The sequence below is a fragment of the Xenopus tropicalis genome, chromosome 8 (genome assembly GCF_000004195.4).
Source record: "Xenopus tropicalis strain Nigerian chromosome 8, UCB_Xtro_10.0, whole genome shotgun sequence".
Classification (NCBI taxonomy): domain Eukaryota; kingdom Metazoa; phylum Chordata; class Amphibia; order Anura; family Pipidae; genus Xenopus; species Xenopus tropicalis.
This window is the reverse complement of record NC_030684.2, coordinates 59,667,976-59,812,154: the sequence shown is the minus strand read 5'-3', so window position 1 is coordinate 59,812,154 and position 144,179 is coordinate 59,667,976. Positions and strand designations below refer to the sequence as shown.

The 144,179-nt window shown below is 39.6% G+C and overlaps 10 protein-coding genes and 1 non-coding gene across 21 annotated transcripts in view; 4 read left to right on the top strand and 7 right to left on the bottom strand.

The window, feature by feature from the left end:
* The window catches only part of pgk1 (phosphoglycerate kinase 1), a 14,888-nt gene extending 9,369 nt beyond the window's left edge, over window positions 1-5,519 (bottom strand). Inside the window, exons 1-4 of one of the 3 annotated variants that reach the window (XM_012968421.2) lie at window positions 5,488-5,519; window positions 1,524-1,574; window positions 945-1,100; window positions 490-634 (exon numbers count right to left, since the gene is read on the bottom strand). In XM_012968421.2, coding sequence (XP_012823875.2) covers window positions 490-634; window positions 945-1,100; window positions 1,524-1,555 — 333 coding nt within the window. In that variant the 5' untranslated portion in view covers window positions 1,556-1,574; window positions 5,488-5,519. 3 annotated transcript variants of the gene reach the window in all.
* Window positions 5,520-12,169: 6,650 nt separating this feature from the next.
* On the bottom strand, window positions 12,170-49,980 carry septin6 (septin 6). Of its 5 annotated transcripts, none has more exons than XM_004916876.4 (11): window positions 49,627-49,979; window positions 41,779-41,893; window positions 37,847-38,042; window positions 36,583-36,769; window positions 35,111-35,272; window positions 32,813-32,909; window positions 30,742-30,910; window positions 29,530-29,662; window positions 28,242-28,432; window positions 26,454-26,491; window positions 12,170-15,864 (listed from the first exon to the last, which is right to left on the bottom strand). In XM_004916876.4, exons 1-10 carry the CDS (start codon window positions 49,654-49,656, stop codon window positions 26,488-26,490), a joined length of 1,284 nt encoding a protein of 427 aa, XP_004916933.1. In that variant the 5' UTR covers window positions 49,657-49,979; the 3' UTR covers window positions 12,170-15,864; window positions 26,454-26,487. The 5 variants fall into 5 exon arrangements, with proteins under 5 accessions (XP_004916933.1, XP_004916932.1, XP_004916931.1 ...); XM_004916877.4 differs by lacking the exon at window positions 12,170-15,864 and adding an exon at window positions 23,141-24,006; XM_004916875.4 differs by lacking the exon at window positions 26,454-26,491 and having other exon boundaries at window positions 49,627-49,980.
* A 10,612-nt stretch (window positions 49,981-60,592) lies between these two features.
* sowahd (sosondowah ankyrin repeat domain family member D) lies at window positions 60,593-63,709 on the top strand. The gene is made up of 2 exons (XM_018096567.2): window positions 60,593-60,725; window positions 62,119-63,709. The coding sequence occupies exon 2, from the start codon at window positions 62,255-62,257 to the stop codon at window positions 63,143-63,145; it is 891 nt and encodes a 296-aa protein (XP_017952056.1). The 5' UTR covers window positions 60,593-60,725; window positions 62,119-62,254; the 3' UTR covers window positions 63,146-63,709.
* A 5,860-nt stretch (window positions 63,710-69,569) lies between these two features.
* On the bottom strand, window positions 69,570-73,640 carry rpl39 (ribosomal protein L39). Its single transcript, NM_001171664.1, has 3 exons — window positions 73,621-73,640; window positions 72,255-72,358; window positions 69,570-69,744 (listed from the first exon to the last, which is right to left on the bottom strand). Exons 1-3 carry the CDS (start codon window positions 73,621-73,623, stop codon window positions 69,696-69,698), a joined length of 156 nt encoding a protein of 51 aa, NP_001165135.1. The 5' UTR covers window positions 73,624-73,640; the 3' UTR covers window positions 69,570-69,695.
* On the bottom strand, window positions 70,512-70,640 carry LOC116407406. The gene has a single exon (XR_004220312.1). It is a non-coding gene; the product is annotated as a small nucleolar RNA SNORA69 (small nucleolar RNA).
* Window positions 73,641-76,288: 2,648 nt separating the features above from the next.
* On the bottom strand, window positions 76,289-85,463 carry upf3b (UPF3B, regulator of nonsense mediated mRNA decay). The gene is made up of 10 exons (XM_002940284.5): window positions 85,082-85,463; window positions 84,542-84,648; window positions 83,515-83,621; window positions 82,767-82,865; window positions 82,110-82,220; window positions 81,829-81,872; window positions 80,922-81,110; window positions 79,999-80,144; window positions 78,872-79,337; window positions 76,289-77,124 (listed from the first exon to the last, which is right to left on the bottom strand). Exons 1-10 carry the CDS (start codon window positions 85,193-85,195, stop codon window positions 76,981-76,983), a joined length of 1,527 nt encoding a protein of 508 aa, XP_002940330.1. The 5' UTR covers window positions 85,196-85,463; the 3' UTR covers window positions 76,289-76,980.
* Window positions 85,464-85,608: 145 nt separating this feature from the next.
* On the top strand, window positions 85,609-88,552 carry ndufa1 (NADH:ubiquinone oxidoreductase subunit A1). The gene is made up of 3 exons (NM_001171667.1): window positions 85,609-85,749; window positions 87,400-87,489; window positions 88,432-88,552. The coding sequence occupies exons 1-3, from the start codon at window positions 85,648-85,650 to the stop codon at window positions 88,450-88,452; spliced, it is 213 nt and encodes a 70-aa protein (NP_001165138.1). The 5' UTR covers window positions 85,609-85,647; the 3' UTR covers window positions 88,453-88,552.
* Window positions 88,553-92,869: 4,317 nt separating this feature from the next.
* Window positions 92,870-97,817, top strand: akap14 (A-kinase anchoring protein 14). 5 transcript variants are annotated; one of them, XM_012969177.3, is made up of 7 exons: window positions 92,870-93,075; window positions 93,789-94,065; window positions 94,197-94,326; window positions 94,587-94,675; window positions 95,753-95,932; window positions 96,477-96,529; window positions 97,407-97,676. In XM_012969177.3, exons 2-7 carry the CDS (start codon window positions 94,060-94,062, stop codon window positions 97,489-97,491), a joined length of 543 nt encoding a protein of 180 aa, XP_012824631.1. In that variant the 5' UTR covers window positions 92,870-93,075; window positions 93,789-94,059; the 3' UTR covers window positions 97,492-97,676. The 5 variants fall into 5 exon arrangements, with proteins under 5 accessions (XP_012824631.1, XP_012824633.1, XP_002940333.1 ...); XM_012969179.3 differs by having other exon boundaries at window positions 92,871-93,075; window positions 93,789-94,061; XM_002940287.5 differs by lacking the exon at window positions 93,789-94,065 and having other exon boundaries at window positions 92,872-93,056; window positions 97,407-97,817.
* Window positions 97,818-98,093: 276 nt separating this feature from the next.
* On the bottom strand, window positions 98,094-107,438 carry nkap (NFKB activating protein). The gene is given in 9 exon segments (NM_001004864.1): window positions 98,094-98,700; window positions 99,160-99,309; window positions 100,061-100,139; window positions 102,087-102,199; window positions 103,351-103,399; window positions 104,464-104,559; window positions 106,194-106,267; window positions 106,355-106,435; window positions 107,122-107,438. Coding segments are annotated over 9 exon segments (1,074 nt in total). The 5' UTR covers window positions 107,379-107,438; the 3' UTR covers window positions 98,094-98,525.
* A 286-nt stretch (window positions 107,439-107,724) lies between these two features.
* nkrf (NFKB repressing factor) lies at window positions 107,725-114,266 on the top strand. Its single transcript, NM_001045660.1, is given in 3 exon segments — window positions 107,725-107,995; window positions 110,439-110,563; window positions 111,303-114,266. Coding segments are annotated over 3 exon segments (2,376 nt in total). The 5' UTR covers window positions 107,725-107,795; the 3' UTR covers window positions 113,354-114,266.
* Window positions 114,267-122,163: 7,897 nt separating this feature from the next.
* Window positions 122,164-130,140, bottom strand: ube2a (ubiquitin conjugating enzyme E2 A). The gene is made up of 6 exons (NM_001004868.1): window positions 129,940-130,140; window positions 129,282-129,362; window positions 126,151-126,176; window positions 124,646-124,735; window positions 123,673-123,761; window positions 122,164-123,577 (listed from the first exon to the last, which is right to left on the bottom strand). The coding sequence occupies exons 1-6, from the start codon at window positions 129,981-129,983 to the stop codon at window positions 123,449-123,451; spliced, it is 459 nt and encodes a 152-aa protein (NP_001004868.1). The 5' UTR covers window positions 129,984-130,140; the 3' UTR covers window positions 122,164-123,448.
* Between the last annotated feature and the right edge of the window lie 14,039 nt (window positions 130,141-144,179).

The following is a 144,179-nucleotide window of genomic DNA, read 5'->3' as shown; positions in this document are numbered from 1 at the left end:
CATATCATCCCCTAAAACTTATTTCTTAAACCTGGAGCCAGAGATTATGCTGAAATACTGCCCTAAGCAAGCTTAAACAGTGATTTTATGTTAAAGCACACGAAGGGCTGTGGCACACGGGGAGACTAGACGCCCGCGACAAATCTCCCCGAAATACCATCCCACCGCCGATTATGTAAATCGCTGGTGGGATGGTATAAGCGGCACTGCGATTTCCCCGAAATCGCGGAAGTTGCCTTGAAAGGAATCTTCTGCGATTTTGGGGAAATCGCAGTGCCGCGTATGCCATCCCACCGGCGATTTACATACTCGCTGGTGGGATGGTATTTCAGGGAGATTAGTCGCCCGCGACAAGGGAGATTTGTCGCGGGCAACTAGTCTCCCTGTGTGCTACAGCTCTTAGAGGTGTAGTTTAACATCTGTGAACAGGGCTTTAGAACCTATCCCACATACTACAATTCAGAACATTGCATTTGAAAAATTGCAAACCTTGTTCCCAGCAGCATCTTTACCCTTCCCTTCTTCCTCCACATGGAACCGTAGGTTCTCCAGGAGCAAGACTGTTCTAGGGGCTGGGTCAGCACATGCAGCTTCCACCTCTGGACCCACACAGTCCTTCAAGAAGACAATCTCTCTACAAGTTTAAAAAAAAAAAAAAAAAAAAAAAAAAAACTTTGAGAGACAATGCGATAAAAGCAATCCTGTCCCTAAATGGACAGAACTTTATACTGACAACTAGGTTTTAACAGTTCACAGCTATTCGTACACTAAAAAAACAGTTAAACTTCATCTACTAAATTTTATAGCAAGAATTTCTGTGCATATATAAATTTCTTTTAGTTGCCACAGTTCCATTGGAAGGCATAGTAGGAAAAAGTTTGAAGCAACATTTTACTACAACCATATGCCCTTTTCAGACAAACTAGGAGGTTTGTTCACCCTACCTCTTCATCAGAGCTTTGAGTTCCTCAGCCACTGGTGCCAGAGAGTACTTGTCAGGCATAGGGACACCATCTGGTCTGCCCAAGTGGCTCATAAGAACCACAGATTTAGCACCATGGTCTAAGCAGTGCTGGATGCTGGGAACAGCAGCCTTAATCCTGGAACACAAAAAAAAGTTACTAAATCAAAGGTTTTATATCCAGTTAACATAAAAGGTTTAAGAAGTTGACACCTTTATCAAAGCGGATACCAGTCATTTTGTTAGCACTATGGATGGTGGTACTCAGCAACAACACAGAATACCATCTCCCCTTCACATCCTTACTCCAATTTAAATAGCATGTGGACAATTATTTTTCATGGTTTTAAAATGAACTTTTTAACAAAACTGGTAAAGCATAAAACAGTTTTAAAAAGTTAATATTTCTGGCTAACAGTCTTGAGGGAAATTATGCTTGGAATGTGAACCACCCTTATAAAATTATGTAAGATAGGTTCAGCAATGATCAGACATGTCAGGTTTTACCGGGGGATAGTTGGACGGATTAGGAGCAGATCCCAAAAAATTATGCATAACTTACCTCTGGTTGTTTGTAATCTGGTTATTTTTCATTGGGACATTGAAGTCAACCCTAGAGAAGAATGTAATCATATGAAAATGTATACATTTTCCAGCAAATCTCTGTTCATCTGCATCCCCTCACTACTAACCAACCCCCCCCCCCCAAGAAAAAAAAATAGACAGATTCTGATAAAATATGGTTGCTAATACATTTAGCCAATGGCAGTACCAGCGTATATCTACAATCAACCAGACAGTGGCTGCTGAAGCAGAACGAACCTCTACTGGTCACTTTGGCTACTAGTTAGGTGCCTGCAACCAACATTACCATTTTTTGATTCAGTCCCTTAAGTGTTTTAATGTCAATAGCTATATTAAAATTACTAAAATTAAATAGTGTTTAAATTACTAAAATGTTACAGGACATTTTGGAAAAGATTATAACATACAATACTGATTAGTGGCAAAGCCAAGGCCTCTTGCTCATCTTGACTTGAATATTAAATAGTTTACATGTCCCATGAAGTCACCTTTATAGTCACTTCCACCTGGCTTACATTTAATTAATAAGCATTTCATAAGCGGAGTTAAATTATATTGAAATTTTTCCACAAGGCAGAACAGCTAAAACAAACAGTTCTATTGTGCTTTGCACAACTGAATACGCTAGTTTGTGTTTTCAGTACATCTCAGATCTGGCACTGCAGCATACATGCTCAGAAATTGCATTCCGAGTAAAGAGTTTAAAGAGGGACTGTAACCACAAAAAGTCCAATTTGAAAAAAAAAAAAAAAAAAAAAAAAAAAAATCAATAATTTTATGGAAGAGGATAGGCAGCATGTACCATCCCAGCTGTTCCCGAGCAGATACTAGCAGGGCCTCCTGTCATTCAAAATGCTCTATTTATGCTTACAAGGGTGCCATTTAGAATCAGTCCATGCCCTTCTCGACACAACCTTGCATTGGGTCACTGGCACAGAATATAATTACACTTCAAAAGGTTAGGCGAGGATGAATCGCACACTCTAAGGTGGTCAAACTTGCATACTGTCCAAAGCAAATAAAGGCAGAAAGAAATTGAATAAACACATGGCTGTAGATCTAGTGTAGTACAGCACAGCACAGGTATTAGATGCACAGTCAACTCAATATATAAAATGATGCACATGTATTGTACGACAAAGCCATGAGTCATTTCCACGTGTCTAGCCAAAATAAAATACAGTCTCTGTTTCATCCTTAGGCCTAAAGTTTTTTTTTTCCTTTTAAATTCTACGTAACAAATGTAAAAATGTTCAGTCATATCACAGCAGGCCTGGACTGGCAATCTGGATTCTGGCAAATGCCAGACGGGCTGCTGCCATAGACAGTCACTATTTATTAGGCTGGTAGGGGGTTGTTTGGGCCTCTGTTTATTAAATGGGAGGATCTATTTTGACTGCCAGTCCAGACTGGTCTCACAGAATATGAGTTTTACTCATCTAGCTACACCTTTGTGTGGCTATCCAGACAACATATGCGGTTGTATAGTAGAGAGACAGGGTGTGACTAGCCTGCCAGCTAGTCTGTACTAGAGTATGTCATGGGGGCCCAAGTCAAGAATTATTTCCATCAGCATTTTCTTTCATTAGGTCTATATAACACCTATTACATTTAACACTGTCTAAATCTGAGTGGGCTCTGAAGGTCAGTTTTTCTGGTGGGCAGGTAAGACACTGAAGAGGTGTTTCAGTACCGTATGACAGGCCCATCATTGATTACTTGTACAGAGGCATTCGCATCACCTATGACCTTCGTGCCCTTGACAACAGAAAATACGCTGCCAAGAGGAGATGCTGGGTGTGGCAGAAGCCTATGTATAGACTCTCTATGCCTGCTGTTACATACGATTCATTTTAGGAGCAAATCTAGGCATCATTTCAAGGATTCCCTCTGCTTTACAAGCAATAATATAAGTCTCTTGGTTATATGCAGTGAGGGATGCCCTTCATACCTACATAAAAGCTAGCAGACAGTAAGATCATTTATTAACCATACAGTTAATGGAGCACAAGGCAAAGGCCCTTGACTGATAAGCAAATGCAATATATGCTTTCTAAAGCTTTAGGGTTCTCAAAGGTTTGCTTTGGAGCCCAGAACATTACCCAACCATTACACAGCATTCTGCTCTTGCACAAGGAGGAAGGAGAAGTGTGTGGGCTCCCCAAGCAATAAGCATACAGCAGGCTTACACATTTAATATGGTCTAAAATGTGGTCAACTTCTCACATAATTTACAATTGGATAAAGGTTTCATAAAGGTCAGAAGTTTGTATATTAAAGGTGGATCAGTTTACACTATAAATGGAAGGTTGTAGCCATGACCCAGGAAGATGAAGCCTTGCTCCAGGGGGATACAGGCCTCAATGCTGCAGAAAATGGCACTGGGGCAGGAACCCCGAAGCCCGGCACTGGGGCAGGAACCCCGAAGCCCGGCACTGGGGCAGGAACCCCGAAGCCCGGCACTGGGGCAGGAATACCGAAGCCAGTCGAGTTATTACTCCCTTCTGCTCGCTGTGCCCAGTGCCAGTCACACAGCTAATCTCTGCATTAAGCCTCCCTTACAGCCCGAGTAACCTGTCCGGCTCATCAGCCTATTAGGTACACAAATGACTATCCTGGATTTAAAAACCCTCAGATTAACTCTAGCGGCGAGGGACACCGGCCACTTTTCACGGACAACCAAGATGGTTCCTCCACATCAACCGTGCTACCAGCCCATCACCTGTCACTACAATCGTATTGCAGAGAGATGCTTTTCATCAAGTCACACAAATGTAAAATAACAACTCTACTACTTAATACCCATCGCCCCTATACCCGAGGGGATAGTGAGAGTTATAGTTTAACAAACGTGACCCCGCCAAAGTAAAGTTTTCACTCTTACCTCATGACTACCCGCTTCCCTTTCACATCAACCTTATCCAGGGTTAGCTTGTTGGACAGAGACATGATTGCTACTATTCCTTTACCCTCCCAAATGCAATAAACGTGCGGCAGCGCAGGTCACCTTATCTTTGCACAGAGCCCGCCCCGCCCACAACTCGAAGCCATCCATTTGATGCGTCCGCAGGTACCACGGCAAAAAGACTTTTACTATTGGCAGATACGGCTGTCTGTAATGACAGTAGGAAGCTCCGCCCTGAATAGAGTGGGCGACGCGAAAAGAAACTGGCAAAAGCTCAGAGCACGTCTGGCACGTCGGGGATCGGATGGAAGCTTTAGTGCACGAATAGAATTGTTGAAAACGAAATGTTTGACACACTGATAGGTTGTGTAATGGGAAAACGACTAAAGAGAACTTATGAATTGTTGTTGAAATGAATCACAAATGCTGAGCCGTTCTTTTCCCTTGACAGTGTGCTTGGTTCTATGTCATTTCCTGGCAGCTGCTGTAAAATGGACCCCTGCGTCAGATCGCTGCAGAAAACCCAATATAAAGATCTGCTCACATTGGAAGCAAAATTACTGTTGTTATGTGAGGCTTTGACTTTGTTGCTAGTTAATTACCTATTTTTCTTTTCAGGCCCTCTCCTATTCATCTTTTAGCCATTCATTCAAACCACTGCCTGGTTTCTTGGAAAATTTGACCATAGCAACCAGATAGATTCTTTAATGCCAAGCTAAATAAAAAAAACACGTGCCATGCAATAAAGTCAATTGGCAACTACTCACAAAATCAATCTAAAGTATACTAAAGTTAAATGAGAAGCAAAGTTACAATCACCAAGGGGGGGGGAATTGTTAGGCACCCCGAGTGATTGTAATTGCTTACCTGAAACCCCGGCAGGTGAGAAAACTGCACCAGCATTGGTGTACGTGAGCGAGCAGTCCTCTTCCTCCTTTGGTCTTCGAGCATGCACAGTAAAGTGACCAAAAAAAGCTGCATGCCCATGCACGGGTCCTGGGATTGCTGCAAAAGGAGAAGGAAGAGGATCACTCACCTGCATTAACCTCAGGCAGTCTCAGTGCAGTTTTTTCCTAACAGGAGCACCGGCCAGGGATTTCAGGAAGGCAGTTATAATCACTAGGGGTTGCCTAACAGTTGCCACCTGGATTCAAACTCGTACTTTGATGAATCTGCCCCAATGGGCAATTATTGTATCTAATCCGAATTTTACCCATTTCGGGATTCAAACTCATACTTTAATTAATGTGTCCAATTGTGTCAGTGTGTAGTACAGGTTAACTTATGTGCATGCACTACATTGGAAGAATAGAAAGAGAAATACCATGCTTAATGTGGAAGGTAAAATGGAATTCTATAAAGCTCTAAATGAAACTATAGACTGCTATTTTTTGAAAATGTGGTAAGAAAAACAATATTTGTTCTGGACCCTTGTTTTTTCTCATTACTTTGGGGATATAGGAAGACTGAGATAGCTTCCATCCCTTCCTCCTATACCCCAGCACTGTGCTCAGAGGAGTTACATTTCTTTATTGTCCTTTTACAAAAGGAATGGGTCGGATTAAAAAGATCTGTTACATAGCTGAGTTTCTTTTGTCCAAGGCAACTTGGAGTCTCTCAGGAGGTGTAAAGAAAATATGCCTTTATCCACATTATATCCAGATATGTGATTATCCCCACCAATCAGTTAGGGCCCTTAAACATGGGTGTTTCTTTTATGTGTTTAGAAATTTAGAGTGAGCACATAAAATTGTGTTGTGGTAATGCATATCTTGTGTTAATATGAGTTTTTGTAAACATACCTAGATGCATTGTTGTCAGTTTTAAATGGAAACCTCTATTCTATTGGCTTCTGACTTTGGGACAAGCACAAGTAAATGCAGCATGTAGCATAAAAAATATGTGATGAATTGCAAATGTCATTAAAAGCACCACTGAACACTCATGAGTACAACCAGGCAGAATTTAATGGATCTGATACGTTTAGGTGTACTCAAACCCGTGACTCAAATATGTATCAAATACACCCATGTGTAACAGCCCTGAGAGGAAGAGACAGGTGATAGCTCACTTTAGCCATACATAGCCTGACAGTAGATAAGTGATATTCTTGGGCAGTGCCCACACAAGGGTGCCATACTGACATCACTTTCTGACTTCTGACATTTCTAACATCCTTTCTGACTTTGAAACCTGGCTCACATTCTTTCTGTTTTCTGACTGCACCACTCTCCTACTGGGTGATTTTAATTGCCACATTAATGACCCCAATGTATCCTGGGCCTCTTGTCTAATCTCTATAACTACCTCACATGGCCTTTTACAGTGGACCTCTGGCAGCACTCATAAAGATGGCCACTGCCTTGGGCAGATTTATCAAAATATGAGTTTAGAGCTTAATACAAAAAAAAAACTCTCCCACATTCTATTAATTCATATAAGATTTTTAGAAGAGTATTTATCAATGAATGAAAGTTAGAACTCAACATTTGCTAAATATGCTTTTAAAAATCCTATAGGAATGAATAGAATGTGAGTGAGTTTTTATGTATTAAGCTCACATTTTCAAAAAATCCGCCACTTAGTGTTCATAAAACACTGCACCCCAATATCCCCAGTCCCACTCTTATTATATAATCTCATTCTCACTCTCTCATGATTTAATCCCAGTTCATACCACTAAAAGAGTAATACAAGTAAAGCCCCCCCCCCCCCGCTATACTGCTATCCCACAGTCGAAGTTTCACTCTCCTTGAACTCTTGCTCTTCTGACCCACCTATACTCAAGAAGCCTGATCTGATCCAACTTCCCCTGATAACTACAGGCCTATTTCACTTCTGCCTTTACCTCCAAGCTCCTTGAATGGTTTGTCTCCAACCATTTGCTGATCTTTCTGCATACCAAGCATCTTCTTGACCCCTGTCAGCTGGGTGTCCGCAGAGGTCACTCTACTTAAAATGGCTCAAACAAAGGTCATCAATGATATCCAGTCTCCCAAGGCATGTGTTAGACCCATCCTTCACCTTCTCAGCCATATTACATCGCTCACCAGAACTTCTTTTTGAACTTCTTGCTTTTTTGTTTCTATATTGCAAAACCAGTAATGATCCCCATGTGCTTTTAGTCTATAACTTCAATGCATCTGATTTCTTTGTCTCAGTGAAGTCAGGGGAAGACAGTATAAAAATATGTAAATGTGGCACTTAAGCTGCCAATTTGGGACTTTTAGACTGATTCGGCAGGTTATCTGCCAGTATATGGGACCCTCCAATGGGTCTCTATGACCAGTATCTGACCGAAAATCAGGAAGATGTTGATTGGGCAGGCTTGATTTTTAGATTGAGGACTACATAGGCTTATTGATGCGGCCTTGCTTTGATTGCTCTTACTTCCATTGTTGTAATTTGATAGTTTGGCGTATTTGCCCAATATTGGCCACCTATCTGGAAAAAATCTTATAGTGTATGGCCACCTTAAAGGAAAAGTAACGCTAAAAATTTTTAACTAAAAAATCTATTCTACCCTCCCCCAGTAATTGCCCTATCCTGAAAACTATTTGTTATTTATAATGCTTTAGAAGAAAATACCTGTAAAAAACTTTTTAAGTTTCAGGGGATATGGCCATGCAGGAGAAAGTATCGGGTGAAGTTTAACTATGCGGTGATCGATTGATCAAGTCTAGCCTGACTCCTTCCTATACCGAAGGAAGGCTAGACTCGATCAGTCGATCGCCGCATAGTGACCGCTTCCCCTGAAACTTTCCCTGCGTCGCCATATCGCCTTTGTTGAAATGACTGGAAGCCAAGTTTTTTACAGGTATTTTCTTCTAAAGCATTATAAATAACAAATAGTTTTCAGGATAGGGCAATTATTGGGGGAGGGTAGAATAGATTTTTTAGTTAAAAATTTTTAGCGTTACTTTTCCTTTAAGTTTCCTTTACCTTGAGAAACAGCCATGAAGCTTCCTGCACATACAATTTTTAGTCCAAAACCTTGTTCTGTTGTGATTACTAGAGTCATTGTGCGGAGTAAAATCAGGGCTAAAAAATGCCCATTCCTGTCTGCAGATGGTTGGCATTCACATGAATGGGAAACTCTGTGGTGGGGGAATTTGCGGTGAGTTGAAAACGCTGTACCATGTGCCAAATACTACCAGCTTTATTCATTTAACTCTGCTGGAAAGCCCAGTCCCCCTATGCAAGCATATGCACCATTTATGTTTGATGATCCCTGGAATACCTTCCAACACCACCAGAGGATACTAAGTCAGAAAGCTGATTATTCAAGATGCCCATCACTTGGCACTGCCTTTATAAGTGACCCCTGAAAATGTATATTTCAGTTACGTCAAAAATTGATGATTTGTTGAAAATGATTTGTTTTTACATTTGTATCTGTTGATTTAGAACTTACAAATAAACTATTTCTTGCCTTTTATCATTTTTCAGATTTAATGGCTGCACTATGGCTACACAGCAACTCATATATATAAACTATATAGTGTTTCTTAATTTTTGTTGGTGTTACTGTTGCCTTTAAAACATTTCCCTTTCCCAGGTAGTGTGTGTTTTGCAGAAGTGATCCTTGGTGAGTATTCAAGGGTATTATATATGGAATCAGTCCTGAGATATCATGAACACAAGTCGGTGGGAAATTTTGTACCTTGACCTTTATGTTACTTACCAGTGTGTTTCAAGAGCTTTATACAGTTATAAGCTGCCACATTAGTTATATTTTACAATTTCTAGGGACCGGAAAACATGTTAGTATAATTCAGTATATCACAGGAAGTTTTAAATATGGCACATGTACTGGGCCCCAGAAGAAAAAGTTGTTTTCTGTACATTTATTGACTACAGAATCACATAAAAAAAATTTGCCTATACAGTTGATCAGTAGCAGGTCATAATGTGGCAGGTTCTTGTCAAAATTACAGCTACTTAATATATCTAACACACTTGATTTTTTTCGCATCGTTTTTGAACACTCAAATAAACCCCAAATATGTTGATGAAACAACGATAATCAAAAAGAAGTTAAGGCAGTTTCTGTCTATTATGCAGGATACATATTTATATATGAGAAGGCTATACAAACAAAAAGAGAAACAGTTCTGCAGATACAGCAGGTAGAGTTACCAGTCATCTTTGGGAGAACATGCATAGACAGTATTTAGATCAATAATCGACATGCTATACATGCAATGGGGGGTATATTTATATTATTGAACAACCTGCTGGTAAATAGATTATAAATCCAGGCCAGGAAAGCTCCATATTTTTTTTTAATACTTTTTTTTTTTTAATACTTTTGCTGAAAGCAGGGTTGCTATTTGTCCTGTCAGGGACTTCTTATATATTTATCTTTCTTCCGTATAAATAATATTTGGATTGAGCATGATTTTTACAGGCCAGTTAAATATCGAACAGGTGGCAACCCTGAATGGATGCGGTTTTTTAGCTTCTGTAATACAAACACACAAATTATTGCTCCTGCCTGGGGCCTAAAACTATAGTGGGCACACCAGGACTGATAAGCTGCTGCAATTAATGATTAATGTAAATTAAACATTTTTGTTTAATGAAAATGTCTTGTTCACAAAGTTTAGGGGCCCAGTGATCTTGCTCTAGGAGGGCCCAATAGATAGTCATTCCACTGCTTGAAAATATCATGTCATAGTATCTGTGCAAGTGCATATATATATATATATATATATATATATATATATATATATATATATACATAAATGGGGTTTTAGTTACAGAGTTATGATCATAAAATTAGCAAGTCACTATACCATGTCATGTTAAACCCTAACTACCTTGTATTTACCTGAGATCCTTTCATAGTTGCATTTCTTGGGAAAACTGTCTGGCATTGTTAAGTATACACCGTTGTGTTCATTTGTGCTGCTATACTATATAACAGAAATCTGATCTGGATAGGTTTATTTATTGTTCATTCTTATTGCTATGCAGCACTTCTGACATTAGATGGTGCTCTCTGAGCAGCCCAAAAAGTATTCTCTGTGATGTGGAGCAGAGCCAAGAGATCTTCATCTTGTTAACAGTTAGCTTTTGCAATAGCCTTTTAGTTCTTTTTATAGAAAATAGATTTTCTAAAACATTGAGAGCATTATTAAGTAAAGTATACAATCAGATATCCTTAGGTCATGCCGTTACACCTTGCAACAGTTTTTCTTGTGCTCTCATATTGTACCACATTATTCCCCACATACAATGGTACATCACACTGCAGGAGCAGGGGATGGGGAAATGTAATCATTGTTGGACTGGGGTTGTTTAGGACTACCAGAAAACCTGTTGCCAAGGGCCCACAAGCAAATAACTTCAATACACAAACTGAGGGGTATCAAGTGCTCAGCTGGCACCAATGCACAAAAAAAGCCCCAGTATCCATGTAGTGTCAACATGAAAGTGCAAATATATTCTGCACTCAAAAATAAAAGTACAAAACATCTTTATAGCTCCCAATCTCTCTGCCTTCAAGAGATCTCTAAAAACACATTTATTTAGAGAAGCTTACCCTAATCTAGTTTAAAGGAGACATATCCTATAAAAATTATGAATGTACCAGGGAATTATACTCCTCTAGATATAGAAGGATTGTGCTTAAAAAAGTTGTGTTTCTGACTGATTTATTGAGAAATTCCACAAAAACCCCACTAGCCCAGCCCATCTGTTCCATTTCCTGCTGGCTGAATTCTCTGGATGAGCTGGTGAGCCGGCGGCCCTCCGTACCCTGCACTGACCTGATAGGGAACTAAAGCCTGTCTTTGCTTGTGTGAGTGCAGGGCTGTGATTGGCTCTCCCCCTCCTACTGTGCTTCTGGCAGGGACCGTTAGGACACGCCCACTCTTCATTTCAAACTCGGACAGAGAAGTGATAGGATCTATAGGGAGCTCCAATAAAGGGGCCATTGTTACAGATAGGATTAATTTTTAGCACAAAGTGAAACCAGCACCGGATATTATTCATAATTGCCTACAAAATTACCTTTTTTTCCCATTTATCCAATATGTCTCCTTTAACATGACCTCAGTGTGCCGCTAAAAGCAATACTCTGTGCCACATGACTCACAACTCTGGTCCTGCCCATTCCCACACCTTGTGTCTCAACCCTTTCTCCTTGTAGATTGTAAGCTCTTTTGGGCAGGGCTCTATTCACCTCTTGTATCGGTTATTGATTGCTTTATATGTTACTCTGTATGTCCAATGTATGAAACCCACTTATTGTACAGCACTGCGGAATATGTTGGCACTTTATAAATAAATGTTAATAATAATAATAATAATAATAATAATATATACTAAACACACAGGGTACAGCCTTACGAAATAAACTGCCTATGATCAGTGCTGGTCAAGTACAAAATGCGTAAGGCTGTACCCTGTGGGGTTAGTATATATTTTCTAGCTATACTGCAATAAAAAATTCAAGTAAGGTAGTACAGAGACAGAACAGCTCAGAACATAAAATCAATGCAACATCAAAAGAAGTAAAAGCAGGGGAAAAAAATCTTACGTACCATATTTGTATGGATTGTGCCCCCCATTTTTTTATGTTTATACCGGCTAAAGCATAGGGAAATAGGCTGAAAAAACTGTTCTATGCCATTTGCATGTCTTATGTTGGTATGTCTTTTTTCCCCCCTCATTTTACGGAGTTTGTGAATAAAACACAAAATATCTACACCTCAGGTTAATCAGGGTATTTTTATTGAAAAAATTACAGAAATGTATTAAGTAACATAGTGCTGGTCCTTTATGTTTAGAAAGTAAATATGCATTTAGTTTTTCATTTACATTTCATTTCTATATAAAGGGAAAAAAACAGAGGTTCATTGCAGAGAAAAGGAAGCACAACTGGTTAGAATAGAACAGGTAATTAGAACTATTCTTTCTGGGGAAGGCCCATGAAACTATTCATCTGCTTGGAGACCTTCCTAAATATTTATACTTACGTGTTAGGTCCTTAATTTTCAATGTGCAATTAGAGTGGCTCTAGAACTAAATGAGGCATGTGGCCACTAAGAATGAGGTAATTTTGGTTTCAATCCAGTGTGCCTTATAAAGCAATTTCTAATATTATGAATCTGGTTTCAGCCAAGTAGTGTGTAGACAGTAGATGTGTGGATGCAAAGATGATCTGTTCTACATTTAAAGGGCTTAATACTCACAGCTGTATATATGCAAACTTTTCATACAGTAATATTCAAATAATTGCATGGGCTGGTTTTCATAAAACAGTGTGAAATACATTCTTTCCTGCAGACCCCAGCTACCTCTTTATTACAATATAATATCTATGCATGATATATATGTAACATTAAGCAAGAAATACAAGAAAACAATGTTGAATTTGTCTTTAGGTGAGTAACATCATCATCTAAAGCACATAACCTTCCTGGATATTGGATAAAAAGATACGATATGTGAGCTGGCAGCTTTTCAGATTTATCTTCCCATTCAAACTGATGTTTTCATTGAATAAGCTTTAACCACAACTAACATATTCATTACATAATGTCATAGTAATGTGTTCCAAAAGCAAACTCTTAAATGACTAGAATCATCCTTATGTCTAATGTTTCATGGTTAATTTAATTATGTCATTGCTAGTCATTTAATGTCAAAGAAACATTCTACCAATTGCATTTGCAGAAGAAAGTGAACAAAGTGTCAACTATATCAGGTCTGCCCATCTGGAGGACTGCGGGCCAAATGTGGCTCTGCAAGGTATTTTTGCAAATCCCTGCCTGCTTATGGGCTCCAAAGATTGTTGTGTATAACACCACTATGATCAAATAATCTAGCCTACAATCATGTAGTATGCCAGTGAGTAGAAAATGTACCCTTCCCCCTTCCCAGTTCTATCCACTCTCTTCACAGGCCCACCTGTACCCTCTAAAATGGCATCAACTGTGTGCCTTTGATCTGCCCTCTTCTTTACCTGTTTGAGAAATGCAGAGCAGCAGAGCAGTACAGCATGTCAGAGCTGATGGTTTGGCTGTTTTCATCTGTTGCTCTGGCTTCCTGGAGAAGAACACTCACCAGGAGAATGCACACTGATTGCCAGGATGAGATTGGCCTCCACTGTGTATCCTCCTTCTCAGTGATAAGCACCAAGGAGCCTGCACAGATAATAGGGTTTAGTAGAGACAGTCGGGTCTGTGCAGAGGGCAGACTGAAAATGGGTAGGGTTGGGTCATTCTCCTTTAAATTAACTTCCTTGTAATTACACTAGGGGGGCCCAAGAAAATAAATCTAAAGTTAGATGCCTACAAAATAGGAATGGCTTCTATACCACATAGAAATTACATAGGGAAATAGGTGTTGGCATAAGTCTTTGCATATTTGGATTTTCCTGAGGGTCCAGTTAAGCACGAGCACAGAAAATCATGTTTTTCGCTAGATTTTATTTGACTACGAACTCAAATTTCCCCCAAAAACAACATTATCTCTTAAAGTCTTGAAGAATGGCCATGCAATTAACCAGGCTGGCAGATTTTAGATTCCAACAAATGCCAGAGAGATTGCTTTAAGAATCCATAGATAGTCAATATTTATTGAGCCAGAAGGAACTTCTGTGCAGCTGAAATGCTTAGGCCTATTTAAATCTCAGACTGGACCTGCTAATAAAGGCCCTTCTACCCCCCGTTATGCCGATGCCCCATGGGGAGATTAGTCACCCGCAATAATTAATGGGAGGCTAATCTTCCTGAAAAGCCTTTCCACTGGCAATAAAAGGAAACGCCGGTGGAAAGCCCCATACATTGCTTATTTTTGCCAAGATTGCGCAAAGTTTCCTCCTGCAGGCAACTTGACGCAACTGAGGAAAAACAAAATGATGCATAGGGTTTTTTGGGGAGATTAGACACCCATGGTAGCAGATTTATTGTGGGCAATTAATTTCCCACTGTAAATGCTGTAGGCATGGATGTACTTTTATGAAATTAGCATGAGCAGATAATGAGATTGCATTCTCAGACTTGAAATAATTGTTTGACAATTGCAGAGCTTCCTAAATAAGCCACTGGCAGAGCCACTAAGGCAGTGATCCCCAACCAGTGGCTCATGATCAACATGTTGCTCACAAACCCCTTGGATGTTGCTTCCAGTGGCATTAATGGAGGTGCTTCTTTTTAAATTCCTGGCTTAAAGGCAAGTTTTGATTGCATAATAAACAGAAGTACTGACAAACAGAGCCTCCTGTATGTTTCCAGTCTACATTGAGCTTCCAAATCACAGCCCTTATTTGGCATCCCCCATGAACTTGTTTCCTGCTTGTGTTGCTCCTCAGCCCTTTTTACATTTGAATGTGGCTCACATGTCAAAAAGGTTAGGGATCCCCACCCTAAGGCAATGACTTGCTCTCCATTCTGACAAAGATGACCAAACAGTTCACAGATCAGTTTTTCAGTGAGACATGTCTTAGGGCTGAAGTGCATTTGGGTGGTACATGAAGTAAAGGCAAGCATCTACATCCCATCCCTCTCAAGTTTTCCTTTTGTGCTTTTCAAATTTGGAAACTCTGCTACTGACGTGCAAACATTTAGAACAAGTAAAACCCCCTCTGAGCCACACACTCATAACCATAAAAGCACATGCAATGACAAGAGGCATACTGGCTGTAGACTTTGTGAATCGTGGGTTCAATAAGACAGTACAGGAGTAGTCCAGAACAATCTCTTGCATAAAAAGGCATGCTGGAAATTCCATATATAACATGCAGCAACAGAATGGCCATGGGTTTTATTAATGCAGGTATGGCTTGCAAGTTATTAACTAGAGATTTTCCCATCTCTGTTTTATAAGATTAAAATAAGGGATGCCAAACAGATCTCCACTGCAGAAATATGCAGAAAGCATCTAAATTAAATAATCCCTAGCAGGCTTTCTGTAGATCTGTGGAAGGGAAGTGCTTAATTTGTTAAGTCTTAAAATCTTTGTGAAGAAAATAATATAGTATATATAGGTTACAGTGGGGATAGCCTGAAATGAGTCTAAAATGGCTTTCTGAAAAACTGACCAAAGCATAGCTCTGTAATTATCTGTACTAGGTATATGTACACCTTTTAACATTATAAGGGGCCAAGTCAATTACTTGTAGGTACCTTGTTACTGATGGAATATGAATATTTACATGTAGGTACAGAGTTTGCTGTAGTCTTCTCCATACGTGTGCTTTCCAATGAAAAGCCCTTTCTAACATCTCAAGGTTTAATACCATGCAATCACAGAACATCTTTCAACATTATTAATTTTGGTAGGGTTTTTTTTAAACTTTATTAATTATCACTTTTCCATTCCAAGAACAAAAGGGACCTCTGTGTCTTCTACAAACAGTGCTCTTCTTCGTCATACAGGTGGGGAAACAGATTAAAAGAAGCTAGAGAGAAAGAAAGAGATGGGAAACACAGATTAAGCAACTGTGCAATAAAGGCAAGTATTTATGAATTTGCCAGATAAGTATTATCAGATTGCTCACATTAATTTTGCAAAGCCGAGATCATACAGGGTGAAATATTGCATAAAGGGAGAGCAAAAGACACTGTTAAATGAGACTTATATTGGTGAATTTTAGTATTTATATTTATGTAGATTTCAACAGCTGTAAGCATTAGTTGTGATAAAACCAATACAGGAATTTTAGAGCATACAGGCATGTTAGAAAGACTGCTCCTATAAAGCACTTCCTTTACTATTGGTGGGCAGAAGTTATCAGATGTGACAAGCCTACATACTAGGGTGACCAAATCACTTGAAAATTCAGGGGCATTTAACTGAAAACAGTGCAGCCCTTCTAGCTGGATTTTCTACACATGTCCCTACTACATACTGTGATTAATCTAGCAGTAGGCCACAGTTTGCTATACTGCTTATGCATCTGCTACTGCAGCCCTAAAATTAATTCCAGGTCCTCTCAACATGCTTCTCTTTTACTTAGGGTCTAGCACATGTTCAGTGTGCATATGTAGGGCAACACCCCAGACTTAGAGGAAAGTAAGTCCCTGCTATAAAAACTTAAAAGATAAATAGAAGTTGCACCGTAGCGGTTCTTTAAGGGGCTAAAGGCTGCTGGTCATGGGAACCAGCACAGTAGCACTATAGCCTAATAATAATTAAACAAGAGTCTGTTAAGTTTGGGCTTTTCTTGCTTTTTAAAGATAAGAAAGAAAAAAAGATGGATGCCTTCCAGTATATATTTATACAGGTATGGGATCCATTATTTGGAAACCCATTATCCAGAAAGTTCCAAATTACAGAAAGGCCATCTCCAATAGGCTACATTATAAGCAAATAATTCTAATTTTTAAAAATGATTTCCCTTTTCTCTGTAATAATAAAACAATACCTTGCACGATTCCAGCTAAGATATAATTAATTCTTTTTGGAGACAAAACAATCCTATTGGCTTTATATAATTTTTAAATTATTCTTTAGTAGACTTAAGGTATGGACATACAAATTGCTCAAAGATTGCTTATCTGGAAACCTCCCTGCCCCAAGCATTTTGTATAACAGGTCCCATGTTTGGATAATAGGTACCTGTATATTCAAAATTCAAAACATGATTTAAAAATCCCGACAGTTTTAGTACCAAAAACATTTAACAAATGTACATGTACTACTGTTTTCCTAAAAAAAGTGATCTGACCAATGTGTGCTGTTCTCCAACATGCTTGCATGTCTTTCCGTTGGATAGAAAATGTGAAGGCCATGTTTCATCTGTGGCCAGCAACAAACAGTGAGCACATTTGGATGGGCTTGTTGTCTGCCTGCCTGGCATTAAAATGCATTTATTTTTGTAGCATTAATTGCAGCCACAGTATAAAATATACTGCTTCTATTAACCATTGACATATGAACACAGCAGAGGACAGTGCACACCAGACACGTTTAAAAATCACTGAACTCTACACAGATTTAATGCTCCTAACATATACAGTAATAACTGTGAAAAAATAGCAATTGTACGCTATAATGAATCTGCAAAGCAAATGATGTTACTTTAGATACAGAGATGCGTAATGAGTGAGACAAACAAGTAATACCAACAGCCACTTGCCAGTAAAAACCAGCAGCAGAATGAGAAGAATGCAGCATACAAACAGATGGCATTGGGTAAGGACGCCAGGAGGGGCCACAAACAAGAAGAGTAAATAGCAGCAACTAAGAATTGTATTGTGGTTATGGGAAGGTGGAAGGGGTGCTCACAGGTCTGTCATTCTTTTCTTAATGAAGCACACGTGTTTACACTATATGTTTAGAAGACATCTGCCTGGCCAACATTTTGAAACCAAAGTTGGGCTTTTCTGTGCAATTAGGAGAGCCTCTACTCTTCTGGGAAGCTTATCCAGGAGATTTTGAAACGTTGTCGGTGGGATTTTCTTCCAATCAGCCACAAGAGTTTTGGCACTGATGTTACGGAATCATGCCTTTCTCACAGTCAGTGTACCAGTTCATCCTGTCTGTGTATTTTGGTTGAGGTCAGGGCTCTGTGCAGTTATTTTATTCCACTCCTATCTGTGTGGACCTTGCTTTATGCAAGGGGAATTACTCTGTTGGAACAGAAAAGGGGCTTCTCCAAACTGCTGGTACAATATAGAAAATGTGAGATTGTCAAGAATGACATTGTACACTATAGCATTAACTTTTGCTGTCATTGGAAGCAAGACCCCACAACCAGATAATGCCTCCTCCACCATACAGTTAAAATCATGGATTCAGGATGGAATTCTTCTCCTGGCATCCACCAACACAAAACTTATTGGTCCATGTGCCAGGTGGTAAACCACATTTCATCTCCTGAAAGATCATGTTTCCAACTTTTACATAACTCCAGATGATGCTTAACAATGTGCATGGTGATGTTAGGTTTTGAAAGGTATTCATCTAAAAATGTTTTTTTAAAAGGAACACTATTTTTTGAAAGTCAAATGAGCAATGAAATACTGCTATATCACTATTCTGGCAAATTGCCTGGGACAGATTACTGCTGCTATTTTTCTAATTCTCTACTCTGTTATAATGATACCTATTTTTAAGACTGAGACCTATGAGATGGGACAGCTTTTTAAAGTGCTCTGTAGCTGGACTAACAGAGATATAACCCTGCCATTCCAGAAGGCACAGGGGTAAAGATCATGTGAGGGAAATATTGAGAGCTTTTAAATGACAAATATACCCTTGAATTTTTAATCCTAAAAAATAACAAGGCTGAGCTTAGAAGCTAGAGGGAAATATGCAAAAGGAAAATAGTAAAACACCTCTTACTTATTCCATTACACATAATGGCCTCTTAAAGCAATGAATTTCTGTTACTAAGACCTTTTATTTGTTTTTGTTTTGTTTTTTTTAAAAAAACTTTTTTTGATCCTTCTCATTCTAATTCAGTCATTTTCAACAAAGGAATAAATGTACAGTACTGTGTGACTCTTCAGTGTTGGAGTTGTTTCACACCACATCATAAATTCCTAAGATAGTTATCCTAAAAAATGAAACCTTTGCTGCCCAGGAAATTTGGTCAGAATGACCAAAGTGTGACCTTATTACTCCAGGTAGCTTCAGGGCAATAAACCGCAAAGTCTCCTCTTCAAAACATCTTTAATTGCTTTGCTGATAACATTGGTAACAATGCAGATATCATTGTCTGCTACAAACAGTGAAAGCCAACAGCTTGTGTTACAACAATTCCACACATGCTCCATCTAAGGATTAGAGATAGCAAAACACTTCAAAACTCACATTAATGTATAAAGCCAGGTTATATAGCTCTTTAGAGAAATGGCTTTGAAATGTTATCGCTGAGAAATTGGAATATATTTTATATTCCCTCATTAAAGAAACAGTTCAGTGTAAAAATGAAACTTGGTAAACAGAAAGGCTGTTCAGAATAAAAAATGTTTCTAATATAGTTAGTTTGTCAAAAAAGGCTGGAGTAAATAGATGCCCAACATAATAGCCAGGACACCAACTTCCTCCTTTGCAGCTCTCTAACCTGTTAACAATCAGTAACCAACCAATGACTCTAGGAAGGCCATGTGAGACATAACTGTTTGCTCTTGATTTTGACCTGTGTGGTAACTATCAGAATCAAACTAACTGAACAGTTATGTCCCATATGCCCCCCCAAGTTGCTGACTTACAGTGGCTATACATGGGCTGATTTCAGCTGCCAATTTGGGTCCTTCAGACAATACGGCAGCTTCTCTGCCTGTGTATGGGCACCCCCGACAGGCCTTTGCAATCAGTAACTGACCTAAAATTGGCTAGATCTTGTTTGAGCGGGTTTGATTTTCCCGTCAGATCAGGGACTGCATAGGCTCATTGTTGCAGTCCTCAGTCCGACGTCCTATATAACCATAGTTGTAATTTAGCCCAATCTGAGTGCCAAACAAGAAGATCTTACTGTGTATAGCCTCCTTAACTTAAGAGTTTAAGGAAGTAGCATTTTGGCTATTACATTAGACATCCAGTCACTCCAGACTTAATAGATTACATTTTTGGCTAATTATTTTGCAAAACCTATCTATTTACCTAGTTTAATTTTTACACTGAACTGTTCCTTTAAGGGAAATCCAATTTGCTGTATTTTACAAGATTACCTGGCAGACCCATTAGGGCTCTGGCACACGGGGAGATTAGCCGCCCGCGACAAATCTCCCGTGTCTCGGGCGACTAATCTCCCCGGATTGCCATCCCACCGGCGAAAATGTAAATCGCAATGCCATCCCACTGCCGATTTACATTTTCGCTGGTGGGATGGCAATCCGGGGAGATTAGTCGCAGGAGACTAATCTCCCCGTGTGCCAGAGCCCTTAGTTAGATAGCTCCCATGTTAGTTTATCAGCATGCCAGATCATCAAGGTTACTAATTAATTATGTGGTGTAATGATAGAATTTTTAGATTTATGTGATCACCAGGCCCAAATCTGTGGAAAGGCCACAAGGCCTAGGACAGTAAGTAGGGTTGCCACCTTTTCAGTAACTAAATACTGGCCTTCAAGTGGGTGAATAGGAGGTGAAGTCACATGGGGCAGAGAAATGGGCAGAGTGGGCAGGAAAATGGGTGGAGCATTGGCAGGAGGAAACAAGGGATTTATAGGGTATGACATTTCTGGTAAATTTGTAATTCCAGCCCTATCTGGTGATTTATGGCTGGGCTGCTCAAATACAGGCAGGGTGGCAACCCTAACAGCAAGGTGTTAAGCATAAAGGCTGCTCCAGTATTCCCTGATGTAGCTGTAGAATACAACATGGCTTGTTTTACAGCATTAATGATTGAATTAAAAAAAATGCAAATAAATTATATACAAAAGGATTGTCAAATTAAATTATACACCATGCAGGATAAGGTTGGGAACATGTTTTGCACCTAACATTCTAATAATAGATGAGACCTAATTACTGCAGCTAGTTTCAATTTTGCTCCATAACCCCGGTTTAATATAGTAAAATACCCTGTTCAATAGACAATAGTAATTAAAATAAGGTGCATAATGAATTCTACACCAGCAATCTGGGTCGCAAAGGTGAATCCCATACATTATTTGGGTCCCCTAAGAAAAAGAAACCCTAATCTAACAACCAGATTCTAAATTCCAAATTTAAGAGAGGCAGCATGGAACATTAGTTTAAACTCACAAAATAGCACCAAATGGACAGCTGATATAAAACTGTTCCACACATGATAAGTAGTGTGTAGCCCTGTGAACCATTTTACATTATTTTTTATGAGATTCTTATTAATTAAACTTTAATAATTTAGGGAAGTGCATTGACAATTAGTTTGCACATACACTTTTTAAAAATGTACAGCTTTCAGTAGTCAAAATAATAGGTATCATTTACATTTCATGGAAAAAAAGGAAATGATCCTGATAAAGTGAATATTAATTCTGTGCAAACTGTGAGACGTGGCTAGCAGGTCTAATCTATCATGGCACAGTAAGAAATAACAAACACAAAGCACCACAAAAGAGCTGTTGACGTAAGTACGTCGATTCCATCAGAGCAGACATTTTACTCAGTACACAGCCAAGGGTTACTGGAAAGAAAAGTGCAAAAAATGACTGTTAAAAATATGCCAATCAGAATAACACACCTATGCACAACACAAGCCAAATAATTAGGGTTTATACAAAATACAAATTTTACATGTAGTTTTCATTTTTCAAAATTCTTATTTTGATTAAACAATAACTGTTTTACTTTATATTAAACCTTACAGTAGAATAAAATAATATGCTGCTATTAAAAAGTTTCTCCTGTCACCTGGCCAATAATGATGATTAAGGAAGCTAGCTTTTTCCATTTTACAAGTGCTCTGAAGAACCAAGAGAGTGGAGTCAAGTCAGTAGTATGAACGCTTTAGTAAAATTTCTTGATAAAATAATGAACAAAGATGATTTTCCGATTTGCAGATTTTTATAGCATTGCTGTTGGGATAAATAAGATGTGTGGAACCAAGCAACAAATTCTAAAAAAACTAACTGGGGTATATTTATATAAAAAGCTGACTGGGTCCAAGCCATATCCTAAATAAAGAGTGCCCACCAGTGATTCTTTATCTGCATGATATGTCATTTAAATCCACATTTAGTTCAGTTAGAAACCCCTAATTGTGAAATTATAATTCAGTGTTCTTTTCACATGATAAACTATGAGCTAAGTCTTTCTGGCCCATAATGTCCTACATTGCATGCAATGCAGATTTGGGTGATATATTAACAATAACTAATGCTTCAAGTTGCAAGCAATTTCCAGCAATGTCTGGACACTCGTGTGTACACTGGAGACAAACATCACTGGTGATGTTGTCCATAGCAAACCAATCAGCAATTAGATTGGACATTTACCTACAAGTTAGAAAACAAAAGCAAAGTGATGTTGCTCATAGCATCAGATGCTTTGTTTTGGTTTTCTAACTGTTGAAATCTAATTGCTGATTGGTTGCCCAGGGCAACATCACTGGTAATGCTGGTAACATCACTTTTTCCACAGCATGATACATATACCCTTAAGTAATATTTGCTAGTGCAGCACTGGACAAAGTAGACCACAATCAAGGTGCAGGTTAGGAAAAAAATCTATTCAAATATTCTATATTACTGTACTTCTTTCTGAAATAAAGGTTTTCCGTGCTAAAAGGACATCGTGCTCCCATATGTGTGCACCCACTAGGGCTGTCCAGATGTTGAAAATTGGTTGCTGTTTTTTGACAAGTTAAAGAGAAATTAAACCCTAATCTTAAAATGTAGTGAGCACCTTTTAAATAGAAAATGTTGGTGCAATTCCTTAACCAACCAAAGAAAGGCTTATCCCTTTCCAAAGCTGAGTGGTGACAATTCTCTGCAGCTTTAAACCCAACACACTCTGTATAGGGGAGCCCATATACAAAATTTACAATTTTTTGTAAGGAGAACACATTTGAAATCACTGGTAATCTGTGTAGGGAGGACCACATCACTTAGAATGTGGCCAGTCCACACCCAAAATGCAGCCTCAAGGATCAAGGGTCCTATTATATCAATATTATATATATATAAAATTAGGGGACATAAAATAGAGTTCTACTGTATAAATATTTATCAGGATGCTGTAAATGTTCTCTGCCCTTTACATAATTAACTGTCTGGTATATAACAAAAGGATGGAGGCTGTTTGAGAAACAAAATATCTTTTATTTGGCAATATTGTAAGGCTCTAAATACCACTAAAAAAGAACTAATGATCTCTGGATCTTAATGAACTACTGTACAAGTGCTAGTACAGGTATGGGATCCGTTATCCGGAAACCCGTTATCCAGAAAGTTCCGAATTACGGAATGGCTGTTTCCCATAGACTCCATTATAAGCAAATAATTCTAATTTTTGAAAATGATTCCCTTTTTCTCTGTAATAATAAAACAGAACATTGTACTTGATCCCAACTAAGATAGAATCAATCCTTATTGGAGGCAAAACAATCCTATTGGGTTTATTCATTATTTAAATTATTTTTTAGCAGACTTAAGGTATAGAGATCCAAATTACGGAAAGATCCCTTGTCTGGAAAACCCCAGGTCCCGAGCATTCTGGATAATAGGCCCTGTACCTGTATCCCCTAAGTGTCAGGGTCTGGAGGAAAAGTGGACAACAAATTTTTGCTCTGCCAAAAATGGCTACATTAAATTTGTGCCACATGTTTACAAATTAAATAAAAGCCTGAAGGGTGCCGAATAATCAAATAGGAACATTTTAATGATGATAAGCAGTTAAGAGGACATGCAGTATTTTATAGTAGTAGATTCATGAGTCTGTCAGTCAAACATGCAGGAAACACACGTGGATGGAGGCAGGAGATGGTTGGCAGTGTGGTTCCATGCAGGTTATGGGTGGCGATGTCTTCAGCTAGGTGTAAAGAACACAACCACCCAGATGATTTCCATGCTTTACATGCAGAAGGTATATGGAATGAACACAGATGGAGCACATAACATGCTTAATGGAAAAGTGCAAATAAAAATGAAATTAGAGGAAGCCAGAACTGAAAATAAAATAGAAAGAAAAACAGGTTAATGTCTTTGCGGAAAATCATACAAATGCACTATTATTTAGCATGCATCTGGAAATTCTATGGTTTTTGTTGATTCATATACATTTGTTTTATAATAATACTACATAATATGCTACATAGGTTATTTTCTCACACTGTTTAAACTTTATAATTGCAGCACAGCACTGCAGTTTCTGGTCTGCTTCCTTTTATTTTCTAGGTATTGATTGCATTGTGATACCTAGAACAAGGTACGGGAGCAGACACCCAGGATTAAAAATATATTGTGGTTCTTATACTCTGAGAGTTGGAACTTGTGAATATATTGTTTTATCCTCATAAAAGATCATGTTGCTTTGCTGCACCCCCTATTGGTGCCAATGACAAAGAGAGGTTCCTAGGGTAAAACAAAACCTCCCATCTGTATTGCTGACCATGACTCATGATTGCCGATGTACATTGCCAAATGACCAATCTGTTACCTATGCTAACAGGGTATAGCCTAGTACAATTAATAAGGTAATGATTCAAGTCAATATAAGGATCGTAAAAAAAGACTGTGGTGCAAATTACATATGAGAGGATTATTTTCAACTCTATTTGTACACAAGCACAAATACGCTGAAGGGGTGACAGCCAATTATAATACTGTGTTAAGTGTTAGTACAGTTAGCATGCAAAACATGCAAGCTGATGCCATATACTCAGTACAAAGTACTTTTACGCAGTAGCATTTCTTTCTTGCAGAGTGATTAACATATTGAAAGCTATCCTGACACTGCCTTTAAATCATTGCAGTGTGAAGCAAGGGAAAGTTTGTTGTTGTTTTTATTTGTACTGATGGTTACCTTCACTTATTTCACTACAGAGATCTGGGATATCTAAATCCAGTGTGGCCAGAACTAAAAAAAAAACACTTTATTTCTAAGAAACAAATGGATCCGACAGCCAGAAGTGGTGCTAAATTGGTTTAATCAAGGCAGTCAGTCCTATTCATCTAAAGGAGCTGCATATAAATAAGAGCACTTTTTCCTTACACGATGGCACTACTAAATAGAAGTGATTAAAAAAAAAACCTTTTCTCATCATTTTCTCATCACTCAAAGATTTTGACTTATGCTCAAATTATATGAGATTATGTGATAATATCTTGAATAAGTCATCTTCCTGTAGTATAAATGAGATTTTATTTTCCTCTCACGTGGTATCTGGTGTAACTACAGAGGATGTAGGCCCTGCTGCGGTTGCAGGGGGCCCAGGAGTGTAGGGGGCCCCAGTAATTATAGAGCAAGAGAGAGTTATTATAGAGCAATTTTTAATATATCTTGGAAGGATAGGTCAACTTAAACTGGATTTGCTTGGGGGCCCAGTAACATCCATTTTTTACTGGTTTTAACAAAAATTATAAGTTTATACATATTTTGCCCAATGTATTTTACGCAGTATTTACAGAAATTAGGTAAATGAAAGGGAACATCCATGGGATAATGGAGAAATCAATGTACCTGTTCTTTTGCTTCCTAATCTATTCCAAGATAAAAAGCTGAAAAGATGACCAATGCATCTGCTTGTATTTTTGTCCACCGATTTTTATTTGTGTTTTAGTTATTTAGCTTTTTGTTCAGCAGCTCATCAGTTTGGAATTTCAGCACCTATCTAGTTGCTAGGGTCTTACAAACTAGAGAACACAGGCCGCAACAAGGCTCTGTCTCAGATGGCAAACGGTAAGGACAGGGCTGGCCGGTGCCCCCCGACACTGCAGTCATTAGGTGCAGATTGCAGCCAGACTGGGATCAGAAGTGCTGGCTTAATAAGCATTAAGGGACATGCTCTTGTCCCCCTAAGTGCTCTTGAACTTCTTCCACCATAAAGGAATCCCTACATGTTTCAGCAGGAAATGTAATCAAGTAAATTTACAAATAACGCAAAAAAAAAAAAAAAAAAAATAACAATTGTAACTAGTTCATTGGGTTTGAAACCAAATTAATTCTATGCATATTTCCAATCATAGATATATTGGTAAGAGTTGCATCATTGCTTGCCTTACTGAAGAACTGCTGGCAGACTACAGTACACTGCAGAACTTCTAGAAGCCACAAGTAGACAGGCTTGTTTTATTGCACTCTGATCATCAGCATAGAAAAGCAATATGGCAACTCATACACCTCCTACAGCAACAAATTTGTTTGTAGTGAATTACTTAGCCGTGTATGTTTGTACAAAACATTACCATATTTCAAATAAAGCTTATTAGTTATATGAAGCGCTATGTGTTCTTATGACACTGCAGACAGATGCATGCATACACATGTTTTGGTGCAACGGCTAAGGCATATGTTAGGTATGCCTATTAAACAGCACTTACAGAATTCTTGCCCCTTCCCCAGCTGCCTCAAATACCCACCCCCTGTAGAGTACTTCTAGTGAAGAAAGCTTACCCGGACCATGAGCCCCATGCAGCAGGCAGCAGAATTAACTGTAAAACAGCACAGTAACAACTAATGATGAGAATGAAGCATCAATATGAATACACACTGAACTTATAAGTACAACAAAAACTAGCCAGCAATGTGTAACACAGACATCAACAACATGTGGAAGACATAATTATTAAAAAAGCAGAAGGTTATCATGGAAAAAATACACCATGATTTGTTATTTGTTAAAACTGGGTTTATGACAGGCAGTCAATATGCAGAAATAAATGGTAAGAATTTAAACAGAGCACTGCTCCACCGGCCCCATATTAATGTGCTAGTGTGTCAGCTTGCTTATGTTTAAATGAAAACTATGAATCAAAGACCCTCTAGTATGAAAACATTTGTAGCATTCTCACGTGTATGTACACAAACATTTCCCTTCATTGACTGTAACTGTAAAGGATAGGAAATTGTCATTGTTTTTCCTAAGAAGCAGGCATTGTTCTTTATGATCCATACTACTCCTTCTTTTGTACAGGAATTTGCTGCTCATGGACTCCTGCTGAAAGACTTGTGCTCAGAGAGGTCATAATGTTACAGTGAAAAAGGAAAACTCCTATTCTGCCAGTTAGATGTTTTAAATTCGGTAAAAGCAGAAGAACTGAAGAACCTGTTTCTTCACCATGGGTCCCCAGATTTTGCTGGGACTACAACTCCCAGATGCTCAAGTCTTAATAAAATAATTGAATATAATAGATAATAGAATTGATAAAAGAATTCTGGGAGTTGTAGTCCATCAACATTTGGGAATCCAGTGTTAAGAACCAGTGGTATATGAGCACTATATATTCTGTTTTAGTGCAGTGCATTTTGGCGCGTTTGCTTTGCAGCTAGTCATACTCTATAAACGTTTACTACTGTGGACGACACAGCAACTGGCATACATGCACATCAACAGTTATGAAACATATGCAGCACAAAGTTGCTCAAAGTTTCCTTGCGTGAAAACTTTGGGCTACTTCGGAAAGCTGAAGTGCCACATATGCTTCCCTTACCGGCTTTTTGCATTTTAGCCGGTGGGAAGGAAACAGGATGTTTTGTTGCCCATGGTAGTAAAGATTTATCACAGGCAACAGAATACAGTCTTAACTAAAAGACTATATCAGCATAAAAACAGAACATGAATCTGGTAAAAAAAAATATGCTTGTCTTGTGAGTGTACCACCACAGTAGGCTAAATTTGGATGATCTGGTTTGCTGGTCCCTGGGCCAACAACTGGATTAGAATGTTAAGCAACATAACTTGAACAGCCCCGGTATCTGCACAAAATTATCATTGGTCCCAGTGTACACCCACAGGCAGTTCCTCCTCAGCACTACCTGCCCACTCATTTGTCGAGTTGCAGCTCTCCTGATATCTGCAGATAGGCACTATATATAGGCCCATATACTGGAGAGGCTGAAGCAGCAGGTTATATTAGCCTGTATAAGACCATCTTAAATCCCACTGTTGTCTAAAGAAATCAGATTTCCTTTGATCATTCAGAGACTTTTCATACCATTAAGTCTAGTCCATGGGTCTCAGAACTACATCTGCTGTAAATCTACTGCTCCTTTGACCCTCAAATAACAGATGAGGATTAGGGACTTTCCCCTGTATTTCTGCAGGGTGACCGTGGAAAGATGAAGCTTGAGCTAGAAAATGAATGTCTTATTCAAACTGAGCTATAAAAACATTAATAATGAAAATGTTAACACCTAAAGTTTACTGTATTTTGAGTAAAAAAGCAAAGAATAGGCACTTACTTCTTTCTCTCTTTCTCCTTTTTCAAGGTCTGTGAGCCCCCAGCCTGCTGTGCTTGTGACTGCAATAACTCAGCGGCAGTCTTCCTTTTCTTAAATTCATTCACCTCATCATCCAGGCTTTTTTTTTTTTCTTCTAGCTTTTTCTTCTCCTCTTGATGTAACTTTTTTAAGCGGTCAAACTTTTCATGGAGCTGCAAAGGGTTGTGTAAAACACAAGGTATAAAAGAACATCTATATCTTAAAATCCATTCAAAAACATTATTAAATATTTAGAAAATAAACAGCAAAAATGCAATGCTGGGTACAAGTTTGAAATGCCTTCAAAAATGAAACCAACCATAAAAAGGTAATAGCAATTTAGCATAAATGCACATTACCTCTTAAACTGATTTGCTCCCCAACTTCTTTTTTCATATACAAATACTGTTTTGCTAACACAACAGTTTCCCCAACATTATATATGCAAGGGGATCAAGACCTAGATATACTCATTACTGGAAAAGCTGTAAAACAATTTGGGAGAATGTGGGAGAACCTCCGAGTGTGCTACCACTACAGAGAGCATAACATTATATATGGATGGTACCTAACCCCTTGACCCTTTATAAAGTGGCTTAATGATGTTTGGTGAGCCAGTTTCATCATACCGCTTCTGTGGCTGGATGGAGAAAGGATATTTCATCCTCTTTCATCCATCCTTTCATTGAATCTGCCAAACAGCTGGGCAATCAGGAATTGGTGGCAGCTTTTTTTCCCAGTTTTTCATTGCAGAATTCAAGCAAACCCAAACTCAAAATCTAAAAGCAAATCTAGCTGCAAAAGATATTTTAAAAGCCTGTCATGTGCAGAAACTTGAAGCTTAGGAAATTCCAGCAGAAATAAATACAAATTTGGCAAGTCCAACTCTGAACGGTTTGTTGTGATCCCACTAACAATGTGTACAACCTGCATGAAATATTGCCTTTTTATTATACTGAGTGATACTGACACTAAAAAGCTACTTTTCAAAATATGAATATACATAAAAAGTAACCTATAGGTCATGCTAATCATTTTTTTGCTATGTGCCTTGCTCCCTTACCTCTTATTTTTCTTCTAAAAGAAGAAAAATAAGAGTTAAGAGAGCAAGACACACAGCAAAATTGCCACCAATACCGTCATCAGAGAAAAAGAAACACAAAGCAGGTGAATCAGCCCATTGCATTTAGTTCTGTCTCTGCAATAGTTGTTCTCTAACTAAAAGCAATGTAAAGGCTACACATTTTACAGAACAAGCTGAGGAAAATACCTCTTTTTCTGCCTCCTTCAGCTCAGCTTCCTTCTCTTTTACTCTCTGAACAAACATCTGCCTCATTTCTTCTTCTTTCTTTTGCAGTTCTCCGAGAAATTCATTCCTTTTTGCCTCATAGGTCTCCTGTAAACTATAAGAGAATCTAAATGGTGATGCAAGAAACTAAGGTAACATGATTACAGCTCGCTAGTTAACCAATGGTAAAATAACCCCAGCAGCTGAGTTTTCTTGCTGTTTGTGCCTCTAACTTGCATTGCTTTGTGTGTCCAGCCTTGTAGCTGTGGCTGCCAACACAACTGTGATACAGTTACTTAATACATGTACATGCACAGCACCTAAAGTTATTGAGCAGTCTGAGCACAACTGGCCAGATAATGGAAAAGCAGCTTCAAAATTTAAAACATGGGGTGCTGCATTTACAAATAGAAAAGGAATGGGTCACAGAGTCTCAATTGGAGAGGCACCAAAGCATAAGCTGCTTGTTGTAGCAACCATAAATCAATGTGTGGGACCACTTGCTGACCATTCTGTCTTAGCAAGACAGTCACCTTTCAAGAAAAGGAAACCTTAAATAAACAGGTTCATGTGCGACAAGCTTTCTTCCATTCTATTGTTCAGAAAAGGCTGCCACTGTGAAGCAGACGCTTCGGGATTCAAATGCAGTTTGAAATAGTTATGTAAGTTTTCATATAAGCAATAGTTCAATTACCATTTACTTATATACAAAGCACTACTGTTCTGGGCAATCAAACATTAGAATGTATTAGCAATTCTATTAAGTAAACAGCCACTTAGTTTCCTGGAATGGCCATACCGCAATAACTGAAATCCAGAACATGAGTCAATTTTTCAGTGCAAGGCATCATATATACAGAGAGAGTAAGAATAAATCCATTTCTATACTAAAGCATTTTTGTTTATAAGTCCAATGAAGTGAGTAATCCCTGTAGGACCATGATTTTCTGTGCCAGGAATATTCTGCACACAATACTTTGTATAATTGCTAATGCTCTCTAAGAATAAAGAAACAGTAATTATGTACCTCCTGCTACAAAAAGCTGTTTTTCAGCAGCAGCCTGTAATTTCACTTTTACAAACTGTAATTGAGAGTTTACTGTGATCTTGAAATCCTCAAGAAACCTAAACTGTTCTGTAAAGGCAACACTACAAATCAGGATTTTATATAAAAACCCTGAGGTGCTTTGCTACCTGAATGGTTTGCTGTCTGGGTCTGTGTCTTTAAAGCCCATTTCCTCCAATTTGCATCTTCGGTAAAGTTCATAATGACGTGTGTGTGTTTGTTCACGTAAATCCTCCATGTTCACCCGTATCAGCATCTCTCTCAACTTGATGAAATCACAGTGAGATTCATTTTCAACTAGAGAAATAAAATATTTTTCAGTAAGTGACATAAGGGAAGCAAGAAGGAATCGGAAAACAATTGTGAATTTAAAGTTCTCATTCAAACTAACGATAACAATGGTATGCATCAAGTTTACAAAACTTTAGGAACACTCTTATATCTAGTAAAAAGCTATTATCCCTAATTTCTTTCAATGGAGATGAAGGGAAGGATAAAAAGGTAAAACATTATTTTAATTAGGAGTCACTTGCTTGTATTATCTTGCCATGTTGCACACAGATCAAAAAGAGACCCTGAACTGTAGAAGCTACAGCACTAGGCACTAAAATGCTATACGTTTAGAAAAACAGACTGTATATGTTATGGAGAACAGTCATTGATTTAAATGTGTCGGCATCCAATTTGCCACTGGGTTTTTAAAGGTCTTCAGTTTCCTGTGTACACCTGAAATAGCCAACCCTCAAAACATATTCAGCCAACAGCAAGGCAGTGGTCCGAAACTGCTCACCAATGTATGAAGGTATAGAGAAGCTGATGTGAATTTAGCAGTCAACTTCCAGCCTAGTGCAACACTGATGCCAGAAGACCGATAAAATAATACACAAGTTGATACATATTAGAGGGATACTGGTGTCAGAAGGCAAAGGCCTCAGTTTAAAAGAGTAGTGAGCAGTAATGCCTTGCACTCCCTAAGCTGTTTGGCAAGGTATAAAAAGTCAATTGCCAAATTAAGTCTACTGCTACTGACAAGGTGCAGCAGTGTTTTTATCTTCAGTAAAATGACCTGTGACTTAAAGTGATACTGACACCAGAAATGAAACCTTTTTTTACATCTGTCATAACATTGTCTTTGCATGATATTTATAATTTTGCCATAAAAGTATTTGTCCAAGCTTTTACATTCCCTATCTGATCCCCCATGTTCCTCTATGAGGGGGCGGCCATATTTGTGCAGCAGATGTCTGTTAGCATTAGAAGCCATAACTGACAGGCTGAGAAGGGACAGTCAGGTTGGCCAAACAGTCAGGTTTTGAGATTTCAAGTTACAATTACTTACAAAAGCAGCCATATGAGCAAAAAATGATCAACACGACCTATAGGCAACTTTTTATGTAGATTCGTATTTTAAAAAGTTGTTTTTTCGTGTCAGTATCACTACACACACAATGACAGTGGATGCAGTGGCCTACCCTTACATGGGGGATAAGAGCACACATCTACCTGCCTGCTCTATACAACATTGGAATATTTGTGTGTACACAGGATCCCTGTGGAACAATAGCTTTTAGGGTCCATGATCTGGTGAACCGCTTAGGGCAAATCTACAACAGTTTTTAAGGTGACTGGTATCCTTGAATATAAAGCAATAATTCCAGCCAAAGCCTTTTATGCACCTCCACCACAGGTACAAATTCAAACAAAAGGAAGTAATAACAAGGATAGAGCTATGAGGAAGAAAATTAAGTTTAATTATTAAAAAACAAATAATAAACAAAAAGAAAAGATGCAAAGCTGCAGTGAAGAGAAATAACTGAAAACTATTTTATATGAACTTTACTGCCAGTTACAGTGAATTTTTTTATCCTGTTTATAAATAGCTTACATTCCTTTTATTTGGGTCTCAAGATCACTTTCACTGAAAGTGAAAGCGCCATTGTGATTGGATTAGTGGAAGAGTATATATTCTGAGGACTTCCCATACCAGTCAGTTGAACTGAAGAAGCTGCTTAAGTGAGTAGTGAAACGTCTTCAATGATTACTTAACAACTTCAGTTGCTTTAGATTTATTTATACTAGATATACTATGACCTGGATGAATGAAAATCTCCCTTCTGTCATTTCACTGAAAGTGTGCAGAATCAACCAGTGCATCGGACTAGGAAGAGAAAAGCAAATTTAGGCCATTTCTAAACTTACCTTGAACAGTTCCCCAGGGGTACTGCCGAACTTTCATCATTTTGTTTCCTATTTTTGCTTCCTCTGTGCTGCCAACTACCGCAAAGGGCAAGTGAGCCTGTAACAATGATAAGCAAGAGTTCCTGTTATTGGGCATGCAGTATGCCAAACATAAGGTGGGTACACTGATGGAAAAGATTAACATATTCATATAGAATTTGTTGTTTTGTCAGGCATCTTAGAATCAAGCATAATATATATATTTTAGCTCTAAACATAAATGTAAAGAGCAACCAGAATGCTGTAGTGTATACATTTAGTTTGCACTTGCCGTGCCGTGTTAGCTGCACACTTAACAACTTCAGCATAAGCAAATAGGACTGACATACCTGTCTTCTATTTAAAATGCATTTACCATATAACAATATAAGTTAAATTAAATAGGATGTTTTAGTTGGGTCATTTTTTTTTTTTTTTATAAATGGTTACTAGTAACTAGTTGCATAACTATAGAGAAAGCAGACCCGATGGTCATGGGGGAAGGAGGGGGGTGGCAGACCACGGGGTCTGCTTCCTCTATAGCCTCTCCCACTTGAGAGCTAGCGGACTGGGAGGGAGGACATGAGGGGCAGTAGGGCCTGCATTAAGCGCCGGGCTCCTCTGATTTTTTTGTGGGGGGGGCCCAGCACAGTTTACGAACGCCACTGGGTACCATGATGCATGCTCCATGTGTCTTCACCCAAAATGGGCCAGATTTAATTTGATGAAAAAAGCTTATCTTCTAATTCAGTTCCAGATTTTGCCATGGAGTAAGGTGCAATTCAATGATAAAATAATTATCTTGCCGTTTATCACATGAAAACTCAAATTCTATAGGAAAAAACTGGAGACAATTTTTTCCTCCTCAAACTGAATAATGCCTATATATGTTTTCACGTAATAAACCATAAAACATTCTTTTTTCATGGAATTGAATGTGGCCAAATATTTGTTTTCAAAGTAATTTTAACCTGTTATCTATTGTTTTTCCAAACAGGAGTGTGAGCTCTATTACTCTGCACCTCCAGGCAAGGAAATTTTTTTTGACAATAGGTAACCTTTCATTAGGTACGTCAGTGCTGTCCAACTGGCGGCCCGCGGGCCGCATGCGGCCCGCGACCCCCCTCTGTGTGGCCCCCCACCTGTCTGGCTGCTTTGATGGTTTACCTTTGAGTAAGCATTAAATGGTATCAGTACTGAGATTAACTGGCCCCCTGCATGGTTCTCACCTCAGATTCAGGCTGTAATCCCTCTGTATTGTTTAAATATGTAATCCCCTGTGTTGTTCACACCTTTTAATCTCTGCATTGTTCACCCCCTGCAGTGTTCACACCTCAGGCTCATACTGTAATCACTCCCATTGTTCACTTCTTCACACCTCAGACATACGTACTGTAGGCAGAGTATGGCACATACAGCCAGCATAGGGCAGGTAGAGTATGGCACATACAGCCAGCATAGGGCAGGTAGAGTATGGCACATACAGCCAGCATAGGGCAGGTAGAGTATGGCACATACAGCCAGCATAGGGCAGGTAGAGTATGGCACATACAGCCAGCATAGGGCAGGTAGAGTATGGCACATACAGCCAGCATAGGGCAGGTAGAGTATGGCACACACAGGCAGCATAGGTCAGGGAGGGTATGGCACACACAGGAAGGGTAGGGCAGGCAGAGTATGGCACACAGGCAGGGTAGGGCAGGCAAAGTATGGCACACAGAGGCAGCATAGGGAAGGCAGAGTATGGCACACACAGGCATGGTAGGACAGGCAGAGTATGGCACACACAGACAGCATAGGACAGGCAGAGTGCTGCCTGTGTGTGCCATACTCTGCCTGCCCTATGCTGCTTGTGGAAGGTGAACCTGGCAGGGGTTTGTTGTGGGAGTTTGTTAGCAGTTGGAAATAGCCATTAAATGGTCCCAAAGGTGTGTAATTATGTGCTGGGGGTTGCTCTGCTATCCACAGGGGAGGAAGAGGCATATGGAATTTAAGGGTATATCTTAATATGACATAATTCTTTCACATATGAATGATGGTTGATATCCCCACAGTAAGGACTAAGCATTTGGGATTTTGCTGTGCTACCACCATTGTGAAAAAATAGGTGTGGTTTGAAGTGGGTGTGGTTTCAAAAAGGGGAGTGGTAAAAACTGGCTTCCATTAGCGGCCCTCCACCATGTATGCTAGAGAAATTCAGGCCCTCGGCACCGTAGAAGTTGGACAGCACTGAGGTACGTGAATGGCCTACTTCTAAAGATAAAAAAACACAACACTTACATTCATTGTTCCATTTATTTCAGCGACTGTTTCATCATCTGTGGGAAACTGATAGATCTGTACTCCATTGCTAACCAGCTCACTTGTGATCTTAATCTTGAATTTAGTCAGCTCACTCTTAGAAATGGCATCGGATTTAGCAATGATTGGTATTATATTAACCTAAATAATGATGAATAAGAAACATGTTAGCATTACACTTTACGATTCTGTCTTCTTAGTTTTAAGCAGGTTATATACTGGAAGATTAGCTTGTAAGCTAAATTAACACTGACCCTTATACAGAGCCGCTCCTGCTATAAGGCAAAGTTAGAAGCGTAATAGCTCTCTCTGCACTAGTGATGCAGCCCTTCCTTGCCCAATCCGACTCTAAAGTTGTAAGCACGGAGTGGGAGAGGGTGGGCAGCAGCAGCCCCAGAATTGGCACTGCCCTTATATTGTCATCTATTGACTTTAGATAAGTGAAAGTTGGCAAGATCACAAAAAAGTATGGTAAAAAGTAATAGGATATGTTTTCTTAAAAAGAGAACTTGATGAAGATAACCATGTTTGGTGTGAGGCAAAAGTTCTGTTTAAAGTTGCAATGCAAGTCACTGTCTTAAGCCATAATATTTTTTTTACATACAATACACTTTTGATAGTATTATTATTATTTTTTTTTTACACATCTTAGCCCATACAAGCAGGTATCATCTGTCACCCTGGTCTCTCTCTTTACTAATCAGCAGTCTCCTGACCCATGTATGACTTCAGGTTTACAAAAAGTTGCCACAGGGATTCAAACCAGGGTCTCTAGCAAGAGATCCCACATAAAGGTGGATCAGTTAACATATGAATGTAGAAGGCAGCTGGTAGGTGTGGGTTGTGTGTGCTGGGTTTACTTGGATGGGTTGAACTTGATGGACTCTGGTCTTTTTTCAATCCTATGTACAGATAAATCTAAAAGGATCCCAATATGATGCAATAATTGGCCAAGGTGAATATTTTAAACAGCCAGATGTAGTCCAATGGCTAAGTAAAGGGCAAATTGTCCAAATTAGAGGATCTTTAAATGCTTTCCTCTGAGCTATTCAAGAAAACGGAGTCCCCCCACAGAGCTTAGACTTTAATTTGTTGCCCGAGGAAGATTGAGATGTCCAAGGCCACCCAGTAGACTCCACAAGAACTCAGACCATTTCTCCATAAACCAAACTGTAGCAATGTATTCATTCTTTAAAAATGATATTATAATAGGTAGCATAAAAAAAATGTATCTGGCTACTCATCACTCTATATATGCAATGCAAATGGTGTGATTTGGGTGGGGAAAATGTGCCCAACTTATATACATTGTAGGAAAATGTAGGGTTTACATGTCCTTTAATTAGATTATGACATTCTAAGGCATAATTACATTATCATTTATAGCTATAATAGGTTATATATATATATATATATATATATATATATATATATCCATCTTGTTCATCTACCTTGCTATCCAGTTTCTTCATTGTTACCAGGTCAAGAGACTTCAGAGAATGACCGGTGGGAGCAATAAAATAGAGACAGGCATGGATACGAGAGTCATGGTAGTTATGAAAAACTCTTTTAATCTTCAGTTCCTCCTGTAGGTAAGCTTCAAACTGGGAATCAATGAACTCAACGATAGATTTGTAACTTTATAAAGAGAGCAGGAAAAAAAAAACTAATGTGAATATAATAATATCTGTGCTTCTTTTAAATCAAGCAATGTAGTAATGGGTGGTGAAGGATGAATTTACTAGTTCTTATGGAATCAGTTTGCAAAGTGATAGGCTAGCCCCCCTTAGAAAGGATGGCGGGTCCAGCATAAAGTGCAACAAGGCTTAGATCTGAAGTGAATGCTCATAGGATATCTGGAATACTTATATTATAAAGATGTCAAATATGTCACTCACTGCAACCTTGTTACAATAATGCAACAATATTAAATACTTTCCGGCTGCATCTGAAAATGTTTATGAGTCCATGAACCTTCCAGGACTATATTATCTGCAGACACATGACTGCCACTAACGGAGCAAGGGTACTAGGAGATAGCCAAAAAAGTTACAAACATAAGTTCACTTTTGTACCATTACAGTAATCTACAGCAACCAATGAAAACTGCTCTCACTTAACAAAGCTAATTATGATTATGATTGGTTGGTACTGATTACTGTACTGGAGGAAAAGACAGGATAAGGTATATACTTGCCATTATGTTTTTAGTCTTAGGCTAGGGTCAAATAAGCACTTATGTCAGTGTAGTCTTAAATAGGTAGCTTTGCTTAAGGTGGCGGCACCCCTGATGGGGGTCTGGGACCGCATCGGCTCGTTGATAAGGCCCCCATTGGCTTGTTGATAAGGCCCCCATCTGACAGCGCCTATGCCCATCTTTCAAATTAGATTGTTTGGCCCTAGTGCCAAATGACCAAATTAGCCCAATATCGCCCACCTTTAGGTGGGCATATTAGGAGAAGATCTGATCGCATGGCAACCTCACCAAACAAGTAAATCTTCCAGTGTATGGCCATCTTTAGGGTCTGCGTTAATTTTGTGTTCAACATTCAGGTGGCTTCACCAGTTCTTAGCCAGAGCATTAAAAATAAACACACTTCAATACTAACTGAGCCAGTTACCAAATCTAATAGTAATAGCAACTGCATGAAAAAAACCTTCATACACTGTATACCTCCCCTTTCAAGAACAATAGTGGCCATGAGGACTTCTTACCTGTCTTCTTTGTTAATCTGGTCCCCAAAACCAATTGAGTTAACAACTGTCAGTTTCAGACGTACATTACTCTCTGTAAGATCATATGTGCTGGATTTAAGCTGCACTCCTGGTTGTGAATGTGAATTGGGCTCACTTTCAAACTTGGTATTAAACAAGGTGTCCATCAATGTAGATTTACCAAGGCCAGTCTCACCTAAATAAAAACACAAAAACAGAACAGTCACACTTTTATGTATGTACATATATATATTATATATATATATATATACAGTATATTTATATATACCTACACATATGCACGCACAGGCCCACATACACACATGCGCATAAGCTCCTGCTCTTTTTTAGAGTAAAGAATTTACAAAGTACATTAATGGGTACATCTAAATAACACCTAAATAGCGATAGGACCAAAATAAGAAAACCAATGAGATACTAAACTGAGGATCTCTTTCCATAATGTGGACCCAAACAATTCAACATTTGTCACATCAGATATCCTAAAGATATGTATATGTGCAATTACAGGTTGTAGATTATTTCAATCAACAAGAACAAGATATGTATTATACAGGTATCGGACCCCTTATCCGGAAACCCGTTATCCAGAAAGCTCCGAATTACGGAATGCCCGTCTCCCATAGACTCCATTTTAATCAAATAATTCAGAATTTTAAAACGGACTTCCTTTTTCTATGTAGAAATAAAACAGAACCTTGTACTTGATCCCAACTAAGATATAATTAATCCTTATTGGATGCAAAACAATCCTATTGGGTTTAATTAATGTTTTATTGATTTTTTAGTAGACTTAAGGTATTGAGATCCAAATTACGGAAAGACCCCTTATCTGGAACACCCTTACATAGTTACATAGTTACATAGGGTTGAAAAAAGACCATTGTCCATCAAGTTCAACCCATCCGAGTAAACCCAGCACACAACCTATACTAACCAATCTATACACTCACATCCATAAACTATATATATACAACCAGTAATACTAACTGTAGATATTAGTATCACAATAGCCTTGGATATTCTGCTTGTTCAAAAACTCATCCAGGCCCCTCTTAAAGGCATTAACAGAGTCTGCCATTACCACATCACTAGGAAGGGCATTCCACAGCCTCACTGCCCTCACCGTGAAAAACCACCTACGCTGCTTCAAATGGAAACTCTGTTCCTCTAATCTATAGGGGTGACCTCTGGTGCGCTGATTGTTTTTATGGGAAAAAAGAACATCCCCCATCTGCCTATAATCCCCTCTAATGTACTTGTACAGAGTAATCATGTCCCCTCGCAAGCGCCTCTTTTCCAGAGAAAACAACCCCAACCTCGACAGTCTAACCTCATAGCTTAAATCTTCCATCCCCTTTACCAGTTTAGTTGCACGTCTCTGCACTCTCTCCAGCTCATTAATATCCTTCTTAAGGACTGGAGCCCAAAACTGCACTGCATACTCAAGGTGAGGCCTTACCAGGGACCTATAAAGAGGCAAAAATATGTCCTCATCCCTTGAGTCAATGCCCTTTTTTATACAAGACAGCACTTTATTTGCTGTAGTAGCCACAGAATGACACTGCCTGGAATTAGACAACTTGTGATCTACAAAAACCCCTAGATCCTTCTCCATTAAGGATGCCCCCAACACACTACCATTCAGTAGATAGTTCGCGTTTATATTATTCCTACCAAAGTGCATAACTTTGCACTTGTCAACATTGAACCTCATTTTCCAGTTTGCTGCCCAGTTTTCCAATTTTGTCAAATCGCTCTGCAAAGCGGCAGCATCCTGCATGGAACTTATAGTTTTGCACAATTTAGTGTCATCAGCAAAAATAGAAACAGTACTCTCTATGCCCACCTCCAGGTCATTAATAAACAAGTTAAAAAGCAAGGGACCAAGGACTGACCCCTGCGGTACTCCACTAACCACACTGGCCCAATTAGAAAATGTTCCATTTACCACCACTCTTTGTACTCTATCCTTCAGCCAGTTCTCTATCCAATTACAAATATTATGTTCTAGGCCAATATTCCTCAATTTGATCATTAACCTTCTGTGAGGTACTGTATCAAACGCTTTAGCAAAATCTAAGTAGATGACATCAACTGCCATTCCAGCATCAAGGTTCCTGCTCACCTCCTCATAAAAGGCAACTAAATTAGTCTGGCAAGATCTGTTACGCATAAAACCATGCTGGCACAAACTAATAGTATTGTGAACTGCAATGTATTCAACTATCCTATCCCTTATTACCCCTTCCAGAAGCTTTCCTACTACTGATGTCAGACTAACAGGCCTATAGTTTTCAGGCTAAGAACGAGATCCCTTTTTAAATAACGGCACCACATTAGCAATCCGCCAGTCTCTCGGCACCATGCCAAACCTCAACGAATCCTGAAAAATTATGTGAAGAGGCTTGGCAATCACAGCGCTCAGCTCATTATCCTGAGCATTCTGGATAATGGGTCCTATACCTGTACTGATAATGTGAGCGATGCCATATCATGTGTAACACCTATTTATGAACTACAATAGAAATGGGTGAGTGTCTTGATAAAGAATTTTTATTTAAAACACACTGGTTCATTACTCAACAAATGAAGTAAGATGAATATCTCAAACACAGAAAATCAGCCACTTATCTTGCAGTACACTACCTATGAAGAATGGTAGCTAATGTACTAGCCCAGCACATATTACCCTAAATTGGTCTTAGTGCTCTCTTCGTAAATACCCCGCCTTGTTACCTCTATAAATGTTATGATGACAACCAGAGCTAGGGGGTCACAGTGGGTCCCTAAAGCTGCAAATAAATACATTTATCCTCATGGTTGAGTAAATAATTGGTGGAATTAACAAATTTAACAATGCCACTATATACACCTGAGGGAATTAAATAGATACTGACATCAGAAATTAAACCTTTTTTACATTCATTACAATATTGTATTTGCATGCTATTGATAATTTTGCCATAAAAGTATTTATCCGATGCTATTACATTACTTATTTACTCTTTACGTTCCTGTATAAGGGGGCTGCCATATTTGTGCAGCAGAAGTCCGTTAGCATTAGAAGCTGTAACTGACAGGCTGAGAAGGGACAGTCAGGTTGGCAAAACAGTCAGGTTTAGGTACTTTAAGTAACAATTACTTACAAAAGCAGCCCAATCAGTAAAAAATAATCAACATGACCTATAGGTAACTTTTAGTAGTTTTTTACCATCAGTATCACTTTAAGAAAAAACTGTGGCTTATGCATGTCTGGGGTTGGGAACTTGCAAACAAAACTTTAAAAAAGGGTCCACTGGCTTTGAGCTCTGCAGGTTCTAACCTCCCCCCCTTTTTTAAAAGGAAGGAAGTGGACAAAGCTACAAGTATCAAGATATACATTACTTTACACACAAAAGCTTACAATAGCTTAATTACATTATTTTTCCGGTAGTCTTTGTTTTTTTACACACCATGCATTTTCATTTACTAACAAGACATTTTCTGTCCTTCCTCATAAATATTTGTAGGTTCTCCAAACCAGATTTAAACTTTACAGGACAGACTTACAGCACAACTTACAGCACACTTATATAAAAATATTATTAGAAACAGTAAAATGTGCAGCAGGTCTTTTTTTCTTTATGACAAACATTTTATTTTCCAAATAAAGACAATGTCAGTCCATATTCCCATTAAAAAAGCCCCAGCTTGAGAAATTATATTAAGCTTAGTTATACTTGGCACACTGCAGCTTCTACAATACATTGTATTCATCTATGTCCGGCTATTGAATGGCTCCAGTTTCAGCATCGCTAAAGAAATAATTTTCCTTTGACTAGGGCAGCCAAACTATTCATAAACACACACACACAGGCCATTGGATCAGTGCCTCTCCTAACACAGCCAGTGGTTCTGTATATACTCACCCACACAGAGAATGTTAAAACAAAAGCCATGGTTAACTGATTTGGTAACCAGCTGGTCGGGCAAGCTGTCAAATCCCACATGGGCCGAAAGAGGAAGGTTGCGGCACCCTTCACCCTAAAATAAGAACAAGCAATAGAGAGGTGAACATCAAGTTTATGACGGAGTTATGCTGGAAATCAGTTCACAATGTGCTTGAAGAGAAATACTTTATCTTTTGGTGCAATTCGCCATATTTACCAAAGTGTGAATTTTCTTATCATCTAACTCAATACATCAGACATATTTCTACATTGAAAGCAGGCCTGGACTAGGATTTAAAATAGGCCCTGGCCTTTTTAAGTACACAGAGGCCCAAATAGCCCCCCCCCACCAGCCCACTAAGAGCAATGACACACAAGATTAGTTGCCATATGATCAATTTCCTCTAGCAGTGGCAATTGATCTCCTCTGAATGCTTTTCCACTGGCAATAATGTAAAACGGCGCTGGGAAAACATATGCATTGCTTTGGCTTTCATAAGTCGCCCAAAGTTTCCGTGAGGCAACTGCTTTATCTTTATAATGGTAGTTGGCCAGCCTGAACCAGACAAAATCTCTCTTGGCAAAAATTAGTTATTGCGCTCTTGGAAATTTGCTGAAAATTTGAAGTTTTTTACTAGAGAAATTTTACCTGGCTAATGTGAATATTCAAAGTTAATTCACCAAAACTTGTCATACTCTGCCTTTAGTAAATTGCAGGTGTCATAGCATACTCCAAATGTTAACTTTTGCACTCTAATAAAAATTCCCCAAGTGCTGTTCGGTGTTTCCTGGAAATGTACAAAACACAATAGTCTACATTGAAACTTTTACAGTCTTTGTTTCTTTATTTTGCAAACCAGTATCATATGCACTGTTGATAAAATATACATTGGAAGTTACACAGCACTATTGTAATGTACACACACTTGCACAATTTTTTATCAAACCAGAGATTCTATAATATATAGATTGACAAATTATTGGGTATCACTCAATCAGTGTCACTGTGAAAATGAGTGTTTTACAGGAGGAAGCAACTGCTCTATAACAATTAGGTCACTGTTAGGCAGTGACCTACAAACTGTCAGATTTTTTGCTTGTTAACTCAACCTTGCCCCCAACCTTTTCAAACTAGCTTTTTAAGTTCGAAAATATTTTTAACACTGAAACAGCATAGACACTAATACAAGTTGTCCTTTGATATCATTTCACATAAGTTCCCCATGCAGAGTTTGAGCACTGCTTCCTACAAATTATGACTCAATGATCACGGCAGACAAAGCTTGAGGGAGAACTGGGAACTAGTCTATTTTAGTTATCAGAGGAACAGAATATTCTGTAGATCATGAACCAGTTGTAGAGCAAGCCATTACCTTCCTTTTTTAAAGGGATAAGTTATGTAGTTCAACCATAAAGAGTAACACAGTCCCTTATGACATGTGATATTATAACCTTATAGTAAGCTTCCATTCAACTATTTTTTGCAATGCTTCTTTTCCCACAGCCTCCCAAATCATGGCACACAGGGGATCATCAGTAATAAGCATTGCTACCCTTGTGACCCTGCAGTTTCATATGCAGAGTGGGCCCAACAAGGTCAATGAAAACACCTGGGCTTTTTATGTGATCTGTACGTCATTGATGCAGCAAAAGCCTGTCCTGGGGAACAGGTATGACAGGGTGGAGTAGGCTTGTTCTCCATGCAACTGGCAAGGGGTAGCAGGAATACTGCCAGCAAGGTCTGCCATAAGCCCAAATAATGAAACTCATTGCAGTATACAATGAATGAGGCCTTCAGATGGTACATTGAGATCCTTAACCTAATACACCTACATATATGTACAGTACTGCCTGAGATGGAGTTAACATTCCTTTATGCTAGGCCGTGGCCCTTTAGAGAAGCGCAGTCTCTAAAAAGTCTGCAAAAGCATGCCCATGCCCTCAGGTTTTGGTGCCTGAGGTACAGGGAAATTAGTGGTAGTGGTATGCTCAAGGCAACAAGGAGGTAAAAGGATCAACCACTGTACAAAGAAAGAGTATAAAGTATACATATTAGGAAAAATATCAATCAATCAAAATTCCATACCCATCTCTTCAACCGGAACCACTACATTTATAAAGCTACATATAATTTAAGCAGATTGCTCTGCTTTCCAAAGAAGACCCTGTTGCTATATTTGTGCACACTATATTGGTTTTGCCAGTGGATCTGCTCTGCGTTGATGATGCACAGACAAGCTCATTTGCATGTATGTCATCAGTTCCAAACGGAACTGCACATGGGCACGATTACAGAAAGCTGTAACTGCGCATTTCACTTCACCAGCACAAGCATCTAAAGAAAGGGGGAGCAGTGCCTGATGTCACCCTAAGCTTTCATCTTCAAAGACTTCAACTAATTCATTTTTTAAATATTATGTGTGCATGGTGACTAATTTCACTTAAAATAAAAGCCTACAATAATCCACGTGTAATTATAATATATATAGCAGATTTTTAATTATATTATACATTTTTTGTGATTTTTAAAACATTTGTCTACCTATTCTATCTTTCAATTATTGCTGAAATTCCAAACTTGAGAGTTGCAAAACAACAAGTTTAATAATTCAAAAAATGTTCTTAGAATATTACTGACTAGGTTAATTTAAAGGTGAACTACCCCTTTAAAGTTTTTTTCTATTTCCAATTTAGAATCAAAGAGATTCTAAATTTATGTAGTCTAATTAATATTAACATCTACACTAAGGGCAAGGACACACTAAGAGACATATTTATTATGGTGTGTTAGCCAACATCACCAGTAATGTTGCCCACAGCAACCAATGAGCAATTCAATTTCAATGGTCACTTACAAGTCTGAAAAAGCGAAAACCTGATTGGTTGCTATGGGCAACATCACCGGTGATGTTGGCCTAAAAATTATAATAAATATGCCCCTAAGCATAGGGTCCACTTCTCTCCACCTACATTTGCAGGCAGGAGGAGAGAAGCAAATCCACTCTTATTTGCTCCAGTGTGTAGTTGCAATGACAGACGTTGTGCCTGACAGTTCAGCTATATACTGGAGCGTGTAAAAGAGGATCTGCTTCTCTCCGACTGCCTACAAAACTCAGGGGGGAGAGAAGCAGACCCTATACTTTGCGCACCCTTGCCCTTATGAAGTTAAAGGCTTGGTTCGAAGTGGGCTAAGCTGCTATACTTATTAAAAAAAACATACATGATTTCATAGGAAATGCAGTAACAATATCTAAGGCAAAGGCTGCACTGTTTTGTTAACTTCAGGCAATGCCAACGTGTAAGATGGAAGATCCAGGTAGTTGAAAGGTTTAGCGGAGCCATATGCATGCGTGCATGTATATGTATTTGCACAATGTGTTCTGCATATACACTTTTCTACTTGTGCATCAGTTTGCTGGCTTTGAGAACAGACAATGCATAGCAACAGTAAATTAGAATAGAAAAGCTAAGAATAGCTACATTGTAAATAAATTTGGAGATACGTTTCCAACATGTAAAACATTTTTATTCTTTTTTTGCAAGTAGAAATACAGTTATTGCTGGGTAGCAGTCTGATCACAGTTCTTCCAGGCAGTATCTCCAAGAATTACACTGCTTGACCAAACAGTCTGCATCACCCTGCAAATTCCTACTCCAGCCTGTGATTCATAGCACAGCCAACAAACCCATGTAGGTCTGACAAAAGCTCTCTGCCTGGCTGATCTGTGCTATTGCTACAGAAGGCAAGGTGGAGATAAAACCAAACATTCAAATAAGGACTAGACCAGGATCTTAAGGGTATAGCCGGTCACATCATGATGGATGTGCTCTTATAACCCAATTAGCATTTGGATACAATTAAGTCCAACTGAAGAACATTAATATATGCTCATATGCCCAAGTGCATGCATCAGCCTTTGTTCAAATCTGACAGGTTTCGGAGTGCTTGCTGAGTCTGCATTTTAGCTGGATAGGCACTGGCAATGTGCAAGTGTGGGGATCTCCTACTCCCCTTCCCCCAAAATCAATGGTTAGGCAGTGACCAAAAGAAAAACAAAAAAAAACCCCAAGGTTTATCCAATATATTTGTACAAAAGAAGTCAGGCTTGTGATGAGCTATGTCCCAAAGACAGTAAATAAAAGAAAAGAAAATCAGTAAGAAATAGTTTGTGAGACAGGTTATCATAATGAAAATTTCCTGTGTGGATAAGATGCAGCCACTAAAAACCAATGCAATAAATGTCAGCCCAACATTTCCTGTTATAAAGCTAGCTGAAGTTATTATTTTACCACATCTCACATCCGCTGAGAGATGCAACATAATTGTAGGTCATTTCACAGCTTACCTGACATTCTTAGGAAATCGAGCCAAAAAATGATCATCTTTAGTTGTGACAGAACCTCTAGATCAGTCTTTCCCAACCAGTGGCTAACTTTTTTTCATTTAAATGTTGCTCATGGGTAAAAAAGTTTGGGGACCCCTGCTCTAGATATTTTTCAACAACTATACTTACCCCCCAATGGGGTTACCATTTACAAAGATTTTGAGCTTTCATTATCCCAGTGCCTATTCATTCATTTTCAGCCCATAAGAACTGTCAGATTTGCAAAGCACAAATACTTTACCAAAAATCAAATGTTTATGTCTAGGCCTAGGGTATTCGCTTATTATAAGATACTTCCTCTCCTCATGTGTCGGCTTGGCTTGGAGTAATCTGTACTGCTGTTTAGGTCTTTGGCCACATATAATCTGCATATTTGAAGCAGTCTAAATATTCTTGGTGTCCATTTCTCGAAGAATGCTAGACATGCTAGTCAAGTGTCAGGGGGACCACATAAGTACATTTATCCTATAGACTATAAAGAGAGCAATGGGGTTTCAATCTACAGCAGTGTAATGAATGGGTTAAACAGCAGCAGCAGCAATACACTAACCCATTATAATCTATAGATAAATGTGGCCCTGTGCTTTATTTGCTGTTGTTTAGAGATAATTTACCACTGGCCAACTCTGCATAAGGTCAACACAATCCATATTCCTCCCCAGGCATATTGCTACTACCAGGTCCTCCTCTCTGAACTGATTATAAAGGACTGCAAGGTCAGTGGTTTAGATTTACAAGTAATGCTGGATGTTTCCATGAGACAGAATTGTTGTATTCTTGTCATTGTTATTACTTTTAGATCGTTTTTTCCTTTCTGCAGTTAAAAACACACTTTTCTTTAGAAATGGGATATAAAGCATCCCTATAACAACCAATATTGTGAATAAACGCAAGTATAAAACTCTCCAGCTTCAGTTAAAGAGATACTGACAGGTAATAAAAAAGCACCATAATGCTTAGGCCCCACTTTCCTGAGGGTTTCATTTACAATGGGGAATTATTGGCTGCCAAGCTTTCAGGATCTTCGTACTTAAAAAGTTAGGCATGACTGCATAGTGGAAGCTTCCTAAATGATCTGACTCTGAAAGTTTGGGCAGCCACACACACAGTTAATTATCAAGGGACCCTACTAAGGAACACATGGGTAAGCAGCAGTTACACGATTATCAAAGGGTGAAAATGGAGCTTAACTCTGGTCATCAGGGAATTCCCTAGTTCTCTATTCACCTGTATAAGTGGTTAGAGGTATATTTATTAAAGGGTGAAAAATTGGCAGATATTTATTCTATTTGGCCAGAAGTATCCAGACACCTTTTCTAATTAGTAAATCTGGCAATTTAAGCTATACCCATTGCAATTTGCTGACATGGTATAATCAAGAACACATACGCACATTCTTCAGCAACAGATAATAACAATAGAATGGGTCACAGTGAAGCGATTATCAGCATGGCATCACCACAAAAAGCCACCTTACAAACAAGTAGTTCCTTAAATCCTGCTCTGCTAGCATTGCACTAAACAACTGTGGGAGGACACGTAGGAGCAGCAGGATTTCAGTTGCCAGGTGGTAGGTTACAAAAATGCAAAGAAATGAACTACTGAGTGCACTGCCAAGTTCCAAACTGTCTCTATTAGCAATGTCAACATTTCAGAAGTTAAAGATTTTTTATGGGCCAGCAACTGCCCTCAAGCCTAGCATCTGCATGTGGAATATCAAGTGTAATTTAAAGTAGTGTACAGGGTGCAGCCATTGGACTCTGGGGCACTGGAACTACTCTGGTGTAATGAATCATTGAGATCCTTGTAAATACTGGTAGCATTCCAAAATTATCCTAATATGTTTTGCTATGTATTGCCTACTCAATCATTATCTTACTGGCAAATTCACTTCAAACAGAAAAATGATGCAAGGCCACATTTTACTAATGTTTCAGTGCCACGCTAGGGAAAACTTAACAGGTATAAGTTACATTCACTCACTGGTGCATTATTAGGTACCAGTGCCCAGGAAGGCAAATTATTACTGGTGGTGATACCCAAACTAGATTTTCTACTTAAAAACAGACAGACATCAGACTTATGTGTAGGGCACCAAGCGAGAAACTCATCCTTTATATAGTTCTGTGGCCATTTCAAGTGCTGGGCTACCACCTATTAGTAATAAAACTGAATCAGCCACTTAAACGAGATGCAAACCGAAACATATAATGTTGCCTATTAAAAGGAAATGTAGTTCAAGCAACTTTCCAAATATACATAACCATCCTCATGATTTATTGATATAGTGCCAGCAAGTTACGAAGGGCTTCACATTAATTAAAAAGTTGAAACAATGGAGCAGGTCAGCCTTGCATGTTTCCTCACAGGTCTGTAAATCAGCTGGCTCTTGCTACATGAACCAGAACCGCTAGTGCATACAGTAGACTACTTTGAACTGAAATTACATTTACAAATAACTTTAATACCATTAAATATGTGTATTAAAAGGACAAGTGAAATTCAGTTGGGTTGCCAATGTGCTAGGCACCCCCAATAAATACAATCATTAAGCAGAGACCCCAGGCTGGCACTCCTGACCACTGATATGTGAACCACCCTGGGTTACTGTTTCCGCTGTGTTGCAATCTTTCCTGATGCCCCTGAGATCCATTGCACTCCCGATAGTGTACGTGCACAGTAAAGTAATGTTCTTTACTAAGGTTATAGTTCCAATATTTACTCTACTGCACAAGTCAAGATGTCAAGATGATTGCTGGGGCAGTAACAGTACCCCTGGCCACATTAAGTTTAGCAGTTATACTCACTGGGAGGTACGTAACACATTGACATCCCCAGTGAGTTCACTTTACTTGTCCTTTAATTTATACTAGAATGTAGCCCAAAATTACCATTTCAGGGGTTATGTGGGGGGGACATCACCAAAGCAAAAATATCTGACAAACTGTTTAACTACAGCACATATGACCAGCTTATATTTCACAATATTTTGCCACCTGGGGCTGTTTCTATGGATGACATCTCTCATGTGTAATGAGCAATCAGTATGGCAGCTCCCATACACAATGCAAGTACAATGTATTGCTGTACGCACTATATTGCCCATGATGAAGATAATGCAGCCCTATCATCCCAGAGACTGCACCTACTACCCACTGCACACTTGGTGCCAACGCCCTGCACTTGCTGCTTGTCTCCAGCACACAGAGAGCAGCTGCCTTGTGGCTCCTGTCTCCAAGCCTGTGTGCTGCTGAATACAATGGGAGAACAGGCTCCCTGCAGCCCATACAGCGCTGCCCATACAGCAGCAGGATTGGAGCAGTGATGCTGCTGGCTGTGTACCTGATGCAGGCTAGATACCCCGCACAATTCATGGTGGCTGGGAATGAGAATGGAAAAGGAAGCGGTAATTGCACCCACCCCCTCCATCATTTCTACTCACCATCTGTCGCACAATCTCCGTAGCCGCCATACTCAGTCCCTCAAAGAAAACTGAACAGGAAACCGACCGACAAAGAGAAACTGTTACAATGTGGGTTATACCAAGTCAAAGAGAAGGGGGATCCGCGCTCGCTAGTGCGCTCTAGAACGATACATCACAGACTAAGCGCTCTGTTCTGTCCCTAACGCTCGCCGCATTGTGCTCTGGGGGTGTTTGTGAGAGAGGAGATGGAGGGGGTGGGCGCTACACACAATCAATGGCACTACCCCTCAATGAAAATGTCATTAGGATTCCACTTGCTTGCTGTGGATGAAGCTGTGGCGCTTGTGTATTGGGGTGGGGGGGAATGAGAGACTACTACATGAGACTACTACATGAGAGTGCTCTGTGCGTGCGGATATAGTATAACCGCAGGGGATCGTGTAGCGTAACCTCTTTCCACTTCAGTGTCATTGGTGCTCATACATTCAAACGGGATTTCTCTTGATTGCCAATATTTATTATCTAGACGGAAAGTGAAATAGGAGCAATGAGAGGGAACAATGCAGTCTGAACTATGCAGTATAAACACGTTCATGTAACAGTGCAGTCTGATATATATATATACACACACACACATTTCTATAACAGAGTACAGTCTGACTATACAGCATGTATACATTTCCATAAAAGTACAGTCTGACTATAAAGCATATACAGTTTCTTATTACCCTGCAGTCTATAAAGCATATTTGTATGTATGTATATCTTTATTTATAAAGCGCTACTTATGTACGCAGCGCTGTACAGTAGAATACATTAATACAAATGGGATTATGAAGATAATAATAGATAAATACAAAGTATAACTATAAATACAAGATACAGTTGCAATAAGTTAAGAGTCAAAGTGACAAGAGGATGGAGGCCCCTGCCCCGTAGAGCTTACAATCTATATGGGAGGGTAACTTACAGACACAAATAGGCAAATATAAGTGCTGTAGGTCACAGTGGGTGACACTACAATATAAGTACTAGTTCCCAGATCAGGTGCTGTGCGAGTGCTCCAAAAGGTAGTCTTTAAGTTTAGTTTTAAATAGACTGAGGAAGGATTCTCTCCAGAGAAAAACAGGGAGGGCATTCAAAATGTAAGGGGCAGCAAGGCAGAAAGCGGTTGCTCTGTGAGGAACGGAGGAGTCGGCCAGGAACATACGGGTACACAAGGGAAGAGATGTAGTGAGGAACAGAGGAATGGAGGGCTTTGAAGGTTTAGAGAAGGAGTTTGTAAGATATTCTTTGTTTAATAGGAAGCCACGATAAGGACTTTAGCAGGGGAAGGGCCTGAACTCTCCTGGATGAGAGGAGGAGAATTCTGGCAGCATTTAATACAGACTGTAGGGGGGAAAGATGGGAGTTCGGTTAGTAGCAGGTTACAGTAGTCAAGTCGGGATAGGATGAGAGCACGCACGAGCAGCCTAGCTGTTGCAGTAGAAAGAATGGGACAAATGTTGGCAATATTGTGTAAGAAAAAGTGACAGGTTTTGACAGTGGTGTTAATATGGTCAGAGAAGGAGAGACAGGAGTCAAAGATCACCCCCAAACAACGTGCCGAATCAACAGGGTTGATGAGGGTGCCATCAATAGAGATAGTAAAGGGGGGGTAGGACCAGGCTTAGGCAGAAAGATCATTAGTTCAGTTTTTGTTAGGTGGCATTGGTTCATCCAATTAGAGATAGCTAGGAGGCAGTTAGAGATTTGAGTCTCAGTTTCAACTGTTAACAAAGGGGTAAATTTGGATATCATCAGCATACAGATGATATTTAAAGCCGATTGAACGGATAAGATCTCCCAAAGACAGTGTGTGGAGAACAACAATGGCCCAAGTACAAAGCCTTGGGGTACCCCCACATTAAGTGGAACCGGAGATGAGGTTTTGTTAGCATAGGAGACAGTGAATGAACGGACTGCAGGAGCTCCGTTAGCCAAGGGTGGCACTGTGGGGACAGAGGACACAAGAGGAGGAGACATTCCAACTACTGGGATGGATGGCATTGGCACAGGGGCTACAGCTGCTAGGGGAGGAATGCCACTGATTCCACTCATCCCAAACCCTGCGGCAGCAGCAATGGACATGGCAACTGGTTGCTTCAACATATTGGAAGGGAGAGCAGAGGGCAGCGGGTAACCTTGTAGTTTTAGCTTGATCAATTTCATAGGTAAGGAGAACTCCAGTTGATCCATCCTCCCATTGTTGTTCATGTCAGCTAGGGCCCATATCTGTGCCAGCACAGGCTGGGGGAGTCCAGACTGAGGAAAAAAATCCTCCATTCTCTCCTCTGCCACAGGGATTAGTTATGTCCAATACGACTATCCTCTCAGACAGCTCGGCTATATGGCAACATGCCCTTTGCTTCAGCGACCCTCCTCCACTTACTACTCTTCCTATGCCCGTGTCCGTACGACTCTCCGATTACAGTGCAGTCTGACTATGAAGCATATATATATTCCTATTACACTGCAGTCTGCCTATAAAGCATATATACGTTCCTATTACACTGCAGTCTGTCTATAAAGCATATATATATGTTCCTGTTATACTGCAGTCTGACTATGAAGCATATATACATTCCTATACCAGTGCAGTCTGACTATAAAGCATATATACATTCCTATTACACTGCAGTCTGTCTATAAAGCATATATACGTTCCTATTATACTGCAGTGTAACTATAAAGCATATATACATTCCTATTACAGTGTGGTCTGCCTATAAAGTATATATACATTCCTATACCAGTGCAGTCGGTCTATAAAGCATATATATACATTCCTGTCTGACTATAAAGAATATACAGGTTCCTATAACACTGCCATCTGAATATAAATACAGGAATGTATATGACATACATAAAACTATAAGCTGTTATCATTAGAACAGCCTACCATTTGCTATGGTATATGGGTATTTATCATTTGCCAAATGTCCATTCTTTTTATTTTTTAATCCCTGGTGCCAGTCTGGGTTAGTGGTTGACTATACTGCTATCCTGGTTGCTTCAATCGAGGCATTCTACATAACATTTAATACAACAGATCATCCTAGAGCCATTTGCTAGTCTGATGAATTGGATACTGGACCCACATATCCTATATTCCCAGCAATATCAACTTTTGCTCCTGATAAAGTATCATACAGAGCCATTAGTGAGTTAGTGGAGCACTATAGTCTTTCTACTGCTTTACAGTACAAACAAAATTCCATAGCAGCCAATCATTTTATTTTGCTTTAAAATGGCAAGAACTTTTTCTTGCATGCAAAGCCTCCACCATGCACATGGACTGCTGCAGGGTTTTATTTCTGTTTATTAAGTGTATGAAAAATATCTCTACTGAGTCAAACAGTACTGAACAGCAGCTCTAAGTAGGCCTAGCAAGCCTTACTGCGTGCCACTTTAGGTTAGGGCCCCTTTTCAATGTCTGCTATATTTTATGAACGAGCGATACCTCTGTCTTTTATTCTCCTGCATGCTGTTCTCTGCCAGAGATTCCCAGGGGTGAGAGATATATGTTAGGGGAGGACAAGGTGAAACTGTCCAGCACACAAATAAAGACAGCAGCCTCTTCTGCCTGATTAAAGACAGATACACCCTCAGCCCCTGACCTGGTGAGCTGGAACAAGGATAGGATTGCGCGCCAATGCCGATAGTTGACCCTTGCCTGTCACAAATGCTCTTCCCCAGGCCCGGATTTGTGGAGAGGCCACAAAGGCCCGGGCCTAGGGCGGCAGAAACCTGGGGGCGCCCCGCCGCACAAAGATCTAAAAGTTTGTGTTCCCATACGGAGCAATGGGGACTTCTCCCCACTGCTCCGTATGCAAGTCAAATTTGGCCTATGGCAACCCCCACCCGCTGTTCGCGCATGCGCGCGCACCCCCCCTCGCTGTTCACGCATGCATGCGCACTTGGGGGGGGGCGTGCGACCGGGGGGCAGCCTCAGGGCGGTAAATTTGTAAATCTGGCCCTGCTCTTCCCAGGACCAGGCCACAAAGGCCCGGGCCTAGGGCGGCAGAAACCTGGGGGCGCCCCGCCGCACAAAGATCTAAAAATTTGTGTTCCCATACGGAGCAATGGGGACTTCTCCCCACTGCTCCGTATGCAAGTCAAATTTGGCCTATGGCAATCCCCCCCCCCGCTGTTCGCGCATGCGCGCGCACCCCCCCTCGCTGTTCATGCACGCACGCATGCGCACTTGGGGGGGGGCGTGTGACCGGGGGCGGCCTCAGGGCGGCAAATTTGTAAATCCGGCCCTGGTCCTGGGAAGAGCAGGGCCGGATTTACAAATTACTAGGGGTAGGCAGAAGAGGGCGCAACGATTGGGGGGCGCCAGGCAGCCTCTCCTGCCTACCCCTAGCCCGCTCACTTTAATCATTGCCCCCACCGCTTGTCATTACACAGTGGGGGCAATGATCTAGCCGCTAGCGCATCGCGAAACGACCCCCCCCCCCGCGACTGCACATGTGCGCTAAAGCACACGCACGGCGGGGGGAATCAGTGAGGTTGCCGACCTAGGGCACCCGGTCAGCTTGGCCCGCCCCTGCCCAGGACAATTAAACATACTGTAGGTAAACCTGTGAGCTTGGGGGAGATTCAAGAGTTATGGGGGCGGGCTTTTTTCCCCCGGAGCAGAGCAGGCACAACAATCAATTAAATGTCAATGCTGGGAAGCGGGACATCTAACAATGAATCTGGGACAGCGGGCAGTGCTATAAATATCAGGACTCTCCCGCTAAAAGCCGGACGGTTGGGAGGTATGATTATAAGCAGCATATAAGCATATAAACAATGACCTGCTGTGAACTTATAATAAATGTCTGCAAAAGCAATATTCATATTCTCTATATATTATATTCTGAATTCAAATTACACATTAGCATAGGGAAAGTAATTAGACATGTTGCCTTGATTACATAAATGCTCTGGTCACTGAAAAGGAACAGTTGATACATTCAGTATCAGGTGCATGAAGAAAAGTGAGGGAATACACAGAACTGAATAGATTTCATTTATTAACAGTAGGCAAATTTATACCAGTGCGGTATCCAATAGCAATCATAAGGGGTTTGTTTTCATTAGCAGTGTCGGACTGGAGTGGCAGGGGCCCACCAGAAAACCTTAGAGTGTGGCCCCACTCTTTAAAAATTTTTCCTTCACTCTTAGGGCTCTGGCACACGGGGGAGATTAGTCGCCTGCGGCAAAACTCCCTGTTCGCAGGCGACTAATCTCCCCGAGTTGCCTACCCCTGCCATCCCACCGGCGAACATGTAAGTCGCCGGCGGGATGGCAGACGCGGCGGCGCGATTTCAGGAAATCGCCGAAAAAGCGCGATTTGCGTGAAGAAAAGAAATGAAAAGAAATGAAAGGAAGGATAGTTAATAATATGTACAGAGAAGTGATTAAGAGAATAAATAAGGTGAGTTAAGGGCTCTGGCACACGAGGAGATTAGTCGCCCGCGGCAAAACTCCCTGTTCGCGGGCGACTAATCTCCCCGAGTTGCCTACCCCTGCCATCCCACCGGCGAACATGTAAGTCGCCGGCGGGATGGCAGACGCGGCGGCGCAATTTCAGGAAATCGCAGAAAAGACTCGCAAAATCGCGAACAGGGAGTTTTGCCGCGGGCGACTAATCTCCCCGTGTGCCAGAGCCCTTAACTTTATTCTCTTAATCACTTCTCTGTACATATTATTAACTATCCTTCCTTTCATTTCTTTTCTTTGTTTTTATATAGAAATGAGGAATGACCATGACATAGGCATACAAAGCAAATGGTTGGATGAGCAGGAGGGCCCACTGACACCTGGGCCCACCAGGAGTTTTCCCGGTATCCTGGTGGGCCAATCCGACAATATTCATTAGTACTTTCTGGCTGCAGAGTAAACTGCAATATTGTGCAATATTGTCCAGTGTTAGTAAATTTGCTGCTGTAGGATTTATACTGCTGGGGGCATTGGCAGTGGAGGATTCAGTAGCTACTTAGCAATGTATTTATGAAAGGATGCAATTTAGGTTTAGCAACCTTTTGTGTCAGAGGCCATTTATGTATAATTGTGTATAACTAATACATTTTGGAATGCTTTTAATTTAAATTAGGTATACTTAAATTTGTTTGGTGGTGATCTGGAATAGTGCCAGATGTTCTTTTTTGTGGAAATTCCCTAAGTTGGCTCCCAAAGCTGAAGGTCAGGGGCTTGAGCACCTGGACCCACCATACTACAGGGTAAGCTGTTATCGGATGCTCATACATAACATTTGTATATTAAGTTTGACCCCCTCATAGTCTGAACTGCAGTGTGGGGTGGTAGCATAGCCATAAGCACCACTTCAATTTCCCAAATGCAGCGCTACTCCATTGGTCATTTTATTTCTATACAATGTCAGCTTCTGAGCTCACCTGAAGGTAAAATGCTCCCAAACATTCTTTACTGCTCCCACACATCACAAACTTTTATATAATCAGGGTCATTTACTCCAGGCCTAATGGAGAAAAAAGGCTACTTGGGACTTTCAACTTGATACATGGGATTCTAACAAATAAATTGGAATCCTATAGACCTCTATCATTGCCTTCTTACATTAGGATTTTATCATACAAACCTCTAAGTTGGTGGTATTTTGGGGGCCAGAATTGCAGAAGGCTGGTGGATGGGTAAAGCAAGCCCATCACTATGAAGCCAATATCTTTATCACCTGCCTGTGAAGCTCAGTCCTGAAAAATTGGTGGGTAAGTGGCTCAATGCTTGATGGCCCCAGGTAATGATGATATTAGGTTGAACAGGATCCAACAGCTAATATGACCACATAGTAGTAATTTATAAAATCCAATAACCAATCAAACTGTACCACAAGCAATCATACAATATAGTTATCTCTGAGCTTAACTGTGCCACCCTAAAAGTCCTGCTTTTTATACATTCCTGACCCATTCATAGTTGACAAGTGTCTCTATTAGAGAGCAATCCTACCAAAATACAAAGTCCTCCCCTCAGGTGCCAATTTCTGATCATGACTGGAGATTTTATCACTAGTTGTTCAGACAGCTGCTACATTCTCTTCAGGAAAGTACTGAATTTGGCAGAGCAGATTCAGCTTGAAGCACTAGGGCAAATAATGACATATATAGGGGCAACCAAGCAATATTAGTTGACAGACTGGCACACATTTGTACCCTAGTGTTTTCCAGAGCTCTTTCTCTCTGTTATTTACTACTGTTTTAACGTATACAACAAATGAACAGACAGACTGTTTGGGATTTTAATTATCTGCAGAGTAGTGTATCTGATTGTCTCTATTCACAGTTGCAATAACCATAAGGAGTTGTAGTCCCAGTTTTCAATAGAAACTATTATTTGGCACTGATTCTGCTTGATTTTATTCCATTGCTTTATTGTGAGAAAAAACAGTCTCCAGTCCCCTGGATTATGATGGAGAAAAAAAAAACGTATCCGCATAATATAGTTTTGGTGTATCCTTATCATAATCTTAAAGATACTTACTGCCCCCTAATGGAAGCTCTATTTACTACTACTTTAGCACTTTTTAGGTAAAATAATAAAGTCTATTTCTATGGAATTTTAATGAGCTATCACTGAAAAGGGCACATGAACATCTGCAAGCACAGTGAGCAAAGTGTAAAGTTTTTTCCCACAATGAGCAGTTTTTTCCAAGTATTGTGGTCACAAAGAGCTAATGCTCTTGATCCAATGATACTATGCCTACCACAATTTGCCTACCCAATTGCCTAATGGTGCCCAGCACAAACAGTCCCTCCACCCCGCCTCCTGGCCTTCTAATGCATTGCACTGTGATGTTACTTTCCTTATTGACATCACATGTGCAGGGGATTGTGGGATTTGGAGAATACAGACTAAGGGCAGGTTGAGGACAGTCGACTTCTGTTACATTTTGAGTCTCAAAGTAGTTATCCAGATCAGCAGGATAATAGGGGGGCAGGCTTAGGTAACTGTTCCAAACCATATTATTACATTAAATATTATGATTAAATATTACCAAAGTACCTAAGTGCCACAGGACGTAGAATCTACGTCCTGCAGCACTTTCGGGTTTACAAGCGCTGCGCTCGCTTTTAAAGCAGCGCTTGTAAACCCCCCACAACCCCCTAGGCAACGAGCAGTGAAGGTCATACTTACCGATCAGCTCCCCGATCCGCGCCGATCCGGTCCCCCAGCCAATGACAGCAGTGGGCACACGATGATGACGTGTCCACTGCTGTCCCTTTAAATAGCGCCCCCCCCTACCGTTGCCTCCTCCTCTCCTGCCTGCCACGTGGACTGCTGGACCCCACTGCTGCCTTCCTGCTGGATTGGTCGCCCCTGATCGCCTGCCTGCCATGGGTGAGCTGTACTACAACTCTACACCACTGTTTATTTTGCTTATTTCTATCTAAACTGTCTAATTTTTTTTTCTATTTTTTCTTCTGTCTTTCTCATTATCCCACTTTTGCACACATACACACTTACAGACAACTTTGCCAAGCACACACATACACTTACACACACACTTACACTTTTTTTTTTTCTTCTCTTTATTTCTTTGCTTGCTTTGGCAGTCTTTTTTTCACTAAAACTTTATTTCTGATCTTGTTCTATAATTATTTGATTTATATGGTGTTTTCATAATTGATTTCTGTTTTTTAATTATTTTATAGCATTTTAACTTTTCTATTGCTATTGGGTGCTGAATTTGTGGTGACGTTGGTGGATCTAGGGCTCTGACCACCGATTTCATTGCAATTATTATTCTTTCATTGCTTTTAGTGGTTTTATTGCATTTTCGTGATTTGATTTTATTACATTTGCATTGTTCTTTATTGCGTGTTTAGTGCCCCAAAAAAAGGTTGCTTCTGCAGTGTCGTTGGTAGATCTTCTGTTGGTTTAGGTGATTTTATTGGATTTTACTTATTTTATTGTTTTTTCTTTGCATTGTTCTTTATTGCATGTTTAGTGCCCCAAAAAAGGTTGCTTCTGAAGTGTCGTTGGTAGATCTTCTGTTGGTTTAGGTGATTTTATTGGATTTTACTTATTTTATTGTGTTTTCTTTGCATTGTTCTTTATTGCATGTTTAGTGCCCCAAAAAAGGTTGGTTTTTCAGTGACATTGGTGGATCCAGGGCTCTGACCACCGATTTCATTGTAATTATTGTTCTTTCATTGCTTTTAGTGGCTTTATTGCATTTTCGTGATTTGATTTGGCCACGTCTTTATGTGCACCCATACATATGGGGTATCGTTTTATTCAGGGGAACTTGCAGATTGATGTTTAATAAGATTTTGGTAGTTGCCATGGAGATTTTGGGGAGACCTCTAGCTTTGTATCTGGTTTTTCCTTGATTTCTGACCAAAGCGCTGACTTCTGCAAGGGACTGCGGCCACAATTTTCTATTTAGAAAGAGAAGAGTGGTGTCTCTAAATAGCTGAAGGTGTGCACATTTTGGAAATATATAGTTTGTGGGGGTTATTTCACAGGTATGGGGTTGTTTAGACTACAAAAACTGCAGGTAGTGCACATAGAGCGCAGCCCCCATATTTTCAACTGAATTGCCCTTATGCATTGCCCCTGTTTGGGGGCATTTGGTGGCCACGTCTTTATGTGCACCAATACATATGGGGTATCGTTTTATTCAGGGGAACTTGCAGATTGATGTTTAGTAAGTTTTTGGTAGTTGCCATGGAGATTTTGTGGGTAAAATCTAGGTTTGTATCTGGTTTTTCCTTGATTTCTGACCAAAGCGCTGACTTCTGCAAGTTGTGGGGGTTATTTCACAGGTAGGGGGGTTAACACTGAAAAACTGCAGGTAGTGCACATAAAGCGCAGCCCCCCCCAATTTTTTTTTGTAATTGCTCTTATGCATTGCCCCTGCTTTGGGGTGTTTGGTGGCCACCTCTTTATGTGCACCCATACATATGGGGCATCATTTTATTCGGGAGAAGCTTGTCTTTCAAATTTGTCTTGGTTCGAAAATCTTTCTGAGATTTTTTTTTGCCAAATCCACATTTGATCATGCGTCCAAGTTTACGTTTTAGAAAAAAAACAAAAATGCAAAAAAAAGCTCCAAATTTCACGATGCAATAACAAAAAGTATTTGGCTTTTGAGTGAAAACTAGATTGCACCTAGAAACCTGAAGGTCTGCAGTTTCTAAAAATACCAAACATGAGGGGATATTTTAGATTTACATATAAGTTTTGCTGCATCAACTGTTACAAGCGCTTTTCCACTTTGTTCTGGTGTGATATTGTAAAAAGCACTGCTTGCACTGAATGATTTGGTCACCCAGGCCAAATCTCCAGAGCACTTCCCAAAGATAGTCCCACTCTACCAAATCAAAGGCCTTCTCTAAATTGAGGGAGGCCACTACCCTGGCAACACTATTGGCATGGGAAATTTGAAGGTTGGTAAATAGGCGTCAGAGTTTGTTAGTCAGTCGCTCTGCCGGGCATGAAGCCTGATTGGTCTGGGTGTACTAAGTCTTCCACCACCTGAGTAATCCTGGCATCTTGAAATTATGTTTACTTTTCAAAAAGCTTAAGCTGTGTTTGGATGGAGTTTCCCTTTAATGAGTGCAGACATCATTTGTCCCTTATATTTCATATCTGATGTCTCATACATCTGGTCTCTTTAGCTTTTGTATTGTACAGTTCTGTGCATCACTATTGTAAATGTTGGGAGCTGTAGTTCTTGAAGAAGCTATAGTCTATAATCTTGTTACTAGAGTTTATCCAGCTGTTACAAGGGTGCCTGTTTTCTCCAAGGACTCATAGAGGAAGTGGAGCATTGAATTAAGGCCCTTGACATGTGACCTTTGTATCTGGATTTATGCTAATCAGTTTCCTTTAGCTTTCTCGCTTTCCCTCTGATGTACCATGCTTGTGAAGTTAAAGTTTGAAGCAAACCTGTTCTGTCAGGCTGCTGCTGCTGCTGAGATCTAAGCTAAAAAAAGTTTGCATACTGCTGAGGTGTGTGTCATTTGGCAAGTTCCATTGAACTGAAAGCGGAAGGGAAAGGAATCGAGGCAAAAGGGAGGGACTGGACGTTGCCCAGTCTTCAGGTAGGAGCTGAGTTTTCCTAATCCTTTTCTATATCCAGCATAAAAACTGTATGTATATCTTTCCTTTTAAAATATAGCAAATTTTAGGATTGCATTTAGAAAATACATTAAGAAGGAATTGTTTTCCATGTTGTCCAGGGGTGAAAATTATGATCTCTTTGCAACCCAATGTAGAATACATTTCGTTTAGTGCTGTGTTGTAACTCAATCCTTATCTGTAGTAATAAGTCAAATCAATTGGACTGTGTTTTTATGGAACACGTTTCGCCAGTCATCCTACTGGCTTTTTCAATTCAGAATGACTTGTACAAAGATCTTCCTGGAATAAATACCCTGGAATGTTGCTCCAATGAGCACAATCTGTTTATCATTACCGGCCATGGGATCATGGGGTCCCATGAAGGTAAGGTGTTGATTGTATTAACATGATTGGAGCATTGAGGTGGTATTAAACTGTCCAGGGAGAGGTGCCCCCCACCTCTACTCAAACTTGATTTTTCTGTTTTCACATATATGGCCTCTTTAACACCTCTTTTGAACCAGTCACTCTCCCTGTCTAGAATCTGGACTTGTCAGTCCATTTTCCTTTAGATATAGGTACATGGCTGAATCCCGACCAGAGGAGCTGGCTCTTCTGTGCTGCGCCATACGCTGGTGTTGTGCCCCAGTGCCATACTTTCTCAGACCCCAGAAGAAATTTTACTCTACAAGGAATCCTCTTAGGTTCAAGACACTCCAAAAGTACATGAGATTAAATAACTAAACAATCATTGCTTTGTGACTTGTGACTGAAGCTGGTGCATTTTTTAAGGAAAGCCTATCTCAGAAGATTGTTAAAATAATTACATTAAGAAATGCAAATGAATTACATCTCATGCCAAATGTTGGCTGATGATGCTGGGAGTTTCCCAGTTTCAAATGTAAAGCCAAAATTAAGAATGGAGAATCTAATCATTTTTGGTTAGTGCTGAGAAGATCATTGATTGATTACATTTTAAACCCACACACGTTTGTCCAGGGACAGTAACCTGTAGCACCCAATAAGATGTTTGCTTTTAAACGCTTAAATACTGTACACTGATTGGCTTCTATAAGTGAGTATGACCTGTAACAAACTTTGTACTTTTTATTTCCTAACCCTACAGACTGCCTGGGTGTCTAAATAGAAATGACAACCTTGGGAATGGCATTGTTAGTTTTCTGAGCATTCTGGGTAAATAAATCCTCAATACAATACTAAACAAATAATAAAAGCAACAGTAACAGTTTTGAAAATATTTTCCAAGAAATCAATGTAAATAATGTTAGCATTTTTTAGGCCCGTGGGGATTATCATGGGTTAAAGAACTGCATTCCTCCCACTTTTTAACTTTTTTTTGTCTTTTCTAAACAGAATGCGGAAGTTACTATTGGTGAGGAAAGAGACACTTAAATTCCCTCTTACTTAAGGCGACAGCTTGTAACCAGAAAGTCTGTTGATTAAATGACCACGAAATATATCAGTGTATCAGGTCTAGATTTGTACTGGCATGGAAAAAACAAGGGCAGCTACATGGGTCAGAACTGAAGAATCTGGGGAATTTCAGAATTCTCATGGTGGAAACAAAAGAGGAAACAATGTTTGTAGACAAGAAAACATAAGGACAAGCTCTCCCATGGTACGGAGGACAGAAAGTGCCAACAGGACTCCATCACCCGCCACAATATCGAGGAGGAAACGAGGCATGAGGGGGAGTGTGTGGAGCACTGCAGGGTCGTTGCCTCTTAGAGGAGCATGTATCTCTGCAGCTAGTTTTGATGCTATTGATGGACCAGAAGAGCAGACACTGGATTCAGCTGTTAGCAGCTTGGTACTAGATCCAAATGAACATGCGTGGATGCTGATTGCTGCAGAGGGCAATTTTGATGAGCTTAAAGAGTTTTTATGGCTGGATCCAAGCCTTTTGTACAAGAGAGACTTTGTTACTGGTTACTCCATCATCCACTGGATGGCTAAGCATGGCCACCATGAGGACCTGATCAAGGTCATGGATTTTGCTTGTGATACTGGTTACACCCTGGATATCAATGTCCGTGACAGTGGTGGACTTACCCCTCTGCATATTGCTGCTTTGCAAGGCCATGTCATGGTTGTCAAGGTGTTGGTTGGTGCATTCAATGCAAACATTCATGCTAGGGACCACAATGGGCTCAAGCCTTGGCAGTATCTAGGACCAGGAACTGCAAGGAATCTTCAGGAGCTGTTGGGAGCTCCTGAGGAAGATAGTGATGTATTAGCTACAATGAACATAAATAATAATTGTCAACCCAAAAATCTTCAAGTCCGTGATGAAACAGATCCTGCTCCAAAACTCATGGTTGCCATAGCACCTCTCCAAAACCTTTTCAAAAGTGCCTATGGTTTTCTCAAGAAATGGTAACAGCTGACAATTTCACAGACACTTTATCTAGCACAAATAATACTCAGTATTGCACTAAAAAAGCATCGCCTACAGTAGTGAGTATTACAGCCTAAATGCATTATGCATGGTACTCATAACTGCAAATAATTATTAACTGTGTACTTTTAAGGGCTGGTAACTTACCCACCTTATACTGTATGTCTAGTGAAAGCCTCTAGTGCTTTGAGTAAGCTCAGTTTTCTGCTTCATTGGGTTTCACAAGTGCTTTACATTTATTGCAAAAAACTGAGCTGGTCAGGTGGCCATATGTGGACAGATTTCAGCTGCTGATTTGGGTCATTTTGGCGGCTTATCCGTCCATGTATGGGCCACCCCCCCTGCGGGCCTACCTAACCGACATATGGCCTAAAATTCGCCAGATCTTTATCAGGCAGGTTTTGTTTTCTATTGAAATGGGGACCACATTGGATCATTGATGCAGTCCTCACTCCAACTGAGCCTATGCCTGGCATTGTAATTTGATTGTTTGACCCTAGGTGGGCATATTGGGAGAGGTCACTAAAGAAGTGGATATTACAATATATGGCCACCTTTAGATCAGTGATCCCCAACCAGTGGCTCAAAAGCAACAGCCTTGGATGTTGCCCCCAGTGGCCTCAAGTAGGTGTTCATTTTTAAATTTCTGGCTTGGAGGCAGGTTTTGGTTGCATAAAAAACAGGTGTACTGCCAAACAGAGCATCCTTTTGGCTGCCAGTCCACATAGGGGCCACCAAATAGCCAATTACATACATTATTTGGCATCCCTCAAGAACTTTTTTCCTGCTTATTTTGCTCTTCAGCTCTTTTTATATTTGAAAGTGGCTCATGGGTCATAAAGGTTGGGGACCCCTGGCTTAGATGATACGTGACAGGATGCCAGATCAAAGTCTGTCTGTCCATAATGCCACATGTTTTAACCAGTACAGTATTAATTGCAATCACAATGCAGTCACAGGCTAGGTAGTTCTCATTTCCCTGTGATTAGTGACTGCTGCAGGGGAATTACATTTGGTTGGAATGCCTCAGCTAATACTGGCTTGTGGTTTTGTACCTATATAATGTGATCATTAAATAGTTTTCCTGGCAGATACAGGCCAACATTTTCTACTTCGTACATGTAGGCTATGTGTGGGCTGAAAAGAAATTAATATTCTGCAAATTTTCCCAATCCCAATCTGCTTTTATAGTGTCAGTTCCCATCAGGCATGATAGTTAATCTGTTTTACTACAAAGCCACGTCATGTGATCCAGAACAACAGCCAAAACACAAGATTCTGCCCTTTACTGGCCATTTTGACCCATTGATTGTTGCCTCTTTCAGTATTCGGAAAATCCCAGAAATGATGTATCTGGTGCCTCCCTACTTTTGAGATCCTTTGAATTAATATGATCAGATCTGAAAATCACTGAGCAGGTTTTTTGTACATTATTATCAAATGAAAACTTTAAACTACAACTCCTAAATTAGACAGGCCTGGCATGTTTCCCCCCAAAAAATAATACAAATAAAAGGACCATTATACAGTTTGGCCATTTACTATGTAGGCCATATTTTAGAGAAATGTTCATTAGACTGTTCTAAGTCTAATTATTTATTTATTATTGTTCTTATAAATACACATGGTACAAACACAGAACTGCTGTCTTGCAGTACTCAGGGCAAATTCCAAAGTTTGTTCTACCATAGTTACCCAAGGTGTGTGTACCAGCATAGAAGGACAAGGTGGAGCATAAACGGTATTCCTGGCTCAGGTGACATATGAAAGTGTTGATAATACATTCCTTTTGTGCTAGTCTGATTTAAAGCCACAGATTGTTTTTTTTTAGTATCCTTCTTCAGACTTTCTTTTACTAGTGGGTAGCCTTTTAACTGGCCCGAAGATAGTGTTGTGCCTTCAGCCTTCAAGACAGTCTAAGGTGGGTTATTTAGTATTGCTTAAATGTATATCTTGGCAGTAACCCACAGCAACCCATGAAAATTCTGCTTTCATTGTTTTACTTGCAGCAGACTGAGCAAAGCTAATCACTAACTGGTTGCCATGAGTTACTGCCCAAGGGACTATTTGCCCTGGGTTAGCATATAATAAGCCCCATTGCAACATTTGAGAATATAGGAGAGCTGGATTTCTGCACCCAGATATACTGTGGACTGTGAAGAGAGGGATAGTCTGATTAAAAAAAAAATCTTAATTAATATTAATTAATTAATATAAATTTTCTGGGGAGCTACAAATGTAATACATTATGTGTCAGTAAAACTGTGCTAAGATTCATGTGCAAATGAGTGTGTCTTATCACGCTTGCAAGCACTTCCTCGCTGAGACCCAAGGGTGTTGGCACACCCTGCAGAGGAAATGCTCAAGTTCCTTATTTTAGGTCTTAAATAAACATCGAAATGTCTGTTTAACATGTAAATTTCCTGATATGAACTTGAAACTCTGGTATTAGAACAGCTCAGTTCTAATTTATGATTTATCTGAATTTTCTAATTTGACAGAGATACAGTATGTTCCTTCTCAGAATACCATATTTGTTGCTGTAGGCTTCTGCCAGGAGGAAAATCTGCAGAGTCTGCCAAAAAGGCTCTTGCAACCTCTTGTATGTGCCAGTATTTGCATGAAATCTGTATGTATGATGTATGAACCCTTCTAGTGTACAGCTCTGCAGAATATGTCGGTACTTGATAATAATAATCACTATTTGCATTTTGACTAAAATCATTTGCCTTTTTTTCTAAATGTAACCATATTAGAGCTCTTATTTCAAGTGCTGAAGGGGTAGGTGTGGCGGGATGGCATTGGGTCTGCCCCACAGAAGAAATGAAAGACAAAAATGCCCTTCTTGCCTTTCTTTGTGCCACAAGGGGTGATTTAAAGCTTGAATGCTAGTAACTGGCTATTAATAGGTATTATTATTCTTTTTACAGAAGTATATTAAACAATTTTCCCTAGGAAAAGCAAAAACAATAAATATTTCTAGATAGCTAGCATGGTTCTCAGCTGTAAATTGGTATGGTATCTCCTATGCAGAAACCCAATACACAGAAAGCTCTGAATTTCATGAAGACTCCATCTTATGCATATGGTTTGATAAAAGTGTTGGTGTCAAGATTGGTAAGAAAAATGTGGTAATAGGCTGATTTACACTGTGTATTTTCTCAGCCCAAAAAACGCCGCACAAGCCACATAGCGCCTGACTATGGCGTTTTTCAGCCTAGTACTGGTGACGTAGCAAATCCCGTTTCCCATGGTGCTAATAGTGCGAAATAGTAAAAAACCCTGCGTATTTCCGCTAGGTCTGGCAGCTGCCTTTGTGAATACATAGGAATAGGTTGCTGTGCAAATAACGGCGTATTTCAGCAAACACTTGAAAAATCTAGCGTATTTACGCATTGTGTTGTTTCCTTCGAGTCTTTTCAAGTTATTTCTATGGATGATGATATCGTGCGTTTTTCAGCCGCAGAGAGAATTAGAAAATACGCAGCGTAAAAACGCCACGTGTGGCATCAGCCTTAATGCATTCGAGTTAGCTGGGACAGCTGAAACTTTTTATCAGGTACAAGGAAGCCAATAAAGCATCAAAATAAGCTATCAGGCAAGCTAAAATAGAGATGGAAAGTAAAAGAGAGTAAAAGGAATCAAAAATTATGTTTTCAAAATATGTAAATAGTAAATGAATGAAGCAAGAAGGGGTGGGTCCCTTATTATAACAGAGGGCTCACTTTGTTGATGACAACAGGGAAAAAGCAGAAATTCAGAGCTCGTCTGTCTACACAGCTGAGGAATCAGCTAATGTTAAGGTAAACAAAGGTCCAGGACAGGATGGTATTTATCCCTGGGTACTAAACAAGCTTAGCTCTGTAATTGCCACAATTTTTCCGGATTCATTTGGCAGGATGCCGAGAGACTGGCAAATTGCTAATGTAGTGTCACCATTCAATAAGGAATCCATTCTCAGCTTGAAAACTATAGGCCAGTTAGTCTGACATCAGTGGTAGGAGAACTTTTGAAAGGGGTAATAAGGGATAGGATACTTGAATACATTACAAAGTTTGTGCCAGCATGGTTTTATGCATAACAGATCTCTCCAGACTAAAGGTGGCCACACACGTGGCGATTTGCGATCTTTTGTGCGACCATCAGTCACACGAAAGATCATACAATCGGCCACAAACAGTTCAGGGCTGAAACGGCAGATAAGGAGGTAGAAACGATAGGATTTCTACCTCCTTCTGCCGATTCAGCGCTGAAGGCAGATTTTGGTCAGGTGCCTTCTATGGTGCCCAATCAAAATCTTTTAACTGGCCCGATCGGCGAGTCGACCAAAATCAGTAGCCTCCTGCGATATCGGTCGACTCGCCGACTTGCCATACACGCACCAAATAACAAGGTTTCGTACGATATCGGTGCGTGTATGGCCAGCTTAACTTAGTTGCCTTTTATAAGAAGGTGAGCAGAAACTTCAACTCTGGGATAGCAGTGGATGTCATCTATTTGGACTTTGCTAAAGAATTTGATACAGTACCTCAAGTTATGATAAAATTGAGGAATATTGACCTGGAATATAACATTTGTACTTGGATAGAAAACTGACTGAAGGATAGTTTACAAAGAGAGGTGGTAAATGGGATATTTTCTAATTGGACCAGTGTTTTTAGTGGCTTATCACAGTGGTCTGTCCTTGGTCCTTTGCTTTTTAACTTGTTATTTATTGTTCCTTTGATGACCTGGAGATAAACATTGAAGAGTCACACAAAAACTGCAACCTTTTTAGAATTGTCACACAAGAACCAGTGTCAAAATTCCAAAAACCTTTAACAATTTGAGGTAAAGGCCGATCTTCCAGGAAATGAAAGCGACATCTGCCATTGACTTCTATTTGTTCTCAACAAGTTTTAGATGGAGTATTTTAGATGGAGTCCATCTAGTTCAACCCTTCCAAGTAAACCCAGCACAGGATGGGTTAAACTTGGACTCTGGTCTTTTTTCAGCCCAATGTAACTATATAACTATGTAAAAGAATGATGGGTTTGTGCAGGAGCCAGTGGTAAAGTGTTGCCAGAGACATGCAACAGCAACTACTACTGGCACCGCAGTGGGCAAAAAGAGCAGGCTTACACATGCCTAGTAGCCAGTTAAATTGCACTGAATCCCCTCAGTAAGTGCCACAGAGGTCTAATGGAAGGGCAGTGGCACACAGGGAGATTAGTCGCCCGCGATAAAGCTTCACTATTGCGGGGGACTAATCTCCCCAATATGCCATCCCATTGGCAAGAATGTAAATCGGCGGTGGGATGGCATACATGTTGCTTCAATTTTCTGAAGTTGCCTTAAGTTTCCTTGCGAGGCAACTTCAGGTGACCAAAGCAATTCGTATACCAACCCAGCAATTTACATTCTTGCCGGTGGGATGGCATGTCTGGAAGATTAGCCACCCACAATAGTGAAGATTTATCGTGGGTAACTAATCTCCACATTTGCCACTGCCCTAAAGGTCCCCATACACGGGCCGATTCCAGCTGCCGATATCGGTCCCTTGGACCGGATCCAGTCGACACCGCCAAGCGAGCGGATCTTAGTGAATGGGGACCTTAAGGGTGAAGACACAGAGAAACTAGTAGCAGCTACTTGTTATGGCTACTAAAAAAAACCAATGCTGATCATTTACAGTTAATTGTCTGTTTATGCAGAGGCAATTCTCAGTATTGTCTATGGAAGGGTATTTTCTGGAGTTTAGTAGCCTGGTCACAGCAACCAAATAACCAATCACAGCCCTTTCTGGGAACCTCCAAGGAATTTTTCATGCTTTTTATATTTACATGTACTTCACGAGTAAAAAAAAAAAAGTTATGTACTCCTGATCTACATAATAATGTATGACGATCGGAAGGTTTCTTGTACATAGTCACGGTAATGTAATTTGCCTGTTTAATGAGTAATGCATTAAAAAAATGTAATCTGTTCCTCCTCTATCTAATGGTGCTGGAAAAAGTATTAAGGATGTTAACCATATGTTTAAATTGTTGCCGAGTGCCAGTCCACAAAATAAAGAAATCATCAATGAATCTCCTCAAACTGGTATGTATTGTCAAAATTGTGCTAAAATGTGACCGTTCATACTTTGCCATACACACATGCAGAGGGCAACATTAGAGCCCATTTGGATTAGTAGTAAGGTGGTGATGCACTATTTCAATACCCAAGTCAGTAGGTACGACTGAATAATAAGGAAGCATCCTTGACGTGGTTTTAGAATTCGTAGGTCCTTAATTTTTAATTTAAGCCTGCATTACAGTATTAAGTGCACATTACAGTACGCCTTCTGCAGCATACTGCCAGGGAAACAGCACCTAACAAGGGCATAGAACAGAACCTTTCTATACATAAATGCAATAAGACTGAGAACAGATGACATTTTTTATTTCCAAATAGATACAGCAGAAACTGCCACGTAACAATGACTCGAGTGACAAATGAAGGTTTTCATAAGGAACCCATCGACTCTCAGCCATCCTTGCTTCACTACAGCTTACAGGCCAAGCTTGGTCCTTCTCCAGTGTCTCCTCTTTGAGTTATATCTGTGGGAAGAGAGAAATCATTATGGGTAACAATAAGTTGTATTGTGGCTAAAGAATTTTGCTATTACCACTGTGATAAAGAGCTGCTGAGAAGCAAAATTATTACGCATAATCTTAGAGAGCATATAAACAAATCTAAAAGTTTAGCCTGCAGTGTACCGGATATGTGCTCATTTGGCAAGGATGCATCTTTCCAGCTTTCAAATGGGGGACACTGACCCCAGCAGCCAGAAAACTTTTCTTACTTTATTCCTTATATTTTTTTTTATTAGTCCTTCTCCTATTCATATTTCAGTCTCATTCAAACCACAGATTGGTTGCTAAGCTAAACAAGACCCCGCAACCAAACAGGAGAGCTGCTGAGCAAAAAGCAAAATAACTGAAAAACCACAAAAAAAATTAAAAATAGTTTCTAATAGTCTCAGAATATCAATGTCTATGTCATACTAAAAGTTAGAGGTGAACTACCACTTTTACACATACTTCTGGGACCCTGCACATATTTTGTCAACTGTGGATCACATCTAGAGTTTGAGTCCAAACATAGATAATTGGCGGCTAACTCAGTAGTTGCCAACCAATGGGCAAATAAGCAATTCCACCCTTAAAAAAAACAAAAAAAAAACCCTGCATTGAAGGAACCAAAATCATTACTCTGCTACTTGCTGCTACTCAGTAGCAATGGCATCAGAGCCAAATAAGATTAAAGCATGAAATGTGTCACATACAGTATACATTAGTATAAAAGAGAATAGACCCATGCAATTAGTTGTCAATGTCAAGAAGCAACAATTTCCCCCATGTTAAGGTGAAACCATTCAGTCTGACATCTTTATTCTCAGCAGGATAATGACAGCAACTCCACAGAATGAAGAACTGTAATTGCAACCTGCTTTGGGTTTTTGATACACCAAAGAAGTTTTCTAATACATAACTTCCATAAAACATCCTTTCATGCGACACCAAAGTTATCAAGCGATAGCACAACCATAAGCCACCTAAATTAGAAATAACTTATTGAGCTTTATTAAGCATCTGTCTTTCAAGCTTTACATTTAGGGGCTGATTTACTTACCCACGAACGGGTCGAATGGAGTCCGATTGCGTTTTTTTCGTAATGATCGGTACTTTGCGATTTTTTCGTATGTCTTGCGATTTTTTCGGATTCTTTACGAATTTTTCGGATCCAATACGATTTTTGCGTAAAAACGCGAGTTTTCCTATCCATTACGAAAGTTGCGTAAAAAGTTGCGCATTTTGCGTAGCGTTAAAACTTACGCGAAAAATGCGCAACTTTTCGCGTAAGTTTTAACGCTACGCAAAATGCGCAACTTTTTACGCAACTTTCGTAATGGATACGAAAAACTCGCGTTTTTACGCAAAAATCGTATTGGATCCGAAAAATTCGTACAGAATCCGAAAAAAATCGCAAAACATACGAAAAAGTCGCAAAATGTTCGTTTTCAAGTCGGAACTTTTCCAATTCGGGTCGGATTCGTGGGTTAGTAAATCAGCCCCTTAGTCTGATTAACACAACTATTGTATTTATCTCTTCCATGGTTTTATCCATGTACACATGACTAGAGCACACGAGGATAGGGGGACCAAGCATCAGCTCTACAACACATCCTTTGGAAAATATAAACCTTTTAAATAAATGAATGCAAAACCGAGTGCTATGTTAAGCACTCTTGCAACTTACATGTATTTATTTTAAAGATTGCAAGATATGTAGGAAAATATGTGGTGCTAATTGAAGGAATTTCATACCAACAGCTGAATCGTCAAAGAAAAAGTGTAAACTGCAAGAGTGCTTAATAGCACTCCGTTTAATATTAAATCTCTGTTGGTACAGACATTCAATTTTTTAAGTTCTGTGCAAAACTGTTAAGGAAATTGACAGAAGTGTGAATCGGATGAGAAATTTAGTTTTGGCTAGAGGAAAGCACTGTCAGTGGTACATACTGTCTGGACCTGCAGTTCAAAGAATAGCAAAGGACATTTGTAATACCTTTAACAGCAAGTAATTTTAAACATCTTTCCAGAATTGATTACATATTTTTATATGGACACTATACCCATACCCCACTATACATTTGTAGTAGTATGTCTACTGTACAGTGCTATGGAAAGAGTTGACACTTTATACAGTACTTACTAGCAGCGTAGGCAGGCCCGGTCAGCTGTTACTGTAAGCAAACTAAGTTCCTCATAAACATGGTGTTGTACCGTGTTAGCCATTGAAAAACTGCAGAAAATGTAGGGTTAGGTGATACTTAGCCAATAAAAGGCAAGTACAAATCGCAAGATAGATAATACTATCTCAAAAGCTTGCAATTTTTACTTAGCCAATAAAAGGTATCACCTAACCCTACATTAAAAACAAGGCACACACATTACTATATGTGCATACAGAGCCCAGGACAGCACTTCAATTCCCTGCATATTTCAAGCAGTGGTGCCAAACACATCATACACAGATACACACCTGAAATATACAAGACACTTACCTGATCTTGTTGCCTGTTTTCATGCGGATCCACTGTGGGATAGGTCTGTTCTGTTTCTGCTTCTTGGCAAGAAACCGCTTAATCTTGAATGTCTTGTGGGATGACTGGAAAGATAGAATATTTATGGTGTAAGTCCATAGGTTTTACCCACTAGAAACTATACTGCACAGAAACAAGCTTTGCTATTAACTGGCAGCAATACAACCGGCTTCAAGATATATAAACAATGACAAAAAAAATTAAATGGGATGTGTTATGCAAGATAGATTGCAGAGGGACTATTCAGAACAATAAGATTATGAGCCAGTAGGTACTTTAACTGCTTTATGAAAGACAAATCATTCAAAAACAAAAAAGCCCAGTTAACAGTCAGTCTATAACTTACTAAAAGTTAATATTTTTAACTGGGCTATTTTGTTTTTGAATGATTTGTCTTTTCTGCGCTTAGAGGGTAAATGCCCATACCTGGTGCACTTTTACCTTCCAATTTGTGTCTGTATGTTACCCAACCACTTAGACTGTAAGCTCTATGGGGCAGGGACCTCCTACCTGCTGTGTCTCATATCACATGGCACTTACTGCCTGTGCATTTATATATTGTATTTATTATAACACTTGTCCTCCCTGTGTGTAATTTTGTATTTTATAAGACTGTACAGCGCTGCATACCCTTGTGGCACTTTATAAATAAAGTTATACATACAACTACCCACTCGCTCATAGTCTTACTTACTGCTGTTCTGAATAGCCCCTCTCCAATCCATCTTACATTCTTGACTGTCAAACCACTACCCAGTTGCCAAGACAGGTAAGACCTTAAAATTCCAAATTAGGGGCTGCACAATAATTAAAGTTATAAACACAAACCAGAAGCGTAAATATGACCAAACTAGAAAGTAGACAGCGATCCTAGCTTCCTAAATGCATGCAAACAGCTGATCAAATCAGGAAAATGCTATTTCTTAAGCAATGACCGTGCGTATTGGCTGCCCCCAAATGCATCCACCCTGCCCATAACAGCAGCAGCCCAACAGGGACACATAACAAACGTAGGAGGATGAGCAAAACGGTTGTCCCCTGTAGCGTTACACCGGGAGCCACCAACTCAGTCGCACTGTCAGGGACAGGTAACGCTATAGGCTCAGTGTAGCTACTATTACAGGGCTCGCTGGTACTACCCGTATACTATTAGCGTTACGGACACCGGCAAACTTCCATACAGTCTCTCTGCCCGAGCCTCCCCAATACGGCAGCTGTGCGCATAATAGCCACACGGGCAAGGACGGCAGAGTGTAACCAGCACACGGGCGCCCACCGGCCAGTCACTATGTATCCAGCACGGGAGGATGGCTTCGGATCCACTCACCATGGTGAACGGCTGCAACCCTAGCACCACTATGGCCGCTGAGAAAGAGAGAGAAGGAAGTGGGAGGGCAAAGGTTACGGGCTTGGAATCATAGAGAGCGGGAAAACAGTATAATTCCGAATCTAAAAGAACGCAGCGCCCCCTGCTGGAACCTAGTGGCGTTCGCCTAATATCCGCACAGAAAACAATACCTTCGGCACACCACTTACTTTGCATTATGTTTACAGGGTAACCCTTTTGAAATAAAAAATAACAAAAGTGGTATAAAGGTGATAGCCAATAAAGGTATAACCTTTATACCAATTTTGTTATTTTTTTTTATTTCAAAAGGGTTACCCTGTAAACATTTTGACTGGCTAGCACGGTAAGTCACCTTTTCCTGCATTTACTTTGCATTATAGATTTATAGACAATTTAGAGAGGTCCTGCTGTTTTCTTATAGACAGGGCAAAACTATAGGACAAATGGTATCAAAAAAGTATATATGTATGATATATGTATATGTATAATATATGAGATTATAATCCAGAGAAAGAAAAAGAAAATGCTACTAGCTATAAAAAGAAGTATGTACAAGAAATATCAGTAGCTAATAATTTTATTATGCTAAGCACACTGTTGCACAAATGAGATGGGCAATAAAGTCTTTTTACCCAGGGGTGGTAATTTTAGTCAACATTTATTAAGGAGGGAAGCAGTGTGCATTGAAAAATTAAATTCTCTCTCCCCTCAGGGATTAAATGAAGTTTTTATTTATGATGTTTTTTATGAAATATGCACTTTGTATTTATTGATGGACACGTATTGTATCAGTTTTTGTCTTTAATGTGATACTTTATTTATTGTTACATTTTTGACCCCTAAGAAGTGAAAGTGTGTTCTCTTTTGTTTTTAATTGGGTAATTTATTTCAGTTTAAACATACAGCACACAATAATTAGTCATTTAAAGTAAATAAGCACTTGATGTATACCTTACCCTTTTACAAGTCCCTTGCTAGACAGAGTGCATTCCTGCCTGATACGTGTGATTCAGCTGTGTGTACACCCCATTTGCCAGCCATACACCCCAGACCTCTTAAAATGGTTCTTTTTTGCTGAGCAGTATCTTGTACATATACGGTATGTATTACTCATTATTATCCAGAAAATTGTATGGGTTTTATTTTTATCTTGCTGCCAAATGTGCTCTTGCCGCTATACACCATATTACACCAAAGCCTTTAAAGGGGTAGTTCACACTTTGATAAATTTTAAGTATGATGTAGACATTGACAATTTGCAACCAGTCTTCATTTTTTATTTTTAATGGTTTCACAGTTATTTAGGTTTTTACTCAGCATCTCAGCTTATAAACCAAGCAGTGGTTTCTATGAGAGAATAGAAGATGAATAGGAGAGGGACCAAATAGAAAAATAAGCAATACAAAGTAGCAATAACAAAACTGCAGTCTCGCAGAGCAATAGATTTTGATTGGAGACCCCCATCTGAAAAACTAGAAAGAGGCAGAAGAGGAAGGCAAATAATTCAAAAACTATAAAAAAAAAAAAAAAAGACCAATTTCAAAGTTGCTAGAAATAGGACTGAATTAGAGATTTGAGCCACAGGTGTCTGCGCACTAGCTTAGGGCTAGCAGGGAAACACATGTCAGGGTTTAGGAAACAGGTTCTTAACTCATGGGTGCAAACTTGAGTAGAGGTGCCAATGGGTGACTGCTCAAAATGCTGGACTCCCTTAACAATACTTGCATAACATGTCCTTATTCTCCCTGCCCCCGATTTACTGTTTCTGTGTCCTGCTCATCCCCCTCTATCCACACCCCTTACCTGCGTTCCAGTGTAAGTTTTTTCCAGAAGGATGGGCAAGTATTACATGATAAGTCATATTGTTTTTGTTTGCAGTTTCCTGGTCCTTGCTGTTCTCTAGCAGGCACCTGCAGGATTTCATCTGCCAGCACTGACAGGTCTGCATCATCTGATAATCCTTAGAATGTAAACGGTTTTCACCTCTGCATGGGCCCTTAATATAATCCTATTGTTGGCCTGAACCCCACATCCAGGTGGACAAATGGTTCAAGAATCGACTTGTTTGTTGCCTGACAAGTAGATCTTTTTGTGTGGTCAGCTTAACCCAGGTACAACACAATGTAATTCATAATCAGTTTTGCACCATCTACATCTTCTAATAATCTCCCCATTACGTTACCTACAATTTGCATCCCACTACAAGCCATGCCCTATGCCCCCAGCATAATGCCCTGTTTGCCTAACAGGGCACAAACTCCAGGATTCTTTTTAACCACATTTACACAGCTGCTAATGAGCTGACCTGTTCTCTCTTTAGTCAGCTATAACCCTATACATGTACATTATGTGACCAAAAGTATATTGACCCTCCCCCCTCTTAAATCACACCCATTAGTTGGAACACCAAACTGTCTATCGGGAAACAGCCGCACACAACTGTATAACATCACCACTTGCACTAAAAGGTGCCAGCTATGGTGCTGTATATGTCAGCATCATTGGACCTGGAGCAGTGGAAAAGCTCTCTGCAGTGATGAATTGCAATCAGACAGTCTGACAGATTGGGGATTTGCCAGTTTCACCTTTAAGATGGCCAACAATTGTTGTTTTCATAACAGCTGAGAAATAAGTAGATACAAAAATCTCCAGTTTTAAATTCTCCTTTTATTTTCCTAGAAAAAAAAGTTACTTTTAAGAAGATAATAGTGTGATTCAGACATTCTGATAAAATAAGCAGTCCACAGTTTGATAGCATCAAAGCAGACTTTTCATACTGTAAGTAATAAAGATTTGTATGAAAATAATTAAGATAAACAAAACTACAGAGCTTTTCTGTCATTACAGCATATTAGAGCAGATTATATTCTCTTCAGAACATCCAATGCAATGTAATAAAGAACAAGCAAAATCTTAGGTAACACATACACTGCAGAACTGAAATACTGGGTTAGTTCTACCTAATCAGCCCATGTACCAGAGCTGACCACGACATTTCAAAATATTCTGCTGTCATAAACCTCTGCCAACACAGGAACGGAGGGCTTGTGTTTCAATAAGGCCACAAGACACTGAGATTGTAAACTTGAGATTTCAACTTTTTCCCCCCACCATGTCCACTAGAGCACAAAAGGCTGTATATTTGTGAACAGTCCAAATAGACCCAATCCTTGATTCTGAGCCAACCTCTGTGGGTTTGCCGTCACCCACATGTACCACGAGGACACCTCTGGACACTTCTCCTGCCTGCTTCAGACTCCTTCTCTCTGAAGGCACTTTGGATTGCTGAATTTGTTTTCTTTGGTTATTACGCTGGGCAGGACACCATCATCTAGCTCTCTACTCTCCTTCTTTCACCTTATTGTTGTCACCAACTTTTTTCTCTGCATTTTGCTCTCCTGTCTTGGCTGGGCTTTCATCACACTGTGTTAGCCGGCTCCTGCTTCTAGCTCCAGGCTGGTATAACTGCATTGCAGGCCGATCCTACACAAGCAAAATAAAATAAAATGTTAAAAAAGCTCAGTAAAAGTAGAAATGTTATTTACAAAAACTGTAAAGGAACCAGATGGTTTATAAAATCCAAGACAAAAATAAATTCACAGAATTTAAAGACTACATTAGATAAGAGTCTGCAAAGGGTAAGATTTATTTAGATAGAAAGTGAAAAGTTAACCTTGAAATTAACATTTCAGCTCCTAAGCTTAAATTTAAAACAATGTAGTTTTCAAAGTCCAACCCTAGCAACAAGGCTTTTGAAGGCACCGTGAGCATAGCAGTTTACATTTTTGGATGAAGAGTGGCAGGACCAAATTTAATATCCTCTCAGAATAACACTGTCTAGGTGAATCTAAACATTAATTTTAAGTTGAATTGCCCCTTTAAGCTCTCTAAACCCAAAAGTCCCCAAAAACAAAAATGTATATTAATTATATAGATGTCCTAGTTTCCATAAAATTCTTGTTTAAAGAAAGCCCTATCCAGTCTACTGTGTTCAATGTAACTTTACATAATACATAAACATCAACTGCTCCCAAAAATAATACAAAGTGCAGACAATGTGGACATTATGGGGCACATTTACGATTGCTCTAACCTTTGGGAAAGGCACCACCACATGAGTTTAGGATCTCTCGCAGGGTTTCAGACAAAAATACCTCATTAGTTCAACAGCTTTTGGGTGCCTCACACGGGGCTTCCTTTATTATTGCTCAAGCAATATAAGTCTGGCCCTATGTGTAAAATGCATTACGCCAAGGGATAGGAAAAGCAAATGACAGGAAGACAAATTTGCAATAAAACACAATACCACTTCCCAGAGATCTTACATTTGAAAAACAAATGCAAACCATGCAAACAATACTGGCATATATTTGGAGCACTAGGTTACAATATGGAAGGGGCTTATGTAAGCCAAGTTTAGAAATTTAATATGAATAAATCTATTCATTCATTAGCTCAAGCAATAATTATCTCAGGTACTTCTTGGAGAATATCAATTTAAATACTTCTATTAGGTGCCTTGACTTCTGTCTCAATTTACCTGGTTGTGGTTTCTTAAAATACATGTCACTTATTTTTATGTCACTCCTTTAACTGCAATGCCTTTACTTTTCAATTACAGAGAGGCTTAAGGGAAGATATGATAATTATGTATAAAAATATATAAATATATAAGGGAATCTTATAATAATCTCTCTAATTCTTTATTTACCAGTAGATCTTTACAGCAGACATAAGGGCATCCATTTAGATTACAAGAAAGGAGGTTCCATCTTAAGGTTTGAAAAGGTTATTCTTACAGTGAGAGCTGTGAAATTGTGGAATCTGCTCCCTGGCAGAAACATTAGAAAGCTTTAAGAAGCAAGTGAGGGAATACAGGGTTATAGGAGATAGCTCTTAGTACGAGTTGATCCAGGGACTGGTCCAACTGCCATCCCAGAGTCAGGAAGGAATTTTTGAACCTTAACCCTATGAGGTAAATTGGAGAGGCTTCAGAATGGGTTTTTGCCTTCCTCTGGATCAACAAGCAGTTGGGCAGGTTTCATTTAGACATTAAAGGGTGATGGTCCCTAACAAAAATATATTTTTTTAAAAAGTAGCATGTAAGAATAAATATACAGCATAATATAACAAACTGATATTTTGTGTGATGGAAGAAAAAAAAAATAAAAGCAATATTTTTTGATATAGGAATATCTGTATTAACATAACAAATTTACCGAAAACATACCTTGTTTCTGATTCGATCCCTTTTGGCACTATCTTCCTTCTTCTCCTCACGAGCTATTCTCTCAGATTTATCTGTGCTCTGAGGACTCTCTGTCACGTCTTGCTTTCTTGTTTTCTCTTTTACCAAATCCCGTTCCTTCCTATAGTCCTCTTCTCTCCGCCTGAAACACCTGTCTTTCTCGTATCGATCTCTAGGCTTACGGCGATCATCCTCATGATATCTTGATTTCTCCTTATCTCTTTGTCGCCTCTCTCTGTCGTATTCCTTATCCCTGTAGTCCTTTTCACGATAGTCTTTGTCTCTGTATTCCTTATCTCTGTAATCTTTGTCTCTGTATTCCTTATCGCGATAGTCTTTGTCTCTGTAGTCCTTATCCCTATAATCTTTCTCTCTATAATCTTTTTCCCGGTAGTCTTTATCTCTGTAATCTTTATCCCTGTAATCCTTTACATATTCCACTTCAACCCTAAAATGAAAAGGCAGGTAACATTTTAAAAGATTTACTGCAATGATATATTCTTATTTAATCTAAATCCCCAAAAATGTTATTGGAGATCCCAGCAAAGCCCTGACATATATACATACATACTTAAGCCTATGGCACACAGATAGATTTGTTGCCTGTTGGGACTACCAAATAGCAATTTACAGCCCTTATTTTGCATCCTCAAGGAACTTTTTTCATGCTTGTGTGGCTCGCCAACACTTTTTTACATCTAAGTTTGCCTCGCAAGTTAAAAAACATTGGGGATCCCTGCTCTAGATTATATACTAAAGTAGCTTCCACTTTACTAGCTGGTCTTGGCAACAAGTTCCTGGCCAGAGGATGTTATTTTTTATGACTGCCATTTCTTAGTGCATCTTTTGCAGTAGCATTCAACCTCCCAGTGAAAGGATACAAGCACAAAACAATTGGATCTTAATAAAAAAGTACAAACAGAATGCTAAGTTACAGGCCAGTCTTGGAACTACATTCACAATAGATTTCTGTATTATAGGGATGTATAGCACAATAAATAGCAGATTTATAAAGAAGTAAAGATTAAAAGGGAGGCACTGTAGAACTACTCCTCCTGTAAAGAAAAAAAATTACCCAAATTTTACTTAAGCAAAAGAATCCTAAATACTTTTTTGTTTTCTCCTCCCCGACTTCACCATCCGATTTCTTTCCTGTAGCGCATCGGTCTTCCTTAATATTCTCTTTTTCAAATTTTCTTGTCTTAAACTTTTTGTCTGTATCTCTCTCTTCTTCTTTCTCAGGTTTTTTAAGAAGCTGTACCAAATAAAAATGGGTTTCATGTACTTGAGAATGTGCAAAATTACTGCATAAGTTTAATTAAGAAACCATTTCTGATTATGTAACTGTTTTCTGCACAAGGAACAGTAGCCACTCAAGTGCTATTCATGTACAGGTATGGGATCCCTTATCTGGAAGCCCATTATCCAGAAAGCTCTAAATTACGGAAAGCCCATCCCTATTTTAATCAAATAATTCAGAATTTCACAACTGATTTCCTTTTTCTCTGTAGTAATAAAGCAGTACAAGCAAAAATATCCTATTGGGTTTAATTAATGTTTTATTGATTTTTTAGTAGACTTAAGGTATGAAGATCCAAACTATTCCTTATCCGGAACACCCTAGGTCCTGAGCATTCTGGATAACGGGTCCTATACCTGTACTTTGTTACTTGGCAAAGTATGGGAAAATGTTATATCATATTGGGCATATCAAGCCACCTTCATATGACAAGATCCAAGGACAGCTCTTAGTAACACTTTTTTATATAGGACCCCCCTTAAGCCAGTGTTCTCAAAATGAGAGAGAAATTCACTTTTAAGTCTTGCTTACAAATGTCATCAAGGCTTGAGTGGATTCTTTGTTTCCCAAAGAAGTAATTTGAAATGTCATGTTCTACACAGTGACTTCATTGCTACAATTAATTTCAATTATTTTGGTTACAGCGTTTATATGCCAAATTTCAAAGTTTTGTCAGCAGATACCTATAAGCCTAAAAGTTTTATTTTTTTACTATTTTGAGGGCAGTAATACCTTAATTTTTGGCTCATCCTTTGACTGTTCCAGCTCTTTCTCTGAAGGTTTTTCATATTTCTTTTGCTTTTCTGCTTCTTTCTTTTTTCTTCTTTCATCCTCTTTCCACTTTCTCCTTTCTTCTTCTCGCAGTCTTTTTCGTTCCAGTTCTCGCCTTCTCCTTTCTTCACGTTTTTCATCTCTAAGTCTCTGGAAGAAGACAGCAGTATGGGGAAAAAAGGCATTAAAACCATCAGCCACCATAATACCAATTTCTAACAAGTCACTTACAACATGGCATCCTTAACAAAATCTCACTGCACTACATGCCTCTAAGCCTAAATTTTGTTTTAATACTGTAAGCTCAAACTTCCATGCTCCTTCAGTGGCGGTGAACCCAAGCAAGCATTATTTTATGCATTATTGCTTGTAAACTATGCCTTTAATTTGGTGATGTTAATTCTCTTTCTATTCAAAAATGTATGTATGCTCCTAGACCAAAGTATGGTCTGGTCAGGTATAGTCCACAAGTACTGCAGATACAGTAAAGTAACAAAAAGTGATTTAATGGAAAACAAGATAAATCAAAGGATAAGCAAAGTACTTTGAGATACAAGAATGTTTACATAGTTCTAAGTGAGAGCCTGGTGAGCTGAAGCACATGAAACAAGTTAAAGTTGCATTTAATACCTAGATATAAATTACTAAGTCAGGATGTCTACACAAACATGGGATAAATACAGGGCCGGAACAAGGATCAAAGAGGGAAACTAGTGAGGGAGACTATGGTAATGGTCTGGGAGAACAAAAATTGTGGGTGAATGATGATGGTCAGGTGCCTTGTGCATCCTTACACTATAGCTCTGCTCTGAGCACATTTATAGTTATTTATAGCTACAGCAAATAAAATCCCATAGAAAAGGTATACCTGTCTGTTTTTTAAGAAACTTAACAGAGGTGTAGTCTTCTTTGCTAGAAAAAAAAAAAGAAATATACATTTTCTATCAAGAATCGATATTTAAGGACGCAATTCAAAATGCAAAATACACAAAATTGGACACCAAACTACATACATGTCCATTCTTGTTTAGTTTTTGTAAGGTCAAGCTCAATGTTTCAAGTAATATTCAGAAGGATACATATTGAAAATAGGCCCAATTTGGTCAGAAACCAGGACTTCTAGGCTTGCACAATATATTGTCATTTTACCTATCATTTCTTTATTCTTTGCCTCTATTTCTTCTAGCAATGTCTCTGGAGTTGATGTTAGTTTCTCTTCATCCAAAGTGTAAGAGTCAAGAAACTTTTTGTATTCTGGATCTTAACATACACAAAAGGGAAAATAAAACCTTATTAGATCAGCAGATATTAAAACATATTTTAAAACAACCACAGCACAGCAGAATATTTAAGTTCATTGGCAATTTTTGGATGAACTGACAACATAATATTGTTATTCCCACAAATTAACAATTTTTTGTTTTCCCTTAGGAGTTATACCCAAATTGGACCCAACACAGTGCGCATGTATATTGGTGTAATCAAATAATTTAATAATTTGCCAGAAGCTAAAAACTCTTGCTCTGTGAGCTTACAACTTTATTATTTATGCTGCTATGTATTACTTATGTTTGTATTTAGTCTCTCTCCTATTCATATTCCAGTATCTTGTTCAAACCACTGCCTGGTTGCTAAGTAAATTCCAAATAAGAGTACTGCTGAACAAAAAGCTAAATTAAAAAAAACACAAAAAACAAAATATCAAAACTAACTGTGAATTGTCTCAGAATATCAATATCTATGTCATACTTAAAAGCAAACAAGCCCTTTAAGTTCTGTAAAGTTGTTGCATAAAGAATAACTTACCATCCTCAATGGTTCCAATTTTTGAATCCTTTTTCTTGCTTTTCTTTTTTGCAACTTTTTGAAAAGGAGCAAATTCCACAATAGCAGGATATTCCTGACCTGACATTCAAACATAGTTAACATTCAAGTTATCTAGAAAAATATCTAATTTAAAGAATTTATATGCTATACAACTGTTTCTTCCCTTGACAGAACTGCAGTTACAAATTCGGCTACATCTAGCAGAAAAAAGTATGCTAATTAGCCTAGATGATTCTTTTAAATTTTAAGCTCTAATAAGCAAGGTGCTCTTGGTCAGTATTTGTACATAATGTACACCCAGTGGAGGAAGCAGACCCTGAGGTTGCAGTGGGGCCCGGGGGACAGAGGGGCAGGGACTGTAGGGTCTGCTTCCTCTATAGTCTAGAACCCCCCTCCCAGCTGCTCATTTAAATATTCACTCAAGAGCTGCCAAATCCGAAGGGAGGAGGTGCTTGGCGCCCACTTTTTACGCTGCTGTATATATATATATATATATATATATATATATTTATTCTGGTAGTGTATAAATACTTGTTAATATTAATAATTCAAAGATCATTTAGTATAACTGCATAACAAATACAAAAGGCCACATCTCAATTTCTTAAGTAATGCCTTACCAACCAGAAAGTGTAAATTAGTAACCAATCCCAGAAACATACTTGATTAGTCTTTGCTTTTGACAACTGATCACTACCCATTATTATGAAACAAGTAATGGCCTCACCTCTGTGATCAATAAACACATATCCATCAAAACGATCTCTAAATAACACAATGTCATCTTGACTTTTGAAGTTTATGTATGCCCTTGAGAACATGTGAGGAAACAAACTAAAGAAAGAGCATAAAAAAGGTATAATTAAAGAGACACAGATTAAGGATTTAAACAGTTGAATTATCGGTGCCCAGAAAGAAGATTATTGACCAGTAGATGCCAACAAGTTTGTTTCCAAAGTGGCAAAAAGTCTATAATGCCCAAATGGGAGTCAGAAGTATAATTATCAGATATAATTATCCTAATCCGACCTCCTGTTGTAATCTAATGGTAACAGCCTATAATCTACCTTTTGAACACCAGGGGGTTTAATTATTGTTACAGAGACATAATGTGAGAATTTACATCATGTGTGTCTATGCTGCTATGGAGATTGGCATAATAACAAAAAGCACCCTGGGGTGGCAAGAAGAGAAAATCCAGCCTACATGAGGATGTACCTTGAGACACTAAAATACCAGTGCCATCTATTATAATCATTAAATAATGCTGTTCCTCTGGCACTGTGGATGCTGAGTCAAGCAAGCTGTCATTATCACTTATGTACAAATCAAATAAGTATGTTTAGTGCAAGTAAGCTATTTCCCCAGCTTTCATGATTTAAATTCATTTTACAAAACCCAATAGAATTTATTTATTCTTTTAAATGTATATTTTATTATTTTAAACATAAAGCCAAGAAAAACAAAAGTTCATAACAGAATTTAAAGCAGAATTTATTTATTCTTGTGTATTACATTGCTTGGCTTGCTGCTGTTGTACATCCATGGCAGAAAGTGGCAATGCTTACTTTATCCTGTACATCTGCATCATAAACAAATATATACAACACTCTGTACTCCACATGTTTCATATATAGTAAATATAATAGCCCTACATCATGGCTCTAAAATATTGACAGCTGCTCTTTAAAGATTATCTTTGAATTAAAGCAAATACAAACTAAAATGACTATTTAAATGCACAAGTGAATTACCTAGAGTCGTTGGAAAAAAACTCAAAATAGTCATGGTCCGGCAAAGGCTGAAGGTGCTCCTCCAGTTGCTCTTTGGTTAGACTAGGAGGCAAGCGACGAATGACCACCTACAGAACAGGAGGATTTAAAGGGCATGGAAAATATTAATTGTGCAAGTTTGCCACTATACAGATTAAAAGAAAGATGCTACTTTATGCAAGTAAATTACAAACACTTATAAACACTAATATACGTACGTGTGGGTTCCGCATGTGTGTTTTATTGGCTAACAAGATAACACAATATTTTTTAAAGCTGTAATATATGCCAGCACTACATTCATTATCTGAAATGATACAAACACGTTAACGTCTAGTCTAATGTACTAACAGTATGCGGGTGGAAAAGGCTAATTAGTAGCTGTTTGTGACCATGCATAACGTTTGAATCTGATTGCTAATCACTTAGTGACAGACATATGGAAATAGATGGGCAAGTTCGCATTTGCAGCGTCAAGTAAACACGCCCATGTGGTACAGGCAAGGCCCAAATCCAGCGCACCTTACTCAGAACTTCTTTCTTTTCCTTCAGCTTCTCTGACTTCTCCCCTTCCTCCCCGGCTTCTTGTTCCCCTTTTCTCTCCTTGGGTTTGGTATTCTCCTTGTCCTCCTTCATAGCTCTAAGGGAGGTTGAGAAGAATTATTTTCCGCCCAGAACTGACTCTTACGATCTTTTCCCTCTCTAGCAAACTGGGTTCCCTCCGTATGATAGGATGCAGTCACGATCACGTGATCTGCAGCGGCACAAGAACCGTAGCCATCTTACGCGGGGAATAACCCCAACTTCATATAAAGTATCATTCTTGTGATTCTACAGTTGTTGTAGAAATTTGATTAAGGCCTCTAATGTACGTAAAGCTTTGTTGTAGCAACATCCGGAGACGCTTTCCTTGAAAAATAATGTTTAAACGTCCAAAAAATACAACAGTTTGCCAGCCTTAAAGATGGCTACCATATTCGTCGCTGTCCCCTGACGTGATAAGAGTAAGGTGCGCAGTGCAGAGTGGCCGGGTGACCCTGAGCTGCTCCCTTAGGCTTGTCGCGCAGCGGAGATACTGGAGCCTCAGGATGTGGTACGAAATCCTCCCCGGTTACGCTATCATGACCGCCTGTCTAATGGTGCCGGGCTTGGCTACCACATGGATCCATCGATGGACTAACGGGGGCAAGGTATTGTACTTTAACCTACGGGTCCCATAGATAGATAACGTAGCTTGATCCCCATTGCCAAGTTAGGTGTTAATGTGTTTTTTAGTAACATCTAGCATGTGTTATTGATACTTAGCATTTTTATTTATGTTTTTTGTATACAGACAAGTTGCGATTTTGTTCGTTTTCCTTGTCAACATTTATACTCCCAGCCTCCCCTGTAACTTTATGCTCCAGCCATAGCTACTTATTCTTTCACCCTTCACCTCCGTCTAAGCCAGGGATCCCCAGCCCTTTTTACCTGGGAGCAACATTCAAATGTAAAAAGACTTGGGGAGCAACACAAGCATAAAACATGTACCTAGGGTGCCAAATAAGGGCTGTTATTGGCTATTTGGTAGCCCCTATGGGGACTGGCAGCCTACAGAAATCCCTGTTTGGCAGTATACTTGGTTTTTATGCAACCAAAACTTGCCCAAAAGCCAGAAATTCAAAAATAATCATCTGCTTTGAGGCCACTGGGAGCAACATGTTGCCCCTGAGCCACTGGTTGGAGATCTCTGGTCTAAACCCTCCCACTATATGTGTCACTCCTGCATTCATTTCCTGCATGTCTGTCTCCCCTGATATTTTGCACCTGTAACATTCTTCCCTTATGTTCTTCTGACTATCGCCTTCCCTTCTACTCTTCCCATTATATCCAGACGTCGTTATTTATTTATATTGCACCAACAAGTTAAGGAAAAGTTTTCCTTTTTTTAAACAAACATCTTTCTTACAATAATATTACCAACAAGGCTTGCAAAATCAAATAGCATTGTAGGTACCATCTATTTCTACAGTCCTTTAAGGGAGCAGTTTATTCACCCAGGCATTAACTAGAAGTAGTTTCTCTGTGAAGCAGAATATCCAGAATGTGCCCCAAATCCCTCTGCACTTGCATATTTCATGTAAGCTTTATATTTTTTCTATTACTGGCCCAGTTCTTTGCACCACTCTTCTCTTATATTCTTTACTTGTAATCTGCTCTGTCTTTTCCCAATCATTCACCTTATTCATCTTCTGTATTCTAGTCTTGCCCATCCTCTGTACTACTTAATGTACCAAATAAATGTACCACTTAATCATTGTTACTGTGTATATTTATGTATTGCAATGTTAGTTCCACTGTTTGTATTATTACTGTATTACATGGGTGGGTGTTAACTTGCCTTTTAAGTATAGGAAAAGCCAACAATTTTCTTCTTTAACCTGATCTTTCTTACATATTCACTCTCTATTGAAAATGCAAATGTTTGCTAAATAGGTGATATGGTTATTGTACAACCTAGCTGTACTTTCACATCTTAAAGTAGTAGGGAAGGGCTAATCACTGGGGGGGTGCAAAATGTATGGCACCCCCTAGTCATTGTAATCACTTACCTGATACCTAGGGCCAGTTCTTTTCCTCGCTTCTGTCTTATTTCCTTTGAGCGAGGGCAGGCACACAAGTAGTAGAGTTTAAAAAAAAAAAAAAAAAAAAGTTTTTTTTTTTTTTTTAAAGTTCTGCTTCTTACACTGTTGCACATGTGAAATCACTAGGGGTATCTAACATTTGGTACCCCTCAGTTATTAACCCTTCCTTCTTATTTTAACAAAGTCATATATTCACAGAGGGTTTCTTCTTTACAGGAGAAGAGAATTGCTCGCTTTCCATATCAGTGGTATCTCATGGAGAGAGATAAAAGAGTTTCTGGGGAAAAATTGTATTACAAATCAAAGGTAAGTGGAACAGGTAGCTTCTAATCATTTGTTATGACCATTACAGCAGTTTCTTCGGAGCAGATGTTGCACCTTCAAGAGGTGATGTGCCATATTAGCCAGTCAAAAAGCTGTAGGGTAAAACGTTTGAAGTGAAACATAACAAAATTGGTTTAATGGTGATACATTTATTGGTTAACTAAAGCTGGCCATGCGCTAAACGATGTGCTTGTTTGGCAAGGTCACCAAATAATCAACTCTTTCTCTCATATTTCAGCCTTGAGGTGGTTGATATAGGGTTGATCTGATTGTTCGGCCCTCAGGCCGACCAATCGGGTGACAACAACCAGGGCTGTGGAGTCAGTAGATAAATTGTTAGACTCCTCAGTTTCTGATACTTCCGACTCCAACTCCTCTGTTTTTAATATGCTAATGTATTTTATACATTCATACAGTCAATGAAAAGCATGCTTCATGGTCACTCAACGTGTTCGTTTATGCACTGTGTGCATTGGGCTTTATTCATAAGAAAGAGAAGTAATTAATTATTACTGTTTGTGAATTGGGACATTTAAACTTGCTTTATTTTTTTTATTCCCATTTAAATTTAGTAGGAGTCGGAGTCGGTTAATTTTTTGCCGACTCCAGGTACCCAAAATTGCCTCCGACTCCTCGACTCCGACTCCACAGCCCTGACAACAACAGCAAATGTGTTCATTGTCCCAACAGAATTTCAAACTTGCTCAATATGTGGCCAATTTTCTGCCAGATATTAGTTGGACAGGCCTGTCAGAGGGCCCTATACACAGGCAGATAAGCTGCCAACTACATTCAAAAGGACCATATCGGCAGCTAATGATAATGCCTACATGTTTCCTTAATGTATAGTGCTAATAAAAGTCTAATTTAATAACTGTGCCTACTTTTACTCCTGATAACATCCCTTTTGGTTTTTCTTTGCAGGGCTTGGAAAATATCGATTAAACTGTTAAAAATTTAATAAAGAAGCTGTGTGGGCAAAAATGTTACTGTTTCTCTTCACTTAATTTAATAAAATAAATATGAATAATTTTTTGAGTATGCATACCTTTGCTTCTCCTTATATTACACATTTCTGAAGACTTCAGCAGCAGCTGGAATTGTTAATGGCAAGAAGAAGACTGTTGTACACAAGAGGATATAGTCTCCCATTCTTTCCTGCAGCTTACCTCCTGGTACACTCATCTTTTGCCTTTCCTCTTGCCAACAAAATTAACAGGATCAGTTTGGTGAGAATGAAACTACATTATAGTTTTTAAAAAAAAGTCTTCTTGGCCATCTTTTAAACATGGGAATACATCAAACAGAACACACAGGAGATCACACATAATTTGTCCTAAGTGTGTCTTTTTTGGAAGCTGCCACACTGGTTGCTGTGATATTTCTATGTATTACATTTTTACTTCAGTTATCTGGCACTATTTTGTTTTGAAAAACCACACTATATTAAAGGAGACCTGTTATCATAGGAAATAATCCTTTTCTATTTGCAGTCGGTTTTCATTTTTTATTTTCGGGTTTTGAGTTATCTAGCTTTTTGTTCAGCAGCTATCCAGTTTGGAATTTCAGCAGCAAACTGGTTGCCAGGGCCACATTTAACCTATCAACCAGGCAGTGGTTTGAAAAAGAGACAGGAATATAAATAGAGGAGGGCTTAAATAGAAAGTAATAAAAATTAACAATACAATTGTAGCTTTACAGAGCAACAGTTTTTTGGCTGCTGGGGTCAGTGACCTCCATTTGAAAGCTCAAAAGAGTCAGAAGAGGAAGGCAAATAACTTAAAATCTGTAAATGTGAACTGTAAATGAAGACCAATTGAAAACTTGCTAACAATAGAATATTCTATAACAGGGGTCCCCAACCACCGGGCCGGGGACCAGTGCCGGGCCGTGGGCTGTGCTGAACTGGGCCACCTCTGGTCCTAAATACCTGATATCTCAATTCTTCAATGTGTTACACAGCCATGACAACAGCAATGTGAAGCCCTGGAAGCTTTCTACTGAATGCCATACTAAGCATCAGAGGATGTCAACCCTTAGGTGGGAGTAAGAAAAACAAGGGTGCTGGGCGCATCTAGTTGCAGGGAAACAAGCTCAGGTCCCCCACTGAGTTTGCATTATGATGAGCTGTATTATATTTTATAATATAATAATAATAAAATAAAGTGCTATAATAATTACATTTACATCATATATGTAATAATTCAATTATATACTATGCATTGGCTGTGTCAACCCTCCAACCACAACCCCGGTCCTTGGAAAAATTGCCTTGCTTGAAACTGGTCCGTGGTGCAAAAAAGGTTGGGGACCACTGTTCTATAACATACTAAAAACTGAAGGCAGGGCCACCAACAGGGGGGACAGTCATCCTGGGCCAGGTCGATTCTCACTTAAAAGGGGGCCGAGCTGTGATACAGTTTTTTGGCTTGAGGCCCCCTTTAAACACGGACCTGTCATTGGTGGTCAGGTAATCCAATTGGTCACGCCCGTGCATACGTGTAACGTCAGTACGCACAGGGCACAACCTTATAAAAGGGAGGACAGAGCAGGCGGATGCAGCGGGAACCCAGAGGAGGGAGCCAGAAGACGTATGGGGAGTCAAAGGAAGCAGGAGGACGCTGGGGCGGAACAGGAGGAAGCAGCGGGGAGTGGGCCATAGTATGAGGACACTGGGGGCGGACCACCAATGTTTTTGTTGGCCCTGGGCTGGCTTGTAATGTTTTAGGCGGTCCCTGGCACCAATGCAAACCTTAACCCCTGGCCACCAATGTTTTAGGGGGGCCCTGGCTACAAAAATCTGTGTGTCCTTTGTACTGATGGGTGGGGGGGCCTAGAAAATTTTGTTGTGAGGGGCCCTGTGATTTCTGATGGCAGCCCTGCCTGAAGGTAAACAACCCCTTTACATTACATTTTGTTTAACTTTTTAAAAAGGTTGGACACCATTCCATTTGTCCGGTGGCAAACACTGTTTTTGCCACATTAGGCCTGTTGAGAAGGGCAGTTTCATAAAATCTCTGACACTCGAAACTATGGGCTGTTACTCAACAACCACGAGCATCTCTTAGCAATTGAGTGAGATCTGAAATAGTTAATTGATGACTGTAAAGCAGGGGAAGGCTTTAGAAATATTCCTTTCAATTCACTGTTGTCCATAATGTCATCAAAAATGGCAGTTAAGGGGAACTGTGGAAGTCAAGGAAAGATCTGAATCTGGAACACTTCCAACAGGAGCTGCATTAGTGCATGGCAGAAAGTAGGGATACACCGAATCCACTATTCTGGGAGCTGGCCGAACCCTGAATCCTTCGTAAAAGATTCGAACAAATACCCAACCGAATCTGGCTTCTAATTTGCATATGCAAATTTGCCTATATAAGGGTTAAAGAGAACCGGGCACGTATTTTCAACTTCTCTGTATGACAAAAAGTCATGTAATTTTAAGGATTCGGTCCGGCCAGGCACATAGTTTCAGCCAAATCCTGGCTGAACCCCAAACTGGACAGAAAGGTAAGGGGACACCCTAATATGACCGCAAAAGAGCTGCAGGAAGGTTTGGCTGACACAGGAGTGGTTGTTGCAATATTCCATAGAGCAGCGTTACTTGCACAAACATGATCTGCAGGGAAGAGCTCTGATTGCCAGGTCCTGCTTAAAGGGCACCTATATCCCTAAAATTGTTTCCCCCACCCTACAGTGCTAGGCTTCCTGCACAGGGAGGGAGCTCCTGGTTTAGGCAGCCATTTTGTGGCACTCGCATAATGAACAAGTGGCACAACTCGATGGTTATGTGCATGCGTGTGACGTAGGCAGGTGAGTCGCATCCATTGCTCCTACGTTATATGCATGTGAATAATGAGCGAGTGGGGAGTCTAACTCATTATGTGCAAGCACGCTAAATAACACAACTGCCCCATGTGGTGCTGGCGGCCTAGCACTGGAGACTGTTTTTTAACAACCATAGTGTGGGCTCTATTAGCCTGCACCTCTGGTGGGGAAGCAAATTTAGTGTGATTGATGGCTTTTAATCTAAATCAGAAAAAAAACAAATTATAATGTTACAGAACATATTATTTGAGGGGGGTTTAGTAAATGCCCTCTCAAGTTTGGGCTAGGGACGTCTGGGAAAAATAAATAAAATAGTTGCTAGTGATTTGCAAATTTTTTCAACAGGTTTGACTTTGTAGTGAATTACTGCATTTTGCCACTGGCAAATTTTTTCACAAAACTGCTGCAAAAATTTGCCAAGTGAGAGAAAAGTTGCAGTCCTGTCAAAAATTCTGTGGTCACATCAAAAAAGTTGTGCAGTAGCCACATTTATCAATTTTTTGGCCATTTTGTGAATTTTTCAGCAGTTTCTCAAATTTTTCTGCAAAGCGAAATGCAACAGATTCGCTTATCACTAATGGTGGCCTGTTAGTTTTGTTTCCAGGTTGGTGCTTCACCTGGGTAACTAAGTGAGTATTCAAACTACAGATTGATATTAGCTCCCTTCTTCTCAGAGACATGCACTTCCTTTAATATATGTATTTAAATAAAAACACGGTCTGTAATATATACTTTTATATAATATAATCAGTATAAAAATAAAGAAATCTTTATTGTGAGTATATTTTACAGCACTGTACAATATAAAGTTATTTACATCAGTCAATCTGATTACATACAAGTCGTGATTAAAATAGGAGGTAAAGGGGCCCCCATATCATTAGAGCTTACAATCTAAAAGGGGGTACAAGTAAGTTGATGTATGTGCATAAAACGAAAATTCTGAGGGCTGAGATGTAGGAAAAAGTATGCTGGGGAATGTGTGGGGAAAAATATGCTGAGGAATACACTAAGGCAGTGATCCCCAACCAGTGGCATGGGAGCAATGTATAATGCCAAACAGAGCCTTCTGTAGGCTGCCAGTCCACATAGGGTCTATTAAAGGAACAAATGAAAATGAAAATGTATAAAAGTAACTAAAATATAATGTGCTGCTGCCCTGCACTGTATGTTTACTTCAGAAAATCTACTATAATTTATATAAATAAGCTGCTGTGTAGCCATGGGGGCAGCCATTCAAAGCCATTCACTATAAATTATAGTAGTGTTACTGTAGCAAACACACCAGTTTTACCTGTGCAGGGCAACAGTGCATTTAATTTTTATTACTTTAAAGCTCTTTTATTTTTTGGTGTTACTGTTCCTTTAAGTAGCCAATTATAGCTCTTATAATACCTCATTGAAAACAATGACTATCTACTTAAAGCTGTCAAACATATGTAAGCATTCATCTTCTTCAGGGCTGGACTGTCCCACTGGGATATGGGGAAAAATCCAAAGTCACTTCAATATCTACTTTTTTTTTAGAATTGTGTTGTGTTTGTTCTTTATGCAAAACTCACACTGTCACTCTGCAGCAGAGACCTCTGTTGGTGACAGAGACAAAGCACGGCTGCAGCCATTAACTGACTTTGCCGTCTCCTTAGTAACGACTGGGTTCAAACATTGCAGCTCAGAACATCTGACACATAAAAGGCACAGAGCAGAATCTAAAGCTGAGTGTGAGTAGCTAAAAATCAGGTACAGTGTTGCTTTTTTTAAATTTAGATTTCATGAAATTGCAAACTAACATATATATGTGCAGTATAAATGGGAAACAGCTGACCATGTGAAGACTGACACTTGAAATTGTCCCTGACATCTCAGGTACTCTGAGGGCCTCCTCCTTTCCCCCCAAAAGCCTAAACTAAAATATAGGTCTGTGTTAACTTACTCTACTAGTCCAGGCTTGGCACTAGCAAATTTATTGATATGGGTAGTAGGCCAAACTGATGGCACAGCAGCTTTTCCTTCTGCCATTTAGACAGGTCAGTGCTGTAATTTTATAAGGTAGAGTTTAGCTGTTTTGCCACTGCTATTACTGATGTACTGTACATAAAATATGGATCACCCTACTCACACTCAATTTTGTTGATTCTTCTTTCCAGAATTTTTTATTAATTTCTGTGCATCTCACATCCCATATATTCTTTTGCTTTTTCCATTTTTTTTCTTTTTCCATTCTTCTCATTTCTGCCTAGGACCATTGTTAGTAATATTGGAAACCCAAAACCCCAGAAAATAAACAAAGAAAATATCCACCCATTCCTTAGCCCTGTAGTTTTTGTGGCTAAAGAATCAGGACTTCTACTCTTACCAGAAACCCCTTCTGCTATGGTGTCCCTTTCAGGCTTTGCCCCACCCTGCTTCTGCCTATGGATGACCATGTCAGTAACCCTCTGATCCCATTACAGAAGAGGATCATACCTACAAAAGTCCATGTTGCTGACTTTGACTTCAGAGTTTAAGTCCTGGTGCAGGGGTGAAGGAACTGGAGAAAGACTGAAAGGTTTCCCCTTATCCAGACCAGTATTCCCAGAGCTGTAGCAGGACTCAAATGTTAAAGGCAAAACCACGGTCGTGTAATGTAGCGAAAATAGGAAATTACTGGGACTCCCATTTCAACACTATATTACTGATATTACCGCCACCAGCGATTTCCCACCCTCGCTCAGAGACCACTACATGTCAGTAAGGGAGCAGATTTTTATTTTCTTTTTGTTGTTATATAAGGTGGCAAAAAAGTTTGGGGAAACTTAGTCTGTCCAAGACTTAATGGAAATCTGCAAATGCCACTCACATAATCATTTGCTTGTGTTTAGCTTGTGATGGAGTCTGAAGACAATTACATTGCTGCAATAAAGGAAATAGCATGCGCACTAGTGGAAACAACAATAAGAAATGTGGAGGAGTATTTCCAAACTAAACACGGAGCCCCTCTTCAGGAAGCAGGTTTCACTATATTATCAATAAATATCTGCTTTACCTCTTCTGTTTTCTTTCAATTTCCTCTATTTACTTGTGCAGGATATTTAGCAGCTGTTTTACCAAATGATAAATCCCTAAAAAGCAGACTACAATAAATATGCACATTTTCTAATAAAGATAGCCCTACATGCTATTTGAGTTGGGTAAGATCTGGAGACTTTTGTTTTATCTCTTTATTTTCTGTTCTGTTTTGATTCTGCTTAAACTGTTGTTCTCTGTTGAAGAGAAATACATTGCCCAGAACATTACATGGATTCCTTGCCAGGACTTCACCATAGAGCTGGGAATGAAGCAAATTGAAGAGTATATTTCAGTAAGATATTTAGATATTAATGTTCTACACACACCACAATCAGTAGCCCACCTATCCCATTGGTTTAGGAAGCAGTTTTAGTGGACAGTAAGGCTTTTTTCCGTAACTTTACCGCTAGTGTACAGAATACAGAGGAACCAGTGCCAAGTACTGCAGGATAATGCAGGCTGTATCTATTAAAGCTACTAAAACCATTTAAATATAGTTTTACTTTCAGCATGGATTTCTGCTAGCTTAGTTATTATAAAGGTAGTGTCTAATTGGTATATACTTTCTAAAATATTTGATAAATTATCCATGTTAATTACCCATAGCAATTAATTTTGATCAGTCTAAAGGTGGCCATACACGTGGTGATCTGACGATGTTTCGTACGACCATCGGTCGCACGAAACATCGTAAGATCCGCCACACACCATTCAGGGCTGAATCGGCAGGTAAGGAGGTAGAAACAATAGGATTTCTACCTCCTTCTGCCGATTCAGATCTGAAGGGAGAATTTTGGTCAGGCGCCTTCTATGGTGCCCGATCAAAATTTTCAAACTGGTCCGATCGGCGAGTCGTCCGATATCAGCAGGTTCCTGCGATATCGGTCGACTCGCCGACATACCATACACGCACCGATTATCGTACGAAACGAGGTTTCGTACGATAATATCGGTACGTGTATGGCCACCTTAATGCAAATTAGTAAAAAGAAAGCAAAAACTGGTTGCTATTGTTTACCGCACTGGTGCACTTTAGTGGTGTATCTAGTAGATCAGCCTGACAACCCCCCTAGCTGCAGTTAAAAGGAGTGTTTGTTTATCCCTTATTGTTGCTTGGTTCTGGCTCTTAAAACCATTCAGCTGTCAGTTTTTGTTTCAGAAGTCAGAATCAGATATGCAGAGAATATTACTTGGAGCAGGCATTTCTAAACTTAGAAAGGAAAAGCACTGCTGTATCAGCCCAACACACTAGAGAATGGAGAGTAGGAAGAACGTTCAGGTCTACAGTAAACAAAGAATCCAGTACTATTTTACAATTTAGCATATTCTTAAAATAAGGGTCTGAATATACTTTCTTTTCTGTTCATAGACATGGGAATTCCATGAAAGCTGGTTACACTGTACAGACTTTCTAAATGAAGAGGAGGTAGAATTTAGCAAACTTTACCATTACAGAACAAGGTGGAGCATCCCAACCCGCAGAAAACCAATTCCTAGAGCCACTGCATGTGTCTATTTTACTATACAGATCTCCAAAGTCAAACCATTGGTATGTACGTTTACACTAATCACACAGCAAGGGAAAGTAAGGTACCCACTGACTCTTTGCTGCTTACCTATTGCATAAACATATGGAGAACTATGTATACTGCACTATTCCCTGCAATAGAGCTATGGGATCCATTTTTAAGAAAGCTGATATCCAGAAACCTGATATTCAGAAAGCTCTGAATTAGTGGAAAGCCATCTCCAGAGCTATGAAGATCTGAATTACAAAACAACCCCTTATTCAGGAAACTTCATGTCCAATGCATCCTGCATAATAGATCCCATACCTGTATAGTCCTTTTACTCTTTAAGGGCAATGGCACATCAGGCATTTTGTAGCCCACAAAAAACATGCTCATGATTCTACTCTATTAAATAGTACTGTACTCACTATTTGTGTGCTGAAGCACCCTTGTTTCTGCTCAAAAATGCAGCAGTAAGTACAAGTCACTGGCACAGACACCCTCCGTAAATAAATATAATAATCAGTGATCAATATAAAATCCTCAGATTATATTATGTAATTCTTGATTTTTTTTCCCCAGTCTCTACCAGTGGAGGTATTTTTCATCTTTGAATCAACCAGACTGGTACACAGGTATGATCATAGAATAAATTGATCTTAGTTTTGTATAAAACACTGGGCCTTGAAATCCAGTGCTGATTCAGCACCGCCCAGTGAAATAGATTGCTTAGTTTTTTCCCCAGAAGCTGGTCTGGTTTTCTCCTAACAAGAGTACCAGCATGGGGAAAAAATTAGCAATCTATTTCATTGAGGGGTGCCTAACATTTTGGCACCCCTAAGTGGAATATACTTTAAAGGGGACCTGTCACCCTAAGAAATAATTCCAATTTCTTTTCTATTGTGTTTGTTAAGCAAAATTAACTTCACATACTATATAAAGGATATAAATCTTGTTTCCTTCAGTTTTGGAAATATACAATCACAGCCAGCAGGCAGCTGCCATTTTGTGGGCACTGTTGTTAAGGCAAGCTTTGTATCATCCCAAAATCTTGTGTATGTGCCAGAATTGGGGACCTGATGCCCTTGCCCATGCACTGATTACACAATTAGATGGTGAGAAGGTAGGGGAATGTGAATGCTGAATGGAAAGTTTAAGTAACTGTCTGCCTCGCCTCTATGCCTGAGGCATAGAGGCGGGGCAGGCAGTATATGATTGACAGCTGGGATTTTTAAATGCCTTTATAATAGGTTTGAATGTGTTAATATAAAAATGAATTTTGGTTTCATGTTTAATTTGAAAAGGACTTTTATTATACAGCTTTTTATGTCTGGGTGACAGGTCCACTTTAAATGTCCTTTAATGAAGAGCAGTTTACAGACATCAGATCTAGCGTACATGCATACAGTACAGCAATAGCCAGCAATAAAACAATTCACAACCTGCTATGCAGTAATGGTCAACTGTTTCTGTAGTACTGCTTATCTTGTCCCTGTTCTCTTTGTCCTTTAGACCTGGACAATCCCGATTTAGAGAAAAGTGGCTGAAGGACATTATTGAAAGCAAGCTAATAATGATGGAAAATATTATCTTTTAAATGGATTGATCCACAGGTCTCTGCTTTAAAAGCATGAAGAGCTAAATCACACAACCACTTCACTTATTTATTGTGTAATCTATTAATGTGTTTTTGTATCATACGGATGGGCAGCCTTATATATTTTGTGAAAAGGTGCCATGCTATATACAATGCAATTAAATCTCATTGAAAGGCTACAATCATATAGTGCCAGTTATGGCCACATTACCATTAAAGACAAACAACCGGCACACAGGAGCAATCGCAGGCGGGGGGGGGGAGATCCTCTGCATTTATTGTGTTGAGTTAAATTATGAATGTCTTTGGCTCCTCTGCTGTATCTTGAAACAATGAACATAAGAGACCTCCCCGGCTGGAACTGCCCACACGTGGTGGTTATTTGTTACCATATTGGTGGGTGCCCCTGATTGTGCGCCAGTCTGAACAACACAAAGCAGGACAGGTGCGTGGACTCAGTGAATATTTTACATTATTATAAATACATGGTAGGATGCTTGTTTGAATATACATAGCAAACTCTCACAGTCTTATTTTCTAAATCAGACATAGAAACCATTTATTGTTTAAAAAAAACCCATTGTTATTAATGAAAAGGCCCCTGAAAGGAAAGCAACAATAATTTTATTAAAAAAAACTTTTTTTTTTTTTTTTTTTAAAGACTGACAACTTACATTGATTTAGTTCAAATGATCATTTGCTGCAAAATTACAATGGATGCTGTTATAATTTAAATGCTTGTCCCTGCTGTCTACTGCAGAGGGGACTTAAGATTCTTGAAGCATTAAAGCTCAAACATTGCATATACTATTCCAAAACTATTCACATTTACCAAAAAAGGGAAACACACATTTATGATCTCTAGATTAGAGCTTGCTATTTGGTAACACCAACTGCATAAGATATGAAAACACAATACAATTGTTGTTTCATCATTCTCCATGCACATGTTATGTTTTAAACAAAGATGTCCTCCATTTAAAAGGCAGAGGATATCCGTAGCACAAGAATAACTGGAGTGCACAGTGAATAGCTTATTTGTCCTCCTTTCCTTTTGTCTTTCTATAAACCATCTCTTTGAAGCTGGACAAAATTTTGTTTTCACGTTTCCTTCTCTCCTCTTGGTTGAATGACGCCAGGGCCCTCTTTTCGTCTGCACTGTAAATCTGGTTTTCCTTACGCAGACGCACAGCCTCCATACGGCGATGTCTAAATTAAAGAATAATACATTTTAAATTTAATTTAGTTTTCAATTAAGAACAGCTTCACAAACCTTGCTGATCACAGTAGCCAGTGAAAATGAAATGCAGCTTAATGCAGTTTAAAAAACAAAAAAACACTATAAAAAAAATACTTGAGATACTTTATCTGCTGAAAAAGTTTGTACTGAGCAATAATAAACATACTGCCAAAGATTCTATAGATCTACTATGGTGCATTATAAAGTTATCATCCAGACTTATTAATTGGCATATTAATGCCAGTGAGAAACTGCCTATTGTATTAAATGCATGCAGAGAATTTCCTCAAAATTTTACTTAATATTACATAGTATTTAGCCCCTGTAAAAATACTATGTAATATTAAGTAAAATTGAGTTTTCCCCTATATTTGGTTTGGTTAACACATTTGATAATATCCAGCTTCGATATCAATAAATATTCATACCTGCTACCGCTCATCACATAGCCAGACTTCTCAAACGAAGCAATTTCATCGCTCGTTAGGCCAATTTCACCTCTTCTTGGAATTCGCTTCCCGGCTTTCACATACTCTGCCATGGCTGCACCTTCACCAGGCAGCAGAGCATGACCATAACTTTGAGAAGAGAAAAGGTTATTGGCAACAAAGTAACAGTATAATCTATGTGAACTACTTATCTTTCCAATCTATGGATATAAATCCAATGAACAGTGCTTATGACCATAAACTGCAAAAGCACAATACCGCAGACACACATTTATACAACACTTAATTTTGTGTGGTTACAGTACATTATAATACTCTTTACTAAAATGGCAACTGCTATTTGTCACGCTGTCCTCGGTATAAACCATAAACTAAAAGAATAAAGTATATCTCTTTAAATGTTGGTTATATTGGGGGTTTATCGATTGCCCTTGTTTTACAAAGCTCAATCAAACTTGTATTATAACAAGTAACGTATCCCTATTAAATACAAAGAATATTAGATGTCCGTTAAGAGTTTAATGCTTTGCATAAAACCATTCAGGCAACAGTCAGAACACATTGGTGACTGCTAAAGTTCATAAATTTGAATTGAATAGCCTAATATTTTACAATTTATACAATAGTCTATAAAATTATGTGCCATTGCTAATTATGTGGAGCTCCTCTATATTGAAGATTTAGATACAATGTATGCAGTTTTAAAGACAATATTTAAAGACAATTCTTTATGTACAGGGCCGGAACTACCCCATGAGTAGCACAAGCGTTCACTCGTGTGTGTGGGGGTTGGGGGAGTATTGTTGGGAGGTGAGCGGCCAGGTTGCCTAGGGCACAACAGTTTTGTGATCCTTAATAAAGTAGAAAAAAAGCAACTTACTTCAATGGTCTATCATCTTGCGACAGATGTGTAATTGGTGCTTCTGGTCCCACAAATTCAAACTCATCTAAATTATTTTCTGTGAGGAAAAAAACAAAAAACAAAAACAGAATTTTGAATTTTTTTTTTACTGTCCATCTTTGTAATCACCTTAAATTCACAACTTAATGAATAGGCTTGGAAAAAGAAAATTATTATCTGCACGAGACAACCTATTAAAAAGACTTTATATATATGTTAATAATTCTACTACTCATAATGTATATTCGTAATTCAACTGTTGCAGTCACTGTAAGCCTTAATCTGTGTATCACCAGTTGTTGCAAAAGAGTTAACTTTGGTATCTATAAAACAGGCAAAAGGAGAATGAGACCTTTATCTGATATGCACGGGACCAGGGTTTTTTCCCTTTAAAATAGGTCTTTTTGTGATTTGGATCAACATACCTAATGTCTACTAAAAATATTGAAAAGTTAAAAATATTTTCGATTGATGTTCAATTTGTGCTCGCATAGTTACCAGCAAGTACAAGGTACCATTTTATTTTTACAGAGAAACAAAAGAAATCACTGAAGAAAATTTGCCTAAAATGGACTTAATCCCTTTATAGAACTTTGTGGATAATGGGTTTTTCGCCGGTGGGATGGCAATTCGGGGAGATTAGTCGGCCGCGAACAGGGAGATTTGTTGCGGGCGACTAATCTCCCCATGTGCCAGAGCCCTTATCATTTGAATGGCTGCCCATGTGGCTACACACCAGCCTTGTTTATATAAATTTCCAAGGCAAACACACCGGTGGTACCAGTGCAGGACAGCAGTACATTATATTGGAATTACTTTATACACTTTAATTTTTTGGTGTTACTGTTCCTTTAATACAGGCCTGGTAAAAGAAAACTGTTCTATGCTAGCTTTTATAAGCATATTCAACTTGTTCAGCCACTTTAGGTAGGTACATTTAGAGACTGCATATCAGCACATCATCAGATGCACAACATTTGGTTCTGGATTGGTTGGATCCTAGCACTTTTTACAGGTTTTTGCAGAACTTAAGTGTTCACTCTAAATGAATCTAAACTTCTGCTTCATGTGACATTCAAGCTCAAACAACTGAACACAGCATTTCTCAAATTTTAATATACAACGTAGGGTTTGGTTCAGAAATCAGCCAATCTTTTGTGGAAGTCTTAAAAAATGATATAAATGATGCATTCCTACAAAAAACATTTCAGAAGAGGTGATAAAGGCATAAAACAAAAATCACACTTTCTACAAACCTTAGTTTACCAGTGGTTAAAGGAGACATTTTATATAAAGTTCATATTCAGTTATAATATTCATCCTCCCTCAAAATGTGAAATGATGCAGAAAGAAAGATGTTTTAAAGCATTTTACCTCCTAAAACTGCCATTATATGAGAGCTGTATACACAAGCTCTCCAGTCTGAAGCCAGAGCCAAATGAGACAGGGAGTGTCGCTTCAGTCTCCCACAGGAAGTGGTCATAGCACTGACTGACAGGCTTTGCTCAGCAGCAGCAAGGAAAACCCCTCCCTCTCTCTGTGTTTCTCTGCTTGTGCTTCTGCGGGGGGGGGGGGGGGGGGGGGGGAGGAGAAGTAGAGCAGGAACAGACTGCTTGTGACATCGCTAAACCCCACCCACTCTATGAATATTCACTGCACATTAAGTAGGTGAGGTTTTGTCATTGAAGTCTATGAGGGCCAGTGGCCCAGAGCCACATACTGAAGAGTCTAAACCGGAAGCTGGCATAAGGTCTGGGTAGAGCACAGTTTTTAAGCAGTTACGGACATATTTTAACCCAAAAGGTATTAAAATAAAAGCACTTCCTTCTATTTTACATTATTTTACATGGTTTAGTGCACTGTAAAAATTTATGGTATATATCCCCTTTAATGTTTTTTTTCTGACTAAATACAGCCCAGATAGTCATTCTGGTTTTACCTTTCAAATGTTTAAAACTGGTTCAGAAATATGGTTAGAGTCCCTTTGTAAGCATATAATACGTACTTGTTTTCTCAACCCATTGATCTTTTTCCAGTTTTTCATCATCTGAATCGTCACTGCTTGAGTCACTGCTCTCTTCCTTTACTTTCTTGCTTTTTTTCTTCTTTGACTTCTTCCTGTTTAAACATTTGCATTTTTTTATTATTATTATAATACTGCAGTAAGAAAAACTGAAATGCATACAAACCAAAATATATTTCATTGTTAGAATAAAACAATTTAAGTAGCTAAAGCTAATCAAATGAAATTGCTTCATTTCATTTCTACAGTTGCTATTTTTTTTTACTGTACCATAATTAGGGATGCACCGAATCCAGGATTTGGTTCAGCATTTGGCCAAGATTCTGCTTTTTTTAGCAGGATTCAGCCGAATCCACGGTACTGGGCAAACATTTTAAAAATGAATTTGTTCCCCCTCCTTCTGTCTAGGAATTTTTTTTTTTTACTACTATGGGGCACATTTATCGAAGTACGAATTAGTACAAATGAGAAAAATTTTTATTTTTTCTAATTTATAGAACTTTGCGTATTTTCCACAATATTTTCTTTAATTTCCGCTATATATTTTCGTGCTTTCCGTCAATTTGTGAGACAAAATCGTATTTGTCCATACAACTACGAAAGTTTCGTTATTCATTCAAGCTTCGGTATTGTGACTTTCCTTGGGCCAGGTTGGAGCTGCAGAGTGCCATTGATTCCTATGGGAGGCTTCCAAAATCAACCACTGAAGGTTCAAAGTCAGAAAGGTTTTCACACTGTTTACGATCGTTTGGATACCAAAATTTTGTAACTTTTGGATCGTACCACAATATTTTTGTACAACCACGATAAAAATTTTTGCGCAATTGACGCACATCAGAAGTTAGCGTATTTAATCCGAATTTTTGCCAATCGTACTTCTAAACATCCGAAGTTCGGACTTTGATAAATCTGCGTAAATAAAAGCGTGAAGCTTAGTGATGGGCAAATCTGTCCCATCTTGTGAAATGGCAAAAATTTGCAAAAGGCATTGAAGTCAATGGGTGACAATTTATTTTCTTAACCATGCAACATTTTTTTTTTTTTTTACAGCCATTGGAGTCTATGGATTTTTTTCACAGCGAATCCTGGCGAAATGTTTCGTTATCACTAGTGAAGATTAGTACCCTTGCACAATGGGATGAATTGGTTCTAGATGTATTTAAAGAAAATTTGTTCCCTTTGGCATTTATTTGTTTAATAAATCCCCACTATTATGACCCACCAAAATGCTGAACAGAAAACTTACTTCCTGTGCTTTTTCTTTCTTTTCTTAGACTTTCTTTTCTCATCTTCATCTGAAACAAAGCAAAGTGTAAAATGAATCTAATGCTTGAGATTAGAAAAAAAACACATTATGGAAGCTTAGTAATAGCAGAACCATAGCTTCATTCCTTCTTGCACTGCTTTCCACCCTACTGCTCATGTGTCCTCCCCGATTCAAAAAGAACGAAGACAGACAGAAGAGGGTCGCTGTGTCGCAGCTACCCTGGGCTGGTGCAGTTTTCTGTTAACAGGGCGCCAGCCAGGGTAAAAGGTAAGCGATTACAATCGCTGGGGGGTGCCTAACATTTTGGCACCCTCCAGTGATTGCAATTGCTTAACTTTAAAACATTGTGAAGGAATAGGGGGAATCTATTGATTTTCCACCAATAAAGAGAGCCATAGCCAAGTTAAGCATCACTGAACTTTCTGGCAAAGATTTTAAATATATACCATGCATCATTCTATCTCATTTTTTGCACATAAATATGACCGTAAAATTAATATTGAGTTCATCTCTTTTTGCATTGGCTGCTGGGTACCATAACTCACCTGAAACCACATAAAGTAGTCAGATAAAAATATATGCACCCGCTGTAAGAGTAATGGCACACATAGGGGCAGATTTATCAAAATGTGAGTTTAGAGCTTAATACATAAAAACTCATTCATGTTCTATTCATTCCTATGGGATTTTTAGAAGTGTACTTATCAATGGGTGAAAGTTAGAACTCGCCAATTGATAAATATGCTTCTTAAAATCCCATAGGAATGAATAGAACATGGATGAGTTTTTATGTATTAAGCTCTAAACTCACATTTTGATAAATCTGCCCTATAGTGTAAAAAAGAGCAGACAGAGAAAGCACTGATGATCTCCTATTCACCAGGTATTATGCACTGATACCGTCTGACACAAAAGCAAATTTGATGCAAAAATGCAGAGTATTCACTGGAAAAAAACTGCAGTATTCTCCAATAGAGAATAGAAAACACTGTGTGCTTCATTACCCCTGGTTAATTAATATATCTGCATACATTAAATACACCAACTTTTTTAGGCATCAGCACTGGATTATTAAAAGTAAAATATATTTACCGCTGCTATCTGATTCAGAATCATCTTCTGAATGTTTCCTGCGCCTTTTCTTAGAAGACTTTTTCTTTTTTTTCTTTTTCCTTTTCTTCTTCTCTTCTAAAGAATTACACAAATATACAGGCATATAAATAAATTGAAATTAAGTTATCTAGCTATAAAATCACTAAATGTATATGAAATACATAATTATTATGTAGTTGCACAAAAAACAAGGGAAAAACTGAGTCAGTCTAATCAGTAAGCATTCTTCACTTAGCAGAAATAAGCAGCCCATACTCTGAAATATACAAAGCTCTCCATACTGAATAAAGCATACCAGAGAGTGGGTAAATCCTTTACTCATTTTCTTAAAATCTAGTGTTCTACTTAGTCTGGCCAAAAAAAAGTAAGTGAAGGGGCTAAAACATTAAGAATTTTACAGGTATTCTATCCCCTTACAGGGCAGCTGAAACTGTGCTGTGACTTGATTGCTGATCTAGCTGAACTTTCTAGATTCCACTTTTTGCAATTTATTAACATGATATATTCTTTTCCTATATTTTCTTTGGTATGCATCCCCCCAAAAATGGCTTACCTTAAATGGTACCCCCCCCAAGAAAATATGAAGAAGCATTAATCTCCCACTGGATTAACCAAATGGTATACAATTTGGGAAAATGCCACCGAGACCTCCATTTGTGAATATTTAAAGATTCCAATTAATTTTTTATCACTATACTCATACTATATTTTTACACCAACTGTCCACTCCCTAACCAAATTAACGCCTATACAAAAACAGATGCATTATAATAACTGAAAAAGCAACCAGTTCTCTCAGAAGCAGAGTGTCTCGAATGGAAAGCTGGTTCCACTGACCTTGCAGGAGACACATGTTTTCTAGTGCAGCAGTGACCAGTGAGAAGACATTAAGCTGCATAAGGGCTGTGACACACGGGTAGATTAGTCACACCGCGACAAATCTCCCTTGTCGCGGGTGACTAATCTCCCCGAAATGCCATCCCACCGGCTACAAAGTAAATCGCCGGTGGGATGGCATACGCAGCGGCGCGATTTGCCAAAGTCGCCTTGAAAGGAAACTTTGGCGACTTTGGCAAATCACGCCGCCACATATTCCATCCCACCGGCGATTTACATTCTAAACGGGGGATGGCATTTTGGGGAGATAAGTCGCCTGCGACAAGGGAGATTTGTTGCGGCGTGACTAATCTCCCTGTGTCACAGCCCTAAGAGGTGGTGTGTGTTGCTGTGCTTAATATTAGATCTAAATTTAAATGCTCTGTTTGAGGCATGATTTGCATGAGAGTAAACACCAGTTCTTGCCAAGCAATTACGCTAGATTAAATTTAATTGAATTAAATGAAAGTAAAGAAATGGAAGGAGACAACCTGTCTAACTACTTCAGGATGACATTTATATTCTGGTAGATTACTAAAAACGGACACAATCCCTTTTTAGAAGTGTGACTTACTCACCATTTTGTCTGTGACTCATGTGGGATAAATATGAAGACAAATGTAAAGACCACATTTCTGATTAGTGTTATAACTTGGGGTCTATATACAGGTTTTTTTTTAACCTGAGCCTCTGCCCAGCTTGGCATTACATGGCCCAAATACCCAGCAGTAAAAGCATAACAAGAAATGTATATTTACTAAATCAATAAATCTTATTAACTTTTCAATTCCCAGAAAAATTTCCTGGATAAATGTTTTAACTTGCTCGCCTACCTTCTGAAGAAGATTCAGAACTGCTTGATTTATTTGACTTTTCGTCCTCTTCTACCGGTGTGTGCTCATCAGAACTAGACAGAAAGCCAACAATATGTAGAATTACATTTCACATAGTACTTATATCATAACCTTTAAAAAAAGAAAGCAGGGTGACTTACTCAGGTTCGAGAACTTTAGGAGAGAGACCCCAAACTTCTGGAGCTCCAAGCTCACCAATTCGCTCCCTTTCTTTTAAACGCCTGTAAAAAACACAAACAATAATGTACAGTAGTACATTCACATCCAAAGAATTAAACAATAAAAAATACTTGCATTGCATTACTCGTTTCTAGGGGGAATCTTTAGCGTGCGCCGCTGAAATTTTCTTACAGATGCCCAGAAGTGACATCACATGCGTGCAAAACGTGAGAATGCCAGAAGGGCGAAGAACCAAAATAGGGCAACTCCTGAAAAAATGGGGGAGGGGTTTCACAGCTCATACATAAATGGTGCCCATACATAAAGTTCATTTATGTATGGGCACCATTTTTTTTCAAGATATACAGATTTCAGCACTTGTCTTCCCTATGTAAACCTCACCTTCTATTGCCGATTCCCTTCCCATATTAATGTAGAGGAAGCACAGTGCCTAAAGCACAGGGAGCAGGGACAGGCAGACCTCCATTCACAAAGCTACACAAAGCTCTTTTTAAAAACACCACTCCCAGTGTCCTCTACAGTATTGGCTGAAAGTTTTAAGTGTTGAAAGCTCACAATAGATGGGGCCTTAGGCCAATGTGTTTGTATGGTTTGTAGGTTTCCTTCCACACATTAAAAATATACAGGCAGATTTATTGTTTTGGGATTACAACTGACAATAGAGTAAAAGTTTGGTGTAGCGTGTATATGTATAGAATAAGGCAGTAGTAAGAGACTGCACTCACACCTTGCAATGAAAGCCTCCTGCCTTTGCCTCAAAATCTCCTCCTTTCCCTTCTCAATGTAGTCTCCCCATTGCTTCCCGTGGTGGGGTCTACTCGAGAATGTTCGCTCTGCGGAGCGGCTGCGATGGTGATCATTAGCAGCCCCATGGTCCCTGGATTTAGATCTTCTTCCTCTTCTATCCGGGGATCGTTCGTCGCTTCCGTGTCGTCTTTTACGTGGCGAAGAGCTTCGGCTCCTTGAACGACTAACAGGTGCCATAGTTCTACAACATAACCGCAGAACAGAATACTACAACTTCGCTGAAGCAACTATTATGCGTACAAGACATCACTGAACGCCTTCTCAACGGACGTTACGTAAGTATTTGCATCCGGTGCGCAGCCATAATTGATACGGGCAAAATAGTCCTGGAAATGCCTCATTCGCTAAGCTGGAAGTGTATACATTTTGAAACGGTAGTGTGCAGTTCCTATCTGGGCAAATTCAGGGGGCGCTGTTTACACAACTACTACGGCGAGCGTTCTAGCCACCTTTTGGCGTAGGGGACGCTCTAGGTGTTGTCTCGTCTCTATGACGATCCGCACGTTTGGGTCATACGTGCAGGAGGAGTAAGAAGCTCTAGAGGACTGTGGATTCTACTACCACAGCGAGTGTAATACGTTGTTGTCGCTTGCAATGGCCTCCTGTGTTAAGTGGGACAACGGAGCGAGTCGGGTTTCCCTGGAAGATTTCCGCCAGTTCCATGAGAATGACAAACAGTGGGCCGCCCGTAGCCAATTCATGGCAAGGCACCTACATCTGTACCCGGGGCCCAAAATCGATCAGCTTATCGCCCTGTCTGTAGTGTGGAGCAATATCGTATTTATTGGCAATCGGTGAGACATGACTGGGGTCACTGTCTAAATAGTTGTCTTTTGAAACATCATTTCTTTATATAAAGAAATGTTTCCGCATAATGGGTGACTTGTGGCGTTGGTAACGTTGAAGGGACAGTATGATCAAAAAATTAAATAGCTTTAAATTGAAGTAGCGTTGCCCTGCACTGGTAAAAGTTGTGCGTTTGCTACAGTAACACTACTATAGTTTATATAACTACCTGCTGTGTAGCCATGGGGGCAGCCATTCAAGCTGGAAAACAGGAGAAAAGGCACAGGTTACATAGCAGATAAGCTCTGTAGAAAATAATGGTGGTTTATCTGTTAGCTGCTATGTATTCTATACCTTTTCTATTTCGAATGGCTGCCCCCATGGCTACAAAGCAGCTTTGTTTATATAAACTATAGTAATGTTTCTAAGGTAAAAACACCAGTTGTACCAGTGCAGGTCTACGGTACATTATTTTGTAATTTATTTTATACATGTTTGCTTTTTGGTGTTAACTGTTCCTTTAAACATGCAAGGATACAAAGCGTAACACATTTTTGGCTGCCCTGACTGCCTTCATTAGTACTTGCGCTTCATGTGCTGTAATGCTAACTGGACCTACCAGCTTGGTAGCCATGTTAATAGAAATGAAGGAAAGACTGTAAGAAAGCAGAGCTAGCTGCTAGTGTGTTAAATAGCCACAACATGTTTCAAACTCAATGCTGTTTGTCAAGTGTAATACATGAAGTGCACCATCAATGATTTAAAGGTGATGTAAAGTCACAATCTTAACTGTGTTTATATATACATAGCCCTAAGATAGAAAAGCACAATAACAGATGTTGTTCTAAAAAAAAACAAAAAAAAAAAATGGAGCTCTGTATTCCTCAGTGTCTGCATCTGAATGATTAGTGGGCATATCTTACTCTCTGGTCATGTTTCACTTCCTTATCTGTGCCTCACTTGCTCTTATCAGCAACTGACCAATGACAATCCAGCAGAAAACTCCTGTGCTTTTTTTCAAGTCTGGTTAAGGAAAGTCTCCGCTTTTGTTTTATTTTTAAGTCTGGTATTGCTCTGCTTTTTTTTATATTAGGACAGCCACTGACCCTGCAGGTTTCCAGGTACTCATTTCAGGGGAATAGCATAAGATGCAAAATTTAAAGGCTTCTAATAAAAAAAAATGGTAGAGAATTTTGAAAGGGTTTATATTGCAAATTTATTTAATTTGGTCTAAATAACACACACAAGGATGGATGAAAAATGATAAAAGGTCTATACACAAAAGTCCATAGTGAGTACATTTCCAGACTACTTTGTTCTTACAGTGTCCATTAGTCAGGGTGCAAGTATCACAAAATTACAAGAAACTGCCTCCTAGAGTAAATAAAATCTAAACAATAAAAAAATTGTCAGAAGAAAAACTGGCTTTGCAGAAACAGTTGTATCAGTGAACTACTAAATAATAATGTTGCCCAAATTAATCTAGAAGTTTTCTATATACTTAGCGAATTCACCAATCTAGGGCTAGGACAACGTTCAAAATCTGCAATGGAAATGGTGTGGAATGGTTGTGATTTCCTCTATGTATCCTTAAATTTTTGATTGTGCACCTAATGTATTACACTTAACAAAGAACGTTGAGCTTGAAACATGCTGTGGCTCTTAAATACACTAGCAACTAGTTCTGCTTTGTTATCGTCTTCCCTTTGTTTCTTGCTTCTATTTACATTCACCCTGATTGGGGGTTGACTCGTGCGCTTAAGGTGGCGCCATCAACATTTTTTAACCAGCCCGATCGACAAGACGACCGTTATCCAAGGCCTTCGCCGATATCAGCCATGTTTCCCGCCATACACTTACCAATTATTGTACGAAACGAAACAATATCAGTGTTTATATGGCCACCTTAAGGCTAGTGGCACATGGGTAGTTCTCTCTAAAATGAACTTAGAATGGAGACTGTATTCTAGAGAAATTTGCAGTTATTCTTTATTTTTCTTACCTGTAGTTTTTGAATTTTCTTTCTGCTGCTCTCAGGCTTGAAATTCGAAGTACTGCATGGTTGCTATGGCATGTGAAATTTAGCAAACAGGCAGTGTTTAGGGCATCAGAATGTAAGGTTATTATTGGAGAGCCTGAAGAGGAACATGAGCCATAAAAATTAATTCTAATAAAATTTAAGCCACATATCCAAGCTGTTGTTTGGTTGCCAGGGTCAGTGATAGTTCAGGACACTAAAAATATAGAAACTAGCCAAAAGGTTGGTTAGAGTAGTGCAATCTTTGACAAATGTAATAATAACTTCACTTTTAAGCTGACAGATGCATTTGGAAATTTTCTGCATTTGAGTGACCTGATGTGATTAATGAATAATGAAATTCAAAATGACTGCTTGTGACATTTTAATTGAATAAATCATGTTTTCATCAATCCTTACATATTTTCACATAGTTATGGAGAGAAACTTACAGAGAAAGTGCATAAGATGGCAGAAGGAATTGATATTGGAGAGATACCATCCTTTGAGCTTGTACCTGGTGCCAAAAAAACAAAAAGATCAGAAGGTACAGATGCAGGTAAGTGCACATTATAGTTTTTCCCAGGTTTATTTCTAAGTATCTTTATATGTTGTAACTACAAGTTACATAGCACACTACAATGATATATTAAACAGTAAATGAGGGAGAGAAATGAAGGTTACAGAACAAAAAAAAGATAGAAAGGCATGGTTTAAATTGGGAAAGAGCAAGGCAAGGTTTAAATAGGGAAAGAGCTATATTATGCCAATGCCTTTGCCAATACAGTACATCATTTTTAGGAGGAGTGGGCCCATAAGCAGTGTCAAAATGGTGGAGTTGTTTCTCCATTAAAGGAGATGTAAAAATCACTGGGGGTGGCAGATTTTTAGGCACCCCCCAGAGTTCTTAGTCACTTTTGTCCTTCCTCAGACTGATGCTCCACTTTTTTAAAAAGATCACCATCTTGCTGAAAATGATAAAGGTTTTACTTTTCTGCCAAAATTGCTTGAAACACACAAGCACAATGCACAAACCCTGGCTCTGTGTTTCAATAGCCATTCTTTCTTTTCAAGTTAATACATTTTTAATAATGTGTTTATGATTATCAAGTTGCAAAGCTTAGCTACTTATTTGTTTGATTTCTATTTATTATACTGTTGCTTTCTACTTATTAGTATTTCCAGTATAATGCTAAATAGTTTAAATGGGTCATTTTATCCTGTTGGCTATATTTTAACAATTTGTTGTACACTAATTAAAAAATTGCTCTTGACATTTCTTTATTCTTTGTTACCAGGCGAGCAGCCTCAAAAAAAGTTTGCTTCGCGTTTTGGGCCACGTCCAAGGTTCGAACCTGTTCATTTTGTCGTCAGTAGTACACAAGACGAGACTTTTCAAGAAAGAAGTAATTGTTTGGACAGTCAGAAGCAGGAGCAGCAAGGAAGTGGGTTACCGCCAGATGTGTTTACTACTACAAGTGATACATCTGATCCTGAAGATTGTCCAGAAGCAGACTCATTTCATTCAGATGTAGTGGAAGATGAAGGCAGACATGATTCTGGAAATTTTATGTCTAAAATAGAGCAAAGCTATTCTGCAAAATTTAATTCTCACTGTTCAACAACATCAAAAGAATTTCGCCATAATGTACTTGATATGTGGATAGGAGTGAATAAGCAGGGAAGGAAAGGCATTGGTTTTGTAAAACCTCCAAAAATGTCTGACAAACATGGCAAGGGAAGAGGAAAAAGTACTTTATCAGGACGCACAATTCACAGTCTGGATAAAGCAGCTTTTATAAATCAGCTTTCTGCTATGGTTGTACAGTATATGCTACAGCCAACGATGAAAACTGATTCTAAAAGAATTAAGTACACATTCCTGTTAACACACAGTATTCAGTCATGTAAAACGAACCCAGAATATATATATGCCCCTCTAAAAGACATCTCTCCACTTGACCTCCCACAAAATAAAAAACTTCCAGTTGATGGCTTTGCTTGCGAAGTAAGGTGTCAAGACATTTACTTAGCAACTGGATACTCTTTTAGTAAAAATGGTGCCAGGGACCGAGCTGCTGAGCAGGCTGTGCACCTATTATTACAAAGGCCTTTAGAAGTCAGAAAGATGAACCGAAAATGTGGACTAAAAGTTGGTGAAGACTGGGTGGCTTGCCAAGTTGACAAGCCTCTGAAAGGATTACCACCTGCCCTTAAGCAAGAAAATGGTAGTGTTGGTGAAATGTTGCCAGCTGGACAACAAGGTGCTGTCCCAGCCAAAGTAGGCCTTTCTACAAAACAATGGACTGAATTTATTATTACTGAAAATGCCTGTGATGCTATTGGTATCCTAAACAATTCTGCTACCATTAACAAAATGACAGTTGAATATAAATACACCATGATTTCCAGCTGTAGTTGGAAATGTAGTGTTTTTGTGCAAGGTCACTGTGTTGCAGAAGGATACGGCAATAAAAAGAATAGTAAGCATGCGGCAGCCAAGGAGGCTGTAAGAATTTTAAAAGATTTACATCCTGATCTACCAAAAACTCATTGTGTTCAGTCTACCAACAACGTTCCTATAAAAGAGCTGAAAGACATTATAGTGTATGCAAACTCTATTAATCCTGTGTGTACACTGAATAATACAGCACAATTCAATAATATAACAGTAGATTATGTCTTTGAGAGGGTGACTGGTGATATCTGGAAGTGCAAAGTTCTCATGGAAAAACAGTTTCTAGCTGAAGCAATGGGACTTAAGAAAACAGTAAAGCATGAAGCTGCTGGGGCAGCTGTAAATATTCTCAAACAGACGCAGCCCGTGGTGGTTAACAACCCAAAGAAGGGTCCAGATGAAGATGCCATTTCTAGAAATCAGATCCGTGGATGGTCAAGTGATGAATCGTTCAAACAGCAAATCAAAGAAGATAATATTGGCAACCAACTCCTAAGGAAGATGGGCTGGAAAGGTGGGGGTTTGGGAAAAGAAGGAGAGGGAATATCTGAACCCATATCTGTAAAGGAGCAGTTTAGTCGAGAAGGGCTTGGTCTTACTTCAAACAGTCACACAATTAATAAGAGAGATATTGAGAAGATCATTAGAAACTATGCTGCTTCCTATAATCAGGATGATCTCACTTTTTCTAAAGAACTTTCCAACGAGGAACGGAAGTACATACATCAGATTTCTCAAAAGTATGGCCTCAAGAGTAAGTCCCATGGACATGGCAATGAAAGGTTCTTAGTAGTCAGCAGGAAGAGAAATAAACAGGATCTCATACACCAGCTTATACAAGATGGGCAGGTTGGATCATATGCACTTCTAATGCCTCAGCAAAAGCAGTGACCTGGTCACTTTAACTCCAATCGGCATAAATTTGAATTGTTTTTATTTTGCTAAAAATGTTTGTTAATTGGTGTTAAAAAAGTATTAGTACAAGTACCACAAATAGAATTTTACTCTATTGCAAAATAATATAGTGACAGAGTGTAAATTTTATGTTTCTGTCATAGCAAAAAAAAAACTATTGAATCTGGGCCTTCAATTACTGGACCAGCTGGATGAGAATGTATGACATTATATTACAGGATAGTTAATGCTCTTGTTCATTGATGTTTGTGTTATTTATGGAAAGGAAAGTTAACTTAAAAGTTCTAACAGGCTAATGGCTGCCACTGCCATCCAAAACACACCTGTCCAGCTGTCAGCACTCATATCTGATGCACAGAGAGTTATAACATGCAGACCTCAACTCAGATGCTAAAGTGAATTTTTGTGTGGATGTCTACCCGTCACTTAGAAGTGATAACAGGTGGAAAGGCGAGTTTTGCCTGCTGCTGTTTTCAGTGTATTGCAGCGGCATACAAAAATGTTGCTTATGTCATTAGCTTTACTCTGCATTTACACTTTTCCTTTTTTTTTTTTTTTTAATAACCTAAGTTTTCTTCCTATCTTCCAAAGACAGATGGAACTAAGATGGTATTTGTCTGTAAGGATGTAGCATGTATTTCCAGAGCCTATAATCAATTGCCAAAGTTGGAGCTTATCAGGCTTCCATGATAGAGTAAGCACAAGCAAAGATACCACAAGTTACTGCACTCCTATCCATTGAATAACAAAGTCCACAGCACTCTTAGTCATCAAAGGAACCACCTAAAGAATGTGATTTTTTCACAAATAGCATCCTTTTCATCCCAAATTTGCTCCAGATTTATTACAGAATTTAGTGGTGTTATAATTCTGTTTGTATTAAAAGCACCCTATACAAATATTTTGTGGATTTGTATTTTTATACAGAAAGATTTGTCAGATTTTAATCTGGGCTGGAGGGCAATGATACATGAGGAGATAAGTTGCCCCGCGATTAAACTGGTGACTAATCTCTGAATGCATTCCCACCTGCGATAAGGTAAATCACCAGTGGGAAAACATATGCATCACTTCGGCTTTCCAAAGTTGCCTGAAGTTTTCTCTCGCCCAATCTGCTAATGTGTATAAGGTGGCCATACAGGGGTCAGTAAAAGCTGCCTTTATATATTGGGCCCAGCACAAGAGTGGCCAAATATTTGTGTATGGCTAGCCTTAGTTAAAGCAAGTACCGTATATACTCGAGTATAAGCCAATACGAATATAAGCCGAGGTACCTAATTTTACCTAAGAAAACTGGAAAAACGTATTGACTCAAGTATAAGCCTAGGGTGGGAAATGCAGCTGCTACTGCTAAGTTTCAATAATCAAATAAATAATAAAAGGACACTCAGAGTGACCCCCTGTGAACTCTTCATAAATATATCATGCTGGCAGCTGCAGATTAGGGAAAGGTGGATGGAGGACCCTTTGACCCTCCTGCCTTGAAGAGTTACAGCACTGCTGATAACTTCAGGGAAAGAAAAATGCTACAGCAGTAGACAAAAGCAAGTTTGGGAAGGCTAAGGAAGCTGCCATACTAATTATCAAGTACTTTACATCCTGCTGTGTGTGCTCCCCTGTGTGTACATCAATCATGGAAGGCAGGTGCAGCTAGTCTTAATTTAATAAAATAATTTTTACAAAGAGCAATTTCTCCAGGTTCAGGCTGACAGACTGCCATTATAAAGACAGAACAAACATGTTTGCATCTGTAGAGTGATGAAAACATATAAATGATTTGTAACTATAATGTAGGGTTTTTCAGATGTGCAGGCCTGCACTGATATTTCCATTTTTACAATAGCCTACAGGGCTGTGACACACGAGTTTAGTCGCCATGCAACAAATTTCCCCAAAATGCCATCCCACCCACAAGAATGTAAATTGCCGGTGGGATGGCAAACGTGGCGCCGCGATTTTCCGAAGTTTCCTTTGGATCGCTCGGCGTGCATGATCGTGGAACGGCTGTGCCGGTAGGACAAGTAATTCAGCAGTGCTCCAATTTGACTCGAGTATAAGCCGAGGATTCCTTTTTTAACACATTTTTCGTGCTGGAAAACTCGGCTTATACTCGAGTATATACATACGTACGTATAGTACATTCTAGTCGGTGAGATGACATTTCGGGGAGATTAGTCGCCTGCAACAAGGGAGATTTGTCGCGCAGCGACTAATCTCCCCGTGTGTCACAGCCCTAATTAAAAAAAAAAAACAAAACAGACAGACAGCAGACACTATAGCTATCGGTTTATTTACAGTAAATACTGTACAACAATGGGCCCTAGGTTGGGTGTTGGATCACTCCCAACAATACACCACACTGTACCCCACCCAGTACCTGTTTTAATCTTACTCCCACTATATAAATTGGGCAGTTTACGCTAGATTATTATATAGGAATATGGGAGGGACCATCCGTTTGTTCTTATAAGTCCCTATATTACAAGCAAAGTTAGCTTGCTTAGGTTGTTATGTTTGATTGGTTCAGATGACCCAATAACTGAGCTTGCACAGGATTGTTCAGAAGTGCCTAGACATATAATCTATTAAAGGTGCCTGTTTTCAAGGCCACATGAGTCTGCTCTTCAGGAACCTCTGTTGAACTTCACCACCCAAACAAAGTGAAGTATTAAGTGTTTAGTAAAGTAGTACATGTGTAATAAGCCACAGTGTGTGGGAGTTTATTTCCTTGACACATTAATGCAATATGTAATTTCCTAAGGTAATTTTATAGGTATGTAATTTCTTAATGGTTTAAATCTGTTACAAAAATACACCTAATGAATTTATTTGAACTTTGACAGAGTTAGACAAGGAGAAAATTCACACTTTAGTTAATAAGACCCTACATTGGAAGAGCTGACTGAGATATTAGCACAGGTAGCCAGGAATCTTTAGACGAACAGCTTTGATTGGCTGCCACTTTTCAGTAATACATTAAATTGTAATTTCACTTTAGCATTTCCAGAGTGGGGGTTTCATTGTACAGTATATAAGCATCCACTGCATTTTCTGTCTCTAAATAGGTCTTATATTTAATATGTTATCTAACTGCTGTTTTTTTAATTAGTTTGAGTTAATGTACAGAACCCTGAAACTGAAAGCACTTTCTGTTTACATTGGCTCCCACCTCCTTGTTTCTTTAGAGGTAACAGACAATAAAATAATCAGTCTTAGATTCTTGTATTATGGACTTGCATTAATGGGTAAACCCTCCTGCTATGTAAAAGGACAGAAAATGACCAGTCATAAGTCTTCACAGTCCCATTTCCTCCATTCTGTTTCTTGCCTTAAAGGAGAAGGAAAAGCTAATGTCAAGCTGCAGGCATACCTTCAGTTGTCTCAATAGTGCCTTTAAGTCTCCCCATATTTCACCTGTTCAGAAGATCTGAAGCCAAATAGGCAGAAAAAACGCTGAGCTGGGTAAAGAGGATTCCCATAATGCATTGCTCCTGCTCAGACTATGCGACCTGGACACTGTAGGTGGTGCATGCGCTTTGCTCATTTTCATAGACAGAAGCAGGCACGCTCCCCTCTGTCCCCCTCCACAGGCAAGTGCTGCGGGGAGGGGGGTGTGGTTCTGCGAGCGCGGGAGTTTGGTGCGGGGGGATGGTGAAATCCTTGAATCGCTACATTACCAAATTAGCCTCTGCTTCTGGATCGGCGCACCGTGCCTGAGAAGATTCTGCCGTGTTAACTCTTTGGCGCCGACATTTTCAAATGCATGACATCACTTCCCCCTTCGGCTGCTTCTACTGAGCATGCGCCGCTTGGTGAACCCTGTGACGTAGGCCCACTGACTGGCGCGCTGATCTGTCAAGGAGCCGAGTGAGATTTTGGGCAGAAGGGTTTTAAGCGCTTTACTTCCTTGTTCCTAAGGGGCTTTTTGGTTCTGAGGATTATCAGGATTATGTCATTAAGGTGTAGCGTTATTAAGAAATTACAAATAAATTTTATATGCATTTCACTACCATCTTGGGCCTTTAGCCCCACTCCCATTGAGACTCCCACGCTGCGTATGTGTAGATAGCTCTCCCCTGATATTTTTAATAAATAATTTTAATTATGTTTTATACTGTTTTATGTGGGATGGCTGGTGGATGTGGGACTGTGGCTGTGGTATAGTGGGACTGTGGGATGCCTGCTAGATGTGGGACTGTGGCTGTGGGATAATGGGACTGTGGGATGGCTGCTGGATGTGGGATAGTGGAACTGTGGCTGTGGGATGGCTGGTGAATGTGGGATAGTGGGACTATGGCTAGGGATGTTGGACTGTGGGTGTGGGATAGCAGGTATAGTAGGGAGAGATGGTGCCGATAGTAGCAGTGGAGGGATAATAGCCTCTGGGAAGGGACTGGGGCTGTGGGATAGCAGGTATAGTAGGGAGAGATGGTGCCTATAGTAGCAGTGGGGGATAATAGCCTCTAGGAAGGGACTTGGGCTGTGGGATAGCAGGTATAGTAGGGGGAGATGGTGCCTATAGTAGCAGTGGGGGATAATAGCCTCTAGGAAGGGATTGTGGCTGTGGGATAGCAGGTATAGTAGGAGAGAGACGGTGCCTATAGTAGCAGTGGGGGATAATAGCCTCTGGGAAGGGACTGGGGCTGTAGGATAGCAGGGATAGTAGGGAGAGATGGTGCCTATAGTAGCAGTGGGGGGGATAATAGCCTCTGGGAAGGGACTGTGGCTGTGGGATAGCAGGTATAGTAGGGAGAGATGGTGCCGATAGTAGCAGTGGGGGGATAATAGCCTCTGGGAAGGGACTGGGGCTGTGGGATAGCAGGTATAGTAGGGAGAGATGGTGCCGATAGTAGCAGTGGGGGGATAATAGCCTCTGGGAAGGGACTGGGGCTGTGGGATAGCAGGTATAGTAGGGAGAGATGGTGCCTATAGTAGCAGTGGGGGATAATAGCCTCTGGGAAGGGACTGGGGCTGTAGGATAGCAGGGATAGTAGGGAGAGATGGTGCCTATAGTAGCAGTGGGGGGATAATAGCCTCTAGGAAGGGACTTGGGCTGTGGGATAGCAGGTATAGTAGGGAGAGATGGTGCCTATAGTAGCAGTGGGGGGGATAATAGCCTCTGGGAAGGGACTGTGGCTGTGGGATAGCAGGTATAGTAGGGAGAGATGGTGCCTATAGTAGCAGTGGGGGATAATAGCCTCTGGGAAGGGACTGGGGCTGTAGGATAGCAGGGATAGTAGGGAGAGATGGTGCCTATAGTAGCAGTGGGGGGATAATAGCCTCTAGGAAGGGACTGGGGCTGTGGGATAGCAGGTATAGTAGGGAGAGATGGTGCCTATAGTAGCAGTGGGGGGGATAATAGCCTCTGGGAAGGGACTGTGGCTGTGGGATAACAGGTATAGTAGGGAGAGATGGTGCCTATAGTAGCAGTGGGGATAATAGCCTCTGGGAAGGGACTGTGGCTGTGGGATAGCAGGTATAGTAGGGAGAGATGGTGCCTATAGTAGCAGTGGGGATAATAGCCTCTGGGAAGGGACTGTGGCTGTAGGATAGCAGGTATAGTAGGGAGAGATGGTGCCTATAGTAGCAGTGGGGATAATAGCCTCTGGGAAGGGACTGTGGCTGTAGGATAGCAGGTATAGTAGGGAGAGATGGTGCCTATAGTAGCAGTGGGGATAATAGCCTCTGGGAAGGGACTGGGGCTGTAGGATAGCAGGTATAGTAGGGAGAGATGGTGCCTATAGTAGCAGTGGGGGGATAATAGCCTCTGGGAAGGGACTGGGGCTGTGGGGTAGCAGGTATAGTAGGGAGAGATGGTGCCTATAGTAGCAGTGGGGGGATAATAGCCTCTGGGAAGGGACTGGGGCTGTGGGGTAGCAGGTATAGTAGGGAGAGACGGTGCCTATAGTAGCAGTGGGAGGGATAATAGCCTCTGGGAAGGGACTGGGGCTGTGGGATAGCAGGTCTGTAATGCAGTTTCAAGTTGGCACAGAAAAGTTTTTCTGCTCTATCCAACTCGATTTAAGCACAGCAAATGCAGCCAGAGGCACTGTGCAGGACTAGAAAAAACACAGGAGCATTCCGATTGGACAGTAGAGTGAAGCGGGCGGGGCTAAGGGGGGTCAAACATTTCTTCAGAGACTGCAGATCTTGAAAGGAAAAAAAAACAAAAACGGAGCTCTCTGCTGTGCACTGAGCATGTCTGTGTCCTGGACAATCTGTGTTCAGTGAGACAGGAAGCTGCACAGGCTTAGAGCAGGTACTGCATTTACTGACAAGACTTTTCCATGTCAGAGCCAGATTAAGCAATAGCACGGTGAGTTCAGGAAATATGTTAAGGACTGTGTTAAGGCTAAGTTATTGAGCTCATGTTGTTTTTAGACTTTCCTTGTCCTTTAACCTGTAAGGAGGGCTTACCCACACCAGCAGGGTCTTAAAAAAACACTGTCCTATTTTAAAGCTCCAGGCTAGTAAAAGTTCTTGTAAGAGCCTATTGGGGTTATGGCTTGCCATTGCTGAGCAGCACAGTAAGATGCAGAGCTGCATACACACAGGAGCATAGACCTCACTTCTGCTACTGATGTCATGTGTGTGTGTGTGTGTGTGTGTGTGTGTGTGTGAAAATGTTTAAATTAAGTGTTTCTTAGCATTCTTTTCCTGCAGTATAATCAGGTGGATTGGAAGCTACTCTTAAGCCTTACAGTTTAGGCTATACAAGTACAGGATCCGTTATCCAGAAACCTCTCAATTACAGGAAGGCCATCTCCCACTGACTGATTATGATCAAATAACTCACATTCTTTTTAATTATTCCTTGTTTTCTTTGTAATAATCAAACAGAACTGCATACACCATCCAATCTAAGATATAATTAATCCTTACTGGAGGCAAAACAATACTATTAAAGTTAATATTTACATTTTTTAGTAGGTTTTAAGCATGAAGATCCAAATTATAATAAGATTTCTTATCTGGAAAACCCCATACCTGTATACTTTACTAAGTCCCAGCAATCGATGGCTCCACAAACAGCTAAATAGTTTAACACTTTTAAAGGACATGTAAACCCCATACACAAAAATGTAATCAGTGAACAGCCTCATTGAAATCTTTCAATACCTGCTACACTGGTTGTCCAGAGGTTAATAGTAAGGCTGCAACATCCCCTTAATCACTTAGATTTGCTTCTCCTCCTGTAACCCACTCAGCCCCCCCCTCAGGAATTTGCTTTGGCTGTTGGCTTGTGGGCATGCTCAGTTGTTCTAAGCTCAGATTACTAAACACGCCCCCCAGTCTAGCAGCCAGTAAAAAGATGGCATTGCTGGTTCCCATAGCAACTCAGCTCTAGCTGTCTGCTTCAATTTTTTCTCCCAACCAACTCTCCTGAGCTTAGCTCAAACAAAGCAGAACTTTTATCAAACAGTTCTGCCTGTGTGAGTCTGGTCTGTATTCTTGATGAAATGTATGCTGAATAAGAGTGAGTGTGTGTGTGTGTGTGTGTGTGTGTGTGTATGCTGTTTGCAGATTTAAATGTAACTGATCATGTATCAGAGGAAAAATGGCCACCGGGTGAAAGCTGCTATTTGGTTTAGGAAAATGTGATGGTGCTGGCAAACTGAGAGGATATATGCAGTACAAAGGATACCATTTGGGTGGGGGAGACGTGCCCAACTGATATACATTGTAGGCAAATGTAGGCTTTACATGTCCTTTAAACACTGGATGAAGAAGGCCCTTGTTAAATTCTGATTAAGGTGCCTATATATATAGCCTGTTGGTCCTGCATTGTGTTACTTGCTCCTGAGGAATTGTGCCGTGTAGTACGTGAAACGCGTTGAGCTTTTGTTACTGCCTCCATTACTCCTGAACAGTGTGAGTAGCCTGCATTGTGCAGGTTTTTTTATCTTAATAAACAGTATTACACTATCTATGTTCTCTTCTCTTCTATTTAACCCATTGAGAATTGGGCAATGACTGCAATCAATATTTGATCAGGGTTTCTATGGGCTTTATCCTACATGCATCTGGTGAGCATTTTAATTGACAGATTGTGTGTGCACTGATATACGACAAAACATTTTGCCATTTGCACTTTTGGTATCTTAACGCATTTCAGTAGATTGCGTTTTATTTATTTTACATGCGCTTCCACAATTACCATTGTGCACGCTTTGTTACATATTCGTCCAATGTGGTTATCAAGGAGACTGATAAAAGTCACAGCTCTTCAGCCAAAACCTAAATTAAAAAATCTGTAATTAAAGATGTATGCCAGACAATTTAGATGTTGGTGAAACATTGCATCAGATCAAGATTTCTTGTTCAAGTCTACTAAGAAAAAGACTAAAGCTGGCCATGCACGTAGGTCGCCTCGTCGATCCGCCATACACGCACCGAATATCAGAGGAAACTTTACCGGTGCATGTATGGCCGAGCTTTCGGTTACCAGACCATATAATTATTAAAAGCAAGAATAAATCAAGGTATATCGCCCAATAAACTGTTCCTGCAGTCAAAAATAATCAATGGTTATCATTCATTTAGTATAAAACTGGTAGTTTCCCATGTTTTTACATGTAAAGACAAAACTACTAAAATGTGTCATAAGTCCATAAAAAGCTTTATAGACTTACTCAACTGGGTGGCATGTAGGGACCCCTAAATATAAGTAGTGCATATGAATTTCCTTTTCTTTCATGATTCTAATACAGGACATTAATTGTTGCTAATGCTCATCTCATTTTTGCTCATCTGTAAACATGAAATAAAAACAAGCAACCAAGAGATCTATTTACATAGGAACTTAAGTAGGTTATATGTTTATTTACAAGTTCAGAATAAATGTACAGTTTTACATGGGTTACTTGTGGAAAACACAACCTAAAAATGTTTGTGCAAAAACAAAATAAGTCAGTGTTAGCTGTTGACCATAACTACATTAACTGAAACTGTTAATCCCATCCAGCAAACAAAGGAAGTGAAACACTATTAGTCGCTGATGCAAAACAAAAAACAACAAAGTAGCACCCTTGAGTTTTAATCAAGCTTCCAAACCCAAAAAGAGGGTTTGCCATTGCCAAACTGTGTCCACCAAGTCTGTTTCACACTGTTAGAAGCTAATGTGCTTCACGCCTCACGTAGCAAAAGACCTGCATAAACCTTCGCTATGAAAAACCCCCCAAGAAACATTCAGATTGGCCTTCATTTGTATTACATAATGATCAAAAATGTAGTACTGGTTGGTGTCTAAAGCACTAGCTACCAGCTTGTTGCCACTTTCCTTACATTTATAATTCCAGGCACTGTATCACTGCTAAATGTTTTCTTTATTCATAGCATTTTCTCCACTTGCTTGAGTTGATACCTTTACAGGCTAACAGAATGAGATGCGTTTTACAGAACAAGGAGACCCCATGCATGCCGATAAGAAATGACCTCAGTGCAATATTTTCTCAATTAGTTTGGCCATTAATGGCATGACCTGTACACTTTCTCACTCATTTCCAAAAGGACCATACCAGTCTATACTAAACAAGGATCACTTTTTTTCTCCCTTATTCGGCAATTCCTTAGATAAGCAATGTTGAATTTAAAATAGAAAACGTATATAGTACAGTCACACTTTTATGCAATGCACTTTTGTCAGACTAAAACCAAATATAAAAGATTTAACTCCAGCAGCTCATACTCACTATTTTGCCAAAATGCACTTTGTTTTTATATAAATACAATACATTTATCCCTTTTTTCAATATACAGCGGCATCATCTGATGTTATGACAGACAATATAATATTGAGTGGTGAAGGTCTGAGGTGAACTGCTTTAAAAAATAAAAATAGAAGATTTTGTTTTGCAAGTAACCCACATTTAGTACATTTGATTTCAACACGAATGCTCTTGGGTGTCCAAGGGGAAAGCATCAGCTGGGGCTAAGGAGAGCGGTGACAGCACAATAGCCATTTTGCGGTCAACAATGTAAATGTAAAGATTCTAGTTAACAGGAAGATCACTCAAAACACTTCATATATATTTTCCTCCTGATCAGAGTGTTCATAAACTAGGGCCAGGGTCAACAGTCACGCCAGCTCTGTTCTACAATTGCAGAAACCCTCTTTTCGTATTCCCGTTTGTTTTCCTGGTACAGCTGAGCCGCCTGGCTGTTTGCAGGGCTGTTTGGATTTGGTTCATCCAGCAATGACTAGACACAGAAAGAACAATACCAATAATGTTAATACTTCTCAAAATCTGAACTTGAAATATGTATGCTTTTCTGCAGAATAACCATGTCCCTACCTGTATGGAAGTTAAAATTGAGGACACATCATAAGTAGGACTCCAACGGTTTTGAAGAATGTCCAAACATATACTACCATCAGCGTATACTAAAGAAAAGAGAAAAAACAATGAAATCATCACTGGGGGATGAGTGGTCATGGTCATAAAAAACAAATCTGTCAGTGATTACAAGATGTTGGATGGAGGATTTTAGTTGTGTCTGGAAATAAGACAATCAAATAAGTAATAAAAATGGCACCCTACAAGTAAAGGTGGCCACACACGTGGCGATCTGTGATCTTTCGTGCGACTGAAAGATCGTCAGACCAGCCACTAACCTTCAAGGCTGAAACGTCAGATAAGGAGGTAGAAACAATAGGATTTCTACCTCCTTCTGCTGATTCAGCCCTGACGGCAGATTTTGCTCAGGCGCGTTCTATGGCGCCCGATCAAAATCTTTTGACCTGGCCGATCGGCGAGTCGACCGATATCAGCAGCCTCCTGCGATACCGGTCGACTCGCCAACTTGCCATACACGCACCGAATATCGTACGAAACGAGGTTTCGTACGATTTTATCGGTGCGTGTATGGCCAGCTTTAGTTTCGACAAATGCTTTTTGTGTATATTAATTACCACCCCCTCTTACATTTACCAATACCAGTGCATTAAGCCCTGTATTCAGCAGTAGCAGCTTCTCACCCAACTAGGCATGCTTTTTTGTGAAGGTAAGTTACCCCTTTCATTTGTACACTGGATTTTCTGCTTCCCTCAATTGATTAAAATTTGGAAATGTTCTAACATGGTCAATTTTATAGCTCTGATTTGATTTTCTTTTTTTAATCTGATTAGGTTAAAAAAATAGCAATATTTATAATATAGCTAAAAAAATGTAAGCATTACTTTCTGTATGAAGAATCCTTGTAGATCTACAGAGTATGCCATTTATTGGATGTACAAACTTCACAATGAAGAGATTAACCTGCACTTACCATTTGGATGAAACATTTTGGACACAAATCTAACTGTAGGTGGTTTATTGGGATACTCTTCTGTAAATTCTATCGTTAGTTTAAAAGTCCCTAAGAAGGAAAAAAAGAAATCAATATGTACCAGAATTTTAACTGTAGTGCATTTAACACAAACTAAATAAACTGCAGCCTGTAGTGAAAAATGATAGTCTTACTTTTTTTTTTTAATTACAAGAACAAATAGATTATGGTTTTTGTTCAGTACAGTTCACTTCCCCTCTCCCAAGCCAGCAATGTTAAGATGGCCATATAAAAGGCAACAATGTTTAGTAAATTCACACTAGGCAAACTTGCACCAGGGCAGTAACCAATCAGTGGTTAACTTTGTTCAACTAGCTCTGAGCAGAAATAAGAAAGCACAAATTTAAGGTTGGCATGGGTCACTGCCTTTGCACAAATTTGCCCATTGTTGATAAACAAACCAAACTGTGTCCCACTGCTACCAGTACTGACATACAGTAGATTATCACCTTATAAAACTGATTATAGCGAGTATACACGTGATAACTTATGTGAGCTTCACTGGGGCCTGAGGCCATATCTTGATAAGGCATATAGAATGTCTGAACCAGCACATTACCGCATCTCCCATGTACCACAAAACTTTAAGGCCACATAGTCTGCTCTGCAATATATGTATATTCATAATTAATTTATTTTAGGTTAGCTTAAAAGGGGACAAATAATTGTAGTCACATTTGACTAATTAGAACTGTAAAGGTAATGCCGGATGTGGCGGTTTTGCTGCCTCTGTATAAACTCAGGGTGAAAGCCAGCCAAATCCACTCACATCCACTCCATGATTTTACTGCATCTGTAATTTTACCAAATCTGCCTTTCCCCATACTAATCCTTGAGTTGACTAGTTTGAATTAATCATATATCACTTACATACATAATAAAGACACACCGGGTATGAACTATTGGGCTCTCCTGGCCAGAAGATACAGAGCTGCCACATTCCTGACATAACTTGCAACCATAAATCAAATCCACACTGCAGTAAGTGATGTTACAAAACAGATACCAGCAGAAATGTGGACCAAAAATCCGTAATTAGAAATATGCAATGATTTTCTCAGAAGCAGAGACTACAAATCAAATGCTCTTTCAGGATAGTGTTATAGTTATTCTTTACTTACAGATAGCACCATCATTTAACGCCTTGCTTTAAAAATAAAATGTTCATCATTCACGTCTCTAACTCAATGGAGCTAACAAGTCTAAGGTTCCTACTATGCATATTTACTATATACTAGAGTGAATTACATAATAATTAAGTTACTAATATGCTTTAAAACCAAGCAGACACAGAGAACAAACAAACTGGAAGCGGATAGTCCCCTCAGAAACCGACTGCACCTTTCAGCATTTGTATTAACTATTTTATAAAACCTAAGACAGTGAGAATGATTATCATACAAATGTAACCATACTGACCAAAAAAATAACATGTTTATACTCACCATCTTCAAATGGGGTTCCCTCAGGTCTGTGGGGAAAAAATGCAAGTCATATTTAATGCAAGGTTTAGAATGTACGCATACATGAGCTCTTTGGCTTGACTCATGGCTGCAGTAAAAACACCATTTACTGTTCTGTGTTATTTAAAAATGTTGGCTAAGGTCATCACTTAAGTGTCACCTTATGAAAAATGCTGAGTATTGTATTTTTGATACAGGTATGGGAACTATGATCTGTAAACTCTCATATAAACAATCAATTCTTAATTTATGTGGAATTTGCTATTTTTCTGTAATAGACAGTACCTTGTACTTCATGATTTCTCACACAAATCAATTTCAGTGGTAAACCAATCTTATTGGTGCTTATGGTTTTTAAAGCCTTCCCCTATGACACATTTGACCCCTCACCTCAGAAACACCAGGTTTCAAGCATTTGGTACAATAAAAAGAATCCCATGCATACATGTCACAGCAAAGGAACATATATTTTATTCATTTAAATTAGCCAAACATGTTGCTTGATTAGTTTGGCGCATTATTTTGGTTGGACACATTTGTAGATAAAAGTAACTCATTATATGTAGTCTAATATAGGGCCAGATATTCAGAAATGATAAAAGGGCAGCTGGATCTGGTAAATGCAACTTGTGTTGATAATAAAGGCAGAAGCAAGATATAGGCAGGGCATTACAGAAGACACTAAAAAACAAAACTACAGTAGGTGAAAAAAGTAGTAAAAAACTGTACCTATTTAATGCTTCAGCACCTAATCAGAATTTAACTTTCATGGGTTTTGTTAGGATTTCTGGACCACAGCAAAAGTTTCCCACTTACCACAACATTATGTAGTGTTGAAACCACAGAACAGTATGTTACACAGACTTTGGGGCCAACAGCATCTCAGGCTGTTAACTAGGTTATCATTCAGTAGTAATGCTTTTCAGAATGCTTTGGGAAACCTGTTACTCTTGGTATAAATATAAAACCATGTTCATAATATAAGTATTACTGTTTTGTATTTTATGACTATCACCATAACCCAATTTAAGGTACAGAAATAGAAATATATTGTAGCACTTTTCTACTGTACAATCTCTGGAACTTAAAACTTTATATGCCATTGCAGGCATTCGGAATGCTAGCACAGATATAAGTACTTGCAGGAACACAGAAGTTGAATTAGAATAAGCAATGCAGTGAGTGGAAACACACCCAGTCAAGCTGTTTACATATGCACTGTCCATGATGCTCTGAGGTCTTGCAAACACTTTTTATGTAATTTTAAATGTGAGCAGACAGACCAACTGAAGTTGAACTGAAAATTATATTTAAAACAATGCCTAGGTGTCCTAGGGCACAAGCAGTTGCTACTAGGATAACTTGCTGGATCGTGTCAGAATAAGATCACTTAATGTTATAAAATTACCCTGCCAACATTGCCTTACTGCTCTATTGCAGGACTGGCAATCTTTAAATGACGGAGAGCAGCACTGAAACACAAATAATGTTGAGATAAAAAAAAAAAGTGTTGCCAATCCAATGCTATTAGCGGCCCTATTTCACCTTTTAGCCTGTAGCAACCTTTAGAGGGTACTGCAGCTGAATGAATTTCTGCTTTTTTTTTTTACATGCACTCAAATTCTAATGGTTCTATACGAGTCCTATTTTTGAGGTTTATCACCAGAGTACATGATAAACATGATCTCTGCAGTACAGCGCACTAACTTTTTCTAAGGCTTAAGCCATTATCACAGTATGTATGTGGTTTTGTTTATGCTGCTTTAAATCACATATGCAGCATTGACTTAAATTCCCTAACCCCATCACTGCACACACAGGGTAGCTGCATGGAACTGAAACACCAGAAAAGAACCCATGTTACACATAGTATTTCTCAATTCAACCCTCCCAGCCTTATATTATTTAAATGAATAAAAAAAGATTCCCTGTTCCTGGTGGGTAACTTCCACTGACATCAATGACAGAAGGAATGGGTGTATCTGCTCAATGAGATACACCAAAACTAGTAGGCCTAAATCCTCACCCTAGTAGAGGTTAAGGGTTTGTAGCAGGGTTCACTAACAAACATATACAGAGTATTAACAGCAGTAATGTGATGAATGGAATGGGTTTAAGCTGGGATGAACCAAATAAAAAAAATGTATGTAGGATCCTGCCAAATCACGAGTCAAGCCAAACCAGATCTCAACCCTAAAAGTCATGTAACCTTAAAGGAGACATATTGGATAAATGGAAAGACCCCTAATTTTGTAGGCAATTATTAATATAATAAGGTGCTGGTTTCACTTTGGGCTAAAAAGTAACACTATCAGTAAAAAGGCCCCTTTATTGGAGCTCCTGATCGATCCTATCAGTTCTCTGTCCGTGTTTCAAATAAAGGGTCGGTGTGTCCTAACAGTTCCTGCCAGAAGCATCTTAGGAGGGGGATAGCCAATCACAGCCTTGCGCTCACACAAGCAAAGACAGGCTTCAGTTCCCTATCAGGTCACCCTAGCTGCTGATTGGTTCCTATCCTACAATGCAGTGTACCGAGAGCTGCCATACATTCTTAATTTTTATATGATATGTATCCTTTACAGTACAGGAATACTCATTAGCGCTCAGCTTTGGTTTGGCATTCAGCTACATTTTTGGTGGAGGAATTAGTTATTTAAAAAAAAATATATATATAGTATCTCAAATGTTTTCAGATCTTGTTGTTATTGGACATTTCAACTTAATTGTACTTGCCTGTATCCTCAATAAAACATATAGCAGATCAAAAATGTACTGTGTACTAAACAAAAGGGGCTCGCCAGGACTTTGTATTCTCCTCCCTTCTGCTTATTGTGCTTTTGTTAAAAGGCCTTATCCTTATGCCCATTTCTACTGTGATTAGACACTGCATTCCACAAAACAGATACTCCTAGGTCCTTCCAAATTGATTCACCCAATAACAGTTAGGGTTGTGTGTGTATTTTACACCCTAAATAAATAAATTCAATTTTTCCTGAATGGAAACTTATAATTCTTAGATGCTCTAATATAATTTTCCAGACTGAGTAGCAAAAAATTATAGGAGGGATCACACAAGGGAAGGATGACTTTGATGACCACCAGGGTGAACTTACCCAAATATTACTGCATTCCACACCATTATGTTGTTCTCAGAGGGTGCTCCACTCACCCCAGCAGGAGGATCCTCTTGGAGCCTGGAAACCAGTAAAACAAAAAATAGATAAGTTAGCCTAGTGATTGTCTGACTTTCATTTCAAGTGCCCCCCTTTCTTGTAGGTCTAACCTTTGGTCAGGGCCCCCTTAGTTCATATGTATCAGTCATTTAGAAACAGTTGCAAGAATATCTAGGACAGCAAATACATGTTTATCTCAAATCTTCCTGACCTTTAAACTGAGCTCTTGGGTGTAGTGAAGAGACCAAATCAGCATTTTCCCCATATATCACCCATACTAGCCTTCATACTAAGTACCCCACTGCTTCAGGAACCCCCAGAGAGGAAGGGGGGGGGGGGGGTAAGGGGACAGAGCCCCACAGTTTGGGAACCCAAAGCGCCCCTTACCTGTACCTTACCCCTCCTACACATGTCGCCAAGGAAGTGACCTAAGCACCTATTTTTCCAAGCTGTGGCCCTCCTGCTGCTCAACTACAAATCCCGACTACAGGGGACGCAGTTTCACTTCACCAATAGTTAAAGGGCCGCAAAATAGCCATCCTCAGCCAAAACCCACACAGCCTGCGATAGGCAAGCTCCGTTTTCTTCCCCCGGTTACCTTTTAAAGTCTCTCATCAGACGCCTTCTAGCAGGGGTTGACATTTGTCACCGTCACCGGAAATAAATTAAACAGAGACACTAAAAAGGGCTTGGCCTTATCGCTGTCGATTGTGGCCGATATTAATGCCAAAAGAGACGGTAGCTGGGCTCTAACAATATAATAATAATAACAATAATCTAGGAAGGCCGGCAGCAGGATCCGGCAGCGCTCTTCCGGGAGCTCCCGACCCTGGCGGAGGGATATGTGATCGCACAGCCGGAGAAAGAAAAACAAGTCCTTTTCCTCAGACTTGCCAAAGTCGCTGCATTCTGGGGTAGGGTAATAATAGAGGAATCCAACTCTAACTCTGTCTCCGCTGATAAATGAACTAATGTTAATGTAAAACAAATATAATTTAATTTGCATGCAAGAAATGAGCGATAAGCAGAGCTTTTCCTGAAAGGCCGAGTTTTAGATTGTGCGATGTGGTTTCCAAAACCCCCTACAGCGAACTTGGTATAGCCCAGGTTAGTGTTGTCGTCTAACAGCTGCTCCAACAAGATGACGTTGCACATGTTACGCCTCTAACCTATGATTGACGGTGGGATGAACGTCATGACTTGTGCTTAAGAGTTAGGTTGTTCCCTATGTTGCGTAAGATATTTATGTGTAATGTGAACTATTTTCATATGTATGTATAATAATCATTACATAGTTACATAGTTACATAGTTACATAGGGTTGAAAAAAGACCATTGTCCATCAAGTTCAACCCATCCGAGTAAACCCAGCACACAACCTATACTAACCAATCTATACACTCACATACATAAACTATATATATACAACCAGTAATACTAACTGTAGATATTAGTATCACAATAGCCTTGGATATTCTGCTTGTTCAAAAACTCATCCAGGCCCCTCTTAAAGGCATTAACAGAGTCTGCCATTACCACATCACTAGGAAGGGCATTCCACAGCCTCACTGCTCTCACCGTGAAAAACCACCTACGCTGCTTCAAATGGAAGCTCTGTTCCTCTAATCTATAGGGGTGACCTCTGGTGCGCTGATTGTTTTTATGGGAAAAAAGAACATCCCCCAACTGCCTATAATCCCCTCTAATGTACTTGTACAGAGTAATCATGTCCCCTCGCAAGCGCCTCTTTTCCAGAGAAAACAACCCCAACCTCGACAGTCTAACCTCATAGCTTAAATCTTCCATCCCCTTTACCAGTTTAGTTGCACGTCTCTGCACTCTCTCCAGCTCATTAATATCCTTCTTAAGGACTGGAGCCCAAAACTGCACCGCATACTCAAGGTGAGGCCTTACCAGGGACCTATAAAGCGGCAAAAATATGTCCTCATCCCTTGAGTCAATGCCCTTTTTTATACAAGACAGCACTTTATTTGCTGTAGTAGCTACAGAATGACACTGCCTGGAATTAGACAACTTATGATCTACAAAAACCCCTAGATCCTTCTCCATTAAGGATGCCCCCAACACACTACCATTCAGTAGATAGTTTGCGTTTATATTATTCCTACCAAAGTGCATAACTTTGCACTTGTCAACATTGAACCTCATTTTCCAGTTTGCTGCCCAGTTTTCCAATTTTGTCAAATCGCTCTGCAAAGCGGCAGCATCCTGCATGGAACTTATAGTTTTGCACAATTTAGTGTCATCAGCAAAAATAGAAACAGTACTCTCTATGCCCACCTCCAGGTCATTAATAAACAAGTTAAAAAGCAAAGGACCAAGGACTGACCCCTGCGGTACTCCACTAACCACACTGGCCCAATTAGAAAATGTTCCATTTACCACCACTCTTTGTACTCTATCCTTCAGCCAGTTTTCTATCCAATTACAAATATTATGTTCTAGGCCAATATTCCTCAATTTGATCATTAACCTTCTGTGAGGTACTGTATCAAACGCTTTAGCAAAATCTAAGTAGATGACATCAACTGCCATTCCAGCATCAAGGTTCCTGCTCACCTCCTCATAAAAGGCAACTAAATTAGTCTGGCAAGATCTGTTACGCATAAAACCATGCTGGCACAAACTAATAGTATTGTGAACTGCAATGTATTCAACTATCCTATCCCTTATTACCCCTTCCAGAAGCTTTCCTACTACTGATGTCAGACTAACAGGCCTATAGTTTTCAGGCTGAGAACGAGATCCCTTTTTAAATAACGGCACCACATTAGCAATCCGCCAGTCTCTCGGCACCATGCCAAACCTCAACGAATCCTGAAAAATTATGTGAAGAGGCTTGGCAATCACAGCGCTCAGCTCATTTAATACCCTGGGATGAATCCCATCCGGCCCTGGACCTTTGTTTACCTTTACATGTTCAAGTCTCTTTTGAATTTCCTCCTGAGTGACCCATGCGCCAGTAGCTAAATTACTAGCACTGGGTAAATTAAAAGGGAAGCCTTCATTATCTGGCTCCTCAGATGTATAGACAGATGAAAAATAAGAGTTCAAAATTTCAGCTTTTTCCCCGTTCTCATCAACCAACGTACCTCCCCGTGATAATAAAGTTCCCACCCCTTCTTGCTTCATTTTTTTATTATTCACATAATTAAAAAATAATTTTGGATTCTTTTTACTCCTAGCTGCAATATCCCTTTCCATCTCTATTTTAGCTTGCCTGATAGCTTTTTTGCATGCTTTAGTTGCTTCCTTGTACCTGATGAAAGTTTCCGCTGTCCCAGCTAACTTGAATGCTTTAAAAGCACGTTTTTTATTACCAACCTCGACCTTAACTCTTTTATTCAGCCATAAGGGTTTTGCTTTGCGATGCCTCTCCTTGCTTACAAGGGGAATATACTGTTGTGTATACCTGCAAAGCAATGTTTTAAAGATGTTCCATTTTCCTTCTGTGTCTAACCCCATGAAAAGCCTTTCCCAGTTGACACATTGCAGAGATGCCCTTATACTGGCAAAGTCTGCACGTCTAAAATTGAGCGTTTTAGTTACTCCCTTATAGAGCTGTCTCTGCAGCATTATCTCAAAGGAGACCATGTTGTGATCACTGTTCCCCAAATGCTCACCCACACAAATGTTAGAGATAAGTTCAGTATTATTAGATATTACCAGGTCCAAAATAGACTCATTCCGAGTAGGTTCTTGAACCACCTGAAATAAAAAGTTGTCATTTAGCATATTTACAAACCTACTAGCTTTTTCTGACTTAGCCACCCCATTACTCCAGTCAATGTCCGGATAATTAAAGTCCCCCATAATAACAACTTGACCCAATTTTGAAGCCTCTTCCATTTGCAAAAGTAGCTGGGACTCATCCCCCTCATCTATACGGGGTGGTTTATAGCATACACCAATGATCATTTTCTTTGTGACCTTCAGCCCTACTGAAATTTCTACCCAAAGAGATTCAACGTTTTCATTGGTAATGTCTTTATTACATGGCTTTAAATCTGACTTTACATAAAGACAAACCCCTCCCCCCTTTTTAATCTCTCTGTCCCTCCTAAAAAGCGTATACCCATTTAAATTCACTGCCCAGTCGCATTTTTCATCCCACCAGGTCTCAGTGATACCAATTAAGTCATAATTTTCAATGCATGCAATAGCCTGCAGCTCCCCTATTTTTCCCGACAAGCTACGCGCATTAGCCAGCATGCAGCGGAGATTACTACTTCTTCCTCTACAGCTTACATTAGCTAAAGGACAGTTAGAGCTAAGGTGAAAATTAGTCTGTTTCCCTTGTAACAATGGAAGCTCCTTATCTGATAAACTATATGCCCCCCTCACTCCTCCCCCACAACCCTTTACTGGTCCCACTGCCCCATCTACACTAGCTCTCCCATAAGAATCTAGCTTACCAACCCCCCCCTTGTCTAGTTTAAACACTCCTCCAGCCTCTTAACCATTCTCTCCCCTAGCACAGTAGACCCCCTTCCATTGAGGTGCAATCCGTCAGGGCTGTATAGATTGTACCCCAAAGAAAAGTCAGCCCAGTGCTCTAGGAACCCAAACCCTTCCTTCCTACACCAAGACTTTAGCCACGCATTTAGCTCCCTAAGCTCCCGCTGTCTCCCTAAACTAGCACGCGGCACCGGCAAAATTTCCGAAAATATTACATTGGAGGACCTTTGCTTAATTTTAGAGCCTAGATCCCTGAACTCACTCTTTAAGGTCCCCCACCTACCGTTCATTTTGTCGTTAGTACCGATATGTACCAAGACAGCCGGGTCATGCCCAGCCCCTCCCAATAATGTGTCGACCCGATCAACCACATGCCGAACCCTGGCACCAGGAAGACAGCAAACTGTCCGGTTGAAGCGATCCGCTCGACAGATTACCCTGTCCACTTTCCTAATGATCGAATCCCCTATAACCACCATCTGTTTAGGCCTAGCTCTGCTCTCCTCCCCACCACTACTAGAGAAACTGGTCTCCCGGCTGTTAGAGAGATCAGCCTCATCTAGAACCGCCAGTCCAGAGTTCACACTCCCATCTTCTTCACACAATCTGGCAAATCTGTTGGGATGCGCAAACCCTGGAGCAGCCTCCCTTTTTCTTTTCCCCACACTAGATTTTCTAACTGTCACCCAGCTTACTGCCCTATCATCCTTTCCTTGCTCCCCTCCCCCCATACTATCTGACCCCGCTAGTTCTTGTTCAGTTAGCAAGAGACTTCTTTCAAGATTGTCAATAGAACGCAGTGTTGCAACTTGTTCCTCTAGTGCTCTAACGCGAGCCTCTAAAGTGGCAACTCGCTCACATCCACAACAGAGGTATGCACCTTGGAACTGTTGTTCCACAACTGCATACATGCGGCAGGCTGTGCACTGTGTCATACCTTCAATGTTGCTGCCACTCATTTCTAGGTATCGAATTAAATTACATTTACTTTTCTTTACCGTTGTGCAGGGGCTTATTATAAGTACAAGGTGTTTTGTAACAGTGTTCTTCTTGGTTTTATCCCTAGATGGCTGGCTTCTTATATCTGTCCTTAAACACAGCAATTTCACCTGTCTTCTGGCATGAAATCTTATCCTTTGCTAACATAATAAGGCCACTAACCGCTAGCTTGTTTAATAATTATATTTCTCAGATAATATCATTAGAATTGGTTATATGTGTAATGTTCCTCAATCCTACATATTTTTCCAGCTATAATCAGAATCGTGGTGTGAGTGTGGCAGATTGCGCCTGCTGTATTCCAGCATGAGTCAATAATTTGCAACGCATTACTCACAAAGGGCATTCCCCCAGCCCCACACACCCTCAGCCCCCCCCCCCCCATTCACTGCTCTAGATCCCACTCAGGGTTCTCGCCTACAGGGGAAACCACTGCTGCTTGTAGTGTCTAGTACTATTAGTTTTTGAATTAGCATAATAGCACAAACTGCGCAACTTGTTTTTCTCCTGCTCCCAGCATACTTTTGTCTGGAGTTGTTGTTCAGTGATATCTGTGGTGCTGCAGACTGTTTGTGTGGTAGTGCACTTTAACAATCTCAGAATGAGACCAAGGCTATGTTAAAGAAGAAGGAAAGTTAAAATCACAAATGCAAGTCACCCCCAGTAATTAGAATCACTTCCCTGATACTCGAGCTGGTGCTCCTATTAAAAGAAAATTGCACCAGCCCGGGGTACATGAAGGCAAGTGATCCTCTTCCCTCCTCGTTTCGCTGCAATCCCAGGGCCCACACGTGCAGTAGATTCAAAAAGTTGACTTTTTTGTTAAAGTGTGGCTTTTCATAGTTACATCGTTAACAAATAGACCAAAGTCTATCAAGTTTAACCCTTCCAAGTGAACCCCAGCGCACACATAAACCTATACTGACCTATCTATATATTCACATACATATACTACATACATATACTATATATACAAACTAACTGTAGATTTAAGTATCACAATAGCCTTGGATACTATGCTTGTTCAAGAACTCATCCAGGCATTAACAGAATCTGCCATTACAGCATCACTAGGAAGGGCATTCCCCAACCTCACTGCCCTCTTCGTAAAAAAACACGCTGTTTCAAATGGAAGCTCCATTCCTCTTATCTAAAGGGGTGGCCTATGGTACGCTGATCGTTTTTATGAGAAAAAAAGAACTTCTCCTATCTGCCTATAATCCCCTCTAATGTACTTGTACAGAGTAATCATGTCACTTCCCAAGCGCCTCTTTTCCAGAGAAAACAACCCCAACCTTGACAGTCTAACATTATAGTTTAAATCTTCCATCCCCTTTACCAGTTTAGTTGCAGTCTCTGCACTCTCTCCAGCTCATTAATATCCTTCTTGAGGACTGGAGCCCAAAACCGTACTGCATACTCAAGGTGAGGCCTTACCAGGGACCTATAAAGAGGCAAAGTTATGCTTTTCTTTCTTGAGTCAATGCCCCTTTTTATGCAAGACAGCACTTTATTTGCTTTATTGCTTATTACAGTATATACTCGAGTATAAGCCGAGTTTTTCAGCACCAAAAATGTGCTAAAAAAGTCACCCTCGGCTTATACTCGAGTATATGTATTTGACATGCAGCACCTGTTCTCCCTCTGTTCTCTGTGCGCTCCCTCTGTTCTCCCTCCCTGTATGCCGACGCTCTCCCTCTTTATGCCGACGCTCTCCCGCTCTCCCTCTGTATGCCGACGCTCTCCAGCTCTCCCTCTGTATGCCGACGCTCTCCAGCTCTCCCTCTGTATGTAGAAGTAACTCCATGGCATGCGAGCACCCCTCCCCCCCCGTGGACGCGAGTGCATGCGTGCGCGCGCACACACGTCCATGGGGAGGTGCTCGTATGCCATGGAGTTACTTCTACATACAGAGGGAGAGAGTCTACATCGCGCGTCCATGAAGGAGGTGGAGAGCGTCGGCATACAGAGGGAGAGCGTGAGAGCGTCGGCATACAGAGGGAGAACAGAGGGAGCGCACAAAGAACAGAGGGAGAACAGGTGCTGCATAAAGAGGGAGAATGGGTGCTGCATACAGAGGGAGAACAGGTGCTGCATAAAGAGGGAGAACAGGTGCTGCATACAGAGGGAGAATAGGTGCTGCATACAGAAGGAGAACAGGTGCTGCATAAAGAGGGAGAATGGGTGCTGCATACAGAGGGAGAACAGGTGCTGCATACAAAGGGAGAACAGGTGCTGCATACAGAGGGAGAATGGGTGCTGCATACAGAGGGAGAACAGGTGCTGCATAAAGAGGGAGAATAGGTGCTGCATACAGAGGGAGAACAGGTGCTGCATACAGAGGGAGAACAGGTGCTGCATACAGAGGGAGAATAGGTGTTGCATACAGAGGGAGAACAGGGGCTGCATACACGTCTGCATACAGAGGAAGAGAGCACAGAGAACAGGTGCTGCAAGAGTAACTCTAATTTCTCATGCAGACAGAACAGAAGTCACGTTTAATTAAACATTCAAATGAGACAATAACTAGCAATACAATCATCTATTGTAAGGTCTATTGCTATCTGTATCAGTAATGTATTTTTTAGCAGACAAGACAAAATGAAATAGATTCTCTCATGTATGTAAAGCAGTAGAGCCTTTTGGTTTTGTTGGAGCTCACATGCTAGAGATAAGGTAGAAAAAAGAAGGTTTATTTAAGGTCACACAATATTCCTTTGCAGCACCTGTTCAGTCAGTAACTTATGTATTTAACCTAGACCCATAGTAAAACCTGCTTTTGTCTGCTGCTGTAGCATTTTTCTTTCCCTGAAGTTATCAGCAGTGCTGTAACTCTTCAAGGCAGGATCGTCAAAGGGTCCTCCATCCACCTTTCCCTAATCTGCAGCTGCCAACATGATATATTTATGAAGAGTTCACAGGGGGTTACGCTGAGTGCCCTTTTATTATTTATTTGATTATTGAAACTTAGCAGTAGCGGCTGCTTTTCCCACCCTAGGCTTATACTCGAGTCAATAAGCTTTTCCAGTTTTCTTAGGCAAAATTAGGTACCTCGGCTTATATTTGGATCGGCTTATACTCAAGTATATACGGTAATAGCCACTGAATGACACTGCCTGGAATTAGACAACTTGTACATCTTGAGATCAATGTGGTCCTAATTAGTATGATTGTCCAAGAAGCATCCAAACCACTACATACAAAGAATTAATAGAATCTGCCATCTCAACATTACCCGGCAGCCTTCTGTTCTTTGTTGTTTATTAATGTATTTGTAAAAATTAATTATGTCCCCTTACACACACCTTTTTTTCCAAAGAACACAACCTCAGCTTTGATCAACATGACCTAGAGGCATCTTTTAATGTAAATTAATATTTTGAAGAGTCATTTTTTAGTGTTTGTATCACTAACTGCACTGCATACTCAAGGTGAGGCCTTACCAGGGATCTATAAAGAGGCAAAATTATATTTTTATTCCTCAAGTTAAAATCACTTTCACTTCAGTAAATACTGACTGACAATCTGCACAATCTGTTATCCATAAAATTCCCAATAGCATCTAAATTAAGACTGCGCTTAGTTCGTTACCTTATATTTATCAACACTGAACCTCATTTGCCAGCTTGCTTCCCTATTCTCCAATTTATTCAAATCTCTCTGTAAAGTATCAACATTCTGCATGGAACTTATAGTTGAGCACAACTGAATATCAGCAATAACAAATACAGTACTTACAATACCAACCTCACGGTCATTAAAGTAATACTGTCATGGGAAAACATGTGTTTTTCAAAACGCATCAGTTAATACCTGTAGAGTATCTCCAGCAGAACCCTGCATTGAAATCAATTTTTCAAAAATGCAAACAGATTTTGTTATACAGGTATGGGATCCCTTATCTGGAAACCCGTTATCCAGAAAGCTCTGAATTACGGAAAGCCCATCTCCCATAGACTCCATTTTAATCAAATAATTCAGAATTTTAAAACTGATTTGCTTTTTCTCTGTAATAATAAAACAGTACCTTGTACTTGATCCCAACTAAGATATAATTGATCCTTATTGGATGAAAAACAATCCTATTGGGTTAAATCAATCTTTTATTAATTTTTTAGTAGACTTAAGGTATGGAGATCCAAATTACGGAAAGACCCCTTATCCAGAATACCCTTGGTCCTGAGCATTCTGGATAACAGGTCCTATACCTGTACTCAATTTTAAAATTTGACATGGGGCTAGCCATATTCTTTATTTCCAAGGGTGCCACAGCAATGTGACCTGTGCTCTGATAAACTTCAGTCACACTTTACTGCTGAGCTGCAAGTTGAAGTGATATCACCCCCCTCCCAGTAACCGATCAGCAGAATAATGGGAACTTTGTAAAGCGAAAGCAACACATACATTTTCCTATTGGCGTTTTTACATTAGGAAAGCATTCAGCTGAGATTGGTCACCACTGCTAGAAGAGATTAATCACAGGGCGACTAATCTCTGTCACTGGCCTTCTGATTTGTCTGGCAAGATCTACTGTGCATAAAACCCTGCTGGCATAAACTAATATTATTGTAATTTGTTTTGAATTTGAAGTATTTAAATGTCTTATCCCTAATAACTCCCTCCAAATCACCAGTGTCAAACTATCAGACTTACAGTTATCACACTGAGAATGGGATCCCATTTTCAAAAAGGCATACAATTAGCAATTTGCCAATCTCTTGGCAACATGGTCTTTTAACTATGGCTTCTTAGGTATGTAAACAGAATGAAAATAACAGTTAAAGTCTGGAGACTCTTGTCAGAGTTGGCCTTAGGGTGAATAGAAGTGGAATATGTTGGCGCTTTATAAATAAATGTTAATAATAATAATAATAATAATAATAATATACTTGATGTGCAAATAGGCATTTTGATATACCAACGTACAACTTTTACCAAGTGTAACATTTTACTTTTGGTGCAGAGTAGGCTCATGCTTAAAGGAGAATGCAAGTCAAAATTTAAAAAGCGTACTGCCCAATAGTCCTCCTATTATTTAGTAAAAACGCCACACTTTTGTCTCACCTAATCAAATATTTACTCAGTCACACTTACTTCACATTTTCTAGAACAGGCAACCATCTCTAAAAAGGTATTCTCCCTTCCTTTCCCTCCTTGCTTCATACTGCACATGTGTTTCATTCCCCCCCCCCCCTCCACTCTGCCAGATCCGCTTCTGGCTGGTGGGCATGTGTAGCTCAGAACAGGAGACAGGATCAAGTTACACACATGCTCACAGAATAGGAAGGCTGCCGCTGGCACCTACAGGAAGGGGAGAGAGATTTCAGTGATGTCACTGTAGTCTTCACACTGCTGTAGGCTGCCAGCACCATATCTCAGAGAAGCAAGCAGGGATCTGGGAATTTAGATATGCAGTAAAAAAGAATGCCTTTAGACTTACTTTTAATTTATATTAACCTTTCATTGTCCTTTAAACAACAAAAGAGTAAGTCATTGGGGATGCTGATACGTAAGGCACTCCAGTGACTGCAAAGGGAGACCATACCCTCAGAATGAATACTTATCCAACAGACAGTTTATATCATATTAAGTGGCCTATAAAAGAATCTTACCAAATTGGAATATATATCAGTAAATATTGCCCTTGAGCCACTATTTTGTGATAGTCTGTGTGCTCCTTCAGAGATCACCTGATCAGAAATAATGTAGCTTTAACTGTAACAGAAAGAAGTGTTGGTGTAAAAGACAGAGCTTTTGTCCATTAATTGGCTGATGTGACCTAACATGTATGTGTGCCTTTGGATTGTTTGTGTGCACCATAAATCATGTGATCCCAGGGGGTAGCCTTTAGTACTTAAAATTTAATTTTTCTATTTAGGATTATTCAATGGCACTTACTACTACAAAAGTGTATTTTTGTGAAAATGTTTTTTCAAGATAAAGCAGGGCTTTACATATGAGCTGTTTGCAATATTTTCAGAAGATAGCAGCACAGCACTATAAGCACTGTATCCTGGGCTGGTGTGATATGCAGCACCAGCCTGGGGTTTAAGGTAAGTGACTATAATCACTGAAGGAGCACCTAATATATTCCAGAAAATCCACTCAGGCAAAATAGATTTCCAGTAGTTCATACAGTAAAACCAAGAACTGCAAAGAAAAAAGATTGGTGAAAGATCATTTTGATTTGGCTTTCCACTACAGGAGTGCTGTTGGTTGGAGCTTTTCACATTTAGCATCTAGTATAATTAAGTCTAAAACAATTGGTCTTTTCTAAGTTTTCTTGAAAACTTTTCACCACTCATCCGAGTGGCTTCTTCAGTATCAATGAGTGGTAGGGAATTCTCTAGCATTTTAAACTCATGAGGGTAGTACAGTAACAAACATCCAATCACAATGGTTCCATTGAACCTCACAGGTGTAAGTATGATCCAGTCACAATTGTACCATGATTCTCATTGAGGAAGATGTTAATGTTTCAAAGTACATGAATGAAAGTGTAAATTGTTGTGAAACCGCTGGGGTAATGATGTCAAAGCGGCATTGTAAGTTGCTGATAAGTGGTGTCGCAGACCCCCTCCTCTGTTCAGGGATGGTTTTTCCAGTCTGGCATAAATGGCCTCTTTCACACCTCTTTCAAACCATCTGTCTTCTCAGCATAGGCCACATTACTTTTCATGTGCTTTGGTGTTAGAACAACGGAATGTGATGTTTGTTGTTCCAGCAACATATGGGATAACTATGTTGCTTCACCTGCTATGTTTCTTTCCTCTGTGTGTTGGTCTGGTCTTTTTGCTTGACTTTGATTTTGTTTTGATAAAGGCCCAGTCTGGGTGATCAAAATATTTCAGCCAGCACAACAAGTAAAGTGCAAGCAGGGCTTAGCCCCTGCGTGTTTATTCAAAAAGCGACGTTTCTGAGGCGTACCCCTTCGCCAGTCTGGGTGCCCACAAGTTTTCAGAGCTCCTTTCAGATGTTTGTATTCCTTCTTTTTAGCCTCTGCATTGGTTGCTACAGTTTCAGCCCGATGATGTCCTTATAACATCCAGTTTATGTTCCAGAGGGTGGTTTGAATCAAATGGAAAATACTGATCAGAGTGGGTTTCCTGTATACTTCAATATCCAGGTTCCCCCTCTCTTTGATCACTATTGTACTTTGATCCAAAAATGCCAGTTTGCTGTCTTTCACATCTTTCCTTGTGAACCTGATGCTTTTGACCACCATGTTTATGTGTTCAGTGAAGGCTGGAACGTAAATCGCTAGTGGGATGGCATATGTGGCGCCCCGATTTGACGAAGTCGCGGAAGTTGCCTTGAGAGGAAACTTCGGCGACTTTGGCAAATCACAGCGCCGCGTATGCCATCCCACCGCCGATTTACATTCTAGCCAGTGGGATGGCATTTCGGGGAGATTAGTCGCCCCGAAATGTAAGTCGCCGGCGGGATGGCAGACGCGGCGATTTCGGGAAATCGCCGGAAAAGCCTCGCGAGTCTTTTTCGGCGATTTGCACAAAATCGCGCCGCCGCGTCTGCCATCCCGCCGGCGACTTACATGTTCGGCGGTGGGATGGCAGGGGTAGGCAACTCGGGGAGATTAGTCGCCTGCGAACAGGGAGTTTTGCCGCGGGCGACTAATCTCCCCGTGTGCCAGAGCCCTTAGCCCATAGAGGTCCTATCAGTTCAGGCAGCTGTATCCTTAGCAGAGGTGTCAGGGAGCTGCTATCTGGTTACCTGCCTATTGTTCTGCTGATCAGCTGCTAGGGGGAGGGAGCACATCACTCCAACTTGCAGTGCAGCAGTAAAGAGAGACTTATGAAAATCACTGTTTATCACATTGTTTACAGGGTAACCCTTTTAAAATAAAAATAACAAAAGTGGTATAAAGGTGATACCTTTATTGGCTAACTAAGATAATCATAGCAAGCTTTCAGAACATTTTAGTTCCTTTAGTTCCAAGCTGATTCAAACTCTATTGATTTCTAACTGGACCTAAATTTAGAAAAAAACCTTTTTTACCCCAAACTGAATCTTGCTCTTTTCACATTATAAACGATATAAGTTACTCATGGAACTCATGAAATTTTTTCAGTTAGGATTTAAGAAAGGATTGGGTTAGTGTATACTTACTCAAGACCACTCCTTTCATCCAAGAACTGTAATTTGCACAGTGAAATTAAATGAAACAACACCACCACCCACTGTTCAGAAAATTCAGTTAGTGAGCAGATGAAAGTCTTGTATTGTTGCTCAGCTTAGAAAACCTTAGTTGAAGACCGTCAGCTAACTTTCTGCTGACTGTGGTCAGTGAGCCTAGATTGAGATGGTGCTACCATTTCAAATGTATTAATTTATTAGTGTCCCTACTGATATCTTGAAAACTATAAAAAAATAAGGTGAATTAAACGAGTGCAATAGTGCATTTATTTATTTATTTACATTATCTAAAACATAATGAAATGAGTGCAATACCATAGCACCTGTTGGTAGCCTAGGGCTGAAGGAATGCATGTAAACAAAAGTAGTACTGATACTCCACAAACGATCAAATATTAGGCCTGTTTATAACTTTCAGACTTTTTTGTTGTTCACCGGCAAGAAAATTAAATAAACTTGGGATCCAAATCAATCAAATTAAAAAGGGCTGTCATCCGCTCTCCGGGTTATCACCATTTAAAATAGACACATAGGGGGAATTCACAAAAGTGGTGATATTGAGACAAAATAAAAGTGGAGATAGATTTGTGGGATTTTCCGCCTAATTCACAAACCTCTATCTCCACTTTTGTGAATTTGTCTTTTAAGCAGACAGTTTTCCGATTTTGTCATTTTCCCGACATTCTTTTCATGAATTTGCCTTTAGCTCTTAGTAAATTTGTCGGTGCCATCAAACCTAGTCCCAAATCTACATGAGCCTTGGAATAAGGATTTTACCAGTAGGATTTCATATGCCATTTCACTTTGGGGGCATTTCCTGAGGGGTAATTTTAGTTTGCACAGGGAAACTATACAATATTTTTTTTCAGGACAATCTATAATTTTTTTCTACATTTCTGTGTAATTCCACTTCTGTAACAAGATTTAAGGGTCTAAATACCTTTCTAGCCCCTACTCATTACTGGCCAGCAGCAATCCGTCCCACACACCAACATGCCCGGTGAATAGAGCTCCAACAGGACTAGGGCCCACTGGGTTTTTATCCAGTGCCCTGTTGGGGCCAGTCCAACCCTGTACCCCAATATCCCAGTGTGCGTGCCAGTGTGTATGTGCTGTTTGCTGAACACCAAGATGGCTGCTGGGAAAAGGTTGGGACCAATGCTGTCAGGCAGCTCTGTAGTTCTGGACATGCTTTGGGGGCGCAGA

Bases quoted from the DNA above. Each gene is read 5' to 3' on its own strand.
- ndufa1 (NM_001171667.1), top strand. From the start codon at position 85,648: ATGTGGTACGAAATCCTCCCCGGTTACGCTATCATGACCGCCTGTCTA. The intron at 85,750-87,399 runs GTATTGTACTTT...TCTTCTTTACAG, and splicing joins GATGGACTAACGGGGGCAAG to GAGAAGAGAATTGCTCGCTT. The intron at 87,490-88,431 runs GTAAGTGGAACA...TTTTCTTTGCAG, and splicing joins AATTGTATTACAAATCAAAG to GGCTTGGAAAATATCGATTA.
- sowahd (XM_018096567.2), top strand. From the start codon at position 62,255: ATGGAAAAAACAAGGGCAGCTACATGGGTCAGAACTGAAGAATCTGGG.
- upf3b (XM_002940284.5), bottom strand. From the start codon at position 85,195: ATGAAGGAGGACAAGGAGAATACCAAACCCAAGGAGAGAAAAGGGGAA. The intron at 79,338-79,998 runs GTATTTAGGATT...TTTTCATTTTAG, and splicing joins GGGGAGGAGAAAACAAAAAA to GGTTGAAGTGGAATATGTAA. The intron at 77,125-78,871 runs GTATGTTTTCGG...TTGCTTGTGTAG, and splicing joins GGGATCGAATCAGAAACAAG to GATCGGCCTGCAATGCAGTT.
- septin6 (XM_004916874.4), bottom strand. From the start codon at position 49,656: ATGGCGGCTACGGAGATTGTGCGACAGATG. The intron at 35,273-36,582 runs GTAGATGAACAA...ATCATTATTTAG, and splicing joins TGAAGAAACTGGATAGCAAG to GTTAATATAATACCAATCAT. The intron at 30,911-32,812 runs GTAAGTTTAGAA...TTATTTCTCTAG, and splicing joins CCCCTGGGGAACTGTTCAAG to TTGAAAATGAATCTCACTGT.
- akap14 (XM_031890607.1), top strand. From the start codon at position 93,327: ATGGCACAGCAGCTTTTCCTTCTGCCATTTAGACAG. The intron at 94,327-94,586 runs GTTTCACTATAT...TCTCTGTTGAAG, and splicing joins AGCCCCTCTTCAGGAAGCAG to AGAAATACATTGCCCAGAAC. The intron at 95,933-96,476 runs GTATGTACGTTT...TTTTTTCCCCAG, and splicing joins TCTCCAAAGTCAAACCATTG to TCTCTACCAGTGGAGGTATT.
- ube2a (NM_001004868.1), bottom strand. From the start codon at position 129,983: ATGTCAACCCCTGCTAGAAGGCGTCTGATGAGAGACTTTAAAAG. The intron at 129,363-129,939 runs GTAACCGGGGGA...ACTGGTTTCCAG, and splicing joins CTGATGAGAGACTTTAAAAG to GCTCCAAGAGGATCCTCCTG. The intron at 123,578-123,672 runs GTAGGGACATGG...TTCTGTGTCTAG, and splicing joins CAATTTTAACTTCCATACAG to TCATTGCTGGATGAACCAAA.
- rpl39 (NM_001171664.1), bottom strand. The intron at 69,745-72,254 runs GTAAGTGTCTTG...CTCTTCCCACAG, and splicing joins AAAACAGGCAACAAGATCAG to ATATAACTCAAAGAGGAGAC.